Genomic DNA, 142,212 nt, shown 5'->3' on the forward strand with positions numbered 1-142,212 from the left:
GAAAAATATATGATATAAAAGTGACTCATCAACTCACTAGGTACAAAAGGCAAGTTCCCACAAATATGGATTGTATAGAGACAAAAGTGGTGGAGCTCAAGGGGTATTTTGAGCTGGAAATCAGGCCCATGCATGTGAAAGCCGTACATCGGCCGTTTCTTAACTCTCTCAATATTCGTGGGTACCCATTGCTCGCCAGACAGTTATTGATGCAGTTGTAGGTATGGGTCTCATTTGTATCATAAATAATGCACCGATTACCTGCTGAGGCACTCATGCCAAAGCATGTGAACCAACCCAAAACAAGTAGGGGCCACAACACACGGCAGCTACATATTGGCTATTCACATAAACAATGGGAGAGGCCCTTTGATGAGTCCCTTTATATTATATATTCTACCATATTCTTGGTATTAATTTTTGATTATTTTGTGAGAATTTTGATACTTTGAATTATATTTCCAATGTAAGACTTTTGACTTCCTCTTGAGTAAAAAGTGGCCAAACGGATGAATTTTGGAAGGATTCTAATTGGAGGATGTTCGTTATTTTTTTAGCTTGATCCTTTCAAAGTTTCATATTTTTCTACAAAGACAATAATTTATGGCTATGAAATAAAGGAGCATCTCGCAGTGACGTTTTGGGCCTTTTGGCGTCCAAGATGATGTCTTTTGGTTTTAAGGCCTTCTACAATTATGTTCGGGAGATCTCTTTAATTCAAGTCGTTTTGGGCCTATTTTGGAACCCTGAAGATCTAGAAACGTGGCCGATTTGTGGTTGGACAGATTTCACATATTTGATTAGGATTACTGTGGATGCAAATTTCCACCTTCTTCTCCTTTGACGAAAATGCACTTGCAAAATAATAACATCTAAGATTATGGCCAAGAGCTTCATGCGCCCAAGATAAATTGTTTTTTTTTTTGGGGGGGGGGGGCTTTAGCCGAAGAATATCCGATATCAAAGTTAGAATTTTAGAGAGAAAGTGTTTAGGGGATTTTAGGGAGAGAATCAACTTAACTTTTTGGAGAAAAATTGGACTATTTATAGGGGTGTGGCCAGCTCTATTTGGAGAATAGGGACCTGCCATTTATGGTGGTTTTATGAGGTTAATTGCAAGATATTATGTGAAATAATAACTTGCAATTAACTTGGTAATCAATCCCAATTTAAATAGAATAATTGGGAGTTACCTTTTGGGTGAGGATTCGATGAGGAGTGATGAAAGAGTTTTGAATAAATATCATTTTGATCACCTTTGACTCTTCCTTGATTGAGCCGCTATTGTCCATTGCATGCGCGTGGGAATCCCGGTGGGAATCCCGGTGTTCCTCAAGGGTAATTTGTCTTTTTTACCCAAAAGTCCACATGTCGCCTCCATAATTTTCTTGATTATTATTGGCTCCACAATTATGTTTCCTAGTTTTTGGAAGACCTTTTCTAGGAAGGATTTTATTTTCTAGTATTATAAATTAGGCTAATTAGCCATTAGGGAGAAGGACGCATCAATTTGGAGAACTTTGCTAGACTTTGAGGATTTGTATTCTTCTTTCAAGATGCTTTCTATCCTTGTTCTTAATAATATTTTGTTTTATGGTTGTTTGTAACTAATTTCTTTTGCTAGGGCGAGGTCACGAGTCTTAACAAGAATATGTAGTTTCTTTTGAATTTGCTTATGATATTATGCATTCAGATTTTGAATTATTAATCACTGTGTTTAAACTATCTATTTGTCTTAATGGTTGATCACCCTTATGATTTTTAGAAAAGTAATTTAATGCAATTTTGGTCGGAGGTCAATCCTTGAAATTGACGAAAGCTTCTTGTGGTTAATATGTGCATGTTCACTTAGGATGAATACTATGTCTTAAGGGTTGCATAGTTTTTCATAAGGTTTCGCAAAATTTAATGAGTCTTGCATGTTTAGATTTGATCTGAATACCATAGACGGATTGCATATTTGATATACGCATGTGTAAGTCATAAGTAATTGAAAGAATTACACAAGATTGTTAAGGTGATGGTGGAACCCTAGTGCTTTCATAATTTAATTTTCAAAACCGTTTTCTTTTACTTTATTTTATTATGCCGATTTATTTAATTATTTCTATTAAATTCATTTTTATTGTTTTGAATCACAAAATCAATCTTTTCCAAACTTTATTTGAAATAATTAATTAAGAATTAGTTTAAATAAAAATTATTCAATCAATTCATGTAGAGAATGGTCTCACTAGAGCTGCTATAATACGATTAAATTGTACTCTTGCAAGTATTTTAAGTGTTTTTATCCCTACATTTGCATATGGTAAAAATCCTATCACCCTTCCAACTTACACGACAACTGTCAGCACTAGATTAAACCTTCAATCAACCATTGATCAACTCCATGACGTTTACCCAACTTCACCTCTATACTATCACTAAACGTTAATTACTAATCACCAGTATACTATCACTAAACATTGCTCACATCGCACCTCAAACATACTTTGCTAACTTAGGAATCTAACCCAATCTAACTAGTACTACCACAACGGTGCCCTCTGATACCAAACTTCGTATTCATCCAGATCACCTAGCATCTCAGTCCACAGGCTAAAAACTTTTGCGAAGGTCAACTTCACACTGTCCGTTAGTCCTTGAACCGGATAATGTGCTCGGGATTGAATCACCCAATTGCCCTAGCAATTGAACTGGGGTGGAAATGCTCTCACTTCTTGTCACGGGCCATATTCTACCATGACATGATTAGCAACACAAGGTTGTACAACAAATAAAAGGTCATCATCATCAAATAGTTTTTATCACAAATGGTTTTTAAAATTGACCTAACTCCTAGGAGTGAGCACTTGAAACCGAAACACAATCAAATCGGACTGCACTGAACTGTTCAGTTTGTGCTGTTTTGAAATGGTTTCGGTTTGAAACTGAACTGCAGTGAAAAAACGGTTTGATTTCGGCTTTGAACATTCAAAATCACACTGCAACCAAACTGCACTGTAAAAATTAAATAAATATGTTATTTAATATTAAGTGTTGAGTTCTAATTGATTATTTAGTCGAGTCTATACATTTTACATCGTAACATTGCTAGAACCTCTTCAACTCTAACTCAGTAACTCTATTCGACTATCGCCTCTCCTTCTCGACTCGACACTTCAGACTTCATTCTTCAGTAAATTGTTTTCTCTCTGCCACCATGTGATTCTTCCTCCAAATTCTTTTCTCCATTCGCGTTCAGCATTGTTTAACTTCCAACTCCTAACGGCACCCCACTCACCAGAAGCATTTATGTAGGACAAACGGACTTGAGACAAAAATCCTTTATTTCGGTTTTTGTTTACGGGTAGTAAAAACTAACATTTTCATGAGCTCAGCTTTTCCTAATTTTTATACCTGATTGATTTTCTTCTTAGTATATTGATCATGAATTTTTATTTTTAGTTTTTTTGCACTTGGGTTGGATTGTATTAATGGCATAAAGCATTAAGTTTGCAAATAATTTGAAACCAGAGCCAAACCGCAACTAAATGGTTTGGTTCCAATGCGATTCAGCTTCAAACCGCATCGAATCAAACCACAAAAAGAAAAATCAATTTCGGTTTCACCCAAATCACACCGAACCAAACCGTGCCCACTCCTAGTAACTCCTTATTTGGTTCTTCAATTTTACAATCAATTAATGTTGTCTCTGAAAATACGATGTTACGTGGATTGTATTTTAGGTCAATTTCAAGGATTATTTGTGAAACCCTTGTTGAATAAAGCAAAATGTCCCACGTTGGCCATCTCACATAACAAATCACAACTTATATAAAATGTTTGCACTTCTAATTATACCGAGACCTTTTTGCACACAACCCCATTCCTTTGATTGTACGGGTGACTACATAGGGACAATATCAATGCTATTAGGGAGGATAAATTAGTGTATAAAATTTAGGGTGATTTTGTGAAAAATCAATACAATAGATCAACAAAATTTATATTAATTATAAACAAGTCAATCATGTACTGTGATACTTAAATGCATTTAAAATAAACAAAAATTACAAAATCTACCAATACAGCTAGCACCCACTTCAACTAACACTTTATTTCTCATATTTTTATATTTAGAATAAGTAATATGAATCACACACTGCATTGCAGTGTCTATTTCCTGATTCATACACTATGTTGCAGTGTCCATTTACTAGTTTCATTTTTTCCAAATCACTCATACGCCTTATGCAAGTTCCTTTGTACATTTGGATTCAGACACTGCAATGCAGTGTTCGTTTCATGGTTCTATTTGTTTCATCACTCAACGTCTCCTACACTTCACATCTCACGCAACTCCTGATTTTTACATTTAGATTCAAACACTGTAATGCAATGTCCGTTTCCTAGCTCTTTTTTTTTACATTAGATTCAAACACTATAATGCAGTGTCTATTTCCTGGTTCTGTTTTTTTTACATTTGGATTCGGACACTGCAATGCAATGTCCATTTCCTGGTTCCCCTTTTTTTTTTTTTTTTTTTTAGATGAGTAGACCCCTCCATGTAAACTAAAGGCGGCAGAGTGTGATAGAATATATATGTTCTAACTATTTATCAGATTCAGATTATCTCAAGATCAGTTCCATAGGAATAGAAATCCAACGGCCAAAGCATCTTCCCTCGCCTCTCTTCCCCCTCAACTTCTCTTTCTCCCTCACACCCCCACACCCCATCGTTGTTAAACAACCCAAATTCAATTGTAGTTCATCTATGTTCTAAGTCCAATTTATTTTTTTCGCTATCCCTTACTATTTTAGCTTTTTTGTCATCTCTTTCGTTTTCATCTTTGAGATTTGTCTCTCTATAATTCTTCCATAGTTATAAAAAGATCTTTTCAACCAAAAGATATTGGTTTGTACGGCCCCTCTCTTTGTTGTTTCGTTAACATCGGCTGAGATTTTAAGGTCGAGAGACTTGCAATTGAGGAATGTGGCGGTGTTGAGACTGATTTTGGAGAGGTAAGGTGAGGGACCTACAATTGGTGGTTGTGGGTTGGATGGGTTGTGGAAGTATTAGGGCTAATTTTGATGCGGGGTTGAATTAATTTGAAATTTGGGGAGTTGGTGGTTCGAGGTTGAGAGCTTCGAAGTGAGGGAGAAAAAGAAGAGTTGAGGGGGAAAGAGGCAAGATAAGAGATCTTGGCCGTTGGATTTCTATCAATGGATGAGATCCATTGGTCCGAAGGATCTCACAAAATTGATCCGAAGAGAATCTAAGTTCGTATTTATAGTAGCTTAAGCCTATATGACATTTATCGAGAGAGAGAGAGAGAGAGAGAGAGAGAGAGAGAATGATATAATAGTCAAATACTAACTATTTATAATGACTTAAAGCCTAAGGGCATTCATCATTGATCTATGCCTAATTAATAAAAATATATCATTGATTGAGTCCAAAACAAAAATATGTCATTGATATATGGCTTAATAGTAAAATTTTTATTGACTTTTGACTAAATTACCTTAAAATTTAATGCCTTCAGTATGAAAAGTGGGCATCCAGTTCAATAATGCATTGCTATGTAGACAAAGTCTTACACATAAATGTTATTAAAAACGAAAACTAATGAAAAGTCTAAAAAAACTCTAGTTTTAATAAAAAATGACAAATAAATGTGTAATGAATAGTACCAAGAAGAGGTAAAAAATGTGGTTTTTTGTTAAAAGTGAATAGTACTGGGAGTGTTTCGTTAAAACTCCCTTATTAAAAAGGATAATGTTAGGAAGATCAAATTTTTTAAATCAAATTTACAAACCAATGATGTGGTTGTTGATGATTGAATATTACTTAAGCATTAACGTGTTTATTTCATATTGCTAACACATCGTTTGGTTTGTAAATTTGGTTTAAAATTTTGATCTCTCTAGCATTATTCTATTAAAAAATTCCAACTATTGATTGCTACATGATGTGACACATAAAAAATAATCTCTAGCATATTTTTATTACTACATATAGCTTACCAAAGGGAAAAATGTAAAACAAATAGTCATTTACTCATCAACTTGTCTCAAATTTGTGTAGTATTTGATTGTCTCTGGGGCCTACTTCAGCTTTCTCTCTATATCGCTTTCTCCACCCCCATGTAGTTTGTATTTAATCTAATTTCTAATTACATTCTGCTTGAGCTCGCACGTTCGTAACGACAAATACTATCCAACTATGCTAAGATATGGGGAAAACACGAAAGGATCTAAAACATCGACTTAAAGCTCCGCATAGCCCAACAGGGGGCATTTTTGTCCTTTTACAAATTTCCAAAAAAAAAATTATGTTGTATATACAAACACGTCATAACTACGAGATACGAAATATAAATAGTGACATTCGGGGACGGAATTTCATACGAAGTGTATTCAACAATACATGGAGTGCTAATAAATAAATAAAAAACCTTAAAAAAATAAAAGACAATAAAGAAAAAGTTGAGTAAATGGGAGTAAGAATCAAACTGAGCGGTTCACTTACCTTCTTGGTTATCTTATGGGAAAAATCTTCCTGGTTCTCTTCTAGAGAAAATTATGATATATAATCTTAACTCCTTTATTGAAGCCTAGAAAATTCTGCCTTCCAGTAGATGACTAGAGAGAGCGTGCAAAGAGATTGAATAATTTTGCGTTAATAACTCTTAAGATGTGTTAGGTTAATTGTTTCCTCTAATCTGCAAAGAGCCTGAAATCTGAAATTCCAATAATTGTGCACATTTACAGATGTTCATAACAATTGAACAACTACAAATAAAACTACAAGCAAATAAAACATTTCTTGGAAGTCAATCGAAATCATCAGAAGATCAAAATTATGGAAAAGAAATGAACAGTTTTGGCATTGAAATTGAAGTACCTGCTGTGGCATAACTGCCCCAGCAAAATGAATTCTAAGAAGCACAAAAAACAGACGATGTGAGTGAGGGGTCTGTGCGGTTGAGTTGGTTTCTCCCTTTTGTATGAACAGTGGGGACTGAGTAACCCGTAGTGGCGCTCTAAACGTGTGGTAGGTTGCGGTTTCTATCGTGCAAACTCTGCAACCGTACAGCTGCCTGTGGGGAGTTCGCTGGTTTTAGAGTGGTTTCAATCTGGAGTGCTTCTCTCTATATTTTTATTTTTATTTTTTTTGGAAAGAAAGAATGTGATCAGCATTTGTGGGTTAAGTAATCAAAGGGTCAGAATTAATCTAAAAGTATTGGTGCCTTTCATCTGAAGCTTGTAACCTCTCATTCTTGATGTGCGTGCATACATTGTTCGCAATGTTTTTTTCTTTGTGTGATGGCAAAGGCAATAAGATTATAAGATTAAAAAGAATGACCACGAGTAAAATCCGTTTGAATACAATCAAATAGAAGAGCTCTATGAGCTGAACTCGGAATAGAATCATATCTAAATATTCTATTTTCTGAATTACGATTTTAACACTTTTATTTGTGTATTACGAATATAAGTTAAACCTTTTATATTGGGATAGTTTTGTGCTGTTTTTTTTGTGAAGTGAGCATTTTTGGCATCCAAGAAAGCTTCACCATTTTTATGCTTTCACTATATATATAGATATAGATAATTTAAGAACTCAGCTGCTAGCTCTCTCTTTTTCCCTCCACAAACACACTCCTCAAAACTCGTAACGCGATTCTCTAAAAACGGCATATCAGCAAAGATCGGTCTCTCTCTCTCTCTCTCTCTAAACACCCCCCATCTCATGAAACATTCGACCACAACCTTCTTCCTGTAGCAATAAAACAATGTCTCTTCCCATTTCATCCAATTCTTTGGGCACACTTCAGCCTTTCCCAATTCAATAGAGTCACATTACATTACTATTTTCTTAAGAAACCATTTCGTTTCGCTACATTGAATACAACGTTGATCGAAAATTGTAAAAAGGGATCGAAGAATTTGGTAATCGAAAAGAAAAGGAAGTAGAGAGATTGGTATAGCTAGACAATGTCAACTTCCCAGAACGGAGAGCCGTCAAAGAAGGCGATAAAAACCCCAGGGGGTTCTGGTAGCTCTCAAGACAAAGCTAATTCGAGTGGCCAAACTGTTAAGTTTGCGCGAAGAACTTCAAGTGGACGGTATGTGAATCTGTCGAGAGAAGACCTTGATATGTCCGACGAATTATCCGGGGACTATATGAACTACACAGTTCATATTCCTCCCACCCCGGATAACCAGCCCATGGACACATCCGTGGCCGTCAAGGCAGAGGAGCAATATGTTTCAAATTCTTTGTTTACCGGAGGGTTCAATAGCGTGACTCGTGCGCATCTCATGGATAAGGTGATTGATTCAGAGGTGACTCATCCTCAGATGGCTGGAGCCAAAGGCTCTGCATGCATGATGCCTTCTTGTGATGGTAAGGTGATGAAGGATGAGAGAGGAGTTGATATAACCCCTTGTGATTGCCGGTATGAGCTATGATACTCAAATTAATTACTAGTTTTATTACTATGGTAATAAGATCTTAAAATCTTCGGGTACTAAAGCGAAGCTCAGAAATTCAAAACAAATAATATCAACTAGTACATTTGGATAGGATTTTCAGTCACTTTTTCTCCCCCTGTACTACTCCTATTATTACAATCAAGGGAGCAGAAAACGTGACGTGAGTGCAGAAATCGGTTCCCTTTTGGACGAGGGTTAGATTTTGCATTGTGTAATTTTAGCGAGTCTTAAACATCTACTTTTTTTTTTTATCGTATTCGAATTGTGTTTTGTAGGTTCAAAATCTGTAGAGATTGTTACTTGGATGCACAGAACGACACTGGCCTTTGTCCGGGCTGCAAGGAGCAATACAAAGTAGGAGACGATTATGATGAGCCATCAGATTACAACAGTGGAACGCTGCAATTGCCTGGCCCTGATGGAAAAAGGGATAACATGTCTGTGATGAAGAGGAACCAAACGGGAGAATTTGATCACAATAGGTGGTTGTTTGAGACCAGCGGGACATATGGTATTGGCAATGCTTTCTATCCCAAAGATGACGGGTATGGTGATGGAGGTGGTGATTGCTTTGTAGGGGGCTCGCTGGATGCAGATGACAAGCCTTGGAAGCCCCTCAGCAGGGTATTGCCGATCCCAGCTGCCATTATCAGCCCCTACAGGTTAGTATATAAATTTTTTCGCTCACTACAGAGTTTTGCACGTGTTGCATTTGTTCACGCAAACAAAAAAGTGTTATGCATTAATCGTACTTTCGCAATAAAAAAAAGCTTCGCGTAAATAATAAAACATAAGAACAATGTTAGATGACACAAGAACAATGTAAGATGAAGTAATTATGTGTTCATACTGTATGATTATGCAATATAATTAAGATGACTTGACGAACAATTAATATATATTTTATGTTGATCATCGTCTTCTAGGTTACTGATCTTCGTTCGATTAATCGTGCTATGTTTGTTCCTGCATTGGAGAATAGTCAATCCAAACAATGATGCAAGATGGCTGTGGCTCATGTCGATTATCTGCGAAATATGGTTCGCCTTCGCTTGGATTCTTGATCAGACTCCAAAGTTTTTCCCCATTAATCGTCTGACCGATCTTGAAGTCCTCCACGACAAGTTTGACATGCCAACACCATCCAATCCAATGGGCCGGTCTGACCTCCCTGGCATTGACATCTTTGTATCCACTGCTGATCCTGACGTGGAGCCACCTCTCACCACTGCCAACACCATCCTTTCAATCCTAGCCGTTGATTACCCGGTTGAAAAGTTAGCATGCTACGTCTCTGATGATGGAGCTGCCCTCCTCACCTTCGAGGCAATGGCGGAGGCTGCTAGTTTCGCGGACTTGTGGGTCCCCTTCTGCCGGAAGCACAACATTGAGCCAAGGAATCCTGAGAGTTACTTCGCGAGGAAAGTTGACCCAACAAAGAACAAGAGTAGTCTGGACTTTGTGAAGGATAGGAGGAAGATCAAGAGGGAGTATGATGAGTTCAAGGTGAGGATCAACGGGCTACCCGATTCGATCAGGAGGCGGTCCGATGCTTTCCATGCCAGGGAGGAAATGAAGCAGTTGAAGCATATGAGGGAGAATGCAACTGACCCTTTGGAGCAAGTCAAAATCACCAGGGCTACATGGATGGCTGATGGCACACACTGGCCTGGTGCTTGGGCTGTTCCTTCACATGACCATGCCAAAGCTGACCATTCAGCAGTTCTTCAGGTAACATTAGCTCGTCTCGAATTCAAATAAAACTATTTGCCCGTTTACCGATCACCTCTCAAATTCTTAATCATATAGCATAGAAGCGCTAACAATTTAGTAAATTAATACAACTCTAGCTGTTTGCTTGTGCGCACTTCACTATTTGGCCATGGCTTGAACAGTTCTTTTTATAGTTCTTCATTCAAAAATCAACCTTAAAAAAATTCAACCTAATCAAAAATTGTTCTCAAATAGCTAAACGATTTTCAGTTAGATTGAATTTTTTAATAGGATACTCTCAATGATGACCGATTATCAGCTCATATCATGGGAATATTGTGGATTGAAGTCAAACGAATAATTAGCATAATATTAGCTTACTAACTCGTTAGCGCTTGAGTGTTGTTGATAAGCATCTGGTTCGTAAATGCGGCAGAAACAATATTACTCAAAACTTTGATGCTGCATTGTCCATAGGTGATGTTGAAGCCTCCTAGTCCTGACCCCCTCTTGGGAAATGCCGATGATGACAAGCTCATAGATTTCACAGATGTGGATATACGCCTCCCGATGTTTGTCTACATGTCGCGAGAAAAGCGGCCGGGTTATGATCACAACAAGAAAGCTGGCGCCATGAATTCGCTGGTGAGAGCATCCGCCATCTTGTCGAATGGCCCTTTTATTCTCAACCTTGACTGTGATCACTACATCAACAACTGCAAAGCTATCCGTGAAGGGATGTGCTTCATGATGGACAGAGGCGGTGAAAACATCTGCTACATTCAGTTTCCTCAGAGATTCGATGGCATTGATCCCTCAGATCGCTATGCCAATCACAACACCGTGTTTTTCGATGGCACAATGCGTGCGCTTGATGGTTTGCAGGTACCTTAATCAATTCGAAGCTAAGTAAATTTCTATGGTACAAACTCATGTAACAAACAAACATTTTTAAAAGGTTCACTTTTCTATTCTCGGATATGGAAATTGTGAACGGTTAGATTAGTGCGTATGTGATACAAGTTCGAAACTCGGTGATTAAGTTACACACATTATATATATAAAATCAGTATGCATGAATCATGGGTTTGCAGGGTCCGCTGTATGTGGGAACCGGGACCATGTTCCGGCGTTTTGCCTTGTACGGTTTTGATCCACCAAATTCTAAGAAATTGCGGGTGAAGAAGGATGCTGTGAAACAAGGAGAGCCTTTGACACAGTCGAATACCCAACCTTTGACAGCCAATGACTTCGATCCGGATCTTGACACCAATCTACTTCCAAAGCGTTTTGGAAATTCGAAAATGCTGGCGGAATCCATACCGGTTGCTGAGTACCAAGGCCGACCCCTAGCTGATCATCCTGCAGTGAAATTTGGACGGCCTCCTGGCATTCTCAGAGTTCCTCGTGATCCGCTGGATGCCACTGCTGTTGCTGAAGCTGTCTCTGCCATTTCTTGCTGGTACTTACATCATTAGCTAACAACATGACGTGGCAGTTGATGTATCAGTTGAAATATGATGGATCAAAATAATTAAATCTAAGTACTAGCTATGCATTTGCTTCAAATTAACATTGCGTGACAGGTACGAGGACAAGACCGAATGGGGAGACCATTTGGGGTGGATTTACGGGCCAGTGACAGAAGATGTGGTGACAGGGTACAAAATGCACAACCGAGGATGGCGTTCGGTGTACTGCGTTACCAAGCGTGACGCATTTCGAGGATCAGCGTCCATTAATCTCACTGATCGACTCCACCAAGTACTCCGTTGGGCAACAGGCTCTGTCGAAATTTTCTACTCTCGGAACAATGCCTTCCTCGCCTCATTGCGCCTCAAGTTCCTACAGCGTATTGCCTACATCAATCTCGGTGTCTACCCTTTCACCTCGATCTTTCTCATCGTGTACTGCTTCCTGCCTGCGCTCTGTCTCTTCACAGGACAGTTCATCGTGGCGAATCTCAGCATCACGTTTTTGATCTACTTGCTAATCATCACCATATGCCTCATTGCTCTGGCCATCCTGGAGGTGAAGTGGTCAGGGATCGAGTTGGAAGAGTGGTGGCGAAACGAGCAGTTTTGGCTCATCTCCGGAACCAGCTCTCACTTGGCTGCGGTTGTGGCAGGGCTTCTAAAAGTGATGGGAGGGATTGAAATTTACTCTACCTCGACGTCCAAGCCAGCTGGAGAGGACAACGATGATATATATGCTGACCTCTACCTTGTGAAGTGGACTTCCCTCATGATCCCTCCAATTGTGATTGGAATGGTGAACCTAATCGCCATTGCCGTCGCGATTTCAAGGGAGATTTATGCTCTGAATCCTCAGTGGGCGAAGCTGATCCGCGGTGTGTTCTTCAGCTTTTGGGTTTTGGCTCACTTGTATCCTTTTGCCAAGGGTTTAATGGGAAGAAGAGGGAAGACGCCTACCATTGTGTTTGTTTGGTCAGGTCTCATTGCCATTACACTTTCCTTGCTCTGGGTCGCCATTAACCCGCCAGCTCCTGGTGCTGCTGGCGTTGCAGGAGCCGGGTTCCAATTTCCGTGAGCTGGTCTGGCATTTTAATGACTTTGATTTTCAAATCTCTGACATCAAGTAAAAAGAAAAGAAAACTTGAACGACATAGCCGATCGGATTGGATTTAGAGTTTTAGGGTCAAGAAACTGTAGAAATATCAACTAGAAGAATTTACAGGTAGCTTTCGATTTCGCCCTCCGCCGTTTGAGGGAGAAGATTGTTTTGCTCTATGATTATACTCGGTGGTAAAACTACACGACAGTTTTACGGTTAGAATTGTTGTGTTGTGTGTATATAGGTGTTAGATTATTCTTTATAATTCGGGATTCTGTCCGTGACTGTAACATGTATTATAAAAATATAGTTTGATTTGTAATTAGTATAAGATTCTTATCTTAATAGGAATTAGTATAACCCTATATATGATAATGTTTTTCACACATCAATGCAAAGAGTTGTAATTTTACGTTGCGTCACTTGTCTAAGTATCTCTATTTGTATCTCTCTTTCTTCTTTTATTTCTTCTCTCGTCTAACCCAAAACAAAACCGACACCAATAGCAACCTCTTGTCGTACGCCATATTAGGTTTAGGAGTAATTAGGTTTTGTCCTTCTTGGTGGGCTGGTTGAGATCGGTTATGACTAATTAAATTGAACTTGATTTTAGTCCGTTGTTTGTTGTGTCAAAATATGAGATAGACTAGACTGAACATGATAAGTTATGAATCCACAATAAATAGGTTATCCATGTACATGAGTTACAAGTCATGTCTTACATATCTCTGTCAATCCAATCCCTAAATCTAATCTCATCCACCCCACCAAACAGCCCTTACGATGTTCCTCTCTTCTAGACACCAACAAAAAAAAAAATCCCTAAAATCTAATCTCATCCACCCCACCAAATAACCTTTAGGATGGAGAAATTTTTCATTGTGATAGGAACACAAGTAATACATCACGTGTTTTAATAGAAGTGGTGGGAATTTTTTTTTTTAAGTCATTAACTTTTTAGCATACATATCCCATCATTTATATAATGACACCCGTGTACCACTCATATTGAAAAATCTCTCCTTAGGATGTTCCCCTCTTCTATGTTGCATCATCCCTTTTCTTCTTCCTTGCTGTCCCATCATCAACAAAAGAAAAACGGCACACATCCACCCTTTGGGTTTTGTCTTCGTTGCCGTCATAATTCTATAGGCTTTTCAATTTCTTGTCTTACTTCTCTCCCTTTCCTTATGGCGTCATTTCGGCCCAATTATCCATCTTACCCAGTTCCCTCCTACCAGCCCCATGCCACCAGTCCCTCTTCTGCCAACCCGTGGCTCGCATTCCTGCCCAGCAGCCTGCATAGCGCCCCTACGGTTCCAGTTCCTCCCCTTCTCTACTTGGTCCAGCTTGGTTTTACAACTGTAACACCTCTCAACACACCCAACACGCATCGCTACAGCATGTCTGATCAGGCACCACCCTCTGTTAGTGCCAAATTTTTACAGCAACCAGATTCCATTTGGCATCTGATACTGGTTCTACTCATCACATGACGGGTCAATCATCTTTGGTTCCTCATATGCAACCCTATGCCGCCCTTTTACCATTTGAGTAATGGTGATACTATGAATATTACCCACACTAGTACCATCCTTATTTCTCTTATGGCGTGTTTACGTATCCGTAATCAGAATGAAAATGTAAAATTGAATTCCAATTATGGAGTACTTCGATGTTTACTAAACATTAAGGAATCAAAAAAGCAGTGGAGCCCACATAAATTTTAGAATTCAATTCCTTATGTTGGTGGAATTGGATTCTTTAGATGTAGGTAGTAATCCAATTCCTGATTGCTTGGGCAATCGAAATGACACTTTTGTTTCCTTTATGCCCTCACTTACTTTTTTTTTATTTTATTTCCAAGACTATCCTTTATAAAATCATTAACCCTAGTTTAATTATGCACAACTCCTTACTTTTTTTTATTAGGAAAACTAATTAAAAGAGCTTAAAAACTTTGCGTTTTAACGATAACTGGGTAAAGTAAATAATACCAGGATTGACTTTTTAGTGTAAAAATGTGATTTTTTGTTAAAGTGAACAGTACTGGGAGTTTTTCGTTAAAATTCCCTTTTTTATTTTCATGCTCATTCATATTATGCACAACTCAATGCTCATTCACATTATGCACAGCTCCATGCATATGCTGAAGAGAAGAAACTACAACTTGCACAATAAAATTTAAATATTAAAGTAAATACTCAAAATTTATAAAATAAAAAAACTTAACAAAAGCATTTTAATGTGACTATGAAATAAAAAAGTAATTTAATTTTTTTCTTACTATTATATATTATATCAAATTTTATTAAAAAAATATAAAATATTTGATTTGGGACAATGACATTTTAGTAATCATACTGGTTTATATTATGATTTTGCTAAATTATTAAACATCTTTATGGAATTAGTGTAATTTCTATTCCGATTCTGGAACATTTAAGTAAATAACTTTAACAGGAATCTGATTCTTACTTCTTCCCATTCCAACTCCTCCTCAATTCAATTCCTCCTATTTTTATTACAGTTACGTAAACGCGCCATAAAAGTCTTGAGCTCTTAATGTTACCATCGTCCCCTCAATAAATGGTTTAAGAAATTCAACGGCCCGCGTTTAAAAAGAATTGAGTGTGCTTGAGCGTGGGTCCTAACAACACCTTTTGGTTGCTCACTCTTCCCACTCGCGCATAAAGGTCACGCATCTGACCCAAAAAAATTACAACGTGTCTATTGAGCCATATATTTGCATAGAGAAAATATATTAGCAAGTTTTATAAAAAGATGGGGACACTTTAGAAAAATAGTAGTCCAAAACAAGAACCAACTAGAAATAAGGTTCACATTATATATATACACACACGCACACGCACACACACACTGAGTTGAGAACGTGGGAGCTTAGGAGAGTTCTGGATAGACAAGAACTCTATTTTTTTAGTTTGTGGGCTATTGAGGTTTTTATATATATAAGGAGAAAAAAAACCTCAACAGCCCACAAACTAAAAAATAGAGTTCTTGTCTATCCAGAACTCTCCTAAGCTCCCACGTTCTCAACTCAGTAAAGTGATGGCCTTCCTCAACCTCCCCCACACCTCTGGAATGTAGAACATGTAACAGAAAATGGAAGGGGTTAATGGAACTGCTCCTTGCGTCTCCTAAAAAGGGAGGGCAAATGGGAAAAGCATACAGAAGATAGACAAAAAAGCGCTGCAAAAATTGTGGGGTACAGAGAGAACAAACGGGAAGATGAACAGAATAATACAGATGAGGGGTGGACGACAAAAAGAAAGGCAAGGACTCAAAAGGTAAATATATTTTTTTGGGTTAATCCTTCCTTTATCTTTCGTTGTTATTTCCTTACTTTGTAGAAAAATAAGCACTTTGCTTCTTCATCCTCTCCCATTCCACAAAACAAAAATGGAGGTGGGGACTCTAAAAAAGCAACCCCAAATTATTTCCCTAACTCCCACCCTCTTCCGGAGATCACCAAACACACAAAGTCAAAAAGCCCAAGGGAAGAAAAGGAACCCAGCAGTGCCAGTCTACCATGCCCAGCATTGTTTGGGTTAATATTTGAACAATGGACTTGGATGAAGGAAAGCCCAAGGGTGCCAAGTTAAAGGAGATTTGCCCGAAGCCCAGCACCGAGCCCAGAAGTCGATTGAAGCTTTCTCAGCCAAGGAACAAGCCATGTGTCCATTGTATAAATGACAAGTGATGAAGATCAACCTACTACCAGCCAAAAAGCATTGTCCAATGGCACTCAAGTAAAAAAGGTGATGACTCATTACCCTCCAACTACATTCAGGCAATAGCAAAGTCACAGCAATCGGGCTAAATTGCCTATAAAGGAAGAAGAGACAATGGGGGCGAGGACACTCAACCAATCAAACAAACAAATATACAAACTCTGCTCTCAAGCCAGATTTGCATTCAAAAGCTGAAATCAACCCAGATTCAGTCATTTTTAGCGACAAACTATTTCTTGTCCAGTTCAAAACTCTGCTATCTCCCTTAATGGCGTAGTATCGATTCCCTTATGTAAACTTGTTTGCCATCCATCCCTTTTTTAGCATATAAACCCTTGTTAATTCAGAGATAAGAGATTGCAAGAGGTTCAACCTTGCCAGACAAGGTGAAATCATGCCCGAGGTTCTTTGTATGTTTCCTAAATTTATAGATCTATTACTTAATGCATTCTCCAGTATGTATTCAAGTTATTTCCATCAATTTTCTTACTTTAAGAGTTCCATTTGCATCTGGATCTGATTAGTTTAATAGATATGTTATCATTAAAATCAATCAAGAACCAAGTAAATGGTTTAAAGGGACCTGGACTCCTTTCATTTGAGCATACAAGACTATGAACTAAAAGTCCTTGTTTACAAGGCAAGAAAAAGAACTTAATGTGGACTTAACCCATCCATGACAATCCCCTGATAACAAGAAATCCGAGTAATTTGGGGCGCAAGTAACCGACATAAACATACTTGTTCTACATCTGCTATACTGAGATAGCAGTGGCAAGCCTAGCACTTAGTTAGTTTTGATTACGAGCTTTAAGGCCTACACCTAAGGCCTCACAAAGACACCTTTCAGAACTAACTTTGTACTTTTCTTGTAGCACAGCGACAAGCAAGAGCCCGACTACACATCCAAAGTACCAATCCCTTAGGGAGCTATGCTGAGGACCAAGGTTCCTTCTCCAGAGAAATCTTCGCCCGAAAATAGTTTTAGTACCCCGGTGGGATCACATTAGCCTTGTATGCCAAGAAGAAGAAGAAGGAAGGAGAAAACCTTTAGGTGGAAAATAGAATACGGGCCATCCCAATGTTTTCCAAAATCAAACATGACAGATCATCTAGAGGATTTTCCTTCCCTACAAGGGTCAAATATTCTGGAAAGCCCAACCTTATCTGAGAAGTCAGGAGGAAAGGTGACCAATTAAGATTTGTAAGCCACCATGGTACAAGTATTGAAAAGTATGGAGAATATCACTCTGGAGACCAGAGGAGAAGTAAGCAGACTCTGTTCCTTGACAGGGAGTCTGCAAAGAAGATTAGATATGGAGTACTCTACTCCAAAAAATGGTTATGCCAGGGAAGTGATGAGAGATGCTAGCCCAGAGAAAGAACCAGTTATTCCCCTATTACATTTGCTTGAGGAAAAGAGAGGCAAAGGGAAAAACAAGGAAGGACCAGGAGCTAGTCAGCCAATGTTGAAAGAGATCCTAGAAGCGGAGTTACCAGACCCCTATTATTTTCACTAGATAGTAGGGCACAGAGCGAGAAAGAAAGAACGAAGTATAGGATGCCCCAAGTAATCGGAGAATCCAGTGGGAAAAATGAGCTCACAACTACGGACAAACCTCCCCCTTATAGGCCACCACCATTGGCTAATAAGGGAGGATGGCCCAAATGGAGGAAGCCCGAACCAAGAAATGAGACTTTCTTGGGCAATGATCGTAGCCCGAAATGGGAACCTCCTCATACCTCACATGATAATACAGCCAACCAGCAACTCAGAGAATAGTTAGCTGAGTTAAGAATAATGGTGGTTTAGAATGCTCAACCCCAAGCTCGTCCGCTATTCAAGATGACCTACCAGAAGCCATACCCTGAGTATATTGATGAGCATAATCCTTTTCCACTCAACTTAAAGATGCCCGCATTCCCTACTTTTAGTGGAGAAAATGGCATTGTGTCCTCTAGAGATCACATTTTCAATTTCTCCAACCATTGCGTGGCATTTGAAGACAATCCTAATTATAAGTTAAGATTGTTTGGGAACTCATTGGTGGGTCTAGCATCTCAATGGTACTCTCTTTTGGTCCTAATTCTATTGCTAACTGGAGGCAAATAGAGATGGCTTTCCATGAATAGTTTTATAGGATGGAGCCCGAGATGTCTATTAATGACATAGTAGAGGTGAAGCAATATGAACATGAGTCTACAGAAGACTTCATGATGAGGTTCAGAAGGACAAGATTGAGGTGCCAATTCCCTGACAATATCATGCCCAATTCGTATCCATTGCTGCCACAAAGTATGAAAAGTTGTTGCTTGAAGAACAACAAATGAAGCACTCATCAAAAGTCCTTCATTTTTACAAAAATAAAGTTGCAATTCACTAAGTGGAGTTTGAATGAGCAGAGCCTGAAGATAGTAATGACCATGGAAGAAAAGGGATAGAGATGTGTGCAGCAAAAATGAACACTCCCTTTAAACCTTTAATAGTGAAGGGTTTAGTCCAGCCAGTCAATGATCAGAAAGTGGTGATGAATGATGGTGGATTTGTCCATATGAAGCCCCCTAAATACTAGCGTTATTCATTCTTTTTATTTGACCAAAGCCTTGGAGATCTATGAAGAGTTGGTGCAGGCAAGAGTAATTGTGCCCGACAACATAAAAAAGATGCCTAAACCATAAGAATTAAGAAGACAAAAGTATTGCAAGCTACATTATACCTTCAATCACTCCATAACCAATTGTGTCTAGTTCAGGGATTGGATACAATACCTTGTTGGAAAAGCCCCAGGCTAATATGATGATTGACACAAATCCTTTCCTGAATGCCCCAATTAACATGATCAACTTAACTTGGGTAGAGAAGGGGAAAGGAAAATCAACATAAGAAGTGAAGCCTGAAAGGCGACCATTTGACAGACCTACAAAATGAGCTAACAAGTTGCCCGAAAGACCCAAAGCAGCCATAATTAAAGGGATAGTGTTGTGTAGCAAGTGCCAGTGTGAATGTGAGCTAGAAGTACCAACATCAGAAGCTGTTATTGATCAAGAGTTGATCAGAATAAGAGAAAAGAAAAGCAGGAAGCCCACAGAAACATCATGTGGGCAATTGAGAAAGAGACCTCCAGGAAATGTTTTCCAATGGTTGGAAGAAGATTATCAACCAAAGGGCTTATTAGAGGTATTCAGAAACCACGAAACCTCTGAAAAAGTGGAAGATAAAGAAGCCAAAGTACCAAAATGGGTAGATGTGAAACCTCCCCAACCAAGCTATGTCTGTGTAGAAATTAAAGTAAAGGAAAGGGTAGTGAATCCAGTCATGGAAAAGAATCCTGCCCAACTCGGGCAAAAATGGTACGTAGTTGGAAATAATGGAAAACCTGTCAACGAAATAAAAGCCTCTATGATTAGGAGAGTTCAGAGACAGCACAAAGCCCACATGAACTCATTAAAAATCCCTACTACCTCATAAACTTCTGAAAATGTGAAGTTTGAGAAAATACCTTATGGGGGAAGAAATCAACTTCATTAGAGAAGCAAAAATAAGGTACAAAAGGAAAATAGCAAGACTGAGGGGGAAGGAGACTATGTGCCGCAAAGCTCTCATCCAGGAAAGTACATAATCCTGAGGAGAGCTCAAGAGGACATGGTAATGATGCCGACACCAAGATAGAGTCCGGAGCCAATATGTTTTAGGACTATCTCGTCGAAAAGGATAATGCTTTCACCTTTGTTGGTTGATACTCTTTGCGAAGTTCCAAAACAAATGCCAAACTTTGGTATAGCTCGGGAAGAAATGTTGCCTGAGCTGATGTTGCCAAGAGAGGCATAAGCCTGATTAGATGAATTCATAAACCACATTAGGGGCAAGAATGAGGACTTACCTGGACCTAGCAACTTTCACGTAAACATGGCTTATGTTTTATCTGCCATGTTTTACGCCGAGCCTTATAAACCTGCCACAATGGAGGGTGATTACTTGGCAGCAGAACCTATAATAGCACATGTTAGTGTTGAAGAAGTGAGAAAATGAGAGTCGAGCAAAACAGAGTTGCTTTCAGCCTCTAAGAAAGAACCCTAGAGAGTGTACTCGAACAAGATGATCTTCAGTTGCTCGAGCTTGGCCCTAGCTAACCATCTCAAATCCATATATGTAACTGCTCATCTGGAGGGAGTACCCTTCAAGAAGGTTTTGATTGATGGTGGAGCTGCGGTCAATGTATTACCGTATAAGCAGTTGAAAAAGGTATATAAAAATGAAGAGGATCTCATTCCCACGAATTTGACAATCTCCAATTTTTGCACCAAGCCCTATAAACCTGCCACAATAAAGGGTGATTACTTAGCAGCAGAACCCATAATGGCACATGTTAGTGTTGAAGAAGCGAGAAAGTTAGAGTCGGGCAAAACGGAGTTGCTCATAGCCTCTAAGAAAGAACCCGAGAGAGTGTACTCGAACAAGATGATCTTTAGTCGCCCGAGCTTAGCCCTTGTTAACCATCTCAAGCCCATATATGTAACTACTCATCTGGAGGGAGTACCCTTCAAGAAGGTTTTGATTGATGGTGGAGCTGCGGTCAATGTATTGCCATATAAGCAGATGAAAAGGGTATATATAAGTGAAAAAGATCTCATCCCCACAGATTTGACAATCTCCAGTTTTTGCGCCGAACCCTATAAACCTGTAACAATGGAGGGTGATTACTTGGCAACAGAACCTATAATGGCACATGTTAGTGTTGAAGAAGCGAGAAAATGAGAGTCGGGCAAAACAAAGTTGCTCACAGCCTCTAAGAAAGAACCCGAGAAAGTGTACTTGAACAAGATGATCTTCAATCGCCCGAGCTTGGCCCTAGCTAACCATCTCAAGCCCATATATGTAACTGCTCATCTGGAGGGAGTACCTTTCAAGAAGGTTTTGATTTATGGTAGAGCTGCGGTCAATGTTTTGCTATATAAGCAGATGAAAATGGTATATAGAAGTGAAAAGGATCTCATCCCCATGAATTTGACAATCTCCAGTTTCTCTGGAGCCATCACCAGAACCCATGAAATATTACCATTGGAAGTTGACTTAGGGTCTAAACAAATCATGCTAGCATTCTTTGTTGTAGACAATATTTCCACCTATAGAGCTTTACTAGGCCGAGATTGGATTCATCAAAGTCTCTTTATACCTTCCGCCCTACATCAACAAGTAGCAGTTTACCATGAGGAATGAGGCATGGGACCAGGATTTTGGGAGATAGTGGAGGCCAAGTCACGACCATTCCTTCCTATAGCCAATGTTACAGAAGCCAGCTTTTACAATCATAGTATTGGAATCTCCAGTGCTTAGGAGTTGATGAGAACGGTCGCCCGACTAAAATGACGGCCTAAAAGCTCATTCAACAAGGATTGTTTCTCACAAGGGAAGAATAAGATAGACCCCATATTATCTTAAACCTCTAACACCAGTAATGTCAGAGCAAAGGAGAAGGGACCAAGTAGTTGCAGTCAGGTCCTTAATCAAAAGACTGTTGGTGTATGGGAGAGAGAGAAAATAAGAAGAAAGAGTTGTTGCCCAACAAGAAGGTAAAGTTAAAGGCCTTTAAGGAAGGGGAATTAGTATGAAAAGCAGTGCTACCTTTGGGAGCTTAAGTAAGAGGCTTTGGGAAATTAAGTCCTACTCGGGAAAGTCTTTTTATTATTCACTGAGTACTAAGCCAAGGGGGATATTACTTGACAGATTTGGAGGAAAACTTGCAAAGATCCAACTCTCTGGAATGTTAAAAATTGTTAAAGAAATATGATCCAACTCTCTGGAATGTTAAAAATATGATCCAACTCTCTGGAATGTTAAAGAAATATAATCCAACTCTCTGGAATGTTAAAAATTGTTAAAGAAAGTTAGTGATTTCAAAGAGAAGTAAAGTTAGATGGTGCAGTAAGAATTTCAATGTAATGCAAATAGTGAAGCAAATAAAGGCAAAGAATATTTTATTTCATAAAAAGGAAGTTACAATGGCCCTAGCCTAACAGATTTACATCTTCACCCAGAGTGATTATTCTGAAGTAGTAAGTCTGCATAGTTATAAAAATTCTGGTAGGCTCGGCCAAAACAGTGCTGTTATTAACAAGTTGAGACTCAGCATGTTCCAGTTCCAGATTTGCCTTTTTCACTTCTTCGATCTGTTGTTTGAGTGTGCCAAAGAGTACTGGCATGTTCAACCTTTAGCATAGCAAGTTGCTCTTCCAACTTCTGGATTTCAGAAGTCACCACCTTGATCATCTCCTCTGTCAATAAACCTTCATCCACCAACTATTGAATATGAGTGGAAGTACTGGATTGTTTCTTCTTAAAGCACCTCACTCGATTAGTTTGCCTCTCGGCCCTCTAATGTTAATCCCTAAGAGCCCTCAAGTTCTTAAAATATGAGAATAATGACTTATGCTGAACTATTGATAGTTAATCAGCCTTGAACAGATCTGTTATGGCCTTCTCTACGTCGTGAAGAGCCTTAAGGCTGAAGGAAGCTGAGAAATCCCTCATCACCCATTCTTGAAAGACTTGACGTTGCTCTTGAAAGCCAGAAGACTCAGAGGGATGCTTTGAGGATCTCAGCCTTTTCTTAAGCTGCCCGAACTCTTTAAAAAGCTCGGGTAAAGCTGTAGTTGTAAAAATGGGTGTAGGAGAATAAGGCAGTGCTCCAGCTTCTTCAGAAGGCACAACAATGGAGAAGATCTCAATAAGGGGAGGGGCCTGAGAAGTATGAGCAGTGGTGGCCTTAATCTTCTTCTTAGGCCTAGAGATAGGGATCCATATGACCCCAAAAGCTAGAGGAAGCCGATGGGGTTCCGTTGTGTGCACCAAGCGTAGAGGAAATTGGCCTGACTCTTCTTCGGTCCCTGTTGTAAACCGAGAAAAACAAAGTTAGGAGAAGGACTACAATTCAGAATAAAGAAAGGTAAGATGAGAAAAGTCAATATACCTGAATGGAGCCCGAGCCCTTGGAATGAGGGGTAGTGACTCCTAGTTGCTGGGGGGATCACTCTCATTGACTAGAGAATTAGGAATTGTGCCCAAACCCTCACCAAAGGCCTATAGATATCAAAGATAAAAAGCAAATGTCAGTAACTAAGTAATGGAAAAGAAGATAAAAGTAAAGTACTTCTATACCTGAGCAGGGTCTTGAGTAGAAGGAGGAAGCTCATCTATAATGGTTGCTGGATGAGGAAAAGCCTTTAGGCTAGTTGCCTCTAAGACCACGAGGATCTTAGAGACTGTAGGCTCTCCAAAGGTTGTTGATACTAGTTGGAACTCCTACGCGGGGGATGGCTAGGAAAAATAAGACAAAAAATAAGTATAAATAAAAAGGGGTGGTTAAAACGAAAAGATTCAGGCTAAAAGTACTCACCAAATTGTTGTCCTCTTCCAAAAAGTGTAGCAACTCCCCAATTGACGAGTTAAATTGAGAAGTAGTAGTCGCCACCAATGGAGGAGAAGTTGAAGGAATGGAGGTAGAGCTTTGCCTGACTGAGAGTGCAGCTACTCTAACCTTAGCCTACAAAAAAGAAAAGTTAGGTATGACAACTCTGAAATGGTTGAAGATACATGTTTAAAGAATGAAAAGAGATGTACCTTCGAAGATTTAGCCCGAGAAGGGGAAGTTTGTAACATTTGGGCTGAAGGTGCAGAAGCCTTGGGCTGGGAGATCATTTCTTCCCTAATTTCCTATTTTAGATGATCGAGCAAAACCTTACTGAAGAGAAAATGGAGAAAATTACAAAGATTAACTTAAGACGCAAGCTATAGCTCCAGAGCTTTAAGAGTGAAATCCTGCAAATCCTAGCCTTTTGATACATTTCGGCCCCTAGTGGATCATCCCTTGAAACAATAGTCAATTTTTTGGTTGCTTGGGGCCCTAAACCCAAAAGAAATGGTGTTACTAGCTATCAACATGAAAAACTAAGAAAGAAAAGAAGGTTGAAGCAAGATTCATTTACTGGAAACCTTCTGTTTCTTCCTACCCGCCTGAGCTACTGAAGTGGAAGACTTAGAGGCTTTGGAAGTTTGAGCTCTTGTCCTTTTCTTGGTAGAGGCTACCTGCGGACTAGAGATCGAGAGTTGAGCACAAGGCCGCTCTTCGGGCTCTGAGTCTGAAGTCTCCATTACCGTTGCCTGAATCTGAAGTGTTGCCCGAGACTCCACTGCAAGTTCTGCCTCGTCTCAGAGTCTCCAAGTAACTCGAAGACGTCCCTACCTGCTCCAGCACCTTGTCTCTCTGCTTCAGTTGTGGCTTCTTAGAGCACAAAGGTATCCCCAACCTCTTCATCTTACCTGACAACCATCTCTGCGAGGTTGCCTTGGGCTGCAGGTATAAAGAAACCAAGAAAAAGGCAGATTCATGAAATTTCATAAAATTACAGGTTAAAGAAAATAATAAATACCTATTAGAATGAGCTGGTTCTTGTGGTGAATCATCTTCTTCCAGTTCTCTAGCTCACCCGAGCTGGGATAAGACTTGATGGAGAGTTGCTTGAAGAGCTGGTTCTTGTGGTGAATCATCTTCTTAGTCCACTTTGCTTCCCACCAAGAAGAAAAGGTTAAGGTATATTCAAAATTGAGAGCTACAGGTTTTTGGGCAACCTTGTTCAATACCTTGAGACTTCGTCAAGCAACTCGGAATGTGACTTCTTGTGGAGCGTGAAGATGATAAGAGATGTTGCAATGAACGGAGTCGAAGAATGGCACCGGGATAGCTTATCTAAACCCCAACTATCTAGCACAGAAGTTGGGGTGGTACACCTCCAGCCCACGCTCATAGCGGTCACTCCTTACTCCCCAAGCTAGGTCCCTTGATTGAATACAACTAATAAATCTCTCTTTGCAGAAGGCATTAGCGTCTTCTCCAAAGGCATCTTAAAAGGCTTAGTCAGAGAACCAAGGATACCTCTTAAGAACTGAAGCTCCACACTCCAAGTCCTCCTAAATCCTGCAGACTCTAAAGAAATAGAGACAAGGGAATGTAGAGTGATTGGTTGAAGAAGCTTTAGCTAGAATTCGAGCAAGAGCAACACCCTCGGGGAATTCAAGGCTGAAAGCCCGAAGCTTGGGGAAATACCATTGAAGCTAAAGTTGAATCATCCAAGTTAGACCATTAAGGTTAGTTTCAAATGGTTCACCTTTGGTAATTTCATACAGGAGATGATAGAGATGAGCAAGGAGAAAGAGGCCCGCTGCCACTTCATCAAAGTTATGCAGAGCTTCCACTAGAAGGATCTATTTAACTTTCACTCCCTTGGACTTAAGAAAGTAAGAGCGTACTCGAAAGGTTTTGAGAATACTGAGAGTTCTGGAAATTTGAGGGTTTGAAATTGCTAAGGTAGTTGGCCGAGGAATTTAAGTAGGGATTATACAGTAGTGGCTGGTTAAACGATAAACAATGACTATTTTAAATGGTGCAAGTCACGAGTAAAGACGTGCAATGGCTGTTTAATCATTATTAGTGTCTTAGGTTGCAGACTTAACAATGATTAAAGGGGGCACTGTTTGGGTTAATATTTGAATAATAGACTTGGATGAAGGAAAGCCCAAGGGTGCCAAATTAAAGGAGACTTGCCTGAAGCCCAATACCGAGCCCAAAAGCCAATTGAAGCTTTCTCAGCCAAGGAACAAGCCATATGTACATTGTAGAAGTGACAAGTGATGAAGACCAGCCTACTACTAGCCAAAAAGCATTTTCCAGTGGCACTCAAGTAAAAAGGGTGATGACTCACTACCCTCCAAATACTTTCGGGCAAGAGTAAAGTCACAGCAGTCGGGCTAAATTGCCTATAAAAGGAAGAAGAGACAACGGGGGCGATGACACTCAATCAATCAAACAAACAAACATACAAACTCTGCTCTCAAGCCAGATTTGCATTCAAAAGTTGAAATCAACCCAGATTCAGTCATTTTTAGCAACAAGCTATCTCTTTTACATTTTAAAGCTCTGTTATCTCCTTTAGTGGCGTAGTATCGCTTCCCTTGTGTAAACTTGTTTACCATCCATCCCTTTTTAGCATATAAACCCCGGTTAATTCAGAGATAAGAGATTGCAAGAGGTTCAACCTTGCCAGACAAGGTGAAATCTTGCTCGAGACTCTTTGTCTGTTTCCTAAGTCTATAGATCTATTACTTGATGCATTCTCCAGTATGTATTCAAGTTACTTTCATCAATTTTCCTACTTTAAGAGTTCCATTTGCATCTGGATCTAATTAGTTTAATGGATATGTTATCATTAAAATCAATCAAGAACCAAGTAAATGGTTTAAAGGGACTTTGACTCCTTTCATTTAAGCATACAAGACTATGAACTAAAAGTCCTTGTTTACAAGGCAAGAAAAAGAACTTAATGTGGAATTAACTTATCCATGACAATCCTTTGATAATAAGAAGTCTGAGTAACTTGGGGCGCAAGTAATCGACTTAAACAGACTTGTTCTACATCTGCTATACTGAGATAGCAGTAGCACGCCTAGCACTTAGTTAGTTTTGATTGCAAACCTCAAGGCCTACACCTAAGGCCCCACAAAGGCACATTTCAGAACTAACTTTGTCCTCTTCTTGTAGCACATCGACAAGCAAGAGCCTGACTATATATCCAAAGTGCCAATCCCTTAGGGAGCTGTGCTGAGGACCGAGGATCCTTCTCCAGAGAAATCTTCGCCAAAACAACAATAATGTGGAGGTTCACCGACGGTGCAAAAGAAAGAAGCGAACAAGGCAGCAACAACAATGAACATTAATCTGCTTTCTTTTCCAGACCCCAGAGATTTGGAAGAAACCCAACAGCGACAATCTTGATAAATGCATAGCTCGACCCAAGAACCGTATAAGTACGTCTACATTTGTTTCCCTATCCAAATTTGTCAATTTCGGTAATTTAATGTTTGAATTTCTTAACATTTTTATCATTTCCAACAGGGACAGGATCGAAAACAAATGGTTATCTGCTTGTTCATGCCCATGGCGGATTGAATCAGATGAGAACAGGGGTAAGTACAAATCGTGTGCTCGAATCTCCTTTCCCATAATTTAGAGCAGTTTACAATATCGCCTTGTCAAAAAAGTAAATTTTAGACACGTTCTGGAAGCTGACATGGCAACCCAATTGATGGTCACATATGTGATATGGTAGCCGTTGCAAAGATAATGAATGCTACCCTGGTTCTTCCACTGATGGACCATCAATCTTTTTGGACGGATCCAAGGTTAGATTTTCTTAGCAAATGATGAGGTTGTCGGATAGTATTTAGGAGTGGCTAACTGGCTAATTAATTTTGTTTTATTATGTTTAATTGAACTCTGTCATGTATTTTGCAGTGATTTTACAGACATTTTTGACTGGAGACACTTCATGAAAGTATTGAAAGATGATATTGATATTATCGAGTATTTGCCAACCAAATATGCAGCTGTGAAGCCTGTTGTGAAGGCTCCCGTCTCCTGGTCGAAGGTGCGATCCGTGTTAATAAATTTTCAGATGCGTAGGGACTTTCGAATTGGTTTTGTTCTTCGAATTGTATCTAAAGATGATTCGTGTGCAGGCGAGCTATTACAGAAGCGAGATGATCCCCTTGCTGAAAAAACACTAGGTTATAAAGTTTACGCACACTGATTCTCGGCTTGCTAACAACGGACTAGCGTCCACCATCCAAAAGCTGAGGTGCCGTGTGAATTATGAGGCTCTCCAGCACGCGAAAGAGATTGAGGATCTTGGGAGAGTTTTGGTTGACAGACTGAGGAACAATAGCAATCTGTATATTGCTCTTCATTTGAGGTACTTTTGTTGTTTTGGTTGATAATTTGGGTGTTGTGTAGTTTCGGAAATAGTGGAACTAAGTAAAGAAACTCTTCTTGATTGCAGATATGAAAAAGACATGCTCGCTTTCATTGGCTGCAGCGACAACCTCACTGCTGAGAAATCTGAGGAGCTTCGGGTTATGAGGTACAGTCAAACATTGGAAGGAGAAGGAGATCGATAGTGTAGAACGAAGGCTCCAAGGCGGATGCCTATTTTCCCCACGAGAAGCAGCCTTGTTCCTAAAAGCCATGGGATACCCTTCCACAACAACAATCTACATTGTTGCTGGCGAGATATATGGTAGCAACAGCATGGCTGCTTTTCGCACTGAGTATCCAAATGTCTTCTCTCATAACACTCCTGCAACAGAAAAAGAGCTGGAGCCCTTCAAGCCTTACCAAAATCGGCTTGCAGCCTTGGATTATATTGTACCAATGGAGAGTGATGCCTTTGTTTATACGTATGATGGAAATATGGCCAAGGCGGTGCAGGGACATAGGAGATTTGAAGGGTTCCGGAAGACTATCAACCCTGACAGGTTCGCTTTCATACCAGGCATTTAGTATTTTGCTCCTCAAATTCCCAACCTTTTGGTTGGAAGATTTATCATGAACTAGTTTTCTGACATGTTATGATTTTCATTTCAGACAAAATTTTGTTCAACTTGTCTATCTGTTGGATAAGGGAGCAATATCATGGGAACTTCTTTCGTCTGCGGTTAAAAATCTGCATTCTGACAGGCTTGGAGCACCATATGCTAGACAGATCGGTGAGTCACCAAGGTTGGAGGAGAACTTTTATGCAAATCCCTTTCCCGGTTGCATCTGTAACAAGACGCAGGAGCAAATATCTAGGGTGAAGTTTGATGAGAGACGAAGTAGGACTGTTTCATCGCAAAGATGATGAAGTCGGACAAATGCATGTGGCTAGCTGAAGCCGTAGAAAATACTACACAATACCACTGCTCAAAATGGCAGCCCGAATTGGTGGGCTTTTGAAAGAAGTGCTTTTTTCTCTCGGTCTCAGAGATTGTGCTTGCTGTACAGGGTCAAAAATTTGTGATTCGCAATGCAAGTTTCGGTTTATGATGAAATCAAATTGACAAGGCATTTGAAATTGCAGAGAAGGCGGAGCTCGAGTATAGTTTTAGGATAAATTTCGGGTAGTTTGATTAGCACAGAGACCTCTTGCCGTTGTCAGAAATGGAGCTGCTATAGTAATTCATTGATTCAATTATTTTTTTTCTTTGATTTGGTCTTAAAAAAAAAAAGAGATCCGCGATGAATTTGAAAGTAATTTTTTCTTACACAACCTCCAATTGAAAAAAGTTTCATACATTTCAAGTGGATTTTTCACTTGTCGTTGTCCTGCAGGCAATTTATTGAAACTAACTAGGACATATTGGAGAAAGGCCCCCAGCCTTACTCGAGTGAGGAGATTCAAGCAGCTCTGGTCTAACGGTACTCTTTTCGCTAATAATGAAAGCGGAGGTTTCAAATTCAAATTCTTCCTCTTCTTCTTCTTCTTGAGGAGTTTCTTCTTCTTCTTTGCCTACTGGAAATAGAATAGCTTTGCCTGCGAAATTCATCCCCGTGCTAAAAAAAAATCAAGCTCATAGTGAGGCACGGGATGATCCGCAGGTGGAACTACTTGCTTTCTTTGTGATTATTGTTTGTAGGAGGGAAACCTCGATAGAGTTACTCTACTAGCGCATTTATCACATTGGATGAGACCAATAAGGAGCCACACGTGAGTAAAATACAAGAGTTTAATGCTTTTGTGAGAGCTGCCCTACAATTGACGTGATCCAGGCACCCGTACACAAGTTTTTCTCCTTGATTAGATGGGGGCTCCTTTTGCTTGGGTGCGCTATACAGTACGAGGATTATGAGGAATATATTTGCTCCAAAAGCAATTCCCATTTCTAAAGCCCATGTGTATTTGGTTTCTGCTACAATTGCAAGAGTAATGTGAATTCAAATGCTAGACTAGTGTACGCTGGATACAATCTTTCTTCTTACATATTCTTCCTACATTGACAAAATTTTCAACGCTAACGAGATCATACGATACGATGAACAATTTTGTACACTACTACCACATCGAAGGCACATAAACCTGCTCCTTCAGATTTTGAGTAGCGCTTTCCGTCGGAAAACCTCGAACAGCACCGATCGTCCACTGCGATATAATTGCTGCTGCAACTGCAAATCGAAGTTCCCTTTCCAAAACATCTTGGTCTTCATACATCTCGGGGTGAGTTGTCAGCTTTCGCATGATAGCAGCTACAACTGCATCTCTAGAACCAGTTCTATCACAAGTGAATGGGGTTATGAGCACAGCTTCCGTTCCAATCACAACACCGTGAAACGAAGGAGAATAGTAATGAATTGGAAGAGTTCCATCCGTCACAAACAGGAACTTAAGTCCTTTATGCCATAACGAAGATATTTCCTCAGGCGTGTAATAGTAATAATCTCTCCGCTTCTTGGTTTGCTCAAACTCCTCAGCATAATAGTGGGGCCTGTAGTTCCTCTTCCTCGCATAGTTGTCTTCATCAAGAAGGAATTCCAATTCCTGCCTCGAAAACTTGATAATATCAGCTTCGTTCCAGGCTCTGTCGATGTACTTCCTCGTTTCATCGCGCGATTTCCACAGAGGCAACGACAGATTCACATTGAAAAACACAGGACCTCCAAACTTTTTGGAAGAAGACATTGCTGCGAATAAGGTCGGTCGCATTGAGGGGGGTGTCAAAACTTCTGAAGTGAAGTGGAATACTCTAGCCTGCATTAAGACATCAAAATGTATTATACTAATGATCTCACCCCTTTTCAACAACATAAGAATTCATACCAACAACAATATGACTGTGCGGAAATCACTTCCTTGTGATGAAACGATGTGCTCAAACGAACCATTGATGCACTCTCAATTAATTGTATACTAAAGCTTTAGCACTATCCTTTATTTTTAGAAGGATAAAAGTGTTATTGACCATCAAAAACATTCTAGATACTAAAGTACGAAATTAATGAAATGGAGCAATATTAGGACATGTAACAAGAGCACAGATAGTGTATGAGCTTTAGTGAAGAGTACAAGGAGCATTGCTAAAAGTAAAACATTGTTTTATGAACAAGCACAAACAAATTTAACGTGTTTCTAATTAAATCATTTAAAATGTTTCGTGTTTACTCGCTTAGTAATCTCAAAATGGCTTAAATGTCAAAACAGATAAATTTAGATGGGCTGGACGGTTGTGGGGAACATGTTATTGTTTGGGGTGGGCCAAGCCCAGGACAACACAAATAGATTAAACCAGGGACAGTCTTTAAGGTTAAGTCCAATCACACCCTTATAAATATTATCCCTCTTTCTCTCTCGTCTTTCTCTCTCGTCTTCTTTTTCTTTCTGTCTCCATCTTCTTCAATCCAAGCTTGATTAAATTTTGTGTTTCTATGTAATCTTTTCCGATAATTATTTTTAACATTTTCATGTCAATTATTTAGCAAAAATTTATTTGTTTTGGGTACACAATTTCTCTTTTTTTTTTTTTTTTTTTTTTTTTAACCTTTTTAATTCTTTGATAATATTGAAATATATTGGAAAGGAGCATCGGTGATGAATCTTAGAAACGTTATCCTTGCACTATGATTGCCTGTGAAGAAAACTATGGGGAATATAAATCTGAGATGCTTTTTCTTTTCAATTTGTTTTTATTTTAATTATATGTTTTTGTGTATATCTGTGGATCAATGATGTTACTTAAATCTGCGTTATCTTTCTGCAACTTCTCTCGACCTCGAGGGATTTGAAGATAATTTCAAGTCACTGAGATCTTATTTTCACTCTTTTATTCCTCTGATCTGATAGTACGAATATCTTTTGCTTAATTAGCAAGTGAACCCCATCCCAGCCGACCCAAAAACCTAATCAAATCAAGGGAAAAGAAAGAGATTCAAATCTGTATGAAAATTTTACTCAAATTTAGAGATTGGTTCATCCTTCGTTTGTATTGCAATTTTCTGAAGCGTGTAATGAATTTTTATGAATTAAAATGAATTGGGCATCTACTATTTTTGCTCCGATTTCAGAAAATTTTAATAAATAGCTTCAAAATCAAATTTCAATTTCTCTGCGATTCAATTCATCTCCTACAAATTAGCCAAGAGTTTGTGGGAGAAGTGGGTTTTTTTGGGTTTTTCAAATTTATTTTTATTTGTAGCTTATGTCGTTTCCCCCATTGGACATATTTACCGCATTGAAGTGAACATGGGTGTTGAAGGGTTATTATAAGAAATTTTGGTTAACAAACAGTTTTTTAACGCATAAAACTGATAGATCATCAAAGAATAGTATGATCCACTCGCAATGGGTTTGAGATTATAGAATGAGGATTCCCTTTAAATCCTCTTTGGAAGGATCATAGGGATTCTTCAATCACATTCGTTTATCGTGCTAGTTTTTATCAAGTATTGATTATATTTAAATTTAAATATAAAAAAATTTATAATAATTTCTGACGGCACGATATACGATGAACGAATATGATTGAAGGATCTTCAGAATCCCCCCAAAGAGAATCCTCATTCGAGATTATGAAGCTAGATAGTTGTTCACCCTAACCAGAGATACATATATATATATATATATATATATATATATATGTTCTTTATGCAAATGGATTCTAATTTTTTTTCAAAAAATAGAAATTAGGTGTAGGGTCATTGAACTTCAACGATCCGAATCACCTATTTTGTAAGTCTCGATTCGTAGATCATTCTTGCAAGATTCAATTCAATCCGAAATCATTTGATTATTTAATTATCAAGATAAAATTTAATTGTTTCTTATATAACAACGTATTCGTTAATTTTTTTTAACCCAATTAGATGTTTAAATATTTCTGATTTGGCTAATATTTTGAAATGATGATCTAAGAGGTGCAACTTGAAAAATAGACGATTTAAATCGTTAAAGTTCGATATGATTTGAACCCCTTAACTAATTCTCATTTTTATAAAAATAAATAAATAAACAATAGGAATCCCTTCCGTTAAATGTTTGGGCAATCAAAATGACACTTTTGTTCCCTTTATGCCCTCACTTATTTTTTTTTATTTTCAAGACTATCCTTTATAAACCAATATGCATAACTCCTTACTTTTTCTTTTTGTTTTAAAGAAAACTAATGAAAAGAGCTTGAAAACTTTGAGTTTTAACGATAAAAACAAAATAAAGGATAAAATGAATAGTACCAGGAATGATTTTTTAGTGTAAAAATGTGGTTTTTCGTTAAAGTAAACAGTACAGGTAACTTTTCGTTAAAGTTCCCTTTTTTATTTCCATGCTCATTCACACTATGCACAACTCAATGCTCATTCACATTATGCACAATTTCATGCATATGCCGAAGACAAGAAACTATAACTTGAGCAAGAAAATTTAAATATTAAAGTAAATACTTAAATTTAAAAATAAAAAAAAACAAAAGCATTTTAATGTGTCAATGAAATAAAAAAAGCAATTTAATTTTTTTCTTACTATTATATATTATATCAAATTTTATTAAAAATATATATATATAATATTTGATTTTGGACAAGGCCATTTTAGTAATCATACTGGTTTGTATTCCTATTCTGCTGAATTAGTAAACATCTTTATAAAATTAGTGTCATTTCTATTCCGATTCCAAAACATTTAAGTAAACAGCTTCAACAGAAATCCGATTCTGACTTCTTCCCATTTCAACTCCTCCTCAATTCAATTCCTCTTATTTTCATTACGATTACGTAAAGGCGCCATTAGTTCTTCTAATTTTAATCTTCGCAATACTTTTTGGGATATGCTATCTACACACCCCATTTTACTTCTCATACACTCCTTGATAATTTCTGTCAGTTGATCTTCTTTAATTCATCCGATCTGACGGCCAAAAATTAAAAAGGTATGTGAAAAGTAAAATGAAGTGTGTGGATATCACACCCCTACTTTTTTTTCTTCCTGACCTTCCTAAAATCTTTTGTCTATTGAGCGTTTTACACAGGATAATTGAGTGTTATTTGTCTTTGCTCCTCATTTTTAATCAAATGTATGACTTAGTTACTGGCGTGTCACTTTTTTAGGGTCCTGTAAAAATGGGCTTTATCCCTTGTCTTTGTCCTCAACAATTTCTACCATCCTTCAAGCCTATGCAGCTATCTCTACCACAACTTGGCATCAACGTCTTGGTCATCTGTCATCATTGGTCATGTCTCGTCTTTGTTCTAGTCTCGATCCTACTGTCAAGGTCGATAAATCCTTTTGTATGAATTGTGCCCTTAGCAAGTTCATTCAATTACCTTTTATTCCAATCATCATTCGTGGTTCTTCCCTTTTTTATATTATTCATTCTAATGTGTGGATGTCTCCGGTTACTTCTGTCAATGGTTTTTGTTATTATGTACTTTTGACTAACAAATTTTCCCATTATTCTTAGATTTATCATGTGAAACAAAAATATGAGGTCTTTGATCACTTTAAAAATTTTGTTGCCATAATTCATAACATGTTTCGTGTTATGGTACTCCAAAATGACAATGGTACTGAATATGTCAATCAATCTTTTTTTACCTTTTGTCATGAACATGACATTGAATAACGTTGTACTTGCAGCCACACTCCACAACAAAATGGCATTGCCACCCTTATTCGTTCCATTCTCCAGACAATCGGCTTACCTCACACATTGTGCCTCTTACCTTTTTAATATCCTTCCCACACCCGATTGGATCACTCCTTATCGGGTTCTTTTGGTTATCCTCCCACTTATTCTCACCTTTGTGTTTTTGGTTGTCTTAATTTGTTTTCCTCAGCTTGAACTGTATTGTGGTTTTGGTTGTATTTGTTTTTCTCATCTTGAACCGTATGTTGCTTACAAGTTAGAGGATCGTTCTAAACCCTGTGTCCTTCTATATTATAGTCCTCTAACCTACTTGTGTAAAAAATGTTGATATTCGTCACTGATTGTTCTGCAACATGTCGCTATATCTCCAATGTGATTGTTGATTATTTGCTTGAAGTTTTCACCATTGTTTTTGGAATTGGTTGATTCTTAATACTTCATAATGTTTACTTGATTGATTGATCTCTCCTTGTAAGTTGTTATCTCGTTATTCTTCTTCTTAGTTTGACACTGCACCAAACTCTTTACTAAGTCAGCCCAGTTTAATCCTGAAATTAGTCCAGTCCAAAATAATCAAATGCAACAAACGCACTCTAAGCCTAATGTTAAAAAATTAATTCACGAGGAATTAGAATTCTGTACGAAAAATATCCTCTGTTTTCATTGAAAATAAAAGTATTTTAATGGTCTTTTTTTGTGAATAAAGAATTACTTTTGCCGGATGTACACGGATTGGGAGATTATGAGCCTAGTGATATAGAGAATGTTGAACCTGAGATTACAGCTTGTGCTTCATTTCCAGATTTCAAGCCTTGGACTCGAGGCTCCTTTCATGGAGGGGGTATGGATATGATGCCAAGTGGCATCATCCTAACAGTACATGTGTCAATTGTTTGTAACAGATTTGGTTGAGCTATTGGGTTTGTAGTTTTATTAGTTATTACAAGGGTGTAGAAGAAAGGTTGGTGGTTGTATAAGTCGTTCAGTTTAATAAAAGTTACCATTCTTTACATTTGAGTGAAAGTTGAAGAGAGATCCTATCAGGAGCAACTTAATGAAACTAACAAGATTAACAATTACCGTTTTGAATTTCACATTTCAATGAAACAGAGACGTCAAGGTGTTATTTTCACAAATTAATCATGACTTCACATTATACAGAAAAATTAAAAAGTTAGGCAGCACACGTGATAAATTTGGAACACTGCCATATTGACGCCTCGTACTATATAATCACTCTTAGGCCTCATTTGGCATGGCAGCACTGATTATTTCAATCGGATAGGATAATTTGTACATCGGATAGTATTGATTAAATTAGTCGGGCGTTTAGTGTAGAATCAGACTAAAAACTGACCATGCAATAATGCATTATATTTTAGGGAACTTTAACGAAAAGTTACAAGTATTGTTCATTTTAACAAAAAACCATATTTTTACACTAAAAAGTCAATCCTGGTACCATTCACTTTACCCTTTATTTTGTCCTTATCGTTAAAACTCAAAATTTTCAAGTCTTTTTCATTAGTTTTCCTTATATTTTATGAAAGGCAATGTCAAAAATTGTAAATAAAATGAAAAAAAGAAAGGAAAAAAATCGATAGAATAATGAGAGTTTTAATGAAAATGGCCTAACACTATTCATTCTTAACCAAAAGGACATTTTGTGTATGAAAAGTCCGTAATGGATCAAGCTCTTTTTTTTATTTACTCTTATACCGTTATGTTATTATTGTAGCGAGGTCCACAATGATGTTGACATTTCTGTCTGGAAATGCATTATTTTACATAATACTATTCAACTTATGCTAATTTGCTGCCAACTCTTCATGCTTCCATCAAGTTGTTGATGTTATGTAGCTCTTCTTCTGTCAAATTATTCCAGTACTATTGATCACCTTCTACTTACTTTGCATCTCTTTCTCTATCTTCTTTCATCTTGTAATACATATCTTCTATTTCTCCTTTAAAATTTTGAGGCTTCCAGTATGGCTGATGACGGGCTTTCGACTTGCTGTAAATATGCATTTCTTATTCTTCTGCTACTAATATCATATCATACCTAAAATCTTCAAACTCATCTAAGACAAACATTTTGATCCCTCGAAATTTTAGGATATTTTTGTATGAAGGAGTCCACCTATGTGGAGAGATAGGGGATAGTCTAAAGGACTCTTCATTAATCATGGCTATATGCTTAGCTTTCTTCTTATGTATATGTCCATATCAATCTGAATGACTACTAATAAAATTTATGCAAATTTCCTTCCACTTTTCTAGATAATCTTCTGCCACTTTTATAAGTTTTTTCAGGAAATAATTCTAGTTGGGAAATATGGTTAATGAATATTTCATCAAGATAACCAAACTCTAATAGTAAAGCAGGGGTAACTTCTACCACATTATGCTTTTTCTGATGCTCATAGCTAAAATATCATGGTCTAAAATCTCTCATGTTAATCCTGATCACAGTTATGCTAAGCTCTGATTTACAAATACAATTCTATGTACTATCACAAAAACATGGTGCATACATCTTTGTAATAATATTCATCCCTAGTTTTGGATCAAAGATTAACTGATACAAAGCACATTGTAATTGTAATTATAATTCTTTCATGGACTGTGATACTCTGCTCAGGATTTCATTTTGCATGTTTGGTGGCATTATTCTTAATTTTGCTTTTGAAATTTCTTCTAATAAAATATCATCTAATATTAAGTCTAAAGGTAAATTCCTAAAAAAACTTTCATATTTTTCTTGTTTTTCTTTGTCACCCAGATGCTGATGCTGCTCATTATTTTCATGTTGCTCCATTTCAATGTTTTCTTCTAAGAGTTCAATCTTAATCTCTTCTATGGGCTCATTAGCCTCTTGTTCTATGGGTTCAATAACCTTTTTCCTTTATTCTTATGCTGATCAGTTTCCAAACCTATTTTCAATTCTCTTTTCAGGGTATCACTTGCCTTCTCCTGCATTCTAAGATATTGGAGTTCTTGGTTCATTTGGGTAAACTTACTAAGTAATGACTCATGTTTTTTAGAAATGACTTGAAGGTTGTGCTCAAGAGAATGAATATGATGCTGACTTTGATGGAAATTGAAATTAAAACTATCAAACTCTTGTTCTAAGGTTCTAATTAGTTTTTCATGACCTAACCTCATGATTGGCTGTTTGATTTGGATGTTCCAAAAATTATCTAAGAGAACATGTTGCTTATCAGAGAGTTTTGGTACCCTTGTCCCATACCTCAGAATTGGATTTCTGATTCCTTCAACAATATTGCCATTAAAATTGAAAGTGGGTACTGGTGGTGATGTTGGTCTGCTTATACTATTTTGGAATCCATTGAATGGTGGAGGTCCATGGTGTATCATTATGCTATTGAAAGGTGCTATTCTGCCTTGTGATATTGTGCTATTTGAGGATGATGGTCCACGATATTCCATTCATGTTCAAAGAATTAATCTTTATAAGATATCAGTTAATGTATTGTCATTACCTTTTATATGTTCAAAAATTGGTTTAAAACCATCTCCTATAATTGAATCAACAAAATTAACTCATCTTCAAGCTGCCTGTTTATTAGCATGTATTTTGTTATAATGAGAAACTATATTTTGACAATCTGTTCTAATCATAAATACTTGATTATGTAAAAATAAAGAGAATGCTTCAAGTGAGTTAATTATTCCTAAAATTTCGAAGTCTGTTGATAGTAATCTTGACTGTACATCACTAAATTTTCCTGATGAATATCTACAAACTTGTTCGTCAGACTTTGGTGAATCCTTATGCCTTTTCTAGTATAGTATACCTGCCCATCCTAATGATGAAGCATATGTTTCAACTATTTTGTAACTATTATCTAATGGTAATGTTAATGGCTTAAGTTTAGTAATTTCTTCCTTTATATTTTGAACTAATTTAATATCTTCACTATTAGAATCAAGCGCAGACGGTGAGATCCCGGTCCAAATTCTAGTGAAAAGGCGACTTGCAGGTCGTCGGGCAGATCCTGTCAAGGAAATCGATTAATTGAATTTACATCGTGGTGGATCGTCGCAACCGCAGAAATTGAGCCAAGAAGTTTCATCTTCCAACCCAAATTAATTTCACATAGTTTAAATTTTTTTTCTAACCCTAATTAATTTCACATAATTTAAATTCTGGGGTTCAAAACCTTAATTTTGAAAGGAACTGTAACTTCACCAAAAATTTAGAGCAAAACAGAAAGAAGAAGAAGAATAAATCTTGATGGAGGCGACAGCTGAACGACGGTAACGGGAATGAGTCTTGTGCATGATGCAAGAGAGAGGGACGCGATGGGAGAGAGAGGGAGAACACAACGTGGTTTTCCTACCCGACTAATAATACAAAGGTTTTGGGTTGGATAATTTAGCAGGTGTATACCGTATAAGGATGTGGGTCTAGTTTAATTTATCCGGGTACTATTTAGTGCAAAACTACGCCAACACTTGGGTCCGTACTATTTATCCTATCCGGTTCGCAATATGGCTTGCCAAACAAGGCCTTATAAAAGAGAATTGGTTTAAACACATTTCTTTTCTCTTCCTGCACAACTCTTTTTATTTTATTCAATCAAAAAACTAAAATTAAATACAAGTGTGTTTTCATAAAAAAACCAATCAACAATATGAGAAATAATTCAACTACTTATAAATGTATAAATATTCAAATATTTATACCTAAACGAAGCATTATTGAATTATATATATATTTAGAGAAATATCTTTGTTAATTAAAGGGTATGAAATGTCAATGGTAACTAACCAACCATATTACCAGTAACTTCCAACGTAATGGGTAGTTCTTACATTACGATAACGCTTGTTATACATATGAACATATATAAATAGAATATTGGTAATACTATATAACAATGTTATAGTCACACCAGGTAGACATGAAGGAAGTTATATGGTTATAACTTATAATATAATACCTCAGCTGCTAGCTCCCTCCTTTTCCCTCCACAAACACACTCCTCAAAACTCGTAACGCGATTCTCTTAAAACGGCATATCAGCAAAGACCCGGTCTCTCTCTCTCTCAAAAACCATCTGTTCCTTCTAACTAATTGGAGTAAAAAAACACCCCCCATCTCATTAGGCATTCGATCACAGCCTTCTTCGTGTACCAATAACAATGTCTCCCACCATTTCATCCAGTTCTTTGGGCACACTTCTGCCCTTTCCAATTCAATGGAGGCATATTACATTACTATTTTCCTGAGAAACCATTTCATTTCGCTACATTGTATACGACGGTGATCGAAAATTGTAAAAAGGGATCGAAGAATTTGGTAATCGAAAAGAAAGGGAAGTAGAGAGATTGGTATAGCGAGACAATGGCAACTTCCCAGAACAGAGAACCGTCGAAGAAGGCGATAAAAAGCCCTGGGGGTTCTGGTAGCTCTCAAGGCAAAACTAATTCGAGTGGCCAAACTGTTAAGTTTGCGCGAAGGACTTCAAGTGGACGATATGTGAGTCTGTCAAGAGAAGACCTTGATATGTCCGGGGAAATATCTGGGGACTATATGAACTACACAGTTCATATTCCACCCACCCCGGATAACCAGCCCATGGACACATCCGTGGCTGTCAAGGCAGAGGAGCAATATGTTTCGAATTCTTTATTTACCGGAGGGTTCAATAGCGTGACACGTGCACATCTCATGGATAAGGTGATTGATTCGGAGGTGACTCATCCTCAGATGGCTGGAGCCAAAGGCTCTGCATGCATGATGCCTGCTTGTGATGGTAAGGTGATGAAGGATGAGAGAGGAGTTGATATAACCCCTTGTGATTGCAGGTATGAGCTACGATACTCGAATTAATTACTAGTTTGATTACTATGCTAATAAGATCTTAAGATATTCGGGTACTAAGCCAAGCTCAGAAATCCAAAAAAATAAAAAATAAACTAGTACCTTTGGATAGGAATTCCGCATTCACTTTTTCTTGGAATTGTGTTTTGTAGGTTCAAAATCTGTAGAGATTGCTATTTGGATGCACAGAAGGACACTGGCCTTTGTCCAGGCTGCAAGGAGCAATACAGAGTAGGAGACGAATATGATGAGCCATCGGATTACAACAGTGGAACGCTGCAATTGCCTGGTCCTGACGGAAAAAGGGATAACATGTCTGTGATGAAGAGGAACCAAACGGGAGAATTTGATCACAATAGGTGGTTGTTTGAGACCAAGGGGACTTATGGTGTTGGCAATGCTTTCAATCCCCAAGATGACGGGTATGGTGATGGCGGTGGTGATGGCTTCCCAGGGGGCTCGCTGGATGCAGATGACAAGCCCTGGAAGCCCCTCAGCAGGATATTGCCAATCCCGGCTGCCATTATCAGCCCCTACAGGTCAGCATAAAAATTCATTCGCTCAGTACTTAGTTTGTACATGTTGCATTTGTTCACGCAAACAAAACATGTTATGCATAAATCGTACTTCCGCAATAGCACAAGCTTCGCAAAAGTTATAGTGACAATAAGAACATTGTAAGATGAAGTGATAATGTTCATATTGTATTATTATGCACTATAATTAAGATGACTAACAATTAAAATATATTTTATGCTGATCATCATCTTGTAGGTTACTGATCTTCGTTAGATTAATCGTGCTATCATTCTTCCTGCATTGGAGAATAGTCAATCCAAACAATGATGCAAGATGGCTGTGGCTCATGTCGATTATCTGCGAAATATGGTTCGCCTTCTCTTGGATTCTTGATCAGACTCCAAAGTTTTTCCCCATTAATCGTCAGACCGATCTTGAAGTCCTCCACGACAAGTTTGACATGCCATCACCATCCAATCCAACGGGCCGGTCTGACCTCCCTGGCATTGATTTCTATGTATCGACTGCTGATCCTGACAAAGAGCCACCTCTCACCACTGCCAATACCATCCTTTCAATCCTAGCCGTTGATTACCCGGTTGAAAAGATAGCATGCTACATCTCTGATGATGGAGGTGCCCTCCTCACCTTCGAGGCAATGGCGGAGGCTGCTAGTTTCGCGGACTTGTGGGTCCCCTTCTGCCGGAAGCACGACATTGAGCCGAGGAATCCTGACAGTTACTTCGCGTTGAAAGTTGACCCAACAAAGAACAAGAGTAGTCTGGACTTTGTGAAGGATAGGAGGAAGATCAAGAGGGAGTATGATGAGTTCAAGGTGAGGATCAACGGGCTTCCGGATTCAATCAGGAGGCGGTCTGATGCTTTCCATGCCAGGGAGGAAATGAAGCAGTTGAAGAATATGAGGGAGAATGGAACTGACCCTTTGGAGCAAGTCAAAGTCCCCAAGGCTACATGGATGGCTGATGGCACACATTGGCCTGGTACTTGGGCTGTTCCTTCCCATGACCATGCCAAAGGTGACCATTCCGGAATTCTTCAGGTAACATTAGCTTCTCACGAATTCGAATAAAAATATTTGCATGGTTACCGTTTACCTCTCAAATTCTCCATCATATAGCGCACAAGCGCTAACCATTTAGTAAGTTAATACAACTCTAACCATTGTTTGGGTGCACTCCACTATTTGGCTTCAACAGTTGATTTTGTAGTTTTTTTTTTCTTTTTTGAATTTGTAGTTCTTCTTTCGAGATCCACAAAATTAATTCAACCTAATCGAAAATTGTTTTAAAAGGGCTAAACGATTTTCAACTAGAGTGAATTTTTTTTTTAGGATAATCTCAATGATGACTTATGATCAGTTCATATCATGGGAAAATTGTGGAATGGATTCAAACGAATAGTTAGCATTATATTAACTTACTAACTGGTTAGCTCCTGAGTGTTGTTGATAAGCATGCGGTCAGTAAATACGGCAGAAACAATATTACTCAAACTTTGATGCCGCATTGTGCATAGGTAATGTTGAAGCCTCCTAGTCCTGACTCACTATTGGGAAGTGCCGATGATGACAAGCTCATAGATTTCACAGATGTGGATATACGCCTGCCGATGTTTGTCTACATGTCGCGAGAAAAGCGGCCTGGCTATGATCACAACAAGAAAGCTGGCGCCATGAATGCGCTGGTGAGAGCATCCGCCATCTTGTCAAACGGCCCTTTCATTCTCAACCTTGACTGTGATCACTATATCAACAACTGCAAAGCTATCCGTGAAGGGATGTGCTTCATGATGGACAGAGGCGGTGAAAACATCTGCTACATTCAGTTTCCTCAGAGATTCGAAGGAATTGATCCCTCTGATCGCTATGCCAATCACAACACCGTGTTTTTCGACGGCAATATGCGTGCGCTTGATGGTTTGCAGGTACCTTAATCAATTCGAAACTAGGAAAATTTCTATGTTACAAACTCGTGTGACATATAATATTTTTAAAGGGTTCACCTTTCTGTACTCGGATATGGAAATTGCGAACAGTTCGATTTGTGCGCATGTGATACAAGTTGTAACTTGGAGATTAAGTTACACACATATTATGTACATAAAATCAGTATGCATGAATCATTGGTTTGCAGGGTCCGATGTACGTGGGAACGGGGACCATGTTCCGGCGGTTTGCCTTGTATGGTTTTGATCCACCAAATCCTGACAAGCTGCCGGTGAAGAAGGATACTGAGACACCAGGAGAGCCTTTGACACAGTCGAATACAGAACCTTTGACAGCCTGTGACTTTGACGCGGATCTTGACACCAATCTACTTCCCAAGCGTTTTGGAAATTCGACAATGCTGGCGGAATCCATACCGGTTGCTGAGTACCAAGGCCGACCCCTAGCTGATCATCCCGCAGTGAAATTTGGACGGCCTCCAGGCATTCTCAGAGCTCCTCGTGATCCGCTAGATGCCACAAATGTTGCTGAAGCCGTGTCTTCCATTTCTTGCTGGTATGTATATAATTAACTGACAATATGATGTGACAGTTGATGTATCAGTTCAAATATGATCACTCAAAATAATTTCATCTAAGTGCTAGCAATGTACATTTGCATCAAATTAACATTCCGTGACAGGTACGAGGACAAGACCGAATGGGGAGACCGTGTGGGGTGGATTTACGGGTCGGTGACAGAAGACGTGGTGACAGGGTACAGAATGCACAACCGAGGATGGCGCTCGGTGTACTGCGTTACCAAGCGTGACGCATTTCGAGGTTCAGCTCCCATTAATCTCACTGATCGACTTCACCAAGTGCTCCGTTGGGCAACAGGTTCTGTCGAAATTTTCTTCTCTCGGAACAATGCCCTCCTCGCCTCAATGCGCCTCAAATTACTACAGCGCCTTGCCTACGTCAATGTCGGTGTCTACCCTTTCACCTCGATCTTTCTCATCGTGTACTGCTTCCTCCCAGCACTCTCGCTCTTCACTGGACAGTTCATCGTGGCGAATCTCAACATCACGTTTTTGATCTACTTGCTAACCATCACCATATGCCTCATTGCTCTGGCCCTCCTGGAGGTGAGGTGGTCGGGGGTCGCGTTGGAAGACTGGTGGCGAAACGAGCAGTTTTGGCTCATCTCCGGAACCAGCGCTCACTTGGCTGCTGTGGTGCAAGGGCTTCTAAAAGTGATGGCAGGGATTGAAATTTCCTTTACCTTGACAGCCAAGTCAGCTGGAGAGGACAATGATGATATATATGCTGACCTCTACCTTGTGAAGTGGACTTCCCTCATGATCCCTCCAATTGTGATTGGAATGGTGAACATAATAGCCATAATCGTCGCATTTTCAAGGGAGGTTTATGCTCTGAATCCTCAGTGGGCGAGGTTTATCGGCGGTGCCTTCTTCAGCTTTTGGGTTTTGGCTCACTTGTATCCTTTTGCCAAGGGTTTGATGGGAAGAAGAAGGAAGACGCCTACCATTGTGTTTGTTTGGTCAGGTCTCATTGCCATTACACTTTCCTTGCTCTGGGTCGCCATTAACCCGCCAGCCCCTGGTGTTGTCGCTGGTGCTGCAGGAGGCGGGTTCCAATTTCCGTGAGCTGGTCTGGTTACTGAGTACATTTTAACGACCTTGATTTTCAAATCTTTGATATGAAAGTAAAATGAAAAGAAAAGAACACTTGAACGACGTAGCCAATCGGATTGGATTATAGAGTTTTAGGGTCAAGAAACTGTAGAAATATAAACTAGAAGGATTTACAGGTACCTTTCGATTTCGTCCTCCGCCATTTGAGGGAGAAGGTTGTTTTGTTCTATGATTGTACTGGGCGGAGTTTGTATATCTTTTACTGGAGTTATGCTGAAAAGTCTGTAAACTGACCGTATTTTTTCCTTCTGTAAACATTCACTGTGTGTGTCTCATATAATCAATCCGCGTCGTTCTGGTGTACAGGGCATGTAACATACGGATTCAGAGGATATACATAAGCAAAAGAGAAAAACTTTCATGTCACGAGTGCATCCATCTGTTGTTCCTATCTCACTCGTCGTTTGACTTGGCAGGCAACGAGTAATAAATGCTAATCGAACATCGTTTCATTCCCTTATGTATAAAATCGGAAGGAGAATTCACTTCTAAGCTCTATGTTTAAAACAGAAAGCGGGAAGCCGTAAAGTCGAGGATCAAATCTTTATAACAGGAGACCCAAATCATTTGCATTACACGAGTCTAATCATTTTAACTATAACTGCTGACAACAATAATTATTGGTTGGTCGATCAGAGATCCGTCCAACTGCATAGGCTGGAGCTACAAGTGTAAGTATGAACAAACCAAAACTATCAGTATTCTATCTTCTCAAGAATAACCGTTGCTCACTGTACATCTGGGACACACGATATTAGTCACTACAGTTTAGAAATCTGACTGTTCAAATGGAACGCGCACAAACAACTGGCCGTTCAAGGTCACGACAGCAGATGTCTGATGTGGATCAATTCTCGACGGTAGGCTGACAACCTATAAAGAAAACCACTTTAATAATCCTGCAGTTATACTTTGATAGTGTCACACTACATAACAAAAGTTTGATTTGAACATGAAGGTGGGAGACGCAAAACACATTGTAGCTCCATCAACTGAACAGAAAGAAAATGATACAACTGCAAGGGTAAACTATGCAAGAGTTCAGATAGGTTATCCATATGTCATTAATAATTAACATGAACTGTGTTAAGGTCCATTAAATATGAGAGTACCACCGACTAAGTGGCTTAAACATGCTGCGAAAATTGCAAAGAACTACAGATGAGGGCTCGTTTGGTAACTAGGATTAGAATGGAGTGGATAAATCATAAAATTCAATGAATGTTGAGAATCGAGGTGAATGATTTTCACTTGGAGGGGATTAAAATGGGATTAGACATGAAGGAAATTCCCCCCTTCAAATTGGAAGGGATAAGTTTCCTCAATAAGCAATCCCCTTCTAATCCCCTCCAAATGAAAAATCATTAACCTCTTAACATATCTTGAGTTTTATGATTTATCCACTCCAGTCCAAGTTATGAAACGATCTCATAATTATAAAGTTATGCCCACCTTCTTAAAGGGTGTGACACCCCAAGGATTATCCAGTTGTGTTGGTTGACCAGATATAATCAAGCGTCCGGCTGGATCAGATTGCACATGCACCTGAATCATAATCATTGTTAACGACAAATACACACAGGGAATATAACTAGCAGAATCAGTATATAATTTCTTGGAAACCATAAAAGCAGCATGCCTATTTGAAACCCATGGAAAAGAGCTACCGACCTTGGCTATGAAACCAAAATGAACTTATAAACAACAATGATAACATAATTAGTTCATGGACTAACCTCCTCGCGCAGAAGCCCAGGAACTAAGGCATATACCTCAAAGCAATCATTCTGTATACGGTCAAGTTTCAGTTCTAAATGGATTTAATAAGTAGAAATATGTTAAGTCCGAACAGTGAGATGAGAGGAACTTACAAATCTTTTCACATTAATCTTTACCCAATCTGCTGGGGGTCCAATGTCAAATACCATTGTATCCATTCTGTAAACAAGGTGAAAGCAAAAATGTTGAGCTGGAATAATATCAAAGGTACTCTTTATTATCACAGATTCACAGGAAAATCACTAGGGGACCAAGAGAAAGTAGTAACCGTGGTTTTGTAGCTTTCATGTCAGCAACTTGGATACCAGAATCCATATGAGATGGCTTTTTCCGCTTTAGCAAACCTGAGTTAACTAAACATTTTTAAGATAGAGAAGATCACTATGGCAGCAAAAATGTCAAAAATTTAAACTCATCAGTCATCATACCAGAATTTTTTAGTTGCTTGTCACTTTTGGGCATGGTAATCAGGTGCTTATCCTAATACATGAACAAAAGATATATCATCAGGGAGGGAAAATGGCAAAAGAAACGGAGAATAAAAACAAATAAACATAAAGAGTTTAAAATTTCTCCAGACCTTATTAATTGCATCTCCAACCTCACCATTATTACCATGATGGCGGTGAGAGTGCCAACCCTGCATGGCACGAGCTGCAGCATCCCTTAGCGCCCTGCCTGAACCTAAAGTCTGGCCGCCATCAGCCTGCATTCAAACCCAAGAGGATGACACCAAGAAACACAAGAACAAAAGAGAAAAAGAACCAAAATTCTGTGTCTGTGCAGGTCCAGTGCCAGAAACTAATATTACTCATGCAACATTGAGCATCCTTTCCAATTCCTTATACAGAACCGCAACTAGCAGCATATATGATCAGTTAAGTCTAATTACCCGATTCTCAACTCTAGTAGGCTCTGCAGGAAGAGGAAGTTCACCACCATTCAGTCTATCCCTTTCAAATTCAAGTAATGCCTGTAGAAAATAATAATTAGGGACTCCAAAACCCGCAGGTAAACAGACCAAACACAAAGACGACAATAAAAAGTAAAAACTCAAAAAATTATAAGTAGAGAATAACCTTCTCATAAAAATTTCGAAAAGTCCAAGAGACAGTAGTACAGGTTCTGTGCACCATGAAAAAACAGCCATTGGAATGTAAGTTTATAAAAGAATAATAAACTCAAAACAAATGGAATTTCTGTTTGGTGAGTGGGTGGAGTGTTTTGTAATTATATACATAATAACTTTGGATACCGCCACAAAATAAGTTGCCTTCCTCTTTTATTTTATTTTCTGGGCCTGGTAAATCATTCAGATAGCTTAAAGAGAGATATCAAGGAAAGAAAAGCAGTATTGCTTACTTTGGGGGATTGAATGATTCTCCAACCTGCCGCCACAACTTGCACGTAGTAACCTACATGTTCCCACAGAAACACCAAGCGGAGTAAACCAAATAGAACAATATAGTAAAATCAGTCTAACAAAAGATAATCATTATGCAAGTGCATCAGCCAGCTTGCTTTCTCTCTCTTTCTTTCTCTTCTTCCCTTTTGATAAGTTTTCATATTTGCACAGAGAAACAAATAATGCAGTTGTTCGCTTTAGGTACCTAAGTGTATACACATACAAGAGAGGTCAGGTGGAGTAGGTGTGCCACCCAACTTGTGAATATAGTACCCTCGGCATAGGAATTTGTAATAATCCATATATATGTGGAGTTGTGTCTTATGCTATTTAACCGATATGGGAATTGAGGGATTCTTTCTCAGCTGTGCATAATACTACCTAATCTACTAATCCTTATTCAAAACTATTCAGGATTCAGAGATAAACAATCCCACACAAACCTTGTCGTAGCCACCAAGTTTGATCACAGCTCTCCATAACCTGATTTTAAGAAGAAACAACAAAGTTAACATCGAGCCAAAATGTTTTCTAACTAATTAATTTACGCAAATTCACCAAGAATTTACTTGAGCAAATTTAATTCCTCTTTGTAGAACTTTGGGGCTTTGAATTCCAAGTTCTTCTCTTTATATAAATTTATCACCTCCTTCGTGAATGATGCTTGCTCCTCCTCAGTCCCTGACTCACCACCCTCATCAGCACCTGGATCCAAGAGAAAGGTTTTCTTTGGTTCTAAGCTCTTCATCCCAACCTTACGCCCAACATAAAATATGGGTTTCTGCAGTTGCTCGTTTATGTCAGTATGAAAGGAGAACTTTGTTTTGTTGCTCACCCCACCATTCAGTCCCTCTACTTTCTCACCATCGTCATCAGATTCAGTCTCCACTTCGACTTGATTATCACGAGGCATATCAGGCTCCACCTTACTAACAACATTATCAGTTTCAGCACTGATATGGGGTTCACTAGAGGGGTTGGCCTTGATGTTCAACCCACCTATCAGTTTCTTCATACCAACCCCACTATCATGAGACATTTTATCAGTTTCCGCCTTACAAATAGCATTATCAGCTTCAGCATTGATGTGCAGTTCACTGGAGGGATTGACTTCGCTGCTCACCTTATCGGTCAGTTTCTCAGTTGCACACTCACTGTCACAAGGCATATCAGGCTCCACCTCCACCCTTCCAACAACATTACCAGTTTCAGCACTACTATCTGGTTCATTGGAGGATTTGGCTTTGTTGCTTGCCTGTTCTATCAGTTTTTCTGTTGCAACTTCAATATCACAAGGCATACCAGGCTCCACCTTACAAGCAGCATTATCATCTTCAGCAATGATATTGGGGACCTCACTGGTCACCCCATCTTTCAGTTTCTCTGGTTCAACCTCACTTTCATGTGTATCAAGCTCCGCCTTACGAACAACATTATCAGTTTCAGCAGTCCTATCTGGCTCATTGGAGGATTTGCCCTTGTTGCTCTCCCCATCTATCAGATTTTCTGCTGCAACTTCACTATCACAAGGCATACCAGGCTCCATTGTAGAAACAATATTATCAATTTCATCACCGATACGTGTTTCGCTGGAGGGGTTGGCCTCGCTGGTCGCCTCATCTGTAAGTTTCTCCATTGCAGCCTCACTATCATGAGGCATATCAAGCTGCATCTCACAAGCAACATCATCAGTTTTATAACTTATATCTGCTTCATTGGAAGGGTTGGCCTCACTGCTCACCCCATCTTTCAGTGCCTTTTCTTCCTCAACACCATCAACTTCCCTTTCAATCTCCATGGGGTCCTCAGTGTGAGGCGACCCACCGTCACCAACAAGACTACCAATCTTGCCACTGGCACCCAATTCAATAGACGGGTTAACTTTGCTGCCCAAATCATCCTTCAGTGCCTCCCCTTTCACACCACCACTCTCCTCTCTCACAATCTTCACAGAAACCTCACTCTCACAATGCACACCAGAATCCACATTACTCGCAACCTTATCAGTTTCATTACGGGAATCTAGTTCATTGCATGGTTTGTTAGCAATGTTAGCATCTTCACGAGTCTCAGGGACAGAGGGAACCGAATCAACCGCACCCGGAATGTCATCACCAGGCAATTCAACACCATTTTCATCAACGCTCTTCTGGGTCTCCATTTCTACACCATCAAAGGTCTTGGGGTTTGGTTCTTCTCCCCCTTCAACACGTGCAGGAACATGGGTATCTGCCCCCCTTTTGTTTTCTCCATCCTCAACCCTTTTTCCCTCCTCTTTCCCTACATCCTCCATTTTTTTCCCTATATTTTTCTTTCCTTCTTCAAACATTCAAACAAAAACACGAAAAATAAAATAAAAATCCAAACTTCAAACAAAATCCAAACTAATAAATACTCGGAAACAAAAGGAAAGCACGGATTTTGAAGAAAATGAAAACAAATAGAAAGTGGGAATGTTATGAAAAACAACAAAAATGAGTATCATATGTAGTGGTTTAACCTCTGCTTGTATTATAACCAGGAGGGAGAAAAACAACAACTTGAAACGACGTGGAGAGAGGCTTACCCAGTTGCCGTTTTTGGTGACAGGGATGGTGAAGTGGCGGTGGGTGCCGGAGTTGTGCTTCTTCTTCCTCTGGTGGTCTGCTGTTGATGGTTGATCTGACGCTTTGGGCTGCCGGTTGCTTCCGCTGCTCTCTTTGCAAATGGTTTTTCCAAATTTAGGACTTCTTATTTTTTGACCAAAAACAAAAAGACTTCTTATTGTCCACTTTTTTTTTATCTTCTCACGTGTCAGGATGAGTAATTCTTTGCCTACCATTGATTCTAGGCAGCGTGCTTACTTTTCTTGTCACGTGCTTTTAAAAAATTTCACTTTTCTTGTCACGTGCTTTAAAAAAATTATTTTAAAAATAGAGTAACGTAGTTATTTATTTGTTTTTACTTTTTTAACTTTTTTTTCATTTGTTTTTTAATTTTTTCTGAGTAGATTGATATTTTTATACGAAGAACAAGGAGAGTTCAGCTAAGTCACCCAATAGACAGCCTAATTTGGTATTGAATTCGCTATTTAAGATATTCGAACCTAAGACCTCTCACTTTCAAGTGAAAAGAAGTACTACCAGATCGTACTGAACAACATTGTTTTTACTTAATTTTACTTCTTGATATGGTGTCATTGGTGTGGGGTGGGTACTTTAGGTTAGGTGATTGTGTGGCTGAATTTCTTTAGGCATATAAGAGTCTTAACTCTTAAGTTTGATAAGATTTTGTTAGTAACTTCTATGGGAGATTCTATCATGTGATTGGAATGTTAGATAATTTTTTTTTATACATACCCTTTAAGAGAAATGATCTTCATTTTTTTTTAAATAAGGATTACTTGTGGAATCCAATTCATATCGAATTTCAACAATCTAAATCATTCATTTTTTAAATTTTGATTTATAGATAATTCTTGTACATATTCAATTCAATCTGAAACCATTTACTTATTTAATTGTCACGATGAAATTTCAATGTTTCTTATAACATAGTTTTCATCAATTTCTTTTGGGTTATTATACAAAATGGTCCTTGAGATTTGCATGATCAATAGAAATGGTCCCTGAGATTGTCCACCATCCATGATTTTGGTCATTCAGTTAAAAACGATTTTGGGCAATTTTCAAAACTTTATAACTCAATCGTTTCTTAACCAAATTCGACCCATAATATATCAAAATGAAGATAGGAAAGTGTTGAATACGATTATACCTATCTAGAAACCCAATGGTTGCTGGCGATGGCCGCAAAATAACCTGAAAGGTGACTGGTATGTGGAAAACTGGAAAACTCACCGGAAACTGGGTAAACTTTAAACGTTCATAACTTCTTCAATACTCAACCAAATTGAGTGATTCAAAAACGAAAATAATACTTCTTGACAAGACAAAGAGAATGATACCTTGTTGGAAGGCTAACTCGCCGTAGTTTGGTCGGACAACGGCCCGAAAGTGGCTAACCATTTTCTAGTTAGCCACTTTCGAGCAGTTTTCCAGCCAAACCACGGTGATTTAGTAGTAAATAAAGATACCATTCTCTTCGTCTCGTCGAGAAGTATGATTTTTGTTTTTGAATCACTTGATTTCATTGAGTATTGAAGAAATTATGAACATTTAAAGTTTACCTAGTTTCCGGCTAGTTTTTCAGTTTTCCCGCGGACCAGTCACCTTTCAAGCTATTTTCTGCCCATCTCCGGCAATCATTGGACTTCCAAATAGGTATAATCTTGTTCGACACTTTCTTATCTTCTTTTTTATGTATTATGGGTCGAATTTGGTTAAAAATCGATTGAGTTACGAAGCTTTGAAAGTTGCCCAAAGAGTTTTTGAAGGAATGATCAAAATCATGGATGGTGGACAATCTTAGGGACCATTTCTATTGATCATGCAAATCTCAGAGATTATTTCTATTGATCATGCAAATCTCAAAGACCATTTTGTATAATAACCCATTTCTTTTAACTCAATTAGATGCCTCAAATATTCGAATTTGACTAATATTTTGTAAGGATGATCTATGAGGTGCAACTTAAAATCAAACAATTCAGATCGTTGAAATTCAATGTGATGTGGGCTCCACAATTAATTCCCATTTAAAAAAAAAAAAACTCTCAAAGGTTTTTTTTTTTTTTTATAAAGTAGGTCACGTCACGTGATGAGAGAGAGGTAGAGACATGAGAATAAATACGTAGGTCATGATTGTGCCACAAATTCTGCCAACTGCTAGAAGTGGGCAAAAGTGATGATTTTTATCTTTCTCCTAACATGAGTTATGCAATGAGAGAGACAAAAGAATATAGTCATAGGTCGTGATTGTGCCTCAAATTTTACCACCTTCCAAGAGTGGTCAAAAGTGATGGGAAAGTATCTATATCTTTTGTATAACCTAAGTCACGTGATAGGAGAGAAATAGAGACAAGATAATATACTCATATATTGTGATTGTGCCTTAAATTTTGCCACCTTTTAGGAGTTTGATGAGAATGTATTTATATTTTTCTTATAACGTGAATCGCGTAATGAGAGAGATGAAGACAAGATAATATACTTATAGTTCCTGATTGTCGCTCAAATTTTACCAACTCCTTGGAGTGGACAAATTAAAAGAAAAGATCATCGAACCGGCCAAACAAAGGCAACCTATGTTATTCTGTTCTATAGTAGAATAAAACAGAGTATTGGGTTCGACATAATTGATCCAAACCGTAATTTATGGTGCTTACTATTTTGTTTTCTTTGGCACTTCAAAATTTTCATTTTACACTTTTAACAAGTGTATTTTTGTTTCCTAATATAGAAAGTTTGGAGTGTAAAATGAGATTTTTAGAATGTTAATAACAATTCCCCACTTTTTTTACACATGTTGTTTGTTTTCAGTTATAACAACTCGATAATAGGCGCTTTTTCAGTCCTTTTATTTCCCTTCTATTTTACCATATAAAACCAAGCCCACATTTTTTTTTAATTTTTTTTTTTACAATAATAAGCCTTATGTTTTTACCATATAAAAAGCATAATCTTTTTTTCTGGCCAGTTGATATAAAAAAATAAAAATAAAAATAAAAATAAAAAAACCTATGCAATCTAGAACAAGATCTAATTTTAAGTCTTCACTTAAAATTTTTTGCTTTAATCTAATGTATTAATATTTTATTTGGCAAAGTCATAAACAAGTTTTGTTCTTATGATATAATCATGTCAATACTAAAAATTAGGCTCTACCATCTTGTTTGATTAAAAATTTTCATGCCAATACAAAAAACAAAACCTTTAATTTTTCTCCTGTTCAATAAAATTGCAATTAATTTGTCTAATTTCTTTTGTATGGCTTAAGGCCCCTCCTAATTTGCATTTTTCGCTCCACCACTGGGTGCAAGAGACCTTTTAAATTAGGTGCACTACGCTCTACCTACAAAGTTTTAATCATGCACAATAGGTAGAACCGGGGCTAGAGCTACAGAATTGAATGAACGAGGCAACAAACTGCAGCAGTTATGCCTCACCACTGGCTCCATTCGCGGCTCTAGAAGGTAGGCACCGGTTGCCTTCGGAATATTGCCACAAACCTTTGGTGATCGTTATGAATCTAACTTTCGGATTCTGTAATTGGTCATGTTTCTTTTTCATGGATGTGGAGTAATTTGCGGCAAGTCTATGCAACTCCTTATTTTCCTGTTCGAATCCTCTTATTTCCTCTCTAAAAATTGTCACCTCAGCAGTTAGTGACTCCACTTCGTGAGTTTGTGCAAGCAAATGCTGGCCTATGTTGAAACGGAGCTCGCACACTGAACGTTGAAGGTTGAAGAGTCATGGACAGCTAGCTCTCCTCTTTGATAACCCCCTCTAAGATTTTCACTTCGTTAACTTCGCTCACTCCAAAAACCCCGCCACCCCTCCCCTCCGTTTTGCCCAAAATGCATAACCCCCTTCAATTAAATTAATTGTTAATTTAATTGCCATCCTGTGAGGGGCATTGGGATGAAAAAGCTAGACTTGTTTTAGTTATCTACCTATTTTTTTATTATAGTTTAATTAGGGTTGGTTGGAATGCAAAACTATACAACAAAAAAATTTAGATGACCGCCACCCTTAGTGGGGGCATCCGCCCCCTAAGGCTATACTAGCTCCGTCCTTGGGTATAACTTAAATTTTCTATTTAATTTTAAATATTTTTATATGATATTTGCTAGGATTGAGAGAAAGCATAAACAATTAGAAAGATAATTGAAGACCAATGTGTTTCAACAATATTGTATATTGTAACTGAAGGTGATTGGACCAAAAATTAAGTCATCAATCTGAGAAATTAAGACCGTTGAATAGACAGAGTTTTAGACTATCTGATGAGTAAAACATTAATATAATTCCAATTATTTTAGATTTTGTTGTTGTGATAACCATATTAAATTATGGGGAAACTTGATATAGGTCCAATTTTTTAAGCCAATAGTAGGAATAGTCCAATTTATTAAAATTAGTCCAATTCCTTAAATCTTATTATTTTATTATCAATAATTATCTCTTAAATGATAAGATTTATTATAAAAATCAAATTTCTTCCTAATTATCTCTTTGATTATTTATTTATTTTGTTCTTTCTTGTTCTTTATCCTGTTTTAAACCCCATTTATAGATTTTAGTTTTTATTTTTATAATCAACCTATATCATAAGTTAATTATATTTATCTACCTATATGACAGATTCTTTTTTATAATCAAGTAAGATTCATGTGTCTTGTTTGTAGATATATTATGTTTTTTTCCACCTTTTAGTTAAGTTTCATATCTTACTTATAGGTATAATATACATTCATATATTTGTTACTTGAGTTAGGGTAGAATGATTTGCAGATAGATTTATGTCAATATATTATTTTTTTTGTTATAAGATATTAATTATATTTTTTGGGGTTGAAAATTCATAATATTAGAAGATTTTAATTGATTTTTAATATTTTTAGAAAATATATTATGAGCATTAAAAAAATAAATACATATAATTAGGTAATTGGACTCACTCCTAAAAACCATCTATGTTTTTGGACCTGGATCTAAAAGCCCCATTAATTATTTTCCGAATAATTGGAATTATCCTGATATTTTATTGATAATTACTTGGGCAAAATGTTTGAATACAATCATTTTTTTTTTAATTTTGGAACAAACAATATTATCTACACAAAAAGGAAGGAGGTAGGCTAAGGGTTGGTTTGGAATTGCTGTGTTTTGAAAAAAAAAACTGTTTCTACTGTGCTGTGAGAATAAGCTCATATTTGCTGCTTTACGTTTTCACTTTTTTTTTTTCACTCAAAACTATGAAAATAAGTTGTTTTAAGTGTTTACCAAACACCTTTTTGAGCTCAGATTTTTTTGATACCCACTTTTTATAAAAACACCTTAATATCAAATTAGTACTAAGCCTCACAATGGACTAGCAAAAATGTGGGTCAAATTCGTCTTGGTAAGAATTAAACTAAGATCTCTCACCTACAAATGAAGAGAAATACTACTAAACTATAATACTAATAAGTTACGATTGATTCGGATTGGTAGGCTGTCGGTTGGAACAAAATAAATACACCTAAATGGAAGCCTAATTGGTTATTCAAATGAGGATTCTTTTCAATCTTTTGGATAAGGATGTCTTTTTATTTTTTATTTTTTATTCGTTCGTAAAGTAAGGATAGGATTACATCAAGAGGTTTTTGCACGTCGTCCCTTATTAGCCTGGGATAATTCACATGCAGAAAATGAGATAAGAGTTTCAGAGACGTGGTGCAATCAAAGATGCGTCGACAACTGATTATCCAAGGCCTGTTTAGCATGAGGATCTACAACGTGAATGAGCCCTTTTAACTCAATAAACAATTCAAAATTCCCTACACGAAAATGCTTTTTAAGTGAAAATCACACTAACTATCTTAACATTTTTCGTCAACACATCATCAGTTCATACAAGTAAACAATATTATGTTGACACCCTGCAACATCTTTAGTTTAGACTAACAACTTGCAACATCTTCATTCAACACAACTTTAGTTTGGACAAGTAAACAACAATGTGTTGACAACTTGCGACATCTTCACTTTGGACTAACAACCTGTAACATCTTCAATTTGGATTAACAACACTGGAGGGGTAGAACCAAACAATTCAGAAGAACATTCAGTTCGGATCTATGACAACACTTAGTTGGTTATCAGGGCCAGCTTTGAGAATTTAGGTGCCCTGTGCAAAATTCAAATGGAAGCCCTTCATCTTTTTTAATACTGTATTTTATTTGTTATTTTTTTTTTCAATTTGTATTTATAAAATTTAAATACTACAAATTTGAGCAACAAATTATAAGTATTATTTGAGTGGACACAAGTGTTTCCTGTAACTTTTTAAGTTAATAAATTTGCAGAACTTTAAAATAGTGGACTTGAACCCAGGCATGTACAAGAAGATTGAAGCCTTACACCACTAGCACTGGTACTAAAATTATTATCAACTTGCACATTTATATATATAATGTATATCTATTTACATGTAAAGAAAATTGGGGGCCTGTGCGGTGACACCTTTTGCACACCCCCAGGATTAGCTTTGTTGGTTATCCATCTAAAGTCTTGGCAGATGGAATTCTTCATTCTTTTGTCTCAAAAGGTCATCTCATTAGCTTTGGCGAAGTGAGGTGTTCTCCAGTTATCCTTTGTTTGGCACAACGAAAGTCGAACTTATTAGTGAACTTTACATTAATCTAGTAACCTTGTCTTCAAGTTCTAAAGCAGAATGTCAAGACGTTTTCCTTCCTCGACCATAATCGTTTCAGTATAGAGTAAGTAGTGCATCCGACACAACCATCACCTCCATTATACTTGTACCGAGCTCAATTGCAAGTTGTCACGCTCACTTTCACAAGAAGAACGTAGTTAGATCATATTTACTCAGTCTACACGCTACTGAGGCTTTGTAATTTATAGGACCAAAACATAAAGGAAGACAAATGCCATTTTATATCCACTAATCATATACACTTTTGTTTTCGACTGTATGTAACGTACCTTATAATCTGCATAAGAGTATCTTTGGAACTGATTGCAAAGGGCCACAATCGTATTTGAATAGACATAATTAGTCCAAACAAGAAAACTAGATTAATGAAAGAAAACAAATCCAATGACATTGGATGAGAAATAATTGAATGGCTCCGACTCCGAGTGGATGGACAAACACTATAAAATGGAAAGGGATCCCCTTTGAATCCCTTCCACCGAATTTTCATGAGCTACAAATTCGGATATTTGAAATTTGATCCAACAGTTAAAGTTTTTTTAACTTTTAATGAAATTCTATATTTGTAACCGTTGGATTAAATTTCAAAAATCCGGATTTATGGATCATGAGGCTTAGGTGGAATGGATCCCTTCCTGTAAAATTAAAATGGGTAAAGTACAAAAAACTGCCTCAACTATTGGTGTCTCGACACTTTCATACCTCATCTTTTAAAATTGATAATGTCATACCTCATCTTACGAATTTGTACCAATGTTATACCTTCCGTTAGCTTAGCGTGAATTTTTCAGTTAAATGCTGACGTGATATGATTCAGGGCCTACTTTCTATTAAAAAAATTAATAAAATACTATTAAAAACTAAAAAAAAATTATTTAATATTTTTTAAATATTAAAATTAAAAAAAAAGTTAAAAAAAAAAAAAATAAACCGAATCAACTCTTTCCCTCCCTCCATCCCTCCCACTGCAAAACTCCAACCCAGAAAACAAATGAAGCAAAAAAAAAAAAAAAAAAAACCTTCATCCCTTCCCACCCTCCCCCTCCCCCCCCCCCCCACCCCCTGCTGCAAGCCTGCAACCCAGAAAACAAAAGAAGAAGAAGAAGAAAAGAAAAGAAAAAAAAAAACTTTATCCCTTCCCACTTCCCCCCCCCCCCCCGCGCGCGCGTCCTTCTTTCTTCTCCCCCATCCCCCCCACCCCCTCTTCTCCCCCACCCGAGCCCTTACCTGCAACCCAGAAAAAAAAAAAAAAAAAAATCCCAGTTCGTCTTCCCCTCGCATCCACCTTCCGCACCCATTCTTACACCCACCCAACCTCGCACTCACCCCTCGCGGAATCAACGAATGGGATCTGGGTTTTTTTTTTTTTTTTTTTCCTTCTTCTTCTTCATCCTCCTTCTTTTGCTTTCTGGTTTGGCAGGGGGTTGGATTTGTTTTGGGAGGGGGGGACGAACTAGGTTTTTTTTTTTTGGGGGGGAGGGACGAACTAGGTTGGGTTTTTTTTTTTTTTTTCTTATTCTTCTTCTGCTCCTCCTTCCTTCCTTCCTTCCTTCTTCTTCTTCTTCTTCGGGGGGGGGGGGTTTGGGGCAAATTTTTTTTTTTTTTTGGTTGAATCACGCAGGGAAGAAGAAGATGGGAGAGAGAGAGAAGGGGGGGTGGATGGGAAGGTTTTGATTTTTTTGATTTTTTTTTGTTTCAACTTTTTTTTATTATTTTAATATTTAAAAATATTAAATGATTTTTTTATTTTTTATTTTTTTAATAGAAAGTGGGATCTAGATCAAGCTACGTCAGCATTTAATTGATAAATTAACGGCAGACTAACGGAAGGTATAACATTGGCACAAATTCGTAAGATGAGATATGACATTGTCAATTTTAAAATATAAGGTATGAAAGTGTCATGACACCAATAATTAAGGTAATTTTTTGTATTTTAGCTAATTAAAATCATCTAAACTGTCAAGTCTACTGCAGAAAGTTTGACAAAAACAAAAAGTCTACTGCAGAAAGTTGGAATTCAGATAAATTGATATTGATATTCAATTTCCTTGCAATCAACGGTTCATATTGCATGATGACAATCATTTACATCCAACGGTGAAGGAGCGCTGGTGAAAGTGACGAAGTGACGTAGTTGATCAGAGCCTCAGGAACCGGGTCAGAATAGAATACGAACAGCCTACCCGACCCTCCTGAAGCTCCCGTCCCTCTTTTACCTTCATCATCACTTTCCTTGTACTCCCGATTTTTTATTCATATTTTTCCCAATTATTTCCTTCAATTCGATCAATTTGAATCCAAAACCCTAAATCTGAATTCCTAATCCCACTAAAAATTGGACCAAGGTTCTAGGGTTTCTCTGCTATTCCGAAAACCCTAATTAAAACTTGCCATTTTTGTCTCTCACTCCACTGGCTAAAGCTAAAGGTTGAATATTGCTGAAGATTCACAATAGTTCACTTTCTCAGCGGAATAAGACCATGCGAGTCTTTGTGAAAGTCTATATCTTTCTGGGTCAGTCTTTCTTTTTCATAGATTTTTTACATATTTGTTAGAATTTACTTTGAAATTTCAATTTTTTTCCCGCTAAGATTGTAGATGACCTTATTTATGTATCAGTGATTCTGTATATGGGTGTGTATATATATACATACATACAGACATAATACTCATTTTATATTTATACAGATTACAACAGTGTGAGGTTTGGGGCTTGAGATAATTCAATTGGAATTGATCTGAAACCGTTTCAAAATTTTGACATGGATAACGAGGTGATTGAGTTTGATATTGGGTTGGGAGGAGGGGGAGGCCGGGATGGGGATGATGATTTTGTAGACATTGAGCATCCTGTTGATGATGAGGAAATGGTTGATAGTCCTCTTCTGGGGAGTGGCAGTGGCGGTGGTATTGTTTTCGGTGGTGGTGAAATTTACTTTCCTGAGGGGGATCTCTTGGACCTTGAGCCATATGACGGCATGGAATTTGAGTCTGAAGAGGCTGCCAAGGCCTTTTACAATTCGTATGCACGGCGGGTTGGGTTCAGTACTCGTGTCAGCTCCTCACGTCGTTCCAGGCGCGATGGAGCAATCATACAGAGACAGTTTGTTTGTGCTAAAGAGGGTTTCCGGAATTTGAATGAGAAGCGCACCAAGGATAGGGAGATTAAGCGCCCTCGGACTATCACTAGAGTTGGGTGCAAAGCATCCTTGTCTGTAAAGATGCAAGATTCGGGGAAATGGGTGGTGTCTGGTTTTGTTAAGGATCATAATCATGAGTTGGTTCCGCCAGATCAGGTGCATTGTCTTCGTTCTCACAGGCAAATATCTGGTCCTGCTAAGACTTTGATTGATACCTTGCAGGCTGCTGGAATGGGTCCCAGGAGGATTATGTCAGCGCTGATTAAGGAATATGGTGGGATAAGCAAAGTCGGATTTACAGAGGTGGATTGTAGGAATTACATGAGGAATAATCGCCATAAGAGCTTAGATGGGGACATTCAGATGCTTTTGGATTACTTGAGACAAATGCAAGCTGATAATCACAACTTTTTCTATGCCGTGCAGGGCGATGACGATCAGTCCATGGGAAATGTCATTTGGGCTGATCCAAAGGCAAGGATGAACTATAGTTATTTTGGTGATACTGTTACCTTTGACACTACCTACAGGTCTAACAGGTACCGTTTGCCCTTTGCACCTTTCACAGGGGTGAACCATCACGGTCAGCCTGTTTTGTTTGGTTGTGCCTTTCTGATAAATGAATCTGAAGCATCATTCGTTTGGCTGTTCAAAACATGGCTTATGGCAATGTCAGGCCGGCCCCCAGTGTCAATTACAACTGATCATGATCCTGTGATACAGTCAGCCATCACGCAGGTTTTCCCGCAGACCCGGCTCCGTTTCTGCAAATGGCACATCTTTAAGAAATGTCAGGAGAAGCTATCCCATGTGTTTCTTAAGCATCCGACCTTTGAAGCAGACTTTCACAAGTGTGTTAATTTGACTGAGTCCATAGAAGAATTTGAGTCTTACTGGTTGTCTCTTGTTGATAGATACAATCTCAGAGATCATGAATGGATTCAAATGGTATACTCCGCTCGCAGGCAGTGGGTCCCTGTATATCTGCGGGACACTTTTTTTGCAGAAATGTCCATTACTCAGAGAAGTGACAGTATGAACTCATATTTTGATGGATATGTGAATGCTTCAACAAATTTGAGTCAGTTCTTTAAGCTTTATGAGAAAGCTCTAGAGAGTCGAAATGAGAAGGAAGTGAAAGCAGATTTTGAAACTATGAACACTGCCCCAGTTTTGAAAACCCCATCTCCAATGGAAAAGCAAGCATCCGAGCTTTATACAAAAAAGATATTTATGAGGTTTCAAGAGGAGTTAGTTGGAACGCTAACTCTTACAGCATCTAAGGGTGATGATGATGGGGAGATCATCACATATCAAGTAGCTAAGTTTGGGGAGGACCATAAAGCATACTATGTTAAGTTTAATGTTTTGGAGATGATGGCAACTTGTAGTTGCCAGATGTTTGAGTTCTCAGGTCTTCTTTGCAGACATGTATTGGCAGTCTTTAGAGTGACCAATGTGTTGACTCTCCCATCCCATTACATATTGAAACGATGGACTAGAAATGCCAAGAGCAGTGTCATGTTAGAAGAACGTTCTAGTGATGTATATACCAATTATCTAGAATCTCATACTGTTCGGTACAATACCCTACGTCATGAGGCCTTTAAATTTGTAGATGGAGCAAGGTCTTCAGAAACTTATGACATTGCAGTGGAAGCTTTGAAAGAAGCTGGAAAGAAAGTAGCTCATGCCACAAAGCATGAGGGGAAATCCATGGTGAATGGGCATGTCAGGGGGAACTTGGCTGGTGGGGCAAGTCAGGCAGCACGTTGTGCTAGTGGGGATCATGAAGGAAGTTCTGGCCAACACTTGTCTGAGGTTAGAGTCATTTTTCCGATTTTTTATTTATTTGATTACTTGTCTTAAGGCGTCAGCCTTTTTTTGTTACCTTTGATGGTGCGTTCCATGTTGACACAATCTTTCTTTGCTGATGTTTGTCAAATAGTTTGACTAATGAAATGGTGTTTGACTGTTTGCATATATGATTTGTTCAAGCCTGTTGTAACTTTGTTGTTATGGGTGTTATTGTGTAGGATGATATGGACAAAAAAATTCGAGAACTTACGAATGAGCTGGAGTGCGCAAATCGGAAATGTGAAGTTTATCGGGCTAACCTGCTTTCAGTTTTGAAAGATATAGAGGATCATAAGTCACAATTGTCAATTAAAGTACAAAACATTAAAATTGGCATGAAGGACGGCCTATAAAGGTGCACTACAGTCTCATGTACTTATCTTTTATTTTTTACTGCTTTTTAGTCGGTGTACTTTCACAATGCCCTTTGGATAAGGCTGTTCCTTCACTTATGATTGGTGTAGAAATTGGAAATCTGTGAATGTTGTTCTATGTGGAAATAGAATTTATGTAGATGTATAATGCTATGCACTTATAGTTGTACGATCCAAAATCTATGCAGATACTTAATAGTTGGCTGTCCGACATCAATTGGAAAATAACCTCCACTTATGTGGGAAATTGGCAGGGTCCATGTTGTAAATCATGGATCTTGGCTGCGGATTTGTCTCGTTACAGGCTTGATACCTCATGTGTAAATCTTGTATTGGCAGATTCGTTAGACTTGTTTTCTTTTTGTTATTAGTTAATAGTTATGTTATTTTAAAACGATTTATATTTTTCTGACATTTTATGGGTTGTGAATCTTGTGATCTTCTAGTCTGCAACAGTAACTTTTTGGGAGGAGACATCATTGTATGAATGGTTGCACAAGAAGACAGGCATGAGAGCCGAAGGGTTTATCGGGGTATGGATGTTTAGCAATTGAAATCGTTCGGTAGCTCTTTTCTCATTGTGTGTGTATTTATATATTTTCGTTTGGTGATTGTTTGCTGTCGAAGGTAATAATCAGATGTTATTTTCTGTGCCTGTCGAATAATACCTTCAATTTTAAGTTTTCGTATACGCTTGTAGGTAAATTCATCCTTGATTTGACAAGTCATCTTCCACTCATCCTTGTAAATTGGCTGTACAGAACCTATTAACTGCGGTTTCTGTTAGGAAGGTTAGTACAGTTTCACTGGAGTGTATCTGCACCAACACTTTGTTTACTTTTCGTGCTTCGATCTTTAGGCTTTCGTTGCCCCGTTTCTTTGGTATTGATTACATGTGTAAACAATTTCGCTGGTTAAGCTTATTGGAGTTTGCTGAGTCCCATTTTATTGGCATTGAAAGCAATACTGTGTAATATGACACCGAAACTGAAAGCTTGAGTTCGGGTGACTGGGAAAGGGGGGATGGAATGTCATGTTCTTCCGAGCCTTTGTTGGAGCGAGATATGTAATGTGATATTCTTATGTTGTGTATACACTTTGTAGGATATGATTTTCCTAAGTAGAGTTCAATCTACGATTTGGGTGATCGTCAGTCGTAATCATCAATGGTAGTTAGTTGTAAATTTATGTGGGACCATCCAATCAACGACTAACAATCCTTCACACGAGCGATTGATACTTTTCTGACCCCAAGTGATTTAGATTCTTGTGTGATTTGAGCACCTAACATATGACTTGCAAATTTAAGTCTAGTTGTGTGAGTTGCTTTTCCATACACACAACGTAACTGAAACTGAAAAAACAAATTGAAGAAATGGAAAGAATCGACCTTGTTGGAGTTGAGATGCTTTCAAGTTTCAAGAAATTAAAATTTAAGGATGAGGATTTTTCCCTCTCTAAAAATGTTGAAGTGAGAAAAAACGAACTTTATAAAAAGACCGAGTTTTGAAAAACAACCTAGTTTGGACATGTTGAAGAGTTTTAGCTACTCGAAGGGAGTTCGACTGTTCAAGCGTTGTTGGAGGAATCTCGACGGGGTTCGAACAATTTCGAGAGATGAGTTTGGGTAAAGGCGTTATTTGGCTGAGCATTTAGGGTAAGTTACTAAAAAATTATCATGTTGACACGAGTGGAACAAGGTTTGAGAGAGAAAGGTCCCAAGATAGGGACCCACTGACCCACTTCCATGGTGAAGTTTTTCTTTTGTTTGAGAAGGAGAAACCTATGGATCCCCTATAGTCGTCATCCGACCTTGTTCATGGGACCACAAACACAAAACTAAGGACTCCTAGTGTTGACATGCCCCAACTTCGTACTAGCACACACCTAAACGTGACGTAACCATTTTATGCTTGATGTCACGAGGGACAAAATATTACAGGTTAATTCTATCGAAAATTCAACAAAACTTCTCCTGTTTTATGCAAATTATCGTCTTTTACCCTGCATGAAAATAACAAATCTGGGTGGGAGTGCGTCCCCAAGGCCCACATGTGACTCCGCTTGTGGTGGTGCCGTTTAGGTTGTGCCGCGTGGAAGAGTTCACCCTCAAGATTGGCAATGGATACCCATGAATAGTCCACCATATCCATCACCACCTCAATTAACACATAACTAACAACTAATGGGTGCTCATGTAGGCTACATGGGGTTTAAAATGAGAAAAGATCTATTTTTAGTTATGATACCTATACTCTTCATTAATCTTTACTTTAGACCCTATCTTATATATTGATTCACTTTGTCACATACACTTTTCTTCCGTATCTCACTTTATCTTAATATTTTATATTGTCCTATTTTAACACATACATTGTTTCCTAATGTCCTACTTTACCCTATTTTCTCAAATAAGTTAAAAATAGCCGTTAATTGTACTAACATGGCATGGACAATTTAGCCTTTTCAACTATGTTAGTGCGAACAATGAGTGCACGGATGTGGGTTAAACTCAAACTAGGGTTTCATGTCTTCAGATTAAGAAAAAGAAATAAGAGGAAAGCAATAGAGGTAGAAATTCTCCCTAAGAATCTTTGCAAAAGGATCCGAAAACATTGAAATTGATTCGCAAATCTTGAAATGCAACCTTCTCTTCTTATACTTTAGCCTTCTCTTCTGATGTTTTATTATTTTAATCTGGAGAAATCAAGCTTAGTTTGAGTTTAACCCATCTCTCATTTGTTGGAGTGTACCCAAAAAGCAATTGACGTGGCAACACGTAATTGGTTATTCATGGCAACCCAATGTCTAGTCATCAATGAAAAAGGCAAATGAGCAAATTCGTCAATCGAGCACGTGACCTAATAGCGGATTAGGAAAGTTCCTTGTTGATTAGGACGAGACCAAGGAATACCTTGAATTGTAGGAATAGTATTGCAAATAAGTTCCAATCCTAAGATACGTACCCTACAGATCTTAAGTCTTAAACTATGTTCCTAGCCATCGGATGATTGAAAAGACTATTGAACGTTCCCAAATGCCGGTTTGTGTCGTATTTAGTAGTAAGTCTTAGACTAAGCATGTAGTGACATGGAATAGACATAAAGGCAACTATAAGATTGTGTTCACTGAACATTGACCAACCATAGAATTGTATAATTGGAAGGTTATCTACTTGTCAATTGTATCACAATTCTGAGTTGTGGATGCAACTAGTTCTTATACCTTGGGCATCACTAGTTATCTCATGTTAGTAAATGTGATATTTGGCCTCATCTTGAAGCTCTCAAACGATAACGGACCCTTTAGTGTGAGAATCAGGATCATATGCATTAATATGGAATATGTGAATGCACAACAAGGAATTTGCCACCTCCTCTGTAATCATGAAGGAAGATATTGTTGAAGCCTCTCAACAATCTATCACCAGAAATCTTTGGTCAAAACAACGTACATGATTCTATGAAGAGTTTGACAATAGTTCCATACTTTATAATATATGATCGGAATATAATAGACTATGGAACATAATTGCATTGTAACATAACTAAGGTGCTAAATATTTGTTGTATAAATTCAAACATATTCTAACTAATCTAGGTAGTCGATAATCACCGCTAGATGTTACTATTCGGTTTGTGGATATTCCTACAAGGTTGAATTAGAATGATTTCTAATTATGTAAAATTAGATTATTAGATTAACCAAATTATCCATTGGTCACATACAATATCATGATATTGAAAGATAAAATTGGTGGATACTGAATTTAATATAATTTGTTTATATTAAATGTTTTATTTTATATTTGATTAATTGGTTGGAACTTCTCTATTTATATTAGTTGTTTGAACTAAAATAAAATAAGGAATCATTCTAAAACATTACCAAATTAATTAAATAAATAAAATATGAGCGAAGCGGGCTAAAGCTTAGTGGCAAAGGGAGGTGCGTCAAGCCCAAGAAAAGGTCTCCTAGGGCTTGCGCACACATGCGGTGTTTAGGAAGAGTGTATATGGTAAAGTGGAACACGAATGAATAGTGCATATGGTAAAGTGAGACAATGTAGAATAAAGTGTTGAGAATCAATCTCACATTGATGAGAGGAGAGACATTGCATGTGCTTCTAAATAGTTAGGCTAGTCTTCATATTGCCAACTGGTTTTATGGTGGAACCTCAACTTTTTCATGGTATCAAAGCAGGTTATCCCACGTGTGAAGCCCAATTGCCATGCATGCTCCATGTCACCTGAGTTGTGTTGTCCACGTGTTAGGTTTGAAAATTCGCCACACGTGAGGGAGCGTGTTGTGAATGAATTCCACATTGGTGAGAGGAGGGACCTTGCATGTACTTATAAATAGTTGGGCTACTTCTAATATTGTCAACTGATTTTATAGTGGAACCTCAACTTCTTCGTGAAGGCGGTAAAGTGAGATTTGGTAAAGAATACAAGTCTTATGGATTATAAGTTCAATATATGTACATGATAGTCGAGAACTTTTTATATAGGTGAAGAAAAGCTGCTAGACCGTAATATTAAACGACTTTTTATGTAATTTTAAAATAGCATTTTGAAAAACCCTAATCATGAATCCATGTAAAAAAAAAAAAAAGGTTATAGCACTAGAGTGAAGTGCTGATTTAGTCTCTGAACTATCACGTTAGTGAAAATTAGGTTTATGAATTATTTTTTTGATAAAATAAGTCCCTAAATTCATTAAAAGTTGCTAATTTCATCCGTACTATTATATTCAAAGCTATCCAATTTTTCGTCAACTTAAGTCACTTGACACACTTTAGAGTGTAATACCGGCATTTTCTCGGCTATAAACCTTTAACATTTCATATAGGTTGCAAATCTAACGTTTAATTTACGCTTCGAAGTTAACTTACACTATTTCTTATGAAAACCACTAATTTATCCTCCAAAGTTAACTGTATACATTATTTCTTTATAAAAAACTATTAATCTATCCTTTAATGTGTATCACATGCAAGTAACGTAACTTAAATTGACAGAAAATTGAATATAGTAGCTTCAAATAAAATATCATGCATGTAATTAACAGATTTTTATAATTTAATGCCTGCTTTTTCTGGAAAATAAAAATAGTTTAGGAATCTAATTTTTTACAAAGGTGATAATTTAAAGGCTAAATTCACAGTACATCATATCACTATTCACTAGGATCGGGTCTTGCTTCGAAAGTCGTTTCAATTCATCCAAATAAAAACAAGGGGGAGAGCGTCTACCCGGGCCTTTCCATCACTCTCAACTCTCAACTCTCAAGAAACAAAATCGCCGGAGGACGACGGCGATCGGGACTTGCCTTTGATTTTGACGAAGGCCCACTACTCCTACCAAGTAGCAGAGCTCGATAGCAGTTTCGGGTAAGTCTCAGTTGCCCACTACATATAATTTTGCTTCAATTTGTTCATCTTCTTCCAGATTTCTCTGCATTTTTTTGAAGCCCAATGATTTAAAAATAAAATTTATGTGTAAATTGATCAGTGTGGGTGTGGACACCCAATTAGTTGCAGTTTCCGCGTCGTAAAGGCTAAAGCATCTTTCTTTTAACCACCCAACTGTTTATTTTCACCAAATTTACAGTTTCTTCTCTGTGCTGTGAAATAGTTTGCGGGTTGGTGTTAACTGGTAAAGATTTTACTTTTCCTGTTTTAGTAACTGTAATGTTAATGATGTTGGTTGAAAGCAATTCCAAAGATTGGGACTGTTTATAGAGTGTTTTGAAGTTTCCTGATTGCTGGGGGAAAAAAAAAACCATGCTTAAGGTAAATTGATTAATTTCTGAAAAAAAATGGTTGATTTTATAATTTTACATGTGTGTGTGTGTGTATCCAGCTTTAATACCACATCCGTGCACTGACAGTTGAAAACTAGCTTGAATTCTAATTGGAGTTGTTATTGACACTAAAAATTTCACAATGCACTCCCATCTAGTGAAAGAAAATAATAGAGTGAGCTAGGGAGGAGTGCTAATAACAATTCCCAACTTCTAAATACATTAACATTGTAAATTCAGGCCAGTGGGGCCTTTTTACAGCCAATATAAATTTTACTATGCAATCGTGGCATTTTTCTACTGAATAAAGCTAAAGACTTTCTTGTAAGAATTTTATTAGGGATGGAAAACTTTTGCAATGTCCGGATGAGTCTGGTCATGATGATGGCGGTGAGGATTATCATTTAATTTTAGTGAAACTGCACTGATCGTAGCAGAATACAGTGCTTTAGTTTTAGTTTGAAGTTTTGAACCTTGCTTTGTGTGAGTTACCTTCTGTGTTTAACCATAGACTTTGCTGGAACCATTTCTGACTCTTTTTCTTCCTTCTTGATTACAGATAAATTTAGAAGTTACATGAGTGGCATCAGACAAAGGACCCTTGGGAGTGGGGGTCAACATGTTCTGGACTATCTAAAACGAATGCAGGCAGACAATCCTACTTTCTTTTATGCAGTTCAGGGTGATAGCGATCACTCTAGTGGTAATATATTTTGGGTGGACGCAACAGCCAGGTTGAACTATACATATTTTGGAGATGCCGTTATATTTGACACTTCATACAGGACAAACCGCTATAGGGTACCATTTGCCTCATTCTCTGGATTTAATCATCATGGCCAGCCGGTGTCGTTTGGCTGTGCATTAATTCTCAATGAGTCTGAGTCTTCCTTCGTATGGCTATTTCAAACTTGGCTTCATGCAATGGCTGGACGCCTCCCTGTCTCTTTCACCACTGATCCAGATAGGCACATGCAAGTTGCAGTTGCGCAAGTTCTTCCTCAAACCCGCCATCGCTTCTGTAAGTGGGCCATATTTAAAGAAACGCAAGAGAAGCTGGATCAGTTGTATCATTCTCATCCTACTTTCGAAACTGAATTTAAGAATTGCATCAATGAGAGCGAGACAATTGATGAGTTTGAGTCACATTGGCAATCCTTGCTTGGAAGATACTACATCATGGATAATGAGTGGCTTCAGTCCATGTACAATGCCAGGCAACAGTGGGTCCCAGTTTACATGAAGGACACCTTTTTTGGAGAGTTTGCTGTAAATGAGGGAAGTGAAAGGTTAGCCTTGTTTTTTCATGGGTTTGTGAATGCAGCCACTACCATGCAGGTTTTGCTTAAGCAGTATGAGAAAGCTTTAGTTAGTTGGCATGAGATGGAACTAAAAGCAGATTATGACACTACTAATACCATGCCAGTTCTGAAGACACCGTCTCCTATGGAAAAACAAGCTGCAAACCTCTATACAAGGAGAGTATTTAAGAAGTTCCAGGAGGAGTTGGTTGAGACCATGGCAAATCCTGCAACCAAAATTAATGACTCAGGAACTGTTGCCACCTATCGAGTGGCCAAATTTGGGGAAGACCACAAGGCACATGCTGTTAGCTTCAATTCCTTTGAGATGAAAGCTAGTTGTAGTTGTCAAATGTTTGAATATTCGGGGATAATCTGTAGGCACATACTAGCAGTTTTTAGAGCAAAGAATGTTCTAACACTTCCTCCTCAATATGTATTGAAGCGATGGACAAGAAATGCTAAGAGTGGAGCTGGAGGAGCTATGCTGGATGAACGTGCTTCTGAATCACCAAGGAATTCTCGAGAATCGATAACAGTTGGGTATAACAATTTACGTCAGGAAGCAATCAAATATGTAGAAGAGGGAGCAAAATCTATCCACATATACAATGTAGCAATGAATGCTCTACAGGAAGCTGCTAAGAAAGTTGCTGCTACAAAGAATAAAGGTTCTGGAGCTACACAGGGTAGTTCGCTGGCCAATGGAGGTAGCCAAGAAATTCATGCGACTGAAGCAAATGAAATGGCAGGGTATCAACCAACGGTAAATCTTGCACTTCAAAATCTGGTCTGATTGTTGTTGTTGGTGTTGTTCTGGTTATAATTATTGTTTTTTATGAGAATATCTTCCTCCCTCTCACACACACCGGGGTCATTTGGGAAGTTTCTGAACATGGAATAGAATAATGAGAAGTGCAAAATCTTGTATTGCCACTCAGGATTCTGGAAATTGTGGATATATTTTCTGAATTATTTGCTTATTCAGTAGCTTAGGTGCATGTAGGTTTTGAACTCTACAAATCAAGAAATAATGCATCTTTGCATGTTCCCTGGTTACAAACTTCCAAACGTGGCAATTCATCATGTTGATTCATGTCTGTAGCCAGAGAGGCCCAGATTTGAATTATGATACTTAGAATCTGATCATGACATATATGCTGCTTGTGTTTTCAGTGTTTACTTGTTGTTTTCATCCTTTACTCGTTATTTTCATCAGGATGAGAAGGAAAAGAAAATCCGTGAATTGTCTGCTGAGTTGGAGAACACCAACCAACGCTGTGAAGTTTATCGAGCAAATCTGCTTGCTGTTCTACGAGATATGGAAGAGCAGAAGATGAAGCTTTCAGTGAAGGTTCAAAGTGCAAGGCTAAGTATGAAGGAGTGACTGCTATTTGCAGGTGAAGCCCTGCCATTCTGTCTTCCCTTCTCAAGACCCTGCTGTTTCAGCCACTGTCATCTTTTTATCCATCCGGCCTGCCAGGAGTCACTTGGAGAGAGCGGAAAGATGGGTTTAGAGGCCGGTTGCCCTCGGATGTGGGCAGTAGTTGTATCCGAAACTTTCTCTTACTCTTGCACCCTAGAATTGTTTGAGTATTGTTGAGATTTCGTTGGATGGACCGTGCACCGAAGATCTGCCATTAGCTGCGGGAAAAGATCATTCATTAACATGTTAGCCACGGGTTAGCATCCTCTAATGTCAATGCCAGGAAGCTGTAACATTAGGTCTTAACTGTCTTTAGTCATTTGTGACAGTTCTTAAATTCTTGCTTTATTTTGATTTTGGATAATTAATCATCCACTTTAAATTGAACTTTGAAACGCTTTTTCTTTTTGTACTGTTTTCAATTTAAACCTTCCACGATAGTAGAGAGACGAACAAACAAATGGAGAAAATAAAGTTGAAAAACGAATAAAGAGAATTTGGAATTAAAAAAAAATGAAAGTGAAAGGTGGAAAGCTAGAAGCGAGGCTTACATAACACAACAAGAAATTCCGTGCACTGCTGCCTTTAGTTAGCAAGTGGCGATGTTTGAGTTTGAGTCGATTGCTTCCTAGTTAACCATTTTATTCGAGTGTTGAATCATTCTGATTTTTGACTTCCTTTGCGTTTACTAACAATTATTAAAAAAAAGTATGTTAGTCTTGTATCATTAGTGTTTGAAATTTCTTCGACACGATCAATATTTCCATGTTGATATTTTCGTGTTAAAAACTGAAAATCAGAGAAAGATATGAAAAGGAGGGTGAAGTCTAAACTTCCCTTCATATTGAAGAAACTCTTGAATTTCAACTAAAATCGGTAGATTTCGTCGTTATTTTCTATACATAGGTTATATATCGTAGAAATTCTTATATTTCGTCTAAACCAGTGTTTGACATTACCTAAAGTTTCATGTTAAATTTTCGTCATTTCCATGGAAAGCAACCAATATCGATTATATTGATATATCCATCGATATTTTTGCAAATATGCATATCAATATTTTTACCAATATTTTAAACACTTCATGTTAATACCTATAAATATTCAAACACTAGGTGCTGCGAGGCATATTAGATTGGATTTTGAACATTGAAAATGAAATTTGAGTTTGATAACTTTTGTAAGTGCTTACTTAATTGTAAGTAAGAAATTTTAGATTTAGAATATCAAAAATGACGAGCTCAGCTTCAACTTTTACAAATGTTCACAAGACCCGTAACTATGTAAATCACAGTGGCCACGCCACCTGTGACAGTTGTTCTACTTGTCCACATTTCTTCTGCTTCTTTTTGCTTTGTCTTTATAAAGATAAAAATAAAGAAGCTTCCATAGAAATCCATGCTTCTGCTTCTTTTGAAGTTTCTGAAAGAAAGAGCATTCCTTGATACTCTAGAATTATTATCCCCCAAGTGAAAAACCACTTACAAGTTTCCTATTCTCAGGCACCAATTTTTAAATCTTTAAGTTGAAGATAAATCACAGTTTGATGTGTGTGCATATTTTGTCTTTTAACCGTTTTAACGAACTACTTTATATATGTGTCAGGCTGTGATTTAATGATAAAGAGAAAAGATTCTTTACATGTAAGGAGTTGATGAGTGTTCTTATAATAATATTGTTAGGGTTTTAAGTCAAAAAACTCCATTACTAGGAATGCTAATCGTAATCCAATAATTTAGGCAATAGCCAAAACAGCATCCTTCCATAGAACCAGATTCCAAAGGGAATGCTTTCTTTGATCCCTCCCTCTAAGTCCCAACTCACCCTAATTATTTGATCAAGGTGACCAATTTGTTATTCTCCACTTGTGAAATTTAAGCAAAGAATCTTTACCTTAGCCACAAGACTGTTGAAAACCCCCTTTTAATCTCCATATAAGCATCCCTAACATAGAAACTTGAGATTTACCAAGAAAATTTTGGGGGGAAGACCATGAAGATTGACAAGGAAATCTCTCATCCCATCCACCTGAAACACAAGCTCAAGATTGAATACACCGAAATCCCGTTCTACTGCGACGGGTGCAAAGAAGCCGGAATTGGCCTCAAATACAAGTGCCAGCAATGTGAATTTGATTTGCACAAGGCATGCGCTGTGGCTTCTCCAACCATCACCCATCCCTTCTACAACAAATGTGAGTTTCAGTTTCTTTACAGCCCGCCGGGCGCTGCAAGGAGAGTGTGTGATGCGTGTAGGAAGGATGTTGTAGGGTTTGTGTACCACTGCAGGAGGTGTGGTTTTGATCTGCACCCTTGTTGCGCAAACCTCCCACAAGTCCTGGATGACGGGGAGCGCAACTTTTACTTGTACCTCAAGTTATCGAGCGCTTGTCACCAGTGTGGAGGCAAGGGGCATGGTTGGTGTTATAGGTCAGAATGCAAGACGTATAATCTTCATGTGTCATGTGTGAAGGAGCTGCTTGTGGAGAGCTGGCAAGCCAAGTATCTCAACGTGGACAAGAACAAGGTTAGGGAAATGCAGACGAGGATCCCCAGCCTGAAGGGGACGCTGAAAAGCCACCACAGCGGAGGGAGAGGAGGGAAGGTAAGAAAGTGTTGCGAGATAGCTGGTGGCGCTGTTCGCGTCATTATCTCTGCCATACTCGGAGATCCTACTGCCCTAATAGGCGCCGCTGTTGGCGGTTTCATATCCAAATAGAAAAGTGCAGAAAATGGAAAACAAGTACATGTTTAGTATGTCACCTAACATGTTATATCTGTTCGTCATGTTGTTCTGTTTTACTTTTACTTTGTTACATGTTAAGTTTACGTACTGTGTGAATGATTAGGACTGTGTCCTCCAAATCTGCATATTTCATTATCCGTGAAAAATAAAAACGTATATTTAGATTTGAATTGTTTTTATCTTTACACAAGCGACATTTTATACTAAATTCGTCTAAATCAGGATAGAGATTAAACATAGGTGCAGAAGAGAGAGCATATCGCTCTAGCCAACTTGATTAATTTCAGGTCTGCGAATTATCTTTTCTTAGTCCAATATATTAACGTCCGGAACTAAAAAAGGGAGCTTGAAAAGTTTGAAAGGACTCCTATATTCAAGTGACAATAGTGATATTAGAGGAGCATGAATTAAACATAGAAGTTCGATTGAGGGATGAATATTCTTAATCACTTTAAACCACTGTTCTAAAAATCCCCGTCTAGCGTTGCCTAAGCACGAGGTGGATGAGCACCGCCCCGATTAATGCATAGGCATTTGAAAACTAAGAAAGGGCGCCTAGACTGCTTAGGCATCCGCCCAGACTTGCCTAGGCATCTGCCTATGTTGTGAATCACTTAGATAGAAAATAGATAACTTTCCTTTTGCATTTTATTGTTTCCAATAAATTGTAAGAGACTTATTGAACACTTAAATAAACACACATTATATGTTTGCTCCCCATGTTTTCATTATGTTCCAATACTTCATAATATATATGTCATTCTATTTTCATAATTATTATATATATTTTAAGTATAAATAGACACTTATTTACATGAAATACAATAGATTTACTTAAATTCGTCTAGTCAGGCCTAGGCGCTAGGTCCCAGCTCGCTGCCGGACTAGCGCTAAACGTCTTTTAGAACCTTGCTTTAAATTACACATCTGATCTTGGTTGTTTAACATTGTTAAATCTAGAAAAAACTCGCTCGTTCGAACCATATTGAATGCCAAATTTTTCCTTACTTTGGAATTTTAAAGCTCGTTAGTTTCCTTGTGAAATTCTTTGACGCCTTATGCAGTGACTTCTTCTGGTTCTAATTCGAGAGGAAACGGTACTCATGTTGCTCAGAAGTTTCCTACAAATACAAAAGAAGACCAAAAATGTTTTGGGCTTTTAGGTATATGTCATTCTATTTTCTAGTTTATGATGAAAATATATTTTTAGTATAAACAGACACTTATTTACACGAAATACAATAAATTTACTTAAATCCGTCTAGTCCGCGCCTAGGCACTAGATCTCAGCTCGCCGCCCGACTAGTGTCTAGCATCTTTTAGAACCTTGCCTTAAACTACACGTCTGATCTTGGTTGTTTAACATTGTTAAATTTAGAAAAACGCGCTCGTTCGGACCATGTTGAATGCCAAATTTTTCCTTACTTCAGAATTTTAAACCTTGTTAGTTTCATTGTGAAATTCCTTGATGTCTTCTACAGTGACTTCTTCTGGTTCTAATTCGAGAGGAAACGGTACTCATGTTGCTCAAAAGTTTCCTACAGATACAAAAGAAGACCAAAAATGTTTTGGGCTTTTAGGTATATGTCATTATATTTTCTAGTTCATGATGAAATTATATATATTTTAAGTATAAACAGACACTTATTTACACGAAATACAATAAATTTACGTAAATCCGTCTAGTCGAGCCTAGGCGCTAGGTCCCAGCTCACCGCCCGACTAGCATCTAACGTCTTTTAGAACCTTGCTTTAAACTACACGTCTGATCTTGGTTGTTTAACATTGTTAAATCTAGAAAAACTCGCTCGTTTGGACCATGTTGAATGCCAAATTTTTCCTTGTTTCAGAATTTTAAACCTTGCTAGTTTCCTTGTGAAATTCCTTGACGCCTTATGCAGTGACTTCTTCTAGTTCTAATTCGAGAGGAAACGGTACTCATGTTCTCCAAAAGTTTCCTACAAATACAAAAGAAGACCAAAAACGTTTTGGGCTTTCAGGTATATATCATTCTATTTTCTAGTTTATGATAAAATTATATATATTTTAAATATAAACATACACTTATTTACATGAAATACAATGGATTTATTTAAATCCGTCTAGTCCACGCCTAGGTGCTAGGTCCCAGCTCGCCGTCCGATTAGCGCCTAGCGTTTTTTAGAACCTTGCTTTAAACTAGACGTTTGATCTTGGTTGTTTAACATTGTTAAATCTAGAAAAACTCGCTCGTTCGGCCCATGTTGAATACCAAATATTTCCTTACTTCAGAATTTTAAACCTCGTTAGTTTCCTTGTGAAAATCCTTGACGCCTTCTGCAGTGACTTCTTCTGGTTCTATTTTGAGATGAAACGGTACTCATGGTGCTGAGAAGTTTCCTGCAAATACAAAAGAAGACCAAAATAGAAACATTGTACGATGAAGATAAGGTTAAACTCCAGTTTAGATGGAAAATTGAAATTCCCTTTTCTTTAATTTTGGTAATTTCCTATCAGATTCCTGGGTCAACAAATGTATGTATATAAGTACATACATGCTACGATGTACGGAAGTAGAAAGCAAAGAAAAAAGCATTTAATGTGCATCCGTTTCCTCTCGGCTTTCGTTAGTTCAATCTTCCTGTTACCGCGCCCGATTTGTAAATCAAAATCGACGAGAAAATGAGGTGTTCGAAAAGAATGTTAATCACCTTCCTAGTTGCCTCTTTTGCCATAAAGCTGCATTATGCTGCCATAGGCGCCGCAGCAGCAGAAGGAGCCAAGCTGAAAGATTTCCCGTTTCTTAAATTTGATGAAAAAACTGACCCAACTGCCTTCCACTTTACCCAGCATTCTTCCATTGATAAGGGGGCGCTTCAGTTAACCCCAGACAGCGAGAACCCGCAAGACCCCAAAGAAAACAAGTCTGGTCGGATTATGTACAAGAGACCTTACAGACTATGGCTTTCTGACAACGACGATGATGTTGTTGCCTCCTTCAACTCAACTTTCCTCATCAACATCTACCGCAAGAAAGAGTGGGACGCTGGTGAGGGGTTAGCTTTTCTTATAGCTTCGGATATTCAGTTACCTGAACAAAGTCAAGGGCAGTGGCTAGGCCTCACGAATTCCAGCACCGATGGTAAAGCCACAAACCACTTCGTTGCTGTTGAATTCGACACGGAGAAGCAAGATTTCGATCCTGATGACAACCACATTGGACTCAACATCAACTCTGTAAAATCAAACAAGACTGTTTCTCTCAAGCCTTTGGGCATTGAGATATCGCCGGAGACACTCACCTACTACAACGTTTGGGTGGATTACAATGGTAGTTCCAAAGTCCTCGAAGTCTACATGGCTAATGAGTCTCTGACAAACCCAGCAGCCAAGCCTCTGACACCACTTCTAAGGGAGACAATAAACTTGAGGGAGTATCTCAAAAAGGAGTCCTACTTCGGATTTGCTGGTTCCACGGGCACCTCAGCAGTTCAGCTAAACTGCGTAAGGAAATGGGATCTGAAGGTGGAGGAATTTCACCCTACAAAAGATTTGACTTGGTTGAAGATTGCTGTAGGGTTTGGTGTCCCAGTAACGAGTTTGCTACTAGTCTCTGCAGTTTGGCTGGGAGTCGGATATTCAAACAAAAGGAAAAGAACCAGGATGGAGGAGTCCAATGTTCTCGGGAAACTGAAGAGGTTGCCAGGGATGCCTAGGGAGTTCAAGTACAAGGAGCTCAAGGAGGCTACCAATAATTTCCACGAGAGCATGAGACTGGGGCAAGGCGGATTCGGCATTGTTTACAGAGGATCTCTGCATGATAAAGATCAAGCAAATACCAACACCTCTGTAGAAATTGCTGTCAAGAAATTTTCTCGGGACAACATCAAAGGCAAAGACGATTTCATGGCTGAGCTCACCATAATTCACCGCCTTCGCCACAAACATCTTGTCCGATTAGTAGGTATGTAATTTTCAAGTTTAACTGCCTTTCCTAAATTTTTTGTTGCATATGCAGCTCAATCAATATGAATGAAAACAATGTTCTAATAAAAGTATTGCCGTACAGGATGGTGCTATGAGAAAGGGAAACTTCTTTTAGTCTACGATTTCATGCCAAATGGCAGCGTCGATAAACACCTCTACGAAGCTTCCAGCCAGAATACACTGAATTGGAAACAACGATGCAAGATCCTAGCTGGTGTGGCATCAGCATTGCATTACCTGCAAAATGAGTACGACCAAAAAGTGGTGCACCGTGACCTCAAAGCCAGCAACATCATGCTTGACTCAGACTTCAATGCCCGCCTGGGAGACTTTGGCCTTGCCCGAGCCTTGGATCAAGAGAGAAACTCATATGCTGAACTAGAACTAGCTGGAGTCCCAGGCACCATGGGCTATGTTGCTCCAGAGTGCTTCCACACAGGGAAGGCTACTCCAGAATCTGATGTGTTCGGCTTTGGGGCAGTGGTGCTTGAAATTGTATGTGGTAGAAGTCCTGGGATTAAGATTCTTCATGAACACCAGCAGTATTCGCTGGTCGATTGGGTGTGGATGTTGCATCGAGAAGGGCGTATTGAAGAAGCAGTAGATGAGCTGCTCAAAAACGATTATGTGTTTGATGAAGCAATTAAGCTTCTACTTCTCGGGTTGGCATGTTCACATCCGATTGCCAGTGAGAGGCCTCAAACACAGGCGGTTTGCCAGATCATATCTGGAACCATGCCGGCCCCTAGTGTACCTCCATTCAAGCCCGCTTTCACGTGGTCTTCCATGGCTACTGCCTACAGCAGCACTGAGACCGCATGTACACTTTCTAACATCATTCTTTCTAGCATTACAGTGTCTTCCTCAATCACGGAAGAACATTGAATGTAACAGCATTGCAATGGCTTCAGCTCATCCCCTGACTAGTTTTTAAGTCCTAGGAAGGCGGGGTTAACCAGCCATAGCATTAAGATTGGAGGATTTTTAAATAAGTCCGTTGTTTAGAATACCTCGTGATATTCTGTTTAACGAGCCTGCTAATTGTGCTAAGAATTTTTTAAAGATTCTCTTTAACAAGCCTGCTAATTGGGCTAGATTTTTACATAAGTCCGTTGTTCAGAATACCTCATGATATTCTGTTTAACGAGCCTTCTAATTGTGCTAACAATTTTTTAAAGATTCTACCTGAAATCAATAAAATTACAGCATCAATTGTTCCTTCAGAACCTAAACTCTCTCAATTAATCTCATCAATAGTGCTATACCCGTGAGATTAGGTAATTTTCAGCCAAAGCTGCAAAAAAAGTTGTTAACTGAGGACCGGTTTCATCAATCGTGCAGAAATAAAACTATGGCCTAATTTTGTAGCTTTCGGTTCCTAAACGAAGAAATGAAACAACATATTAAGTTCTAACAGATGGCACTTGATAGAAGAAAAACTATATATTGAACCGTATTTAAGTTCAATTCACGTAATATATTGAAAATGCAATGCCAAACTAAGCTACAATACAAGAAAACGAATATCAAAGGATAGAAAAATGAAACTCTAGTACCTTGAGCCTGTTCTTCAAACCAAACCAAACCAAACTTCGTTACGAACTTGTTTTGATTATGGTCCAGCATTTCACTCAAGCTACAATCAGTTGTTGTCTGTTTCAAAAGCTTGTGTCGCCGCTCCACTCTTTTCTTCAAACCATGGCGGAAGAAGTCAGGATAATCAGCGACTTCATCAATTTGTCTTCCCATTACCTCTACCAAGTACCTGATTCTCGGCTCTAAAGAGTTGTGGATGCTCTTGATCAGAATGGGTGGATAACCAGACACCAAAGCCGTTAGAGCAACTCCAGCGTGGGAGCCCTTCCCCCAGGCTATTCATTATTCAATTCACCTAGTGAACAGTAACTGCTCTTAATAAACAGTAACTACCTTTTGCATCTCTACCGTTGCACTTGGATAGTCCTGACAATAAGCAATAAAATAATAGTATTTTTTTATATTTAAAAAATAATAGTATTTTTGTATTTATAAAATAATAGTATTTTCAGAAAACTTGTCTTCATCGTGGACGAAGAAGGAAGCGATTGAGAGCTTTGCCGAGCTCCCATATGAGGAGGAGGGAGATGGAGAAGAACAAGGTTAAATCGAATCCGACACTGATGGAGAACCAAGCCCTGACAATCCGGCAATGGGTCTTGCCGAAATGGAAGAGGAGTTGGTTGAAAACCCAGAATTTGAAGTTGCAGTAGTAGCAGGAGACGGTGGTCGCAGGAGGAAGAAGTGGCGGAAATGAGTTTGCAGGAGACGGAGATGAGTTTGCAGGGAAGGAAGCGACAGAGATGAGTTTGCAGGAGATAGTGGTCGCGGGAGGAGGAAGCGGCGGAGATCCGTTCTCGTCACCAGCACAGTCGGTTTCGCCGGAACCCATGTCTCTGTGGCCCTCAAAAAACGTGGAGACGTCGCCCTGACGTCAGCCCACGTCAGATTGCCTTGGACACTCGGGCCGGCACGAATCGACGGGTCTGGCGCTCGAGCCTGCTTGGGCTCCCTCGCCAGCCAACGCTGGACTTCCTCTCTCGGGCAATCCAACCCTATTCCAGAGCTCGTCCCTCGAGCAGGAGCTTCCGCTGGAGCTGCTCTTATCTGGCCATCTTCAAATCCACTTCTCTTTAAATATTCGAAATTGGGTCTCAGAATCTTGTCCACGTCTCTACACAATACTTCTGGAAAGTTCATTACCACTGTCTGAAGACCCTGCTCTGTGAGACCTACTGATTTCAAAAACTCTGCCGTAGGGCGCAATCTTTTGTCAACGCTATAACCCATGAAAAACGGATTCTTTACCAGTACTTTTCCAATCATCCCTTCTCTGGAAAGGCCAAGATTAGCATGAAATTTTACAATTTCAGACAGCTTCAATGCTGTAGCCGATGAGCCTTGGATTGAGCAAAATCATTTTTCCAAGTTGCTTTGGAGGAATTCCCAGTGCCTCAAAGAAGCCCAAAAGCAGACAAAGCTTCTCTTCCGCACTGTGGGACAGAATGTGTGGGAATTTGGCAATGGCAGACGCAACTTCACGCGGTTTGGTACCAAGCGTGGTAAGGCACTCAACCGTAGGAATGAGCTTCTCGTGGAGAGCCAAAGTAAGTATCTTGGGGCACTTCGAAACAACAAAAGGCAGTTTTCTCTCCTGAATGCCAATACTCTTCAAATAAGCCCAATTCTCGGAGGCTCTTTCTGCTTGCGCATTCTCGAGACGCTTGCACTTTTTGAGCATATCCTGAATGCTCTTATCATCAAAACCTTTATCCCGGAAGAACCACATGATACCAGAACTACCATTTTGGGTAGTCCTGGTTTCCATTATCCCCCTGAAAGTGAAAACATATGAAACACATCAAGCCCAAGCTACATTTACAGGTTCATATAAACCCTGAAAACCTACTGGTGTAGTGTAACAAGTAAACATCAACATTCAAAGTGGGTCCGGCTACAGTACGAACACTAACTCAACACGAACACCTGAAAATATCATCGTCATGGTCCGGTGTGTAGCACCACTTCAAGTTCAAGGGTATACTACACCATCTGATTGGTCTAATACACCGTCTAATGGGTCATTTTATTGGTGTTCGTACTTAATACGTGTTTAACTGTTTATAATGTAAATAAACCGCATCCAGCAAAGGGCCATGATGAAAAATAACAAATTCAGTAAATGGGCAATCATAAAAACTAAAAAAGTAAACACTGCCATAGAATAATACTGTCAAAGTATTAATGCACAGACACAGGTTAGGCCAGTTGACATATGCCCGCCCTCTGGCGCTCGAGTTCGAAACCCCTGTACCATGGAATTCTATGAAACAAGCATCTTTCTCGTCTGAATTTGGCAAATATATACATATATACACTCACATACAGTGAGAGTCACATACAAACCTATGATTCAATCAGTTTCAGCAGAAGGGAATAGCAAAAGAGAGAGACTTTGCAGTTGTTCCGGCAGCCGCCGATAATTCACAGGCAGCGGCAGTGAGGAATTAACAAGGAGAAAGCCAAAGCCTTATCTGTTGGTTTTACTACCTCTCTCTCTCTCTCTCTCCCCATCTCAAGCAGAGGAGAAAAGACCGAAATTCCTCATTTACCCTCGTTGTCTTCTCAACTAACCAATATATCCCTGTCTCGCGATCACAGTCTTTCTCGGTTCGGATTGAAACCCCAAAGCCACTCTCCCTCTAACCAGAAAAACTCGAAAGATCGTAACTTTATCGATCAGAAATCTCTGTGGGGCCATGCCATCGTTTCAGGGTCGGGCTTCCAAGCACAAATTTTCCGCAATTTCTAACCCACTTCGCCAATCGACGAAGCTGCGTCGTTTTAGCACCGCCGCCGATCGTGGCGGTGAAATGGAAGCAGCACCAGCGCAACAGCCGCCGGATCCCATACCCAATAGGCCCTTGAGAGGCCAAAGTCTATCAAATCCCCAAACCTCCAATCTCCAATTCCTCAACAAAAACTCACCCATTTCGGCGAGAAGGGGAGAGAGCCCTTCTTCTCCGCCATTGCAGGACAGCAGCTTTCTCGAAAAGCTGAAGCTGGGTCTCGACAAGTCGAAGAGGGAGGAGCCTCAGGAAGTTCCCGAGCCAGCAGAGGCGCGGAAGAAGCGGACCAGATAATCAAGAAGATGAAGGAGACGGGTCTGATTCCGAATGCGGTGGCAATGCTTGACGGGCTATGCAAAGATGGGCTGGTCCAGGAGGCCATGAAGCTTTTTGGGTCGATGCGCGAAAAGGGTACGATTCCTGAGGTTGTTATATACACTGCTGTGGTTGATGGGTTTTGCAAAGCACAGAAGTTCGAAGATACTAAGAGGATTTTCAGGAAGATGCAGAGCAATGGGATTGTTCCTAATGCTTTTAGTTACACTGTGTTGATACAGGGGTTGTATAGAGCTAATAATTTGGAGGATGCTGCTGAATTTTGTAGCGAAATGTTGGAAGCCGGTTACTCGCCCAATGTAGCTACTTTTGTCGGGTTGATTGATGTGATTTGTAAGGAAAAGGATATGGAAGAAGCTGAGAGTGTTATTGGAAAGTTGAAGCAGAAGGGGTATTTGGTTAATGAGAAGGCTGTTAAAGAGTTTTTGGACAAAAAGGCGCCATTTTCGCCGAGGGTTTGGGAAGCTATCTTTGGGAAGAATAAGTCACAGAGAATGTTCTGAGTTCTCTTTGTTATTAGAAGCAAAAGAAATTGTAAGTTTTGCTGTTCTGCTGTTGATCATTTTAGATTGAGTTTCATTGACTTTGTTATAAGTGTGTTGCCCCATTGCATGAGGGGCGGCATGAGACCCTTGGAAATTTACTCTGTCGATAATGATCACGATTCCTTGAGCTTTATATGGTTTTCTAGATTCTGTTAGCGCGGAGTAGGATATTATGGGGTTCTTCGTTCCGACGGAACAATAGGGCTGGAGTCGGGAGATGCCGGTGTTAGTGCTAGTTGTGTGTTCACAGATTGTGATAGAGGTAGTACATGTGGGTAATGCCTAGAGGAGAAGACAACGATTGCGACAGCAGTAGTAAAGTTTATCAGTGGCTTGAGGGGTTATAATTGGTAGGAATGAGTTGGTATTAATATCAGTAGCAGAGCAACAATAGCAGTAACACATTTCTACGTTAAGAGTTAGGAATTAGGTAAATCGATGACTTGAAGATTAGCTTCCATGGAGGTAGTGAAGCTAAGGGTGTGACTAAGGTCGTGATCGTGGAATTAGTAGCGCTCCTAGTTGACTTACCTTTATGAATGGCTGTGATCTCCATATTCTGAATAGGTGAAACATAAAACTGACTCGTTGAATTTGCTACGTTATTAATTGAAGCATTGTGAAGATTGACACGGTTCTGCATAGGTGTCTAGAGGATAGTTCCCCTCTGTAAAGACTACAGCTTTTGATAGTGATCCTAATAAATTGGTGCAGTTTTCTAGTCTGTGTTAGAGTTGCAACGGTACAGAGTGGTAGACTTTTTTTTTTTTTTTTTTTTTTAAATTTGTGGAAGCTCGATCGTAGATGGACATACGAAGTTCTATTGACTCTGATTTACTTGTGTGGTATTTTTTTTTCAATCTGTCAAAACAAAGATTGTTCCTTTGTGACTGAAAAGTCACGGGTTCAAGTTGTGGAAATAGCCTCTTTGTAAAGTAAGGGTAAGGCTTCGTACGATGACACCCACCCCCGGTGATCGTCGCAAAGTCAGGAGCCTTGTGGGCTTGAGATGGCCCCTTTCTCTGAGTGCAAGGTACAATTTCCTTTGGAGCCAGTTAAAACTTATGTCAGTAAGCTCGATAGTGAACCGTGATAATATGGTTTGTAAACATTGCAAGTTCTGTATAATTTCCAAGTGATATAGTATGTTGGTATCTATTTGTTGCCGTATATCAAACTAAATGTTGGTATCTATTTTTGGTAAGTTGGTTATTGTACATGCATGTTAGCTAAAGCAATATTCTTTAGAAAAATTACTTTTAATGTATCGAAAATGTCAGCATGGCGTCTTACAAATTATGTACCATCATGTGAGAAAGTTAGCATGACAATGCGTAATAGACCGTGCTGTAGATAAATTTGTCTCGTTGTTTGGGTCCCCAAAGGCTCCCAAGCTTGTAGAATATAAACATCATTGTTCACATTCTATGTTGCTTCAATTATACTCTTGGTGGTATTAAATTTTGTGGCCAACCCAACAACGCAAAGCCTTTGTGGAGGGAAGGAGCAGTAGTGTGTGTATGCGCCAATTGGACAACCTCAAAACATGCAACCGCGTATGGCAAAAACCGAAGGCGAATTGGGGGTTGGCGACTTGGCGTTCTCTCTTGGTCGGTTATTGTTTATTCCTCCAAGAGTTGCAAAGTGTGAAGAAGAGATGCATCATACATCTCCTCTTGAAACCCACTTTTTGGATTAGCTCCTAATTAATTTAAAAGGAAAATTAATGAAAAAAGTTTGAAAACTTTGAGTTTTAACGATAAGGACAAAATAAAGGGTAAAATGAATAGTATCAGGTTTTACTTTTTAGTGTAAAAATATGATTTTTCGTTAAAATGAACAGTACTACGAATTTTTTTTATTAAAACTCTCTAATTTAAATGCCAAGCACCAATCCCCCTCCCCCCGGGTGGCAACCACACAAAAAAAAAAAAAAATCCCTGTTATCTATAAGATCTTTGTGATTTGGTCGGCTTTTATTTATTCATATCGTATGCTAGATTTTAAGGTAGTGGTAGTATGTGGTCATTCCTAAGGATAAAGACCAGAGGGAACTGTCCCATCAAGGGTGGGGTTACATGTAGCATGTTTCGCTTAACCCCATATTTCAACTTATGTGATAGCATTTCATTTCGTATCAACAAGTTTGATGTGCAAGTTTGTAGTCTCTCGAGTGAGAGTATGTTGTTTTAATTTTGTTTTATGGTGATGGTGTTTAATAGGCCCCACGATTGTTGCTTTGTGCATGTGAAAACAATAGATATAGATATAGGGAAGCTACAACTTGGGGTTAATGCAACTAAATTAAAATTAGAAACATCTGCTTTGTAACTTGTTAAGTTGTTTTATGTGTATACTTTTCAAGATTACAACTAATGAGCTTTTTTCTTAATATTGTTTGTGAAGGACTTCCTACTTGATCATGTGCAGATAATCATTGACTAACCTAGTCTAACATCGAAACAAGTTCAACCTGAGTTAAGGAGCTGATTACGGAGTCATTTGAGCTTTCGTTTTGGTTTTGTGTGTACTTTTGTTAGGTATTAAAACAGAGGGACTAGCCTCGATTTTGAATACCAGGTATAGGACTTCGTGCATCGGCAAATTCTTTAGGAGTAACGTTAGGGAAAACAAATTTTATAAATTATATGACGTGATTGTTGATACTTAGATTGTTATTTAAGTGTTCATTAACGTGCTTATTTTCAATTGGTGACATATCATATGGTTTGCGAATTTGGTTTAAAAAGTTAGTCTCCCTAACATTATAAATACTTGAAATTCCGTTTCTGATTAATTGTCGAATATTCAGAAAAAAAATTAGATAAGGGTGTCTCATCATATCATTTGTAATACAACTCTCACAAAGCATAAGACTCTGTATTTGGTTTTACCCGACCCCACAATAGTTCTATCCAATAGGCTGAATTTTTGCTCACCATCCTCAAGTGGTAATGTTCATTACCCTATTTATTACCATTTGATTAGTTTAAATTTTGAAATTTGTATATATTCAATACACAAATCTCGAAATTTAAACTCATCTAACAGTAATAAATAGAGTGGTGATCATCTTATATATTTAATTAAAACTCATGAGTTGGAATTTATGCAGATGTGTTGTTTGATAAGTAAATGATGAATCTAAAAACATATATTAAGAAGTTGCGTAATGCTAGGGAGACTAAATTTGTAGACAAAATTTATAAACTAAATGATGTGTCACCAATAAGAATGAACACATTTATCAATGTTTACGTAATAATCCAGTCATCAACTTTCATGTCATTTAATTTACAATATTTTGTCTACAAATTTAGTCTTCCTAACATTACTCTAACAAGTCTATACAGTGGTCTGAAGGCTAGACAAATAGTAATCAATGCCATTAACAATGGAATAGGATCCCATCCGGATCTATTTATGGGGAGTCAAAAGATCAATCAATCGCGTCCGTTCATCATATATGATGTGGTTAAAAATTATTTTAAAATTTTTATTTAAAATTAAATATAAACAATATCTAACGAATTGATCGCACGATATACAATAAACTGTTGTGATTGATTGATCTCCCTAAAAAAAAAATCCGGAGAGGATCCTCGTCCATTAACAATTGAACCTGCATTTGCATCCTTAACCGGACATTAATTAAATCACAAGAAAACCATTATACGCGCTTCAAACAACTTTCCCATAAATCAAAACAAAACCATTACTTATTGTTTGATCCAATTTTTAAGTATATACTAATTACTATTGAATATAATTAGATACAAGTTGTACTTGTTTAAGTAGTAAAATTATGTTTAATTAAAGACTATAACGATGTGGGGTCGGCACCGGCCCTCCTCCTCCGCCGACTTCAAAGTCACTGACTTGCCATACCATATAAAAAAGGGTTTTATAACCTTAACCCTTGAAGAGGGATTGAAATTTAAAATAAACATGATGTAAAATTACATATTGATTATAGTCCTCTAATGTGTTTTTAATTCAAAATAATAAATGTGTATTTTATTCAATGTCTTCCATTAAATATTTAAATTTATTAATGTACACATTTTAATATATTTTTTGACCAAACAAAAGTTTGTTTTTTAATTTATTAATTTTATTTAACATTCTTCAAACTTGAAAAACTCAATATTTGTACCGAAATGTATTATATTGAATTAATGTATTTAAATGTTAGTACCAAAATATATGCACCGAAATATATTATATTAAACTAAGGTACCTAAATGTGTGTACCGAAATGTTTATACCCAAATGTGTTATATTAAACTAATGTACCGAAATGTATTATATTGAATTAATGTACCTAAATGTTTGTATCAAAATGTATGTACTGGAATATGTGTACCTAAATGTATGCACCAAAATGTATTATAATGAATTTAATGTACCTAAATGAAGAAGACAAAGTAATAAAAATTAATTTATATAAATGTTTACAATAAAATATATTATGATGAATGAAATGAAAATTATACTTATAATGAAATAAAGTTAAAACATTAAAATTAGGAAGAAAAGAGAAATAATTAAAACATCAAAAATATAATTAATAAATAAGATGATTAATGTATTAAGGGACTAAAATTAGATTTTGATCTTACTCATGGTTTTAATCTAAAAGTCATATTTGACAAGGATTAAAATGAAATTTCCTAATATAAATATCAAACACGTTTATATCAAAATAAAATAACACAATTAAAAAGTCAGAACCAAGAAAATAATACTACATTTAAATTTTATTTTTATAAGACAACGAAAAATAACACTCAAAAACTTTCTTCCTATATAAACAGCTACATATGGGGTTCTTCCATGTAACTCACACATTTAGCAGCCTCATTGCACTCACACAAACACAAAATATCAAATTCTGGCACTTGGGTTTTCAGAATTTTGCTTGAAGATCTTGTTTTTGTTTCCGATACGAGCTCGAAGATTGCCGGAAATGATATGTCTAATGGCTTCTCAGTCCCATTTGGGCATGGCAGTAATATTTTTCTACACATGTTTCTGGATCCCATTTCACCAGATGAAGAAGTTTCTGGGCAGATTATTTTTTGGCGTGATATTTTTCACTCATTTCCAGCAGCAGGAAGAGGAGGAGTGTACGAGTCTTCCAGTGGCTAGGTTCCAGGACTTGCAGGCTCATGGTACCAAAAGGTGCGGACAAGTTTTGGAGAAGACATGTTCAGTTTGCTTGGTGGATTTTGAGGAGGAGGATTTGGTGAGCCAATTGGGAAAATGTGGACACGTTTTCCACGTGGATTGCATTGAGAGGTGGATTGAGAGCAGTCACTTTACCTGCCCAGTTTGCAGGTCACTGTTCTTCAAGGTCAAAACTTGTCATGCAAAACTGGATGAGGAAGTTAATATCTCTTCCTCCTACATTAATGGTGGTTTTTCTTGGTATTATTAGTTATTTGATTTTGATTAATTAAGTAATTTGTAGTTCTTTGTTTGAAGAGAGAGGATCTGGGGATGTAAAGGGAGGCAATCATGTAATTGGCTGTTAATTATATGAATACATTTCTAATTTCATGTAAAAATACATATAGATATTAATCATTTATAAGACAGTGCAGAAGAAATGAAAAACCAGTAAGCAACATCAACCATTAATCAAGCAAATGCAGTTTCTGTTTGTAGAGGGAAATGAACCCTAAATTTATCATAATTTTAACTCGTCGATTCATCTTTCCTACCACTTGGATAAACTACTAATACATTTTTGTTGTTTTAAAACATAAAGAAGGATTTAGCAAGATTAGCTCATCGACAATGATCAGGTGTGAGGAGTCGACCATTCCTTATAGGGGTGAGAACCATTACACCTGGAAAACCCCTTGCCCTCCTTCCCTACCACTTTGACTTAGTCCGATGAGTTGTTTTTATTTAAACGATAATTTTATTTAATCTAAACTACATAAACAAATATTTAAATTTTCAGCACACTGCTCAACTAACTTAACTAAGCACAAGTCTACAACTAACTGCAAGGATACTTAAATAAAAAGTTTGAGCACATTGCTCGAACTTTCAATAATTCAATTCATATACTTATTGTTGCTTGTTTGATTATTTTTTTTTTCTAAATGTAATATTGGCAATAAAAATTAGTTTGGAAAATGCATAGGCATCTGACGCTATATGTATTGTTGAGGTCCACGAGAACACGAGGCATATATCTTAATTTGTTCAATTAAATTTTGAAAAATCGAAGAATCTTTCAGCAACCAAATAATCCATTGAAATTATTGGATTAATTAAATTTATAAAACTATTATTATTTTCTTCAATTGAAAGAATACTGTTAGGTTTAATATTTCTATGATTAGATGCAGATGAAAACTATCTAACATTTTTAAGGGATATATTGCTTTAATCTTCAGCTGGTGCTGGGGGTTTAAAAGAAAGTTCCAATAGAAAAGAAACTAACAGATTACGTTTTTAACAACATGACTTGTGACTCAAGTAATTATAAATGCTCTACTTAAAAACATTTATCTTAACTGCACGACAAAATGTAAGCAAAGGAAAAGTAATTTTAAGATTTGTTTGGTATGTTTTCCATTAGTTGAAAGAAGAAAAAATTGCTTAATTGGCATTGCAATAACTTTCTTATGAACACTTGTGTTATTAGTAATGTTATGTGTAGTCCATTTTGACAAATACATGAGTTTACTAAGTTTCTTTGTACATTCATGTAGCCATTGGTATATTGAAATGGTCCCCATGTTTTACCCTCTAGTCAATTTGGTTCTCGTATTTTCAATTGGTCATCATTGAAAGGACATCTCTATGAAAAATCGTTGTAGTTGAAACATTTAATTATCAACTTAGTACCAGTCATAGTATTATCGATAAGCAGTAAAATTTTACAATAGAAATCAAATGGCTAAATGGTTTCAATATAAAAATGATTTCCACATATATTTTTTCCGTTACACATTTATACAAGACAAAATTTACAATTTGAAATATTATGGGGGCTTTTTTTTTTTTTTTTTTTTAATATAGGAAAATTGCAAGAGAATTTATTATGGGCATTTTGGGCCTCAGAAATTGGTTTTCAGCCCAACCTGGACTTTTGCCTCGCTTTTTCCTGAGACCAGCGAGAGAGATTAATAGAAGCTTGGAGCTGGGTTTTGGTGAAATCTTCAAGCTTTGAAGCAGGGCAAGCAATCGATCGCCGCAGAGAACGTAGCCATGGTAATTCTAACTCATCTTTCAAATCTCGCAATGTATCGATTAGTTGTTTTCCCTTTTCTCGTCCTCAAATTTCAATTTCCTAGATTGGGTTGCAAGAAATTAGAATTTTCAGATCTGGGTCCAATTAGCAATCGATCATTACTAATCTGGATTCTTTTCGTGTTTCGATTTGTTTTGTGATGAAAAAATTATGGGTTTTTATAGTTGTATAAAATTACTATGTGATCCATCTTTGCCATGCCATTACTCAAAACGATGCAAAATTTGTTGGAATTTGTATTTCAGTAAGAAATTTGTGATTTTGCAGCATTACTGGGGTTAAATTGATTAAATTTTATTTGGGTTTTTATTTTAGTTGCTGGTCTGATAATGTTTATGTTGTTAGATTCAATTTGTGCTTCTAATAAGCAGACAAGGAAAAGTGAGGTTGACAAAATGGTATTCTCCTTATACCCAAAAGGAAAGAAGTAAGGTATTGTCAGTAAATCTCATCTAGTTTTTTTGGGTTGTTTAATCGTCGCTAGAATTTATAATTCCAAGAAGAATAGCAACATGAACACCTTTTTATTCTTGTTATGAGAATGGCTTTCGATTCTCACATTGTTTATCACCATGTGTGTATGATCTTGCATTCTGATAAGGTTCTCCGTGAGCTCAGTGGAGTAATTCTTGCACGAGGTCCCAAGCTCTGTAATTTTGTGGATTGGAGAGGATACAAAGTTGTTTATAAAAGGTGATGCAGAGAGATGTGATTTTGTTTTTGCTCTTCTAGGGGTAGAATTATTAGTGAGTGGCCTGTCTTAGACTTCCGCTACTGAATTTCTGTGAACGTGTTTTGCAGATATGCCAGTCTGTATTTCTGCATGTGTATTGATCAAGAAGATAACGAATTAGAGGTCCTTGAAATGATTCATCATTATGTTGAGATTCTCGACCGATACTTTGGCAGTGTGAGTGATTGCATTATATTCTTCATTTCATTTTGATCAAGGATGTTGTTGTACCGTGTACTAATAATATGTTTATACTTACAGGTCTGTGAATTGGATTTGATATTTAACTTCCACAAGGTATGTGTTTAGTGCTTGTCTAAGAGTTGCCTTTTCTGTTTTTCGGAATTGCATTACAAAGAAGTTGGTTTTTCTGTTTTTGTCCACATGTTTGCCATACCAATGCTAAAATTTGCCAGAGTCCTCATATGACATTTTTCTGATTTATGTTGATATCTGGCTTGATCATTTGGTACTGTTCAACATGGTAGGCCTACTATATACTGGATGAAATTTTGATTGCTGGTGAACTTCAAGAATCGAGCAAGAAAACAGTTGCACGATTGATAGCTGCACAGGTATAGGTTAATCTTAGATCGGTGCAATTTGTTGTCAAATATTTCCATCCTCGCTAATTGCATCATATTTCTTGGTTCTAGGATTCTTTGGTGGAGACTGCAAAAGAGCAAGCTAGTTCGATAAGTAATATAATCGCGCAGGCGACCAAGTAACGAGGAACAAGCATATGGTCACCCGTTGTATCAATACACATTGAAGTGTTTCTGTATTAAAATTGTTATCGTTATTTTGAAATTTTTTGTAATAACTGACGTGCGTTTTTGGTTACGTATGCAGTTTAAGGATTGTAAAATGAAATGTTCTCCGAATTGTCGTTGATTATATGTCCTCTGTGGATGGTTTATTCATGGCTTCTGTTTGAGGCATTTTTTGTGCTTTTTAGAGATGAACATTCTTACATTCTTCTCAAAAGCCATCCCAATTGTTTTTTACTAGAGATAGAGGAAAAATATATACATTTCTCTCGCATCGCTTGTCGACAAACTAAAAACGAAACGTTTACCAAAGGCCCTAAAATTTCACAATACTTGTGTTTATGGTATCCCTCGGACAATAGTATGCATTGACAGGGTCACTGTGATATGCTAGTGGCTGAAGTACGAAGGCCGACGTTTCACATGTTTCCTTGGGTTGAAAACTTAAATGTAAATGGAGTCCAATATACAATTAAACATGAACTTCAGGGTTTATGGCATGCATTCATATTAACATCGTATCTAAGTTGTATTAATTTCGATCTAATTAACAACATTTATTCGCGGTTAAATATGCTCGCTTGTTGTAAGTTCTACTTCTCTGTTGGTTTCTTATACAACTCTACTGCACCCATCCCAGACACGAACTCTCTTATCCGTTTCTTTCCGCCTGAAAGATTTGAATTTCATGCTCCGAAGGAGAGGTTTGCTGTACAGGAAGACTGGGGAAAAAGACCTTGTCCTGCAAAGTTCAAAGTAAACAAATGAGAGTGTAATAACAACCAGATACCATACATCCGATGTCTTTAATGCGAGGTCTGCGGTGACGGCTTAACAAAAAATTATACTAAATCAGCAGCAAGTAAAGAAAAACGTAATCTATGTAAGAGAAATTAAACTGACCTTTAGAAAATATCCAAATCCGCTAAATTTACAAGGACTCCATCATCTTCCCACGTTATATCCTTGGCCTTTGGATCTTTTTCAATAGGTTGAAGAGGCGCTTCTAATGGCGGAGGGCTCTGCGTTCAGAAAACACACAATTTCAAGACGTAATTGACAGGAAAACTAGAACTTAATTGCCTTCATCAGATTACTAAGAATTCAAATCCTGGATGGGCTCTCTAGATCACTATTGGTATTTAGAAACCGGTATTTTCAATTTATCATCAAACAATGATGGATGTATCCCTACCATGCAACGAATCAAAGGCCAATTAATTCCACGGAAGAAAGGATGTTGCTTGATTTCATTTGCACCAGTATTGGATCCTAAACGTGCGTCTGGGTCTCTCTGCAACAATGCATTTATCAACTGCCGTGCTGCAAGGCTTACCTGGAACATCAAGTAATGTTAGCGGGTGCATAATTAGCTCAAAGCTTCAAATAATGACTATACAAACGCAATATTAAAACTTCATCCATCCTTAGATCGCAAGGTCCAAACTGACAGAATAGATGCACAGTTCAATCTTAGATATACCGGAATACTGCCTGGAAACGTGAGATCTTTGTGCAGGATGTTGGTGAATGTCCTCTGCCTATTTTTACCCCTGAAAGGTGTACGGCCATACAGCATCTCATACAACAAAATACCTGAATTCCAATCATAAACAAAAAGCATTGGTGATAAAATGTACTGCAGCTCTACAAAGAAAGTAGGAGCTACCCAGTAGGGCGGGAATAACTCCATGATAACATGATTGGAAATTTTTATTATATGCACACTTTTGAATACCAAAGTAATTTTCAAAGTAGTGGTACTTGAAAAATTGATTCCTTCATAAGCATTAGTAAGAATTTCAGTGAAATTTAATGCTTACCAAGAGCCCACCAATCAATAGCACTGCTGTGGCCTGCACCAGTAATAATTTCCTGAAATCAAGCACCTTAGGAACTTTGAAAATATATAGGCTCTGTAGTCTGTAACAATATAGCTGACCAGATTTGTAGTAATACAAGTATTTCAGAACACGACATACAAAATGTCAGCGCCAGTTAGCATGGTTTGAAGCACATGCATACATATTACTGTTGATGAAAAGATCATGATGTGTTTTGATCCTGAGTTCCATGCAGTGACTATGCATGAAAATGTTTTCTGAGGTGTTAAACCAATATTATGGAACCATACGAAAACAAGGCATGCCCCTCTATCTAATACGCTAATAAAAATATTGAAAGTAGGATGACCTAAAACCATAATGGAAAGGGATCACCGTACAGGAGCAATGTACTCTTCAGTTCCAACAAATGAATTTGATTGTGTGACTGGTTCTGCAACAAATGTTGGTGGTGGTTGACTCCTCGATCTTCTTCTCTTGTTAGGCAATTGATGCCTTATAATCTGTGCAATGGAAAAAATTATATAATAACAAATAAGAAGAGTACGTCTGTAAAGAGAGAAGTGAGGATTGTGATTTTGTACCAGGGGTTTACATGATGTCATAAACGACAAATCAAAATCTGCTAAGACAATATGCCCATCCTTATGGAGTAAAATATTTTCAGGCTTAAGGTCGCGATATACTATTCCTGTAAGAAGCCACAGGCATAGTCAGCAAAAAAGCCAGAGGACTGAGATGTCCTCCATCATAAATGACACCGATATGTTATAATCAATCAATCCTGGGTTGGATTCCCGTGCTTCAAATGCTAATCCTTATACTCAGGGAATAACTCACGTTACATCTGATTATAGTTTGTGTCAGGAAAATTAACTAAACAGTAAATGTTAACCACAGGATTTGCGAAGAACACCAATAACTTCACGAGGTTTTCTTCCCATTTTTTATTAGACTAGAAAACAATTAGAAAGAATATTGAATAGAGAAGTGGAGCACAGAAAATGTTCATATCATTTAATCAAAATACCTAGACAGTGAAGATATTCCAATGCAATAACCACCTCTGCCGCATAGAACCTGGCATATAATGAAAGTTAAAACAATAATCTTTTGAGAATACATCTACTTTATAGATGGTTAAAAAATTGACTGTAGAAAGTCTGCAATCAACCTAATAGTAAAAAGTCTGCAATTCATATGTACGGTATGTACCAAACATCAATTTCTGCTTCACATGACCATAGGTCCACCGTCCACAACAATGAATAAAAGTGTTAGCTACCAGCAGTAGTGGACACGGTTATGCCCAAAGGTAGCCCTGTCTCCACCCATCTTTTGAAATCTACCTTAACAGAATTGGGGTGCATATGGTTTCGTCACATTTTAAACCTAAGTAGGGTTTTAGCCTGCTGAAAATTTTGTTCCATGACTGTTACCAGTTTGTAAGAGGAAATTGAAATTATAATAAATCTCTTCCATCAACCAAATAGTTCAATGCATCTCCTAGAAAACATGGATCATTATCTTCTGCAGCTTAACTTTCGATCCTTAGTTATACCACAAACAAATCCAATAGTTATCATTAACTTTCATCATTAGCAAAATAGAAAGCATACACAACCGCATTTGGATTCGTGTTGAATGTCAATCAACACAAAGCACAGCATCTCTCCCTAGAAATTACTGAACTGTAGTTGAATCCCACACAAGCAAGAGTTTAAAGTAGCAAAATCAGATTAATGTTTTCCTATCATTAAATCCAATCAATAGTGGGTAAAGTAGTAGCTTTAATTTGGTACCAAGAGACGTTAAGAGTACAAAAGTAAAAGTACCTCGCAGATTCCTCCTTAAATAATTTCATCGGCTGCTTGTCAAGTAAAGCAAATAACTCTCCACCACTGCAAAAGTCTGATATCAAACAAACGTGTGTGGAAGTCTGCGGAGATGAAAAAAAAAATCAGTATACTTGAACCAACACCAATGTAGTTAAAAGTCAAATGCAGTCCATAAACGATTGTAGAATTTGAGACACAGAGTCCAGATATCTATTTTTACTTGTCATGCTTGCCAAGCATATGACAGGTTATGGCTGGATTACTTGTATAACAGACACCAATTCGAAAATAGTAGAAAAATCATGTTGTATGTGTGAAAATCCCCTCGAAGAAATACTGATATGTTATTAAACTTGGCCTTGTAAGTTCAATGAACTGTATAAGTTGGCCCTCCAACTAAAAAGAGAAATCCAATTTCCTCTTTCATTTATTTGAATTCTACAAGAATAATTCCTTTGTAAAACATGTACAATCATTAGAAGGAACAGTGTCTGTCTGTCCTCTAATGTTGCCGCAACATAGGTTTAGCTTTTCGGGGTTAAGATAGTATTCACTAACAAGAAGATATATTTGATTTAGATAATGTAGAGGATTGAACTGACTCCCAATCAGATATGTCTATGCTTCTTAGTGCACATACATATGCATGCATGGATGTATCCAAAATATTCACATGCAGAATTACCTCAAATGAGGTGTACAGTGTGGGAAGAAAAGGATGGTCGAGTAGCGAAATTATCTCCCTCTCAATGCATGCTCGGTGAACCTGTAATATAAAATAGCAATATGTGACCCTCAGAGATATATAAAGATGTTATACTGGTTATGCACAAACAAAAATGGGCATCCATATGTGTATGCGTGCAAAAACCACACATGTGCAATCAAGAGCCAGACATGCAAAGGCGCGCAAGTGACACATTCATGCACAAAATTGCAAAGCTCCTTTTCTGGACACCACTGAGATGTATGCTTATTCACTGCTGAAGAATGCAGCTGTTCACTTATGTGTTCATACCTTGTTACGGTTCAACATTATTGACTTCTCCATTGCCTTCATAGCATACAGTTCACCTGTACCTTGTAGTTCCACCAAATGTACACTGCAAAAATACCATAGTAACGTAACTGAAAATTAGAGATCCAGAAGCCAGATAATGAATATTTTTTGTATGCATTGTATAAACAATTGCCTAATAACCTGAATATAAATACAATTTTAGACAAAGAAATGACAACAATAACCGTAGCTGAACACCACTCAATTACATACATCATCAAAGGTGAAAAATTGCAGTACCTTCCAGTATCACCGCATCCCAATGGTTTTATGGGCTTAAAATGATGTAGACCAATTTTTTCACCACGAGCAGTAATCTATAGAAAATGAATAAGATTATTAAAAAGGCATTAGTGATGGAGACAGCTTATACAAAAACTTGTGAAGCTCATAAACACTATATCTTGATTCTTAACACAATCAAGAAGTAACTGTAACTTGTAGTGGCCTAGAGACTACACAAACTAAAATAGATGTCAACACCACCACAATGCAACTCAATGGTAAATAAGAAAGCTAAAACATCTGAATGCTGAATATAAGTAATAGCGATGTTAGTCAAAACACTCCAAGTAATATCACTTGACAATTAATTTTAAATTGCCTGTATTTCTATCTACCTCAGCTACAAGAGAAAGGAAGTTATAAATATGAATCCGGATAGCCAGTTTAAGTAGACTAATAAAATTCTTAACCTAGAGTACATGAAGTTTAACACAAAAACATTATTTGAAAAATGGATTGATACCTCTCGTATTGCTGTCCAAGAAGGATTTTCCCTTTTGTGAGGCCTTGGGAAGACAGGCTGAGAATGAATTGCCCATAAATCTTCTGGTTTCTAAATAATTGTATAATATAAAAGTTGCATCAGCTATGGTTCCAAATTATAGCCGTAAAGATATTAGATCCCATGATTGCATAAAAGATGTAGCAACCAAAAATGAAATGAAGTGTAAAATTATTAAAATCACAGATATTTTACATTAATTTTCAATACCAATTATTAACCAAATCTGAATCTGAAATATCTTAATAGAATATATTTAAATGTTTATTTAATTTAGAAAAAACAACCAATCAACTCATTGGACATTTTAACTCAGCACAAAAAGAGTACCTTACCAAGTTGGCATCAGGAAGTTCTCGGACAGCCTCATCAACATTGTGTGCTGTAGCTTTGACCTGATAATATAGAGAAAAACACTTAAACATCAGCAGTAGTACATGAAAAAGGTATTGAATATATATTGATGAGACCAGTGACAAGAGTATGCCAAACATGGATTGAAAATCTGATGATGTGAGAGCATAGGACAAAAGGTTCATCAGTTTTAAAAGCATCTATTTATTGCTCATCTTGTCCATGATATCAAATGCCCAAAACCGTAAGTATTTTCTTTCTAAAATGCAGTGTATGTTGAAAGGTGAAAACAAGTTTGTTACCTAGCAATCTACTTCTCCTTTTTTATCTCCCTCAATTAATTGGGCCATAGGCTGAATGATCAGGCTATTGGAATATATATTCAATTTCTAGCCAACTTCCAAAATAATTGGCATTGCTTTGAAAAGATATTCTTCTGACTATTTAGAACTGTCACATTAGGAAGGCATCAGCATCATGACTACAACAGTACATAAATAATTAAGTTCTATTGACAGTATCCAAATAATAGGAAAATAATTACCAATTTAGAACCTTCTAGTTCTGTGCTCTCTGACAGGCGATTTCGCAGAGGTTCCACATGACCACTCCCATCCAGTTGGACACCAATGAAATATTGAAGTTCACCCTATAAAAATTAAAATCAACTCAACATAAAGGCCAAAATAAGGTATGAAGGAGAATTTGATCAGAAACAAGTTTGAACCTACAATAAGAATCACAAAGTTACCTTCTGGTCACGCATGGGCTGCAAATGAAATAAATTCCAAAACTTTTTTCCTGCAATTAAAGAAATGATAACCATTAGGAAACGAAGATGTAACGCAAAACCTCCAAAACAAACGGAGCAAGTTAAACAGAAAAAGAATTTATACACCACATGGCACTTGGCAATCAAATGTCATTTATATTCTTGTCTTCCAGCCGGCATGAACCAGCAATTCAATTAACTGGCATTATAGATATGTACAGCATCAGAAATTCCAAAGCTGCTTACCACTCTTTGTATAGTTGATCAACTGTACAGTAATTTCCCTTTGTTCTCTAATGGCATCTCTTATCTTTGCGACAGTTGCTTGATCTGTTTCAGGTCCCTGGAGAAAACTATGAAACAGAGAAAGAAGATTAAATTCCTATTGCCATCTCTAATATAGTTTCTCATACACAAGAACAATATACTAGATAGGAGGAATAGAAAGCAACAATGAAAAATAAGTCTTAATTCTAATTTCATACGATTCATGTTAGATAGAGGAAATTGGACTAAGACTCTAAGTTACCTAATTGATAATTATAAACGGATAACAAGAATACAATATAACATGCTTAAGTTAAACAGCAGGAAGTAAATGACCTTGTTAAGAAAAATGCATAAATAGAGTACACTTCCTACCGACAATTTCTTCCCAAAATTTCTTCACGGGTATATTCTGTCAGTTCTAAGAAGCTATCAGATGCAAATATCTGCACAGAAAAGAGTCAAAGGACTATTAAACTCATTTTCAAATATAACATGCACCATGCATAAACCATACACTTTAATTCGAGTAATTTTTCAGTGAAAATCATGATGCTTCTTAAGTGCATAATAAAGGAAAATGTGAACTGAATCTTCCTTGGGAATAGTAGTATTACCGACAGTGAGCAATCTTGTTCCGGCACGCATTACCAGTACAGGAAAGCAAGCAAGTAAAATGAAGTAACTATACTATCACCTATCATATGCAGTGATCCGCAGTCTGCAGCTAGATATCTTAATAAAAGAACTACACACCTCAAATGCTCTCTTATATGCTTGAAATTGAGTTTGGCTTGCAAGATGCATTTTAAGTTGGATAGAGAAACTACAAGAAAATTGTAGATCAAATTCCGAAAAAGGTGGCGCTAGAAAACAACAAATCAACAACTGAACTTACTCTATGTGAGTAAAAATCATTAGTTATGGCTCTAAGTGGTTACATGAGGTTGTATAATGTTGGATCCTCGGCAAAGTGCATTCATGTGGTAGTGCAACATCAATGTAGAGAGGTGGAAAATGAAAATAGGAATATATTTGAATGAGAGTGAGACTGGAAGAAAGTTGCATATTAAAAATAATTATTCTTACAATGGGGCAATCTGGAATTCTAGGATCACTAATCACAAAGTTCTTTTCAATGCGTTCCAATGTGGTTGCCAAGTCAATTCCTTGGCGTATATCCCTTTCTCTTTCAGTACTGTCCCAATTGTCAGAGGGCTCTATATCTGTGGTCATCAAAACCTCCGGTTCAATAATAGGTTCTTTTTCATGCCTGCTTGCAGAGCTTAGAGACCGTGTTTTAAATCTGCATGATAACATCAAACACCTGATCAAATGGTGGTCAAACTAACTTTAAATGTAACTTTTAAATATTGAAATACGGGGGAATATAGCATTAAACACTGGTGAACAATTACAATTTGGATTTGAAAATAGAATGTACTCACCCAATAGAGGAAGTGCGTCCTGACTTTCGAGATATTTTGCCTGCATCAATAGGAGAGCTCATGTTGCGAAATTTATCGCCTTTCACATCCGATTGAGGAGTTTGTCTACCAGGTGTACTCATACTTGCAGTTGCAGCAGATTTAGGCAGAACATAATCAGGGTTGAGGCTGTCCTGCTCCTCATGAATGCTGGCAGTGTCATGACTCACATCCTGGATGTGAGAACGTGGATGTCTTACTGTTTGGACAACTTCCGTAAGGGAGCCTAACGCCTTCTCCTTCTGGCGAGCTGATCCATAAACAACATAATTCCATTAGAAATGAATTAAGACAACCATATAAAACTCCGAAAATTGACCAATTTTGCTTACAATCATAGCGGATTAGCGACTTTGGCAATCCATTCGGCCTCAGTGCCTTGTCATTCACCCCTTCTGTGTACTTGCTGACCTCAACCTGCATTCTGCAAAATCAATAAGTAAACTGTTTACCAGAATGCTCAAAATTCTTCGAAAGAGAGAAAAAAAAAAAAAAAAACAAAAACAAAAACAAAAACAAACAAACAAACAAACAAACTTATTAAAATCAATATGTAGCATTCAAATTACAAAACAAATCATAAAATTCAGAAGTTTGGGGACTGACCCAATAAATTTGATAGTGTTTCCCTGCTCATCTTTGATTGGGGTAATCGTGAGAAGATTCCAGAAGGGAGTTCCATCTTTCTTGTAGTTGAAGAGCCTACCGCAGTAGCTTTTCCCGGTCTTGACTGCGTCTCGGATTTTCGCCACTTCGTTCCGGTCCGTTTCCGGTCCCTGAAGAAATCGGCTGCACCCAAAACATCACAATTTTAGGGCGCCAATTGGTTTCCTTTCTTTTCGATCTCTTCTTCTTGGCGAAGGTGGAGCGACACATCGTGGCTAATTGAAACTCGGACGAGAAATTTTGACCGAAACTGAACGAAACCCTAAAATTACAGAAGGGGATGAACTGAAAGGAGTGCGGTTGCGCGGTAATTATGTCATAATTTCAACTCACTGTGTATTTATAGCACCTGTTTGGTTTAGCCCAAAACGATGGCCGGGGTGCAAGAAATAAATGACAGTCACCCGAAAAAAAATGTTGGTTCTATCCTCACACCGCTCTCAATATCAGCCATTGATTGAATGAATTAAACATGATCAAAAAATACAAACTAACAAATGATGTGTGGAAGGTAAAGTGGTGTGTGGGTAGCACCATCAAATAAAATAAAAAATAAAAAAACCATTCCGACATATTATGTTGTCAAATTACCGTACATTGAAACGAAAATAATTTATTCAAGAAATGGCCCAAATTGATACTCGGACATGCATATCAGACTATATTACCACATAATTATCAAAGTAGTTTAAATTAACAATTTAACAACATAATATGTTAGATTGTGTGAGCGTTTAATTATCCAACACATCTGGGCAAATCAAAATGTGCTAAAATTAGCAACTTACCAGTTCCGGCCAATGACCTCCTTCGAAGAATACCCGGTCATCCCAAAGAAGCCACTACTAGCATACATAATTGGGCAATCAGGTTTTGTGGCATCAGAAACAACAAAAGTCTGCTGAAGCGTAGACAAAGCTGCCTTCAACTCATTAGAAACCCTTGGAATATTTCCCATCTCACCCCCATAATTTGAGTCCTCAGAACTCCTTGCAGATGAATCAAATCTCCCCGATGAAGTTTTTCTTCCGGATATGCCCGTGAAGCTTCCTTCTCCACTGGCTGATGATTTCACAACCACACCCCACTCAGCTGTTCTTGCTGCTATTGTTTCCTTCTCTGTGATAATCTGGTTGTTGCCGGAATTGGAAGCATACCCTCCATTTGAATCAGTGGCAGAAATGCTTTTAGGATCAGCCGAAGCCTGGTCAGTTCCGAATGCCATCCACTTGTTGATGGAATCCCTTCTACCAGCTGGAGCAGAAGTGCTTCCTGATCCGCTTTCCACAACATCAGCAGCTTGCTTGTTGCTAGGGTTTGGTCCAACATCTTTCAGATTCAAGACCTCCATTGGAAACAGAAAATCCACCGCCTGTCATCATTTAATTTAAATTTTCAAAAATTGTTGGAGAATGGTCCACCCCAAATTTGTAAATGTAATCATTAACATATATCACTTAACTCACAATTTACAAAATTTACAAACCAACAAAAAAATTGTTAACAAATAGAATGTTAAATTACATAAGTTGCTCAAGTTAAGAACGTAATCTATGAACTTGTTTCTCACAAACAGCGTCAAACTGTTCAAACTTTAGCAAAGTAATCCGCAACCAAAGTTCATCAAGAACTTGCTATTTTTCAAGTGAAGAATGAATTGGAAAACAATCGAACATCACTCATCATTCATCAATTACCATAATTCAAAGTACTAGAGATTAGCAGGCAAAGAAATTAACTGAAAAAGGAAACTTTGCATGGAAGGACCTGCTCGAAAATCGAGTTTGATGTCTCAGAATAGAAAGTTTTCACCGAGCTTTGACAGCAATGAAGGCAGCCGTGCCCAGTTCCAACAAATCAACAAAAATGGCAGATTTCATAAGAACCACCAGTCCTGATGAATTACATGATCTGTTCCTCTGCGATCGTCTCTACCGTACGGTATCAGATATAGTGTAAAAACTAAAAAGGTTCGTACTTGTGGTAGATTTTTTTTTTCTAGATATGGGGCTGGTGCATTGCCGCAAAGATAGGAAAAGGGACAGAGAGGAAGATAAAGCTCTTGTCCCGAGGCTATCGCTCAATCAGTATGACCTGACCCCCAAATTTGCCAAACCGTATCAAACATGCATATGGTGAGATCTTGGAAAGCTGCTTTTCATTACAACTTTTGTTTTTTATTATCCAACACTTACACCGTCACGTGATATTATTACTTCACTTATATTATTTAATCATTAATATTCGCACCTCTACTTAGTATTACCAATTCAGTAGTTTCATAACACACGTACGTTTTAGGGGAAACCATTTTTCTCTGTTAATGCACCTTTGTTTGTTTCTAATCTTTGAAATTTATGATCCTTCATTATTCTTTTTAAAATGTCAAAAATAAACATGATTGTGTATGAGAATAACAAAGGCGTTCAGAAATCACTTTCTTGTTTATTAATAATATAATCTTTCCATAAAATATCAGTTATATCGTAACATGTGGATTAACAATACTTTGTCACAATATGAACAGTTTGGATATGTGTACGACTGTGTAGAGACCATAGGTTTTTTCCCATTTATCCAATCATTTTTCTACATGTAAGTTGATTTGTCACATTTGATTTGCCTTCCTTGTGGGGGTAAAAGACTATAAATGCGCGGAGACCTCAATGATAAATGCAGATGGGAACAGGCTAGATGAGAGGTGAAGAAATATGGGGCCAGAAAAGACCAATTTTGAGGTATTATATATAGTTGAGGATAGGATAGTGTTATCCATACATTTTTTTTTTTACTTTTTACACACTTTCTGTTAATTTATATCTTTTGATATTTTTTTAATTATTTGATCATACAACCGAACACTGAAAAAGGCGTGTAGAAGATAAAAAAGAATGTGTAGATAATACTCCGAGGATATACATATTTCGCCATCATTTTTATAAATTTGTTTGTGGTCTTGCTTGCTCGTGTACAAAATGTGTGGCATCGTAGAATGCTTGCTACGCCAACTAGCCAAGGACCACGGTATAAAATACGGGCTTGCAAGCTTCCACGCACCCACAAATACACGTATTCGAGTCCACACGTTGACTCGGATGAGGAGAAAAAGTAAATCATTTTAGCACTGACGTTTTCTTTTTCTGCACTTATTTCTTTGTTTTGTCTCTTAATTTCTTTTTTGAATTTATTAAATCTAACTACTAGAAAAGAAAATGAGCGTAAGGAAAAAGAAAGCGAGCATATTGTTTTCCATAAGAGAATAACATTTTTGTACGCGCACATCTCAACTCTTCACATGATTTATATCTCATATTAAGAGTGAGATACAACATGGGGATATAAAACCGTTTTAGGAACAAAAAAAATTGGATGTAATGGGATATCTCTCTTTTCTTAATGTATTATAACGTGAGCGGATCACATGATAAGCAAGGCCGGCCTTGAGATTTCAGGAACCATGCGCGAAAATTGGAGGTCCTACAAAGTACTAAGTTAATTTTTTTGTTCAAAAAAAAAAAAACGTTAGTTTTCAATTGAGCTTCTGTAAATTCTAATAGCACAAACAAATTTAACAAATCAACAAGTGGATAGGTGGCTTATTGTTTTTCCTAGAGGGTCAGTGTTCGAATTTTCATGTTATTGTGTGAAATTTTTATATTATTTTGTGGAAGCTTATGCATTTAATAAAAATAATCAGTAAAAAAAAAGATGGACACAAGTTTCGAACCCATCCCGTAGGCTGATGTAAATAAGCAATAATACCACTTGCGCTAAGACACATACTACTATATTTACGTATATGCATGCAAAATTGAAAAATCCAAGGCCTTTCCAATTTGGGGGCCCTGTGCAATGGCACCATTTGCACCCCTCAAAGTCGGCTCTGATGATGAGAAATATAAAGATAACAGTATGGTCGATTACATGAAATAATATCTCTCATTTCATTTATTTTTCTGTCATATAATTCCTTACCCACAAACTCGGCTCAATGTGACTTGGAACTAATAAGTCATTGCAGCTATATTAATTAGTTTGATTACAAATTTCCATCCAAATTGGTGTTGTCTAGACTTATTGTTTGTCAAGGAATTGACTAATGACTAGGGATATATAGCTTAGGAATTAATACATTGAATTCACATCCAATCAAGTGTCAAAGAAATTACAAAAATAAAGTTTCTTATTAAGTTGATTAGAACAGTGTGTTTTTTCCTTTACATTTGCAATTTAGATTAATTTAGTGTACTCCTTCGTGTCCATCCTAAAAATTAGTGCATGATTACTTTTTAGAGTGAACTTCTTATGTTCCTCAAGTTTTATTAAATTAAAAAATTTATAAATTAACAACGAAATTCAAATAATTGTATATACCAAATAAAAATTAGATTCCGATATGAGTTCATGTTTGACATTGTTGATATCTCGGTTGTTTGAAATCTATAAGTCTAGCAACTCATGTTGTGGCTATTGGTGAATGCAGGATTTAGAAGAAGGTTTCGTTTGATTTATCGAGATATTTTTAATGTGACCACAACTACTTTTACGTTGCATTACAAATTTAACCATGCTATAAAATACGTGTTTGTTTATAAAAATATGAAATTACTATCCACATATTATAATAAATTAATTAATAGCATAACGCGATAGATACGTCAAATTATCATCGAGCCGACCACGTTTGATGTTTTTTAAGCCAACTTTCCACAAGTTTTCCAATCTGCTTCGTCGCGAAGATGAAACAACAACAGCAAAACTTCATGTAATGTAGTGTAGTGTGCCTGGAACGGGGAAAATTTTTAGGTGTACCGGGTACACCAAATTTTTTTGGTGTACCTTCACTCATTAGAATTTTTTTGGTGTACAAAAAGTGAGGATGCACCAAATTTTTTTGGTGTACCCTCACCATTATGAGTGAGGGTACACCAAAAAAATTTGGTGTGCCGGGTACACCGAAAAATTACTCCTGGAACGGAAGGTCCATGTCACGTGGGGCAGCGACGAGACACGTGGCAGCATTTGCAGCCGTATGAGCACCCAAGGATCACGTGGACTCGTGTCGTAATGTCGGTCGGGAGAGCTACCATGGTTTTTGTGGTGGCTGTAAGGGGCCTCATCCACCACCCGCTAGGGTTGGGGTGGGAGGGTCCATTCCAACTCCTGCAACAAACAATCTCAAGGAAATATTTCCCCTCCCTCTCGCTCTCAGTAGTAATTGAGTTTATGGGCCTGGGCACGGTTCGGTACCGGGGTAGTACCGAAGCCTTTTATTAGTTAATTGCGAGTTCATGATTAGTAAATATGTAGACAGAGATTGATTTCTCATGTCAAATATTCAAGCATGTTATGTTGTTGAATCTTTATGTATTCAATCATGCTCAGAATTGTGGTGTGAGAACATATACATTTAAAGGTGTCAAACGAATAGGCCAACATCAACTCATTAAATTAAGGCATCATCAGCCCAATTCATTTAAAAGTGGCCCTAGCTTATAACAAGTGCTAGGTCGAGATTATGCCCAACAAGTCAACCCAACCTGTTTACTAAGTGGGCCAACTCAAGTACGATTCAAACACACATACTCCAACTTGAAATCGTGATGTCCATTTGACACTTTGTTAAAGCTCAAAAAGTAGAATAATTAGCCCTTGGTAGGCTTGGAATTGAATCTAAAATGAAATGGACTCAGGATTTAAGTGGTTCACCCCAAAACAGGACTACATCCCCTGTGTTGCTCAGATTATATTGATTTCAAAGTTTACAAATAACGCTCGGCTAAATACTAGAATTCTATCTCCCTTAAGTTGTTTGACCCCCTTACAAGAGATTCCGACCCCTTTATATAGGCCCTCCATGAACTCATAAAGCCTTGGGCACACCTAGTCTTATTTTTCTAGCATTTAATGTGACACCTACATCAGCTAGCGTGCTAAAAAACTTTTTGACCAGCAGTCGATATTCAGCAGTGAAAAGACACTTGCTCAATCGAAATTGCACACCCTTCATCAATGTGTGTCAAGCAACCTACTCGGTCTTGATTAGTCAACCATGTCACTCCAAGCAGCAACCTAACCACCTTTACGTCTCGTCGTAGACTTTTGACATGTGCTCTGAGTGGTGCTTAAGTAAGTCTACGGTCTGCTCCTAAAGATTTGTACCATAAAGTTGTCGGTCATCCCACATGTCCTGGGGGTCGGAAAGTACTTTATGTTGGTCAGTCGGACTACGCTAGTGAGGGATCCCCCTCCTTAATTTTGTTGAGCCTTGGGCTTCTTATTCTTCTTTGGGCTTTAACTTTTATTGGGCCTTTTGTGGCCTTTTTCCTAGCTTGCACTATTTTGAAGGTTGAAAATGACCCTGCATTAACAAACAGCTGTACACACCAGACAGAGTGGTATTCCTTAGTATCGCTTGTATGAGGTTTTGAGTTTAAATCCCTCCTTTTTTTTAGTATCGCTTGTATTGCCAAAAAAAAAAAAAAAAAAAGGAAGTATTTTTTGCCCAAACATTCTACGTAGTTATAGTGTGAATCCAAACCGTTGATTAGGTGGTACATTTAGTTAAGTTCTTAATTAATTTATTCAGCCTTTGCCAATATGGCAAAAGAATCACAGAGCATAAATTAACTACAATGCAGGAAGATGGCCTTGCTCCACCAAAGAGGCAATGCAATCATCAAACATCTCTTGGATACTCTTGAACTTGAACCCTAGACTCTCCATCTTTGAGGTGTTCAACTCATAATAATGTGGCCTCCCTAGTTGCTCAAACCTAAAAATTCTCATGTAAAATTTGATTAAAAGTTATTGATATAACTGAGGCGCATAGCGTATGCCGCTTTTTTTTTTTTTTTTAGGGAATTAGGAGCATAAAAAATGGATCGGCCCATAGCAGGAACTGATAAATTATGCTTAATTAATTGTAGCTTGTAAAAATATCAAACCTTGTGGGGATAGGCAAGGAAGGATATCTTGTAGATAATAAGGAACCCAACTCAGTGTTGTCCATAACTGTTGAGCTATAAACATATCTGCCATGAGCACTTTCATGCTCATAAACTAAGATGTGACAGAGTGTAACATCATCAATGTGAACGTATCCCATCCTTCCATGCCACTTAAATTTCTCTGTTTCCCCTGCTTGATTGTTCAAACAAATAACCATGCAATGTGCTTAAAATCGAAGTTAAGTAAACGAAGAACTAGTGCGAAAAATCATGAAGATAAATCTGTAGTAGTAGTAGTAGTACCTCTAAGCAGGCCAAGAACATCTGATGCAGTAGAACACAACTCAGGTGGCAAACAAGGCCCGTTCACGAAGAAGCGCAGGACAGTAACCATATCAATCCCATTTTCTTTGCAGAAATCCCATCCTGCTTTATTAACTGAAATTTTCGACATAGGGTACCAAATCTAGTGAAATAGGTGCAGATGCATAATTTGTCAGTTAAACGGTTTGGACGGATTATATATAATGCACATGGAAAAAGAAAACATTGAGCTTAAGAAATGTAATAGCACAGATCAATAAAATTCGGCATTGCTTTGCTTTGCAGCTAGGTATTAGTATATATGAGAAGGGATGCATTCAAAGTTATGCTGAATTCGCCGAACAAATCTGTATTGGTTAGACTACACACTACAGTTAGCAAACAATCTATACCAACGCAAAAACCTTAACGAGGACAGAGGGAGAGTATTGTTACCTAGACCTGAAGAGTCACCCAGAGTTCGACCAAGCTCCAAGATGACTCATCCAGTGGTACATTGAAGGTGAAATCCCCATCTGGTCTCACCCTTACAGCTGCAGAAGATGAGGTGAGAACCACACGCCTTAGAGACGAATTTTTCTTCCACGAACGCAACATGTTCAATGTGCCCTCAGCAGGCGGTTCCAGGATTTCTGTCTGTGTATGCATGACATGAGTTAAGGGCAATACTCTTGTAGAAGACTATTAATTTTAGGCAAAACGTTCTCTTGTCCCGCATGCTTTGTGTTAGACTATCAATCTCAGCTATTAGTATGCCGAAACTTTGTTTAAATGTATGATCTATATTGATGGTGTGACAACATAACATGTTATATATTTGACGAGAAAAAGTTAAACATGCAACGTGCCTTGGGATCAGACGAAGGTTTTAAAACAGGGAAAGCAGAGTGGAAAACGCCATGGCACCCAAAAATTGCATCATCAAAGTTGCCTTCTTCCATCAAATCTGCCTTCACCAATCTTAGTCTTTCCTTAGCTCCTTCTACCCTCCACAAATGCACCAATTTCTTCTCGTTTCCTTTGAACTCATGGAGAAAACCGCATAAGTTTTGTGTTGAAAAAATGAATCCAATGCTACTTCAAGTAGCTTGACTTGGGGGTTACGGTACCTACCTGGATCTCTTACAGTCCCCGTTACATGATAGTCGGACAAGAGAAGCCGCTTTATAAGCAAGGATGCCAGAAATCCAGAAGCCTCCGTAATGCAAACTTTGCCTTTAGATTCGAGTTTTCAATCCATCTCTATTCAAATTTAGCAGTGTTTTAGTCCAGTTGCATTCCAGGCCACTAGGTTTTATAAGGAACGTATAAATGTTGACATTGTAAACATACATGGGATGTGCATTAGGATTTCTCACTAAGAAATGTTTAGGTAAGCCATCCTATGCCATGAAGGAAATGATTTTTAGCTTGAGCTATGGTTAGTAGTAGGCAAGTCATGCAAAAGTGATGAATGCCATACACCGCCAATGTGACGCCCGTCCTAATCACAAACGTTATATGGAGAAAAACTTACACTTGTATGATTCGCACGACACGTGGTGGTAATTGTATACCTTCTACGTAAGTCCTCTTCCACTACAGCAAATGTCTAAATTGTCACTAGGTCCACTTTAACTCCAAAAATCATTCTGTGGGCCTGACCTCACATTGTCATTGAGACCAAACTCATCTACCCAATAAGGCATATCAAAGCCTCATTGCTCTAAGGCCCATGTTTCTTGGGGCACTTTGTTTTTAGATTAAAGATGAAAATGAAATTTGAACTTGATTGACAAAATTCAAACTCAAAATCTTTTAAATATTAGAGAGAGAAATACTATTATATTAAAGGGAATTATTATTGGCACTCTAAAAATTTTATTATACACTCCTCACAGGTATATTTTTCTTTCTAAATATAGAAAGTTTGGAGTGCCAATAACAATTCCCTATACTAAATGCTAGATGTTTCTAGCGACACCTTTTAAGTTGATTAGTCAATGAAATTGAATTCATTTATTTAGCTTTCCAAATTCTTTACCTTTGATGACTATTTTGTTTCACAATACATATTATGAGCTTTGTTAGGCAATATGGTAAGTCCAAATTTCATGAATGATAGTTGTTGCCATTATACCATATGTAGATACGGCATTGAATTTCTTGAAAAGTAACACGGTGTTAAAAAACCTTGTTAATACAGAGTCTTCTCTGACTTCAACTTAGTTATAGGCTGCATGATTATCTTTACATTTTGTAATCATGATAAGACTTGTATTAGATGTTATACAGTCCTTGTAGGACTCTCTATAACGTCAGCATATCTTGTATATTTATACCTGATTATGAGCAGTGGAAAAACATAACTTCCATCAATATTATTATTCTATAATTACTGTGTTCTTCCTCTTATTATATATTTCTACATGGTATCATCCTTTTGCCTGGCTTAACCACCCTCTTCGATCCTGCTTTTCTTCATGTCCTCTTCCTCCTCGCTTCCCGGCCTTGCTGTGGCGCAATTTCTCAAACTCAATGATTCTAACTATCTCACCTGGCTTCTCCAAATCAAGCCCTTTCTCATTGGCCATGACTTATGGAAATTTGTTGATGGCTCCTACCCACCCCCGGCGGCTACCCTTACTGTCACTGTCCATCATCCCACTATTGCATCTGAATCCAACAGCTCCTCGGCTGTCACTGCTTCCACCACTCCCAACCCTATTTTCGCCCAATAGTACCAACAAGATCAATTGTTCGTCAGCTACATCACCGTCACCTTGACAAAGCCTGTTCTTGCTCTCACCGTTGGCCATGACTCAGTTTATGCTGTCTGGGCATGTCTCCAAAGACGCTTTACTCACGGCTCTGTCACCAACTCCGCTACCCTGCGTTATCAACTTCTTGATCTCTCCAAATGTTCTAAGCCTGTTAATGAATACCTCCAACATGCCAAATCCCTCACTGACAAACTTGCAACCATTGGTCGTCCCGTCGACCCCGAGGACTTCATCATTGCCATTCTTCGTGGCCTTGGTTCTGACTACCTTACCCTCACCACTGCCATCATCAACGTCACTCATCTTCCTACCTTTGAAAAGCTGCACTCCAAAATTGAAGCCTTTGATCTTCAAAACTCTCTCCCTTCCCCAACTTCTACCGCTACCCAAACTGCACTCATCACAACCCAGCAACCTCGTGCTTCATCTCAGCCTTCTGGTGCTCGTAGTGGCACTTAGACTAATCGCTCCCAACGCAACTCTGGTGGTCAGCAACTTGGCTGGCGTCCTGGCCGCAATCAGCAATCCCGCAATTCCCAACCTTAGAATGGACCCCCTCCTCATTCTCAGCAATCCTGGCCTGGGCAGACTGCTCAACACCATTAACCCGGCCCACGTGCCTTCTCTAGTCGTCTCACCTCAGGCTTATTGGGCCCCGGCTCGTGGTGCCCTACTTGCTCCACCTCGCAGCACAGTGTTACCCACTGTCCACACCGCTATGGAGGCCCAGATTCCTTTCTTCCTTTTGCAGGCTCTCAGGTGGCTTACTACCAGGATCCCAATACTTGGTTTCCCGACACCGGTGCTACCCACCACATGACGGGCGATCCCAAAGCTCTTATCCATCCTCAACCTCATCGTGGTCCTAATTCCGTTCAATTGGGTAATGGTGATTCTCTTAACATTACATCCACTGGTACTATTCCTATTTCTCTCAACTCTATTCTGTTTACTCTTCGTCATGTTTTTCTTGTTCCGTCTCTCCGTAGATACCTTTTGTCTGTTGCTCGTTTTACATATGACAACAATGTTGCTATTTGTTTCTTTCCTTTCTTCTATCGTATTTATGATTTACGCACCGGTTCCTTATTGTTTTAGGGCCCATGTATAGATGATCGTTATCCATTGTCGCTTCCATCACCCCAAGCCCTTGCTGCATCATCCTTCATACTCTGGCACCAACGTCTCAGTCATCCTTCGTCCTCGGTTTTGTCTCGTCTTAGCTCTAGTTTAGGTTCTAAGTCGCTTTCTTCTAAGTATTTTTGTACAAGTTGTGCTTTAGGCAAGTCCACACAACTTCCTTTTCCATTGAATAATACAAGGACTACTCATCCTATTTTTATTATACGTTCTAATGTTTGGATGTCCACTACTACCTCCACTTCTGGTTTTCGTTACTATGTCTTGTTCACTGACGATTATTCTCGCTATTCTTGGATATATCCCATGAAAAATAAGTCTGAAGTTTTTACCCATTTTCAAACATTTGTTGCAATGGCTCACAACCTGTTTAATGTTTCCATCAAATATTTTCAAAGTGATGGTGGCACTGAGTATGTTAATCACTCATTCTCTATTTTTCTTCGCCAATTAGGTATCCAACACCATCTTTCTTGCCCACACACACCTTAACAAAATGGATTTGCTGAGTGCAAGCATCGTCATATTGCTGATATGACTCACACACTGCTTGCCGCAACTTCTACCCCGCTCACCTTGTGGGTTAAAGCCGCGCTTACCTCTGTCCACCTCATCAATCTTCTTCCCACATCTACCATTCAATGGTCCACTCCCTACACTCTTCTCTTTGGTCGCCCACCCATCTACTCCCACTTGCGTACCTTTGGATGTATATGTTTTCTATACCTTGGGCTTTATGTTCATGATAAACTAATGCCACGTTCTATTGAGTGTATTTTTGTGGGTTACAGTGTTTCTCATAAAGGTTACAGGTGCCTTGATCGTGCCACTGGTCGTGTCTATATTTCTCGTCATGTAGTGTTCAATGAATAAGCTTTCCTCTTTGCCACTCCTTTCGGCTAGCACCCAAATGCATATATGGAGCTCGACATTCATCCCGTCGTTGCTCCCTCGCCAAGTAACCCACTGCCCGTTCCTGCCACTATTAACCCCGTGGGCTCTCCCATTTCTGCAGGCCCGTCCATGCCCCACGACACTGGGCCCAGTCCTTCACCTCCTGCAGCCAAGTCTCCAGCATAGGGGTGGGTTCAAAAAATCGAAAACAGAAAAAAACCGACAACCGAACCAGACCGAGGTCGAAAAAAATTGAATCGCAAAAAAACCGAATCGAAATTGTCAAACCGAACCGAACCGAATCTGGCTAGTTCGATTTCGGTTTTTGAGGTTCGGAAACCGAACCGAACCAAACCGATATATATATTTTTAATATTTATAAATAGTTTAGTCATACAATCATAACAAAACAGAACTTGTTGCCAAGTTGGTTTTATTGAAACTTTATAAGCTGGAGGCATGGGTTCGAACCCTCATGCCTCCAGGATTTCTGAGATTTTTTTTAATTTTTATGAGGAAATTAACAAAACCCTGTAACGGTGTAACCCTCCTCCTTATTTTTCATTCCCTTGGCCTCTTTTCTCTCGTTCCCTGCCTTCAGTTCAGAGTTCTTTCATGAACCCTAGGGCCTAAACCTAGTAGTAACCCTCTCACACAGCCTGAGCCTCCTCTCTCTCTCTCACTCTATCTCTCTCAATCTCTCAGGCGACCTGCGACGGCGCAACCCTTTTCACTTTTAATCTCTCACACCTCACCCTCATCGTCAGTCTCTCTCTCATCTCGCTGTCAGATTTTTCTTGCCGTTTCAAGTCTCGACAGCAAAAGGTTAGCCTCTTCTCTCTCTCTCTCTTTCGGTCTTCAACTTCAATCACTCTCTGTCTCTCTCAAACTCTCTGTCTCTCTCAATCTTAAATCCCAGGCGATCCGCGAGTTCGCGATCGGTGAACCTTTCTCACTCTCAATCTTTCACACCTTGCCCTTGCCGCCAGTCTTTGATCTCGCTGTGAGCTTTTTCTTGCCGTTTCAAGTCTCGACTGCAAAAGGTTGGTCTCATACTCTCATATCTGGGCTTTTGCTTCTGCTTACCGATTCTGGGTTTATTGAATTGTGAATTTCACACGGTGTGCTTATTTTCAGTGTGATTGTTTCTGGGTTTCTTTCTAACTATGAAGGCGTCCATTTCTCTTCCGTCAACGCCATAACATATCTTTAGGTCTTTACTAAAACAATCATTAAAACTGCATGCAGAATCAGAGAATACCCATGTTTCAGAAATTGTAATATTTGATTAATTATTCTTTGTCGTGATTGAAGATTTTGATGGTTTTCTGGGATTTTGAGAACCTATTTGTGGTTGTGGGTATTGCTTTGAATTTCAGAGAATACCCATGTTTCAGAAATTGTAATATTCGATATGTTCTTTCCTTGTTGGTTATACATGTTGATTTTGATTTGATGTTAAAGTTATTAACTGCATCAGAATGAATGGTTGGTTTGGGATAAACTAAGTCATTAATTGCATCAGTAAAACTGTGCTTGTTGTAAAACTGTGCTTGTTGTAAAACTGTGCATCAGAATGAATGGTTCTTTCCTTTTCATGTAAAACTGTGCTTGTTGTGTCTGTCTGGTAGATATGTTAAACCAGACTGGATATTACAAATTCCACATAGAAAATTAAAAAGAACATAAATGTAAACCAGACTGGATATTACCATCCTCAGATATTGTAAAGTAGAAGATAGAGATGGAGAGAGAGAGATGGATGTTTGGAGCCTGGAGATGCGGAGAAGATGGGGAGAAGACGCGGAAATGTTTTCATTGATTTGTGTTACCGATGTACATGTCAATATTTGATGTTAGTTTTTGTTTGCAGTTATTTTTGGGTTGATGAGGTTTTGATAATGGTCAACGGTCAGATTTTGTGAGGTGGTTTTAGTGTTAAGTGGATTTTACATATCATTTGATATATGCTTGATTTCATTTGGTTTATCATGGTATACACCTCATAGGCCTGTTCTGTCTTATTCTTGCTGCATTTTTGTATCATTGGCCTTGAAAAATGATCACATAAGATTAAATCATAATTTTTTAACTTTTATACCAAGGGAACCGAATTTGCACCAATTTACTTTTGTATAAGTTTGTAGTACTAACTACTATCCTCTTATTATTTTGTGTGAATTAGACGAAGTCAAAGGCGTCAAAGGTCTCAAGGGCCTCAAGCTTAAGTTCAAATTCAATGAGATCAAAATCAAATAGCCCTCAGGATCAAACAAACTCATCTTCGAGTATACCATTGGAAGTAAGTAGTCATATCTTTCTATTACTTTTGCCCTTGTGTTTAATAATTAATTCATTAATTGTGATGAATCTCCTATTTGAAAAATTAATTGTATGATTCTCTTATTTTAGATGGACATTGTTGGTGAATCAACTCCGTCTCAAAACACCATGGTGGCACCTCGACAAACTCCTAGTTGTCTTGGTGGATCCGGAAATCCCGCCGATGCAACTCCAAAAGAAGGTGACCAATGTGACCAAGTAAGTAAAGAAGAAGCTCTTTTAGAATCATTAAAAAGTCATGAAAGGTCTACAGTTTGGGAGCACTTTGAAAGAAAAATTGAGGGTGGTAGAGTTAAAGGGTTGTGCAAGTATTGCGCTCAATCATATATGGCCGACCCAGATAAAAATGGTACAACTAATTTAAGAAACCATATAGCAAGATGTAGAAGCTATGGTCCTAATAAGGAAATATTTGCCACAAATAGGCAAAAGATCTTAACCTTTGCCGGCACGAAAAATAAGTTGGAAGCTATAGGATTTTCTCAAGAGGAAGTAACTAAGGCTTGTGTTGAGATGATAATTATAGATGAGTTGCCTTTTACTTTTGTTGAAGGAGAAAGTTTTCGCCCTTTTTGCATGCAAGCATGTCCTATGTGGAGAGTGCCTAGTCGTAAGACAATTGCTAAGGATGTACTTAGCTTGTTTTATTCCGAAAAGGATAAATTGAAGAGTCAATTGAAGACATTTAGGGTGTGTCTAACAACGGACACATGAACTTCTATTCAACAAACCAATTATATGGTTCTCACCGCCCATTTTATTGATGATGATTGGATGTTACATAAAAAAATTTTGAATTTTTGTGTCATTCCAAATCATAAAGGAGAATTCATCGCTCAACTTTTAGAGGAATGTTTAGTGGAGTGGGGTATAGAGAATGTGTTAACCATTACGGTTGATAATGCTTCCACAAATGATTCCGGTTTAAGGGACTTGGTGCACCGAATAAGTGGGTGGGGGATTCCTAATGCTCTCTTGCATGATGGAAAATACTTGCATATGAGGTGTGTTGCTCATATCCTCAATTTGGTTGTGAATGATGGGATAAAATTGTTGAATACGGCTATACAAAGCATTTGAAATGCGGTTAGGTACATAAGATCTTCCCCTCAAAGGTTGGAAAGCTTTAAAAGGTGTGTTGAGAAAGTGAGAATAGAGAGCAAAGGGCTTGTGATTTTGGATGTCCCTACTAGGTGGAATTCCACATTTTTAATGTTGGAATCGGCTTTAAAGTTCAAGATGGCTTTTGATAGATTAAAAGTAGATGATGGTCATTACCTTCCGTACTTTGTTAAAGACAATCATGATAATATGAGGAAGGGGCCACCTTCGATGGATGTTTGGAGTGAGGCGGGGATATTTGCAGTCTTTTTGAGACCTTTGTAGGAAGTCACTTTAAAAGTATGTTGTTCTAATACTCCAACTGTTCATACTACTTTTGGTGATTTGTTTAAGATCAAAAGTCTCTTGCATGAAAACAAAGATGATGAACTTTTGTCTATGATCTCCAAGTTGATGCAAGAAAAATATGACAAGTATTGGGGTTCACTTGAGGACATGAATCAATATCTTTTTATAGCACTTGTGCTTGATCCTTGTCACAAATTAGAGAAAATCGTTGATTATTTTGAGATACAATTTGGTGAGGATGAAGAAAAGGTTGAAAGTGCCACAAACAGGGGTGAATGACTTGTTGATTGATCTTTACAAGATTCATGAAGATATGTCTTTGAGTACACAACAAAGTATAAGTAGTGGTGGTAGTTCTCAAACGATAAGAGGAGACTCTTCATCAAGCATGACCGAAATAGAAAGAAAGTTGAAAGAAAAAAGTGAAATGAGAAAAGCAAAGAGAGCCCGGGTTGTGCATAATGATGTAGACAAGTATTTTTCCGATCCTAATGAAGGAGAAGAAGAAGAGAACTTTGATGTATTGAATTGGTGGAGAGTGAATGGGGTTTCTAAGTACCCAATTTTGGCACGTGTTGGAAGAGAGATTTTAGCTATTCCCGTATCAACCATTGCTTCGGAATCCTCCTTTAGTACAAGTGGACTGATAATTGATCCATATCGTAGTTCTTTAAGTCCAAAAATGGTGGATGCTTTGATAGGTACTCAAAATTGGCTTAGGTCCATTCATGTTGCATTACATCATAAGCCAACCATTGAGGAAATGGAGTTTTGTGAAGAAGTTGAGAAAGGTAATTTTATTTATTGCATTTGATTTTGTTAGATTATTTTAAATAACATTTTAATTAGTATCTTTTCTTTTATTATTTGTATGTAGAAATGGCAAGTGGAAGTTCAAAAAAAGGTGATATGTTGCCCCCTAGGCCACCCAAGCGTTAGCAAGCAAATTGTCATTGAAAAAGCACGTGGATCACTCTCATTGTGAGGCACCTTCCAAAATCACTTCAGCACATAAAGAATGCTATTTTAGGTGTGGAAGACTTGAAATTTGGAATGTTTATTTTAGATGTGGAATACTTGAACTTTGATGTTTATTTTAAGTTTAGACTTTTGGAAGATTTAAACTTTGATGTTTATTTAACTTTGGACTTTGGAACACTTGATTATAATTGACCTTTGAATTGAATGTTTATTTTCATTGTCTTTGATTATATTAGAAATTTGGTGAAATAGGACTTATTACAAAATGGCTGCAAGTTGTTTTCATATACTTTTTTTAAGCTACTTGGAAAAAAAAAAAGACCGAACCGGGTCGAAACCGAACCGAATACAAACCGATAGAAAATCGAACCGAACCGAACCGATCCGAACAGTAATTTCGGTTCGATTTCCAGTTTTGGCAAAAAACCGAACCGAACCCACCCCTACTCCAGCGCAACCTCTCACTGCCCAATCACAGCCACCGCCACATATGCTTCCCTCCCATCCCATAGTCACCCGATCCAAAGACGGCACCTGGAAACCCAAGACTTGGAATGATGACTCCATTCGGTATCCTCTCCATCATGCTCTTTCCGTTTCGCTTCTTGCTGATGAACCTACATGTTTTACACAGGCTAATCGCAAACCCGAATGGCGGGCTGCCATGGCAGAAGAAATTAATGCCCTTCTTAAGAACAACACTTAGATCCTCATTCCCTCCTTCCTAACCCAAAACAAAGTCGGTTGTAAGTGGGTTTACCGTATCAAAGGCAACACTGATGGAAGCATTGAACGTTACAAAGCACGCTTGGTGGCCAAGGGCTTTCATCAACAACCGGGAATTGACTATGGTGAAACTTTCAGCCCTGTCGTAAAACCGGCAACTATACGCACTGTTCTTAGTCTTGCTGTTTCCAACCATTGGTCCATTCGTCAACTCGATGTGAAGAATGCCTTTCTGCATGGTCACTTACAGGAGGAGGTGTATATGTCTCAACCCCCGGGCTTTGTTGATCCCCAACGGCCCAATCATGTTTATCATCTCACCAAGGCACTCTATGGTCTTAAGCAGGCTCCCCGAGCCTAGTTCCACCGCTTTAGCTCTTATCTTTTTCACTATGGCTTTCTTCAAAGTAAAGCAGATAGCTCCCTCTTCATTTATCACAATGGTTCTTCTCGTATGTGGTTATTACTGTATGTTGATGACATTGTCCTGACTAGTAACAACCCTTCTCTATTGCAACATTTTATCACGGCATTAGGACATGTCTTTGAATTAAAGGATCTTGGACCCCTTCACTATTTCTTGGGTCTTCAAGCTAGCACCAGTGCACACGACATGCACCTCACTCAGGCCAAATATGCTTATGATTTATTAACCAAAGCCAACATGTTGGAGTGCAAGCCGTGTTCCGCTGCCAAACTGTCCTTATATGTCCATGATGGTGTCCCTTTATCATCCCCAACTGAGTATCGCATGTTAGTGGGCTGTCTACAATAACTCACACTAACACGTCCGGACATCTCCTTTGCTGTCAATAATGTTGCTTAATACATGAGCAACCCCCTTTCGACTCACCTGATGGCCGTTAAACGCATTTTACGTTACATCAAAGGCACCATTAGTCAAGGCTTATTACTCTGCCCCCAGCCCACCTCCTCTCACATCTCCGCATTTTCAGACGCGGATTAGGCCGGGTGTGTTGACACACGCCGCTCCACCATCGATTACCTGATCTATCATGGGGCAAACTTAGTGTCCTGGTGTTCCAAGAAGCAACCAACTGTATCGCGTTCCAGCGCCAAATTTGAATATCGGGCCTTGTCTCATGCCTGTGTCGAAACCACCTGGCTCATCTACTTGCTCCATGAGCTTGGCGTTACCACTCAGTTCCCTGTCTATCTTCACTGTGATAATCTCAGTGCGACATACATGGCTGCCAACCCTGTTTTCCATGCTCGCACCCGTCACATCGAACTTGACTATCATTTCGTACATGAAAAGGTTGCTCTCGGCAACCACTAGGTTCGCTTTGTCCCCTCTGTTGATCAACCTGCCGACCTGTTGACGAAATGGTTGCTCAAAGTGTGCCACATCTTGCTACGATCCAAACTTGTTCATCCTGGGATGCCCAGTTTCCCGGGGGGGGGGGGGGGTGGGGGTGTTAATACAGAGTCCTCTCCGACTTCAACTTAGTTATAGGTTGCATGATTATCTTTACATTTTGTAATCATGATAGGACTTGTATTAGATGTTATACAGTCTTTGTATGACTCTCTGTAACGTCAGCATATCTTGTGTATTTATACCTGATTATGAGCAATGGAAAAACATAACTTCCATCAATATTATTATTCTATACTTACTGTGTTCTTCCTCTTATTATATATTTCTACAAACCTAATACAAATACCACTTGATTACTCTTTCTTCTTGTCATTTTCTAATCAATCAAGATGGGAAATTGGAACTTGAGATCTCTTCTAATATTGGGAAGACAAAGTCACTGGACATATTGTAAGAAATGTGAACTGAAATCATTACAAATCTTGATGTTCTTGTGTTCTAATTTCTAACTTCTATGTGTTTACTATGACAAACGGAATTGAAAAAAAAAAGGGTTTAGATTTCACCTCAAGGCTCGTAATTAAATACCTAAAAATTATGATGAGATTAACTAAAAGTACCGGTTGATTCAATTTATATTTATTTTTAGTTTTCTCAATTCGTGTCTTCTCACGTAACATTGGACGTAAAAACAAAATCAATCATTTCAATTAAATCCCCTTTTTGTAGAAAAAAAATAATTCCAATTAAATTGCGCCTAACGTAAGTACCACTTCCCATTCTCATTTGGTTTTGGTTTTGAGGCAATCACAATATATATCCAAGACAAATAACATAAATATTTACATATAAATCACTTACAAAATACACAAGTGGAAGATTGTCTTAATGAATACAACATTCTATTTCGACCTGCTGAATTTCGAATCCATACATTTTCATCTCCACAGATGGATTCGAGTAAAATATCAAAGAGGGAACGAATAAAACAAGAAGCAAAGGCCAAGCCACCATCTTCTTGTTCTTTCTTTTCACTAAGTCTTTCCCACTCCTTCCAATTCAAATTATGGAGTTTTAATGAAAATGGCCTAGCACTATTCATTCTTAACCAAAATGACGTTTTGTGTATGAAAATGCCCATAATGGGTCAAGTTTTTTTTATATATTTACTCTTATGCCATTAAAAGTGGTCTACAATGATGTTGACATTTATGTCTGGAAATACATTATTTTACTTGATGCTATTCAACTTATATTAATTTGCTGCCAGCTCTTCATGCTTTCATCATGTTGTCGATGTTGTGTAGCTCTTTTTCTGTCAAATTATTCCAGTACTGTTCATCGCCTTCTACTAGCTCTGCATCTCTTCCTCTATCTTCTTTCACCTTGTAATACATATCTTCTGTTTCTCCTTTGAAATTTTGAGGCTTCCAGTATGGCTGATGACGAGCTTTTGACTTTCTGTAAATATGCATTTTTTCTTGTTCTGCTACTAATATCATATCATACCTAAAATCTTCAAACTCATATAAGGCAAACATTTGGATCCCTCGAAATTTTAGAATATTGTTGTATGAAGGAGTTCATCTATGTAGAGAGATAGGGGATTGTCAAAAAGACTCTTCATTAATCATGGACATATGCCTAACTTTCTCCTTATGCATATGTACATACCAATTTAGAGGACTACTAATTAAACTTATACAAATTTCCTTCCACTTTTCTAGATAATCTTCTACCACTTTTATAAGTTTTTCAGGAAATAATTCTAGTTAGGAAACATGGTTAATGAATATTTTATCAAGATAGCCAAACTCTAATAGTAAGGTTGGGGTAACTTCTACCATATTATGCTTTTTCTAATGCTCATAACTAAAATGTCATGATCTAAAATCTCTCATATTAATCCTGGCCACAGCTATGCTAACCTCTGGTTTACAAATACAATTTTATGTACTATCACAAAGACATGGTGAATACATCTTTGTAATAAAATTCATCCCTGGTTTTGGATCAAAGATTGATTGATACAAAGCACATTGTAATTGTAATTGTAATTCTTTTATGAACTGTTATGCTCTGCTCAGGATTTCATTTTGCATGTCTGATGGCATTATTCTTAATTTCACTTTTGAAATTTCTTCTAATAAAATATCATCTAATATTAAATCTAAAGGTAAATTCCTAAGAAAACTTTCATGTTTTTCTTGTTTTTCTTTGTCACTCAGATACTGATGCTACTCATTATTTTGATGCTGCTCCATTTCGATGTCTTCTTCTAAGAGCTCAATCTTAATCTCTTCCATGGGCTCATTAGTCTTTTGTCTTATGGGTTCAATAACCTCTTTTTCTTTATTCTTATGCTGATCAGTTGTTTCCAAACCTATTTTCAATTTTCTTTTCAGGGTGTCATTTGTCTTTTGCTGCATTATAAGAGATTGGAGTTCTTGGTTCATTTCGGTAAACTTACTAAGTAATGACTTATGGTCTCTAGAAATGACCTAAAGGTTGTGCTCAATGGAATGAATATGATGCTGACTTTGATGGAAATTGAAATTAAAACTATCAAACTCCTATTCAAATGCTCTAATTAGTTTTTCACGACCTAACCTCATGTTTGACTGTTTGATTTGGATGTTCTAAAAATTATTTAAGAGAACATGTTGCTTATCAGAGAGTTTTGGTACCCTTGTCCTATACCTCAGAGTTGGATTTATGATTCCTTCAACAATGTTGCCATTAAAATTGAAAGTGGGTACTGGTGGTGATGTTGGTCTGCTTATGCTATTTTGGAATCCATTGAATGGTGGAGGTCTATGGTGCATCATTATGCTATTGAAAGGTGCTCTTCTGCCTTGTGATCTTGTGCTATTTGAGGATGATGGTCCATCATATTTCATTCTTGTTCAAAGAATTAATCTTGATAAGATATCAGCTAATGTATTGTCGTTACCTTTTATATGTTCAAAAATTGGTTTAAAACTATTTCCTGTAATTGAATCAACAAAATTAACCCATCTTCGGGCTGCCTGTTTATTAGCATGTATTTTGTTATAATGAGAAACTATATTTTGACAATATATTCTAATCATAAATACTTCATTATGTAAAAATAAAGAGAATACTTCAAGTGAGTTAATTATTCCTAAAATTCCTAAGTCTGTTGATAGTAATCTTGACTGTACATCACTAAATTTTCCTGATGAATATTTACAAACTTGTTCCTCAGACTTTGGTAAATCTTTATGCTTTTTCTGGTATAGTATATTTGCCCATCCTAATGATAAAGCATTTGTTTCAACTATTTTGTAACTATCATCTAATGGTAATATTAATGGCTTAAGTTGAATAATTTATTCTTTTATATTTTTAACTAATTTAATATCTTCATCATTAAAATATTTTTGTCTAGTTTTGCTAGTTTTACTGTGTAATACTGCTATTTTTCTTCCTAAATCAGGGATAAAATTTCTTGCATAATTTAACAATCCTAAAAATGCTTATAACTGTTTTTTGTCTTCTCACTTATCTAGAAATTCTAAGACCTTTTTAGCTATATGATCTTGTAATTGTATTGTACCTGACTTGATATACATTTCTAAAAATTCTATATCTTGCTTTTCTAATACTATTTTATTTTTGCTAATCACAATTCCATTATTGATAAATTCTTGTAAAATTATCTCTAAGTGCTTCCTATGTTCATTTCTATTTTTACTATGTACTAAAATATCATCTACATAAACACTGCAAAATTTCTCATATTTCTTGAAAATTTGGTCCATATTTCTTTGAAAGATTGATGGAGCATTTTTAAGTCCAAATGACATAACCAGCCACTCAAAATATCCTTCTTGACAAGTAAAAGCTGTCCACTCAATTGATTCTTCTGCTAATCGTATTTGCCAAAATCCTAATTTGCAATCAAATTTGCTAAAATATTTACTCTCTTGAATTTTATTTATGAGCCCATCCTTATTTGGTAACTTATAACTATCTTCGTATGTATTATCATTTAATCTCTTGTAATTATAAACTATTCTAGTCTTTCCTCTCTTTAATTCTAAATGTTTTCTCACAATAAATGTTGTCGATCTATATCTAGACTTGGAAGGTCTAATTACTTTTAAATTTAACAACTATTTTATTTGATGCTCAAACTCTTGTTTATCCAATAAACTACAAGGCATATCAGCTGTCTTAATGGTTAAATCTAGATTCATTATATCTAATTTTGTTAATATTTTATTTTTATTCCAATGCAACTGAGGGTCTTCCTCTATAATTCTAGTTTGTTCTGCTAATTTTAATAATTCTTCTAAACTCTTTGGTCTATCTAACTGTAATATTTCTATACGGGCTTTTTCTTCTAAAATCGGATATTCATGTTCAAATATTTATTCATCAAACTCTTCTATATTATTATGCTCATCATCTTCTTTTGAGTTTTCTAAATAATAACCATCTTGACTACTAAATTCTTTTATACTTATGCTTTTATATGTTTCTACAGTATTACTTTGGTCAATTATTGTAATATCTCTTTTGAAAAATGTTATGCTAGGATTTATAAATAAAAAACCTTGTAAACTTGTCAAAAAATTCAAACCTAAAATGAATGGATATGATTCTACTAGTGAAATAAATGTTAATGGTAAATTAAATTGTTGTTTTTCTACTTTAATAGACTCATTATTAATGCAATGTGTTAAGTAAACTGGTCTCTCATCAAATTGTGTTATTCTCACTGGTTTTGCTAATTTTTGTCTATATTTTTTTGGTACTAATTATTCTCTTATGACACTCTTTTTACTAGCTGTATCTATCATAACTGTTATTTGTGTCTTATGTTCTTTTGCTAATTCTATTTCACAATTTATGGTAATTAAGAAAGTATTTTTTGGGTTTTCTATACTATAAACAATGTTACCTAATATTTCAGTATTTTCTTGTGATTCTGTTGAATTAACTTCTAATAACCTATTACTATAACACTTTTCACATAATATTAAATATGTATTATAGTATTTATTTGCAACTAATTTACTACACTTATGATATTTTTCTGGCCAACCTAAATTAATGTATTTATATTCTTCTTCATGTTGTTCTTCTATGAACGCACACATATACTCTTCTAAATTGTTATTTGTGCTACTTGAATTTTCCGAGTCTAAATCTATCATATTTATATTTTCTATACTATAAATACTCTCATTATCACTCAAAGCATCTAAATTATATATTGACTCTATGTCTTCATCTTCTTCTAACTTAAACAACTCCATTAAATGTATTTTTTCTTTCAACTGTTTACCTAATTTTGGACATTTAGGTCTAATGTGTCCAGCTTCTCCACATGAATAACATTTACAACTACTCTTATCCTTTGGTGCTTTATATTTTCTAATCCAAGGTTTACGACTCTTTTTCCTAAATTGTTTTGGACTATATTTTCTATTCTTATATGTTCTTGAAGGTCTTATGCTGAAATTCTTATGTTGTTTGTATGGTTTGTATGATTTATATTTCTTTTTGTATGTTTTCTTATGCTTATTCTTCTTATGATAATCATACTGTTGCGGTAAATCTATATTTTTACAACTCATGTAAAATTGTTTCCTAATTTGTCTCTTAGCTTTTATTTGACTACACTATTGTCTAAGTATATCATATACATGTTGAATTCTAGGTCCTATTGCAATATCATTTTTCTTTGGGTAATTTTGCCATTCATTCCAAATCTTTTCACCTATTGGTCCTTTTGTTTTTGTCATATAAGTGTCTAATAAATTAATATCACTAATTCTACCTGTTCTTCTTATATATTTAAAGAAATTTGTAGTATATTCAGCTATATACTTCCATGTGGTCTACTTGTGCTCCTTTATTATAGTGCTCATTTGTTTGTCTCAAAAATTATTGATCAGTTCTACTTGCATGTCTTGAATTTGGATTTTCTACTCCTGATGTACTACTTTCTTTTGTTGGATTACATTCTACTTTGAATTCTGCTCTCAATTTTAATAAATTATTATATTCTTTTGGTCCTAAAATATGTTCTACTCCTATTTCTAAAATTAAAGTTTTCATCTCTTCATCGGAAATTCTATGTGGTCCTAAATCATGTCTTATATTTTTCTAAGTATTGTTCTTCATCTAAATGATTAATATCTTCTATGAGCTTATTTACAATATGATCAAAATTTTTCTCAACTAAATTAATATCTAAATTATTAAAAGTCATATGAATACTCTCATTTTCGATCTCGCTTTCAACCTTTTTTATTTTTTTCTAGTTGCTTGTAATTACTAAACATAATTGTTGCTTGACCTGTATTGGTTTCATATATTTGTACTTTATCTAGTTGTCTATTTTTTGCTACTTGTAAATTAGATAATGCCCATTGAGTTTCTTCTAAAAAGTTATTATCTACATATTTTGTTTCTATCATATTTACATGTTTACTACCAAATGTTTGAACTAAATTTTGAAATTCTAAATTAAACTTATGATTATATCTATCAGACACTTTACCAATATACATTAAGTTAATACACAAATTTTTATACTCTCCCTTCATATTATAATTTTTTGTTCTTATGCTTACTTTAATATATTTACTAAATTCGTTTATTGTTATAACATAATTAGGAATACAACCTATGACTGCTAAATTTGAACTTAAGTCTACTTCAACTGTTGCTATTGCTGCTTGTTAGTGATTATCCTAACTATCGTCATATATGTATACTAAAGTTTTTGTACCCACTTGTGCTCTGGTCAATCTTGCTATTCCAATTAATATTGTTTCTATATGAATTTGACTAAATTGTGATTTTCTCAAATGGGTAACTGCTTCCTTACTAATTAAATTAAGTGTAACTTCTTAATCAATACAACTAACTTCATGTTAACTGATGCTACTTACAATTCTACTTCTATTTTCAAATAAACCTAATTGGTACAAATTGTATTTATTTTTCTGTGTTCTCTCAAAACCTCTTCTAATAAATTCTTATGTTTCTTCTTCATTTGGATAAATATCTTCGGCTCTAACTACTTCTTTTTCTTTTTTCCTATAGAGTTCAATTTTCTGTTATCAAAAGGATTTAGCTTAGGTCTTCTATTATTATTTGCACTTAAAGTTAAATTTTCTAATTTATCTATCAAAGATGGTGGAAGTGATGGAGATGCGTTATGTAAAATTTGGTTTATTTCTACTATTTGTTCTTCAACTTGATCTAATTTTTCAGCCAAAGTTAAAACTAATTGAATAATTAAATTATTTTGCCTAATGGGAATATTACTACTGGCTACTTGTGTTGAAAAATCTGTTAAACCTATTGGTTATTTGTCTAACTTACTAATTTCTTTCAAAGCTTGTATATATTTTCTGTTAGTTCTAGAATCAGTCATTAAACTAATAATTTATCTATTTTATTATGCAACTTATTTATTTGTTCACTTAACTCTTTTTGCACTAATTGAATTTTTTGGACTTCTAATTTTAATTGCTCAACTACTTCTAATGATCTAAGTTCTACTTGCTTAGGTTTACTATCTATGAGGTCAACAAGCTCTTTTATCTCTCTTTTGCTAGGAAACTTTTGAATATTTTTATTATTATCTTCTAACTGAGATGTAATATAGTCTAAATTTTGTCTAATTGTTTTTATGGATTTTTTCTGAAAATACTCTAACAACTGATTTAACAAATGATTATGCTTATTATTTTCTAATTTTATATTTTTTGCTTGACTAATAATAAGATCTACAATACTATTGGCTAGAGGATTTTCTTCACTATGCAAAATATGATTATGTTTTCTCAATGGAAAATAACAAACTAAACTATTTTGGTCTAAGGTTTTTTTTTTTTTTTTTGAGGTTTACTAATTTCTAAATTAAAGTAATCTATCATAAACTACAGCTTATCTTTTTCTAAAGTTACTGTTAACTGATTTCTTAGAAACTCTCTTTCTTCTCTCAAGGTTTCTAAAACTTGATTTGTTGCTCTTTTTGCTTCTAAAACTTTATGCTGCACTTTTGTGTTATTATATTTACGAATAAATGAAGGATGTTCAAGATAACCACGATAAAACTTTTGCTTCTTCAAAGTCTTGCTAATTCTTTTAGATATGTATGCTAATCTTCTCTTTATGCTATTTATAGTTGGATGTCTGGGATAATAAATACCTTGTGGTTGTGGTTGACAAGGTCTATAAGGATAATAATATATGTTGTTCATACAAAATAAACAAGTGTGATATCAGTTGTATCAATGGCTTCCATCCTCAAGGTACTTTACTATTATAATTATACTATTAAAATGCTAAACCTGGCTCTGATACCATATTCGCAAAGCAGACCTGGTTAAATAGTCGGATGACCATTATAACAACTAGACATAAAACCTTGCACATGGAACTCAACATGTTTCAGCATGATAGCCACTCACAGTACAAGTATAAGGTCTAAAAGGCTACACTCAAAGTTATGAATGACTCAGAGGTACCCTGGTTAATGTCTAGTTATTTGTATGGCAAACATTCAACTATAACAGAGTGCTCGAACAAAGTATGACCGTCAGTTTAGTAGGTTAATAATATAACTACAATAGTGTTTCCCTGTTTTGGACTAGAAGTCTAATTAAACAAACACACTAAAAAAAGAAAAGAAAACTTACTTAAGGCTTGGAGATTGCTTGAATATGTACACTTGAACTTTTATTGATATATAGAATGTTTACAAAGAGAAGTGTTTACAAAGAAATGTTTACAAGGGATGCTAGGAAGATTTTTGGATGCTTGAGTGTATGAGGATTGAAGGATGTTGTGAGTATGGTGTGTCTCTGCAATGTTGTTTTCATGTGTTCTACATGGGAGGAAAAACTCCCTTATATACAAAAGCTAGTTCCTAAACAACAAAATAATTTTTCAATATTTACAATTTTTTGGACAACACACTGTTTCTGAAAGCTGACTAACTTGTCTTTGTTTTAATGAAGGTCATGTGAATCCATGTTGTCTTGGCTGCTCCAATGTTTGCCACCTTGATTTTAGCATTCCAATGTAATCTGAAGGTGTTAGTCTTCTTTTCTCTTCTTTTGGATGTATTCCTTGGTGAATTCATGTGAATTTTGCTGAATACTGAGCAATCTTGTACATATGTGGGAAGGATAGAATCGGCATTTTTGAAAATTTTTATCCTGATAATTAAAAAGAAAGTTTTTTGGGATTTTTGATTAGTTTTCCATTCAAATTAAATCCAAGACATTTCCTTTCTTGATTAAATAAATCAAATATAAATAAACCAAAAATAAGGCATTTTCCTTGCATTGATTTGATGCCCTACCCGCCGGTTTAAAACGGACCCCCCAATAACCCCAAGCCCAACAAACCAATCTGAAAATATATAAAAAGTTCCAATTTTCGTCTGAAAAATCTGGTTTCCGCCGACGATGGACACCGGCGGCAACTCTCTAGTGTCGGGTGCCGACGGAGTGAAGAGGAAGGTGAGCTATTTCTACGACCCAGAAGTGGGAAATTACTATTATGGGCAGGGACACCCGATGAAGCCCCACCGGATTCGGATGACCCACGCCCTCCTCGCGCACTATGGCCTCCTTCAGAACATGCAGGTCCTCAAACCCTACCCAGCCCGCGACCGCGACCTCTGCCGCTTCCACGCCGACGATTACGTGGCGTTCCTCCGGAACATCACCCCCGAAACGCAGCAGGACCAGCTGCGGCAGCTCAAGCGGTTCAATGTCGGCGAGGACTGCCCTGTCTTTGATGGGTTGTACTCGTTTTGCCAGACCTATGCTGGTGGGTCGGTCGGCGGCGCTGTGAAGCTCAACCATGGGATTTGTGATATTTCGATTAATTGGGCCGGTGGTTTGCACCATGCTAAGAAGTGTGAGGCTTCTGGGTTTTGCTATGTGAATGACATTGTTCTTGCAATTTTGGAACTTCTTAAGCAGCATGAGGTTAGTTAATTTGATTGCGTAGTGTTAAAGTTTTGAACTTTTTGATGTTTGGATTGTTCGGTTTGTTATGTTTTGTATGATCTCTGAATTGGGTTATCAAAAATGTTAATTGCATAGTTAAAGTCTGAACTTTTTGATGTTGGGTTTGTATTGTGCAATCTCTGAAATGGGTTACTGAAATTGTTAAAGTTTTGCCCGAACAGCGCGTTTTGTATGTGGACATTGATATCCACCATGGAGACGGTGTTGAGGAGGCATTTTACACGACGGACAGGGTCATGACGGTTTCATTTCACAAGTTTGGGGATTATTTTCCTGGCACGGGGGACATTCGTGATATTGGTTACGGGAAAGGGAAGTATTACTCCCTTAATGTTCCATTGGATGACGGGATTGATGATGAGAGCTACCATTACTTGTTCAAGCCCATCATTGGGAAGGTGATGGAAATTTTTAAGCCTGGGGCTGTGGTTCTCCAGTGTGGTGCTGATTCCTTATCTGGGGACAGGCTTGGGTGCTTCAATCTTTCCATCAAAGGCCATGCCGAGTGTGTTAGATATATGAGATCCTTCAATGTCCCGCTCTTGCTTCTAGGTGGCGGTGGCTATACCATTCGCAATGTTGCTCGCTGTTGGTGCTACGAGGTATACTTCTCATATTCTGTTCTACCTTTTAATGTTTCCAAAGTATTTCACTTATGATATAATTGTGCAAATATAGCATGATTTTTATTGCAAGTTATAATCTCTTTCCAGATAGCATGTTAATGTTTTGTGATTGCATAATACGACTATAGTGCCTGGCAGATGACTACTCTTTAATACACTGTTATAAATGGGAGATGCGTAGTTTCACAGCATCTGTATATGGTGCATCTAATTTTTGTTTAGTCTTGTGTCTTTGGAATTTGTTTGTTTTTGATATGTTGTTTGTAATACAGACAGGAGTAGCACTTGGAGCAGAAATTGAGGACAAAATGCCACAGCACGAGTATTATGAATATTTCGGTCCAGATTATACTCTTCATGTTGCCCCGAGTAATATGGAAAATAAGAATTCTCACATGTTACTAGAAGAAATACGGTCAAAGCTTCTTGAAAACCTCTCCAGTCTGCAGCATGCACCCAGTGTCCAGTTTCAGGAAAGACCTCCTGATACTGAGCTTCCGGAGGTATGTTTCTGCAACTAATCATTTTCTCAGCTAATTTATTTTTCCATCTTCTATATTCATCAAAACATAATAATCGTCTGACTGAAATTATTTCTTCTGATTTGACATGATACAGCTAAAGTGCATGAACTTTTCTTCTGTCTAAAGTCTAAATTAGTAACTTGTAATAGACAACTTCTTGTTCTCAAGATTTCTAATAACATAAGCTAACTGGTGCCCGCATTTACTCCAAAGCCACATTGTTCCTGAGCAGAAGATCCAAATTTTTGTCTTTTTCTTCCATTTATTTGCTATCAAGCTTACATTTTGACGTTCCTATGTTTTCCACTTCCTTCCTGTAATATGATAGTTCTTGTTCCATAACTGGTAGAATACTTGATGGAAGTTTCATAGACTTTTTTAATGAGTATAGTGATGATCCAAAGGGAAAAGTTGTGTATCTAAATAGCAGCAAAGCTCCAGTCTGACTTTTATTAATCTATGTATAAAGAATGTTGCTTGCTAGTTCAAATCTATCTAAATTAAGTTGTTATTTGTACTCAATATTTAACTTTGTTATATGGGCTTGTATTCAATGTTTTAATATTATTCTTTGTGAAATTCTTTCAGGAGAATGAGGAACAGGATGACCCAGACGAGAGGTGGGATCCAGATTCTGATATGGAGGTTGATGATGAACGGTACTTCAATTTATTCTCCTAATTTGCTCTCATTATCTAGCACTTTCGTCTTTGCAATTTACTATTTATGGTTTATACAGTAAGCCTTTACCAAGCAGAGTAAAGAAAGAGATCATTGAACCTGAAGTTAAAGATCCGGTATGTCACAAATCATCTCTCGAGCTCAACTTTTTTTTGGGTGTGGAATCATTTAGACTATAATTCACTGTATTTGGCTGCAAATTCATTTGTCTAGTCTTAAACACTACATCAACAACAAAGCCTTTTCCTACTAAGTGGGGTCAGCTATATTCTTAAACACTACTGCATTAAATTTCATGTATAGTAAAACTGTGCTCATTGTCTGATAAAGGACAAGTGGTTATATTGTTTGTCCATGGCAAAAAAACAGAAACATATTGACGAAAGGCTAAAAGATGAAAGTTACTGGAAAAACAAAATCTCTTATGTACACAAGTTAAATAGTCCCCCTGGAGTTTACTGTTTCATTCGTTTAGATGATGGCATGATGCAATGAACCAACTCAATATGCACCATTCTTGACGGCTCCAACCATAAACTTACTAACACCTGGATTTGACTAGAATCTATTCAAACCATCCAAATCATATATAAAGAGGAAGCTTGTCTCTTCATAGTGTTCTGTTGCTCCCCTGTTATCCTGTCTCTTGTTTATTGTTACGTGAAGCCTACATTGGTGATTAGTAATGTTCCCCTTCTTTCTTATGAGAATATAATGTTGCCAGCTATGGTATCTACTGCTGTTTATGATTATATGTTTATATCCTGCACGTAGCATTACTTTCTTACGATGTGCTCATTTCCTTTGCTGTGCTGCATTTTAAAACTTACATAAACATGGATGATAACCTATTTGTTATGTTTATTTGCCTCAACATTATCTAATTCTGGTTGTTGTGGCACACTGGAGATCCAGAAAGGGACCTCGGAGAACGCTAGAAGCTCAGGCTATGATCCAGCAGTAGATGAGATAACAACAGGCGCAAAGGTGAAATTAACACATGAGTCCATTAGAATCAGGTTCCTCTTTCATAAGAAAACCATCCCACTAATAGTTTTCTGACATTGATATTTGCAGGCTTTGGATATGGGATCTGGATCAGTGGATGAACCACCAACTGTGAAAGTTGAACAAGACACTATGAATAAGCCTGCAGACCAGATATAAACGTTATCACAATCAAATTTATTTAGGGTAACTTGATCACAAGCAAAGTCATTCAAACTTAAGCGTCCTTCGATTTGTGAAGTTGGTAATTTATCTGAGCAGTAGCATTTCATGTATCTTAGCATTTCTTGTATTTGTAAGAATTCAACGCTTGTTTAAACTATCATGGATAAGTACCCAAATTTGGCCTCTTGTACATGTTTTTTTCTTCACTGTTTTGAACTATTAAAAGTTAAATAGGAAGGCATGGAACTGTCATTATACTGTTGTATCCCAAAACCGGATTCTTTGGTCGGAACCCTAAAACCATGCTTATTTCAAGAATCGTAAGTTCAATCGGTAGTCCACTGCCCCGGAATTTGGTGCTCCAAAATCCAATTTTCCTCTTTCATTTGGGAAGAAATGGGATTAGAAATTTAGGATGTCGTATGATGTTCATAGAGGAAGCATTTATTACTAGACTCAAACCCGCATTATCCTGAATGATTGGGCATAGGTGACTGATGTTTTTGAAAAGTTTGGATGTCAGAAACTAGGATTATAATCTGCTTAACTCATTTCTTTACTCAAACGAATTTTCATTTTTCATTAACAAACGATAACCACTTGAAGATATCCCATTTGCAGTAGGGGAAAGCACTTCAGGTTGTTGAATGCTACTATTGTTTCCCTGTTTGAGTTTCTTCGTCTTCCCGATAACTTTTCTCCTCGTCTGTCCAGATGTAATCCACGAAGATAACCCCACAGCTCCAAGTAGTGGCAGCACAGTACGATAATCTTGTTTCAATTCAAAAAGCAACAGACTCCTGCAAGACTAGCACCCATTCCAACCTGAAAATGGACTCTCTCTGAGTGTCAACTCCATCCAGATTTTGGGATACCTTCAGAATTTAGCAGGCAAATACCAGAAAGAGAAATAATATATTCACCGAGAAAAGTTCGGACTTTTCAAGTTTACCATGGAGAATGATATTATGTACACTCCATGTCAATTGTCAAAAGACCATTCGACACTTTAGAACTAAGACAATTGCAGGAAACACATTCTACTTCTAAAAAGAAAGGTATTTGCCCCTGAAGGTAATGGCTATAGGTTTCTGGATAATAGCATTCAATTTTGAAGGTAAACTATCTTGCCAGATATCAAGTATACTAGTTGAACATTACCAGACCGTATACTTGCGGTGATGGTACTTCCAATATGGAAAAGATGAAGTATAGGATTGGACTAAGAACTGCAGAACTGATGAATTTTCCGTATGCCATTCCTGTTGCTGCACCAGTAAAAAGTGATGGAGCATAGTAGCCTCCAACTAATCCAGAGGCTCGACACAATGAGGTTGCACCTATCTTGACCACTACCAACTGAAGAAACTGATCAGCTTAGAGGCCTTTCTCAAGTGGTCGAGATTCCAGCAAAATGTCAACATCTCGAAACCCCGATAAAGAATTTCAGGATACGCCAATGCCATCAGCCCAATAGCCAAGCCACCCACGATAGGGAAAAAAAAAATTTGGTAGGCCAACGGTCTTGTGAAGATTGTCAACAAATACCAACAGGTGAGCGGAAGTCATAGTATGGGACCTTAAAGGCTGGTTCAGAAATAAAGACCAGCTTCTGAAACTACAGAAGCTATCACAGCACTAAGTATGACCATAGAAGTGGTATTCACAAGTGAAATGAATGAGGAATTAGGTGGTGATGGAACTCTACGGGAAAGAAACAACCGGAAACAGCAGCATTAAACCCTGTCAAAACAGAACAACAATTACAATGAGGGCATACATGTATTGATAACGGCAGCATAGATATACACAAAACTGAATACCAACCAGAAGCAATTCCAGCAGCCACATAAGAGAGCTTTCTTTGTGGACTTTTATCAAACACAGCACCAATACCCTTGGCTATAGAAGTTCCAATCTCAACGCTAGGACCTCAGGACCTAACGAGTTCCCAGTCCCAAGTGTGACACAAGCAGCACTTGCCTTGACAAAAGGACACAATGCTGCCTTGAAACCATCAAAACCCGAAATAGGCACTCCCATTTCCACTAGTAAATTCTCTCCTTTTTCTCCTCCTTGCTCATTGCCATTGTTATATTGTGAACCATCCTCAAAAGCATCTCAAAACAAGTTTATTATGGCAACAATCAAACTGTTAAAGGGTAATAGAGGATCACCATATCACAGTGCACTCAAGGCACCAGATTAGTGCTTACCATAATGGTTAAGTAATTGGTAGATAAGACTGTTATGTAAGATTGGTGACTAGGCAATAGACATTTATATGTCTATATCCTTTTGAATAGTGCATTGTGAAAGTTAAGGAGAATCATTCTTCACATATTCAATCTCTCTCTCTCTAAATCTCTTGATTACTGCAAGATATTAGACTTCTACACAACCCTCCAGAAGCTGGAACCAGAATCACCTGCTTCTACGTATCTCCCATGTACTCCTTTCTCAGCCATGAAGCTCCCCGTTGCCGCATCCCACCCCAGAACACGTCACGTATCTCATGAACCTTCCCATTCATGTCAAAATCTCAGAAAAAGCTCAAAACTTTATGTATAAGCAAGCAAGAAAAAAGCAAAGAAAAAATGGGTAATGAGTGACGGAAACTGAGGTTCCCACCCAAACTGGAAATGGGGCAGTAGCCCCGACTCCTTATAAGTTAATGCAAGGTTCCTTAACTTTCCGATGCGGTACAGTTTTTCATAACCTCACGCGCCCCTCACATGTTGCAGGACTCAAGCCAAACAGATGGACAACACACATCCTAATGCATCTCATGAACATTTACAATTTGTGTAAAATTTCAGATAAAAGCTCAAAACTTTGCAAACAAGCAAGCAAGAAAAGGAAAAATGGACAATTGAGTTATGGATAAAAATCAAACATACAGAGTAGTTGAAGAGGACGACGCCGATTCCGGTGAGCAGACCCACCAAGCTCGACGACAGCACTATCGTCCAGTTCCCTCGGCCACGGCCTTGTGCTCTGTTTTCATCTTCCCCTTCTTCTTGTTCTTCTGCTTTGTCATCGTCATCGTCATCGTTTTGTTGTTTTTGTTGCTGGGTTTGTTGGTTTTGAGGGAGGGAGAAAGGAGGTCTGAGAGTCAGATCTCTGCCATCTTCATCTTTTCCTTCTTGTACCCAGCACTGGCATTTTTGGTGTTGATTGTTCTAGTTTGGGTGTTTGATGTGGGAGAGAATAGGAGGAGGGTTTTTGCCGGCGGTGATGAAGACGGAGGAGGTGGAGAGGCCAGGGGACATAAATGGCGGTGGAAGTGGGCGTTGGGGAAGCGCCGTATGCAGTCCAGGCCTCCCATTAGCTGCTACACCAGCTAATGGATAAATGTCTGACAAAATAATTAAGTAATATTCATATTAATATAAAATAATAATACCCTAATTTCCTTTTCTTTTCATATTATCCAAATCAAGAGTTATCTTTTAATAGTAACTTATTAAATATATCTCAAAAAAAAAAAAAATAGTAACTTATTAAATATAGTCCATGATTGGAAAACAGCACTTGGTGTATTAGATCGTGTTTTCGGTATACTAAAAAATACTCAACTTTATTATTTATCTTTTAACACCATATATCCTATTAGAATATAAGTTATGTTTGTATTCATAGTCTACCGTTTACGCACACGTGAGCAACTGTTCTTAATATTTGCAAATAAGAAGGTGCAACTATTTATACTAAAAAATAGTTAGGAGCACATAAATTGACATGTACTTGATAAAATTCGAGAAATTCGTCTCAGTGATTGAGACATTTTTGCTATAACTGAGAACAAAAGAAGCTCCCACAACGAAGTTGACCATTTCAATCTAGAGTGGCCGACAACATACGCCAAACTAATATATACACTTACAAAAAATGGAAACCAGACAAGGTTGTAGCTCCAATTAAGAATGCATTACATTATGTGTCAATGTTTACTAATTACGTCAATTATTAGGCCCGTTCCTTGATTTTGATATGAAACATAGTACTACTTCAAAGATCCCCAATGTTTTATTTAATAGACCTTTCCATGCACATCATGTAATGCAAGAAGTTTCAGGGACTAATTAAATGGCAAAAATGAGGTGATCACAAAAGGGATCAATCAAAATGCCTTAATTGTACCAACTAATGAAGTTATTTGAAGGGTTTATAATCATATTTAGAATGCTAATCATTGATCGTGCCCTTAAAGAAAAAGAAGACGTGAAACCGATGAAACGTGAACACAAAACCGTTGTGGACATGAGCTGCTTGTTGGCCATGATAAGAGTAGTTAATATGTATGGGTGTGTATAGATTATCAATTAGGTTTCTTCTTTAGACGGATTTACAGAACGATGTTCAAATGTACATCTGCGATTTACAGTCTCACAATGTAACATAGCAAATATCCGACAAACAAATGACTTTGATTTCTAAATTGTAGCGTTCTTCTCAATCTCGCATGAATTTGCACCTTTCTATACGTGCACCTTCTCAATCTCGCATTAAATTGTAGCTTCCTTCTCAATCTCGCATTAAGTCGACAAATCGAAAACATAAACTTGCAAACCAACTCGATTTCTAAATGGTAGTACCTAATGGGCCGGGCTCATTAGGACCAGTGGTAATTTTGAAATATAACACAAAAACAGCACCATTTTTGTCACAAAAAATCAAAACGAAAAATCATCGTTTTTCTACCCCAAACTGCCGGCATCGCTCAGTGTCTCCGTCGTCTTTTGATTTTCCTCCGAATCGGAGAAGAAGGGCAACCAAATCATGGTCCTCCGAATTCGTGGTTTTCTGATTCTTCCGGGCGCTCCTTACGCGTACTGCAGCCTGAGCGCGCGACGCTCTCGATTGATTCCGTGGTCTGATCTCCCGCGAATCGCAATCCGACGGTGGTGATGGCATCGCTGCAGAACCAATCGGCAAATGTGGATCTCTTTGATGCGTATTTCCGACGGGCCGATTTGGACCGCGATGGCCGGATTAGTGGCAATGAAGCCGTCGTTTTCTTCCAGGGCTCTGGTCACCCAAACAGGTCCTTGCTCAGGTACTCTCTCTCTCTCTCTCTATATATATATATATGTATGTATGTATGTACATGCATGTGTGTATATGTATAATTGGATGTGTGTGTATGATTATATTTGTGTTCCGAATCAGATTGATTTTGAATTTGTAGTCTAATTGTAGTTGAAGTGGTAAATGTGTAGTCTAATTGTAGCTTAATTCTCTTATCTAAGCTGTGTTTTTTATTTCGTGTTAGTATAAATGCGGAATTGATGTTCAAATGGTAGAAAATAAGTAGATGAAAAATTTATACTACAGTTAGTGAGGTTGAGAGAGTTATGTTATCAGTTCATTAATATACCTTCTGGTGTATCCGTTCGACCTGAGGGGGTAAGCAGACTTTAGAAATTGTGCAGTAGTGAAAACCTGCAGTATAAGATGACTATGGAGTAGTTAGGATTGTCGCATACAAGGGAAATGTTCTTGGGTCAAGATCATATCGACAAATAGGTTCTTAAAGCTGTATACTTGTTTTGCTGAAGGAATTTCCATATAAAATGATAACCAGGGCATATTATGTTAAATATCGATTATATGAATGCACTCTCTCATTAGCTTGAATTGCTGAACATAACAGGCTCAATCAATCATATTTTTCTGCGAGATGCTTTACTGCTGGATGTTCATTCTTTGCATGATGTGTTCGTATTTTGATGTAAAAACTTACAGATGCCATAGATATTTTGTAGATATAAAATTTAATTTGTGATTGGGAGTAATCTTTTGCTGGCCAATTGACATACGAACATCCATAAATATATACTATTAAATTGAGTCATGTCTAAATGTGCAGTCTAGATTGATAGAATGACTACCCATCATGCCGCATTATCTTTGATGGAGCGGTTTAGGGAGGGACGCCCTCTTCCAGCAGTGCTACCAAGCAATTTTATGTTTGCTAAATCCAATATTTTTGAACCTGCAAATAATTACTCCAATGCTGGCAATGTAGCCTGGAGACCTGCTTCTGGTATTCATCCATAAAACAAATCACTTTTATATTTTGAAACATGTCTTTCTTCGTTGGAGAATAGTTTCTTATTTTTCACTTTAAAAGGCTTTCAACAACAGCAACTGATGCCTGGTCTTGGTGCTCGGCACATGGCACCCCTAGCTGGAGGAAAGCCACCGAAGACAGTTGCTCCTTCTCATGCTGAGGAAAAGCAGCAGGCCAATTAGTGGAAACCCAGAGTACTGGAATTGGAGAAACATCTTGTAGATCAACTGAGTACAGAGGAGGTTAACTCACTGAACTCAAAGTTTAAAGAAGCAACTGAAGCTGATAAAAAGGTACTTAGAACTTTAATGTTTCCCCAATTTTCTCATCTTGAGCAGCAAAGTTATGTGTGCATGTTACTTCATGGTAAGTGTCAAATCATAACAAATATCCCAGAGACTTGGGGAAAGAAATCTTGGATGCTAAATAATTCCGGGTCAAAATGCAGTTCAGCCATCGAACTTGTAATGTATCTTTTGTATTTCATTTCTTTGTGTATGCATCTCGTTTTTTCTTCATTCTTTTCTTCCTTTAGCTTGTAGCACGACGTATAATTTTTCTCCTTAATTTTGGAAAGTTCCTAGTCCTATTGAAGCAAAGAGCCCTATAGTTTTATCGTTGTTACAAATTTGATGATTGTATAATTAAACTGGGGTTGTGCCTTTCTTTTTTCAGCCTTAATACTCTGTAATTTTTTACCCTCTCTAATAAAATTTGTTTCGCTGATCTTTGTTTGGTGCAAACAAGAACACTGAGTTTTGCCGGTGTTAGTCCAATCGGGCCGTTCATATTTTTGGCTCATTGCAGTTCAGCCATTGAACAATCGCATATTTTTGTCGTGTTGAATGTTCAAACTATCGTGCTTGGTTGTGAGATTTTTACTTTGCCCTGGCATGGTGTGTTAATTAATGTCTATGGTTATGATATAAAGGTTAATCAAGTTTTAAAGATAACAAATAGGCTATTATACACTTCCATAACTAGCGCTTTATTATGTATAAAGCATAAACAATACCAAAATAATAAAGCCCTTGCCTAGTTGTTGTCTTATTTCTTGGTCAGACAAGTGAGCTATCAAAGTACAAATTTGCCTTAAAAAGTTTTTCCTAATCACTGTCATTTGCTTCAGACTCATCACTTGATCCACCACCTTTGGAATCATCATCTTGTCTTGTTTCTTCTTCTACTTTTGGTCCCCTCGACTTGAACACATGACCAAATTTGAATTTCTCAGCATCTTCCGCATACAATGGGCATATACCACAGCTTTCCACCTTCATTTTGGAAGCAGAATTTCCAGGTTCCAGGTAGAAGACAACAGAGGCCTCTTTGGCAAGTTTGTAAACATCAGGGGAGCAGTTTTTTCCTACCTCTTCACTTCTAAAGGCCTCATTCCACACATGCACGTGATGTTGGTAGTTGGAGCTGTTGCCTGGGATAATGTACTTAGAACTGAACAGTTCATGGCTTTCACCCATGAATTTGACAATGAAATTAGCTCTTACACTCCAGACATCACAAGAAACAACAGAGAGAGCGAAACCAAATAAACCTGTTCGAAACCAATCTGGACAAAGCTCGATGTCTACTGAAGATCCCTCATTTTGATAGCTGAACCAATTTGGAATTTCTTTTCCTGGACAAATAATGTTAATATGAGGCCAGGGATTATGAGGCAAGCAATAGTCCTTTAATGGCGCAACAGTTGCCATTCGCATAATTGCAATCTGTGCTTCATCCATTATGTTGCTCCTTGAATTATCATCCAATTTTGGGCAATTAGTAAAAACCTTGAAACAATGAGGTTTATCCCAACCTTGTGTGAGTGCTGTCCTTGAACTTGACACTATCTTCAGCGACGTGCAGGCTTGAGCGTGAACATCACATAGCGCTGGGAGCTCTGGTATAGATTGAAGCTGACCGCACCCGCCTAAGTCGAGCATAGACAACCGAGAAGCTTGTTTGATGCTTGCTGGTATTTCCAATATACCGCTGTCGCTGAGTTCTAGTTCTTCTAAAGAGCGAAAACAGAGAGTGGAAGGCAATTTTTCAAGTCTCCGACAGCCATTAAATTTGAGACGTTTAAGATTGGTTAAACTGGAGATACTTGTTGGGAAATCCTTAAGTTGCCTGCACCTACTAAGGTTTAAATCTTGAAGCCTATTTAGATTTCCAATTGACGAAGGAAGCATTTCGAAAGCTGTGCCTTCCAAACAAAGAGACACCAAATGTTCCATTGGCTTCAAGATTTCAGGGAATTTGGAAAATCTAAGGCACCCGGTGAGATCAATACTCTCAAGATATTTCAAGTTACAGATTGATGAGGGTAGCTCTGTAACTGCTGTGTAAAATAAACTTAAGGACTTCAAATGTTCCATTGGCTTCAAGATTTCAGGGAATTTGGAAAATCTAGAGCAGCTGGTGAGATCAAGACTCTCAAGATATTTCAACTTACAGATTGATGAGGGTAGCTCTGTAACTTTTGTATCAATTAAACTTAAGGACTTCAAATGTTCCATTGGCTCCCAAATCTCTGGGAGATTTTCAACGTTAGAGCACCCATCGAGATCAAGGTTCTCGAGATTTTTCAACTTACACCTGCTGCTTGGAAGTTTCTTAAGGTCTTCGCAATGCTTTAAATTCAAGTAAGAAATATTTTCGTTAGACCAAACTGATTCAGGCAACTCCTTTATACCAGTGCATTCTAAATTTAAGTATTGAATACTTCCCGGCATCTTTGGAAGATACTTGAGACTCTTGCAGTACTCCAGATTAAGATGAATAAGCTTGTCAAGATGTTGAAAATACGAAGGAATTTCAACCAAACTTGTACAGCCCCCGAGATTTATCTTCACAATTTCTAGACTCCCAGAAAAACTTTTCAACTTACACCTGCTGCTTGGAAGTTTCTTAAGGTCTTTGCAATCACTTATATT

The 142,212-nt window shown here is 37.5% G+C and overlaps 13 protein-coding genes, 1 long non-coding RNA gene, 2 other non-coding genes and 4 pseudogenes across 26 annotated transcripts in view; 13 read left to right on the forward strand and 7 right to left on the reverse strand.

Moving 5' to 3' along the window:
* The first annotated feature begins 7,983 nt into the window (after window positions 1–7,983).
* Window positions 7,984–12,966, forward strand: LOC103949514 (cellulose synthase-like protein D4). Its single transcript, XM_048569304.1, has 6 exons — window positions 7,984–8,447; window positions 8,748–9,146; window positions 9,411–10,215; window positions 10,675–11,082; window positions 11,292–11,659; window positions 11,784–12,966. The coding sequence occupies exons 1-6, from the start codon at window positions 7,984–7,986 to the stop codon at window positions 12,745–12,747; spliced, it is 3,408 nt and encodes a 1,135-aa protein (XP_048425261.1). The 3' UTR covers window positions 12,748–12,966.
* A 12,246-nt stretch (window positions 12,967–25,212) lies between these two features.
* On the forward strand, window positions 25,213–29,359 carry LOC103949610 (annotated as a pseudogene).
* Window positions 29,360–30,248: 889 nt separating this feature from the next.
* Window positions 30,249–31,359, reverse strand: LOC103949611 (fructokinase-like 1, chloroplastic). The gene is made up of 2 exons (XM_018647991.2): window positions 31,297–31,359; window positions 30,249–31,172 (listed from the first exon to the last, which is right to left on the reverse strand). Exons 1-2 carry the CDS (start codon window positions 31,357–31,359, stop codon window positions 30,444–30,446), a joined length of 792 nt encoding a protein of 263 aa, XP_018503507.2. The 3' UTR covers window positions 30,249–30,443.
* Window positions 31,360–31,961: 602 nt separating this feature from the next.
* On the forward strand, window positions 31,962–32,050 carry LOC125470365. The gene has a single exon (XR_007252669.1). It is a non-coding gene; the product is annotated as a small nucleolar RNA snoR26 (small nucleolar RNA).
* Window positions 32,051–32,098: 48 nt separating this feature from the next.
* LOC125470368 lies at window positions 32,099–32,195 on the forward strand. The gene has a single exon (XR_007252670.1). It is a non-coding gene; the product is annotated as a small nucleolar RNA snoR27 (small nucleolar RNA).
* Window positions 32,196–40,310: 8,115 nt separating this feature from the next.
* On the forward strand, window positions 40,311–45,442 carry LOC103949517 (cellulose synthase-like protein D4). Its single transcript, XM_009360629.3, has 6 exons — window positions 40,311–40,854; window positions 41,023–41,409; window positions 41,645–42,449; window positions 42,926–43,333; window positions 43,543–43,910; window positions 44,037–45,442. Exons 1-6 carry the CDS (start codon window positions 40,391–40,393, stop codon window positions 45,001–45,003), a joined length of 3,399 nt encoding a protein of 1,132 aa, XP_009358904.2. The 5' UTR covers window positions 40,311–40,390; the 3' UTR covers window positions 45,004–45,442.
* Window positions 45,443–45,575: 133 nt separating this feature from the next.
* LOC125469104 (AT-rich interactive domain-containing protein 3-like) lies at window positions 45,576–50,509 on the reverse strand. The gene is given in 13 exon segments (XM_048566049.1): window positions 45,576–45,924; window positions 46,504–46,596; window positions 46,788–46,838; window positions 46,923–46,989; window positions 47,099–47,183; window positions 47,259–47,310; window positions 47,411–47,536; window positions 47,723–47,803; window positions 47,910–47,955; window positions 48,193–48,245; window positions 48,679–48,718; window positions 48,805–50,273; window positions 50,276–50,509. Coding segments are annotated over 13 exon segments (2,367 nt in total). The 5' UTR covers window positions 50,375–50,509; the 3' UTR covers window positions 45,576–45,819.
* Window positions 50,510–59,732: 9,223 nt separating this feature from the next.
* LOC103949518 (protein FAR1-RELATED SEQUENCE 5) lies at window positions 59,733–64,093 on the forward strand. Of its 5 annotated transcripts, none has more exons than XR_007251391.1 (5): window positions 59,733–60,073; window positions 60,248–62,520; window positions 62,736–62,911; window positions 63,377–63,463; window positions 63,631–64,093. XR_007251391.1 is itself a non-coding variant. In XM_009360631.3 (4 exons), the coding sequence occupies exons 2-3, from the start codon at window positions 60,322–60,324 to the stop codon at window positions 62,907–62,909; spliced, it is 2,373 nt and encodes a 790-aa protein (XP_009358906.2). In that variant the 5' UTR covers window positions 59,733–60,073; window positions 60,248–60,321; the 3' UTR covers window positions 62,910–62,911; window positions 63,377–64,093. The 5 variants fall into 5 exon arrangements, 3 of the variants coding, with proteins under 3 accessions (XP_009358906.2, XP_048422028.1, XP_009358907.2); XR_007251392.1 differs by having other exon boundaries at window positions 63,844–64,093; XM_009360631.3 differs by having other exon boundaries at window positions 63,377–64,093.
* A 4,037-nt stretch (window positions 64,094–68,130) lies between these two features.
* Window positions 68,131–71,849, forward strand: LOC125467809 (protein FAR1-RELATED SEQUENCE 9-like). Its single transcript, XM_009360637.3, has 3 exons — window positions 68,131–68,322; window positions 69,295–70,802; window positions 71,256–71,849. The coding sequence occupies exons 2-3, from the start codon at window positions 69,312–69,314 to the stop codon at window positions 71,421–71,423; spliced, it is 1,659 nt and encodes a 552-aa protein (XP_009358912.2). The 5' UTR covers window positions 68,131–68,322; window positions 69,295–69,311; the 3' UTR covers window positions 71,424–71,849.
* Window positions 71,850–73,302: 1,453 nt separating this feature from the next.
* LOC103949521 lies at window positions 73,303–74,377 on the forward strand. Its single transcript, XM_009360636.3, has one exon. It carries the CDS (start codon window positions 73,455–73,457, stop codon window positions 74,178–74,180), a length of 726 nt encoding a protein of 241 aa, XP_009358911.2. The 5' UTR covers window positions 73,303–73,454; the 3' UTR covers window positions 74,181–74,377.
* Window positions 74,378–76,648: 2,271 nt separating this feature from the next.
* On the forward strand, window positions 76,649–79,399 carry LOC125469115 (probable L-type lectin-domain containing receptor kinase S.5). Its single transcript, XM_048566078.1, has 2 exons — window positions 76,649–78,150; window positions 78,256–79,399. Exons 1-2 carry the CDS (start codon window positions 76,869–76,871, stop codon window positions 79,056–79,058), a joined length of 2,085 nt encoding a protein of 694 aa, XP_048422035.1. The 5' UTR covers window positions 76,649–76,868; the 3' UTR covers window positions 79,059–79,399.
* Window positions 79,400–79,631: 232 nt separating this feature from the next.
* Window positions 79,632–82,628, reverse strand: LOC125469120 (annotated as a pseudogene).
* Window positions 82,469–83,572, forward strand: LOC125469129 (annotated as a pseudogene).
* A 6,948-nt stretch (window positions 83,573–90,520) lies between these two features.
* LOC103949523 (AP-1 complex subunit sigma-1) lies at window positions 90,521–92,368 on the forward strand. The gene is made up of 7 exons (XM_009360639.2): window positions 90,521–90,672; window positions 91,058–91,144; window positions 91,314–91,405; window positions 91,514–91,622; window positions 91,707–91,742; window positions 91,934–92,020; window positions 92,102–92,368. The coding sequence occupies exons 1-7, from the start codon at window positions 90,670–90,672 to the stop codon at window positions 92,171–92,173; spliced, it is 486 nt and encodes a 161-aa protein (XP_009358914.1). The 5' UTR covers window positions 90,521–90,669; the 3' UTR covers window positions 92,174–92,368.
* A 314-nt stretch (window positions 92,369–92,682) lies between these two features.
* LOC103949524 (phototropin-2) lies at window positions 92,683–103,392 on the reverse strand. 4 transcript variants are annotated; one of them, XM_048566114.1, is made up of 24 exons: window positions 103,058–103,390; window positions 102,079–102,662; window positions 101,231–101,413; window positions 100,957–101,048; window positions 100,586–100,874; window positions 100,227–100,443; window positions 99,513–99,583; window positions 99,117–99,223; window positions 98,850–98,899; window positions 98,643–98,747; window positions 98,080–98,139; window positions 97,706–97,762; window positions 97,198–97,274; window positions 96,916–97,000; window positions 96,583–96,663; window positions 95,895–95,998; window positions 95,090–95,139; window positions 94,644–94,750; window positions 94,440–94,562; window positions 94,039–94,090; window positions 93,699–93,811; window positions 93,411–93,551; window positions 93,119–93,237; window positions 92,683–92,957 (listed from the first exon to the last, which is right to left on the reverse strand). In XM_048566114.1, the coding sequence occupies exons 2-23, from the start codon at window positions 102,639–102,641 to the stop codon at window positions 93,121–93,123; spliced, it is 2,844 nt and encodes a 947-aa protein (XP_048422071.1). In that variant the 5' UTR covers window positions 102,642–102,662; window positions 103,058–103,390; the 3' UTR covers window positions 92,683–92,957; window positions 93,119–93,120. The 4 variants fall into 4 exon arrangements, with proteins under 4 accessions (XP_048422071.1, XP_009358916.2, XP_009358915.2 ...); XM_009360641.3 differs by having other exon boundaries at window positions 97,706–97,795; window positions 103,030–103,390; XM_009360640.3 differs by having other exon boundaries at window positions 97,706–97,795; window positions 103,058–103,389.
* Window positions 103,393–107,875: 4,483 nt separating this feature from the next.
* On the reverse strand, window positions 107,876–109,804 carry LOC103949527 (tetraketide alpha-pyrone reductase 1). The gene is given in 6 exon segments (XM_009360646.2): window positions 107,876–108,065; window positions 108,238–108,430; window positions 108,544–108,706; window positions 109,006–109,196; window positions 109,409–109,582; window positions 109,678–109,804. Coding segments are annotated over 6 exon segments (993 nt in total). The 3' UTR covers window positions 107,876–107,920.
* Window positions 109,805–129,493: 19,689 nt separating this feature from the next.
* LOC103949529 (histone deacetylase 19) overlaps window positions 129,494–142,212 on the forward strand; it is a 102,435-nt gene continuing 89,716 nt past the window's right edge. The window contains exons 1-7 of one of the 4 annotated variants that reach the window (XM_048566160.1): window positions 129,497–130,154; window positions 130,358–130,798; window positions 131,095–131,325; window positions 131,935–132,005; window positions 132,086–132,143; window positions 132,937–133,014; window positions 133,105–133,386. In XM_048566160.1, coding sequence (XP_048422117.1) covers window positions 129,627–130,154; window positions 130,358–130,798; window positions 131,095–131,325; window positions 131,935–132,005; window positions 132,086–132,143; window positions 132,937–133,014; window positions 133,105–133,194 — 1,497 coding nt within the window. In that variant the 5' untranslated portion in view covers window positions 129,497–129,626 and the 3' untranslated portion in view covers window positions 133,195–133,386. Of the gene's footprint in view, window positions 130,155–130,357; window positions 130,799–131,094; window positions 131,326–131,934; window positions 132,006–132,085; window positions 132,144–132,936; window positions 133,015–133,104; window positions 133,387–142,212 lie in introns of those variants that run through there. The other 3 variants (XM_048566168.1, XM_048566170.1, XM_048566174.1) reach the window with 3 other exon arrangements.
* Window positions 133,733–136,561, reverse strand: LOC125468227 (annotated as a pseudogene).
* On the forward strand, window positions 137,854–140,004 carry LOC125469172. Its single transcript, XR_007251529.1, has 3 exons — window positions 137,854–138,259; window positions 139,073–139,249; window positions 139,337–140,004. It is a non-coding gene; the product is annotated as an uncharacterized LOC125469172 (long non-coding RNA).
* Window positions 140,203–142,212, reverse strand: part of LOC103949495 (disease resistance protein RPV1-like) — a 5,915-nt gene continuing 3,905 nt past the window's right edge. The window contains exon 8 of the mRNA XM_048566148.1: window positions 140,203–142,212. This exon is cut by the window's right edge and continues 297 nt beyond it. Within this exon, the coding sequence (XP_048422105.1) occupies window positions 140,383–142,212 (1,830 nt within the window). The 3' untranslated portion in view covers window positions 140,203–140,382.

The sequence above is a fragment of a genome, unplaced genomic scaffold (genome assembly GCF_019419815.1).
Source record: "Pyrus x bretschneideri cultivar Hongxiangsu unplaced genomic scaffold, Pyrus_bretschneideri_v1 Contig10, whole genome shotgun sequence".
Lineage (NCBI taxonomy): Eukaryota > Viridiplantae > Streptophyta > Magnoliopsida > Rosales > Rosaceae > Pyrus > Pyrus x bretschneideri.

What these genes read in the sequence shown, in the direction of transcription:
- LOC103949514 (XM_048569304.1), top strand. Translation starts at nt 7,984, where the DNA reads ATGTCAACTTCCCAGAACGGAGAGCCGTCAAAGAAGGCGATAAAAACC. An exon ending in ACCATTCAGCAGTTCTTCAG is followed by an intron (nt 10,216 to 10,674) that starts GTAACATTAGCT and finishes CATTGTCCATAG; the next exon opens with GTGATGTTGAAGCCTCCTAG. An exon ending in GTGCGCTTGATGGTTTGCAG is followed by an intron (nt 11,083 to 11,291) that starts GTACCTTAATCA and finishes ATGGGTTTGCAG; the next exon opens with GGTCCGCTGTATGTGGGAAC.
- LOC103949611 (XM_018647991.2), bottom strand. Translation starts at nt 31,359, where the DNA reads ATGTTTTTGATGGTCAATAACACTTTTATCCTTCTAAAAATAAAGGAT. An exon ending in AGGATAGTGCTAAAGCTTTA is followed by an intron (nt 31,173 to 31,296) that starts GTATACAATTAA and finishes AAAAGGGGTGAG; the next exon opens with ATCATTAGTATAATACATTT.
- LOC103949517 (XM_009360629.3), top strand. Translation starts at nt 40,391, where the DNA reads ATGGCAACTTCCCAGAACAGAGAACCGTCGAAGAAGGCGATAAAAAGC. An exon ending in ACCATTCCGGAATTCTTCAG is followed by an intron (nt 42,450 to 42,925) that starts GTAACATTAGCT and finishes CATTGTGCATAG; the next exon opens with GTAATGTTGAAGCCTCCTAG. An exon ending in GTGCGCTTGATGGTTTGCAG is followed by an intron (nt 43,334 to 43,542) that starts GTACCTTAATCA and finishes ATTGGTTTGCAG; the next exon opens with GGTCCGATGTACGTGGGAAC.
- LOC103949518 (XM_009360631.3), top strand. Translation starts at nt 60,322, where the DNA reads ATGGATAACGAGGTGATTGAGTTTGATATTGGGTTGGGAGGAGGGGGA. An exon ending in CTGGCCAACACTTGTCTGAG is followed by an intron (nt 62,521 to 62,735) that starts GTTAGAGTCATT and finishes GTTATTGTGTAG; the next exon opens with GATGATATGGACAAAAAAAT.
- LOC125467809 (XM_009360637.3), top strand. Translation starts at nt 69,312, where the DNA reads ATGAGTGGCATCAGACAAAGGACCCTTGGGAGTGGGGGTCAACATGTT. An exon ending in TGGCAGGGTATCAACCAACG is followed by an intron (nt 70,803 to 71,255) that starts GTAAATCTTGCA and finishes TATTTTCATCAG; the next exon opens with GATGAGAAGGAAAAGAAAAT.
- LOC103949521 (XM_009360636.3), top strand. Translation starts at nt 73,455, where the DNA reads ATGAAGATTGACAAGGAAATCTCTCATCCCATCCACCTGAAACACAAG.
- LOC125469115 (XM_048566078.1), top strand. Translation starts at nt 76,869, where the DNA reads ATGAGGTGTTCGAAAAGAATGTTAATCACCTTCCTAGTTGCCTCTTTT. An exon ending in ACATCTTGTCCGATTAGTAG is followed by an intron (nt 78,151 to 78,255) that starts GTATGTAATTTT and finishes ATTGCCGTACAG; the next exon opens with GATGGTGCTATGAGAAAGGG.
- LOC103949523 (XM_009360639.2), top strand. An exon ending in CCCAAAAGGAAAGAAGTAAG is followed by an intron (nt 91,145 to 91,313) that starts GTATTGTCAGTA and finishes CATTCTGATAAG; the next exon opens with GTTCTCCGTGAGCTCAGTGG. An exon ending in TGATATTTAACTTCCACAAG is followed by an intron (nt 91,743 to 91,933) that starts GTATGTGTTTAG and finishes TCAACATGGTAG; the next exon opens with GCCTACTATATACTGGATGA.
- LOC103949524 (XM_009360641.3), bottom strand. Translation starts at nt 102,641, where the DNA reads ATGGAGGTCTTGAATCTGAAAGATGTTGGACCAAACCCTAGCAACAAG. An exon ending in CTTGGACAGCAATACGAGAG is followed by an intron (nt 97,275 to 97,705) that starts GTATCAATCCAT and finishes CATTTTCTATAG; the next exon opens with ATTACTGCTCGTGGTGAAAA. An exon ending in CGTTTCCAGGCAGTATTCCG is followed by an intron (nt 93,552 to 93,698) that starts GTATATCTAAGA and finishes TTGATGTTCCAG; the next exon opens with GTAAGCCTTGCAGCACGGCA.